General features: G+C 39.8%; 2 long non-coding RNA genes across 2 annotated transcripts; both read right to left on the reverse strand.

Moving 5' to 3' along the window:
• Window positions 1-33,865: 33,865 nt before the first annotated feature.
• Window positions 33,866-36,586, reverse strand: LOC139621265 (uncharacterized). Its single transcript, XR_011690973.1, has 3 exons — window positions 35,817-36,586; window positions 35,316-35,419; window positions 33,866-34,872 (listed from the first exon to the last, which is right to left on the reverse strand). It is a non-coding gene; the product is annotated as an uncharacterized lncRNA (long non-coding RNA).
• A 6,520-nt stretch (window positions 36,587-43,106) lies between these two features.
• LOC139621266 (uncharacterized) lies at window positions 43,107-97,122 on the reverse strand. The gene is made up of 4 exons (XR_011690974.1): window positions 97,053-97,122; window positions 95,438-95,539; window positions 45,845-45,971; window positions 43,107-44,374 (listed from the first exon to the last, which is right to left on the reverse strand). It is a non-coding gene; the product is annotated as an uncharacterized lncRNA (long non-coding RNA).
• Between the last annotated feature and the right edge of the window lie 17,918 nt (window positions 97,123-115,040).

Consider the following 115,040-nt stretch of genomic DNA (forward strand, 5'->3'; position numbering starts at 1 on the left):
CAAATGGAAGAGAAGGCACTTTGACATTTTTGTTGCACTCAAATTAGTCACTTTAATTTCTTCAATTTAAAAATGGAGCTTGAGAACCAAAACTAATTAATGGCAGACTTTAAAGGCCCTGAACATTTATATTCTGACTTAGCTTCTTATCATCAGCAGTCCTACGTCATTATTCACTTTTCTGCCAGTGTTAGTACTTGTGCTTTTTTTTTGTACTAGTTTTAAGTGAGCTGAGCTCTGTTGGATATTGGTGATGTCACAAACCTCCATGCACCAATCAGATTTGAGCAACATTTTCATCAGAGTTGGCGGGTTGTTTGACCACTGTCCATCAAACCTGAGCAAGCCACAACACAGTCATGATGAAGCAGATTAGCTACACTTTGCAGCGTTAAACTCTTCATTAAACTTTCACTTTGATTGTTCAAAATTATAACTTTGCCCATCCATGCTACACATGTAATGCACACATGCACTCACACATCAGTATTTCTATATATTTCTTGCTGTCTTCTTGTCTTGAATGTTGTCTTGCCGTAATTCGCATAGTGAAAAAAAGAAAGAAAATGACGTTCGTCAGCTAAGGCACCCACAATGTACTGTACCACAAAAATACACACAAAAAACACACCGTTTTTTTAATCTGACAAATCCAAACTCTGTCACCGCTCATGAGTTCATTTGTGTGCACATATTTTCTGTTCACTCGAGATGTGTTAACTATGTTTTGGAGTTTAATTAAGGCCAGACATTACTGTACAAGAGCATGATTGAAGAGGATACAATTCCACAAATATTTGTAAAAGAATTTACAGTGATAGATAATTCTATTAACACTGTGTGGAAAATAAAACTGAGGAGTATTAAGTTTTGAGTTTCAGAAGTTTGCTGAAGGACCATAAATGTAGTGTCATTTTCACTGCTGCAATTTTTCTGTTGTTTTTATATTTAGAAATGTTACATGATTATAAAAGGCGAGCCCAGACAACAGTGCAGTGTTATTAAGATGGAGCTAAAATAGATAAAAACATGTCCTAATATTTTGACTTTACTGAATGTTAATATAAATGTAAAAATATATAGTGTGTGATTTATCGGCTATAACTCTTTAAAAGGTATGGTTAATGTTCCTACTCTTAAATGAGGTTCAGACAGCCTCCGTGGGGTTAATGTGTAGCTCAAGCAGCTCATTTAAGTAAATGGGATCTAAAGGTAGCCATGCACCAGGTCTGAAATCCCATATTATCTGGGATCTAAATCTTCTTTAAAAGCACATAGTTGGAGTCCTGACCACAATCTTGCAGTTTTGATCTTTAAAGACAAAGCTCCTATGTTTTCAGTGAGGGATCTGCGGTATCAACACCTCCTTCCTTTCATGTACAATATATTGTGAGTTTGACATTTGAACATGTGTGCTACACAAGGAAAAAAAAGGTCACCAAAAAGCCAGGAAGTGAGAGGATCAAAAAACAGTCTTGTAGCTGCACTGATCATTGCCGAGGATGACCAAAGGGTGAACTAGGGATAGAACAGAGGGCGACAGCAAAGGACCGTGGCTCTGACAGGTTGTGTAATAGCCTGAGTGTTCTCAAACACTGATCACACCTCCATTTCAACATTTTTCTCAATCCACACTCTGTTCTTACCCTGCAGTGCTGCCTGTTACTTCTCTTTCTCGCTCTCTCAGTATTTCTGTTATTTCCAGAATTGTCATCCACTGTCTTCTTTTTTTTCCTCCCTCTAACTCAATATTTCTGCAATCATATCTGACAAACAGATTCACACCCACTGGTCAGCTGCTCCCAGGACCTCATCAGAAACCTATCAATCATAGACAGCATACACAGCTTCTCTTCCTTCCTTCACGCTGCCTATTTTGAACCCAGCTTGACCACTGAACTGCTGTCACACCACAGAATTTAGCCGTGCCCTCCTCTGCTTGTTGGAGGTGGTCATTCAGCTTGACGTCAGGCATGCCTTGCATTGCAGATCAGCTGCAAGATCCAATTTGTTTGTGTTGAGATGAATTCAATTCCTTTGCCACAGAACATTAGGACTGTAAATTAATATCCCTGGGCTCTGCGGCTCACAGGTCTGTTTCCAGACAGGAGACAGGCACACTGGGATAATGGCAGCTGCATGAAGAGAATTCTCTAAGACCTGAGGTACCTTGTTTTTATAAAACCCTTGTTCCTCCATCCCACCTATTCTCTTACTTTTCTCCTCATGGTTTCATCTGTCACCTTTAAAGACCTTCTCTCATAAGAGTTGGAAGATAGAGGGCTCATCATCAGTGTCGTGCTCAGAGTTACAACATCTACAGTCACTCTTTCCTCTCCGCAGACATTCACAAGGAGGAGCAGTAGGGAATACAAATGAGCGACAGTTTGAAAATCAAGTTCTTAGAAGCTGTTATTTCTACACAGCTGAGCCAGGTGACATTTGACAATGATGGTTTCATGGGTTTAATCATCTACTAACATTACTTGTTACTTATTGTGTGTATGTACATACGGTGTGTGTTCATTTTTCTAATTTCTTCATTGTAAACATACAGTTGTGTTGGCACATACCACATAAAGGTTATTAAATCACAGATGTACTATATTTGTCATAATTTTGTTCAGTCAGAAATGTGCTGCTCATATTGTGAGTCCTACCATCTGTTCTTGAACCCAAACACTGATTATGCAGCTTAGGTGCTTGTATTGAATAGAATAACTTGTATTTTAGCATTTTTGAATACTTGCATTTCAGGACATTTAAGGAATAGTTTGATGTTTTGAGAAAAAGGCCTTTTTCTTTCTTGAGAAGCATTAGCACTTTCCCATGTAGCTGGAACCAGCAGTCGGTTAGCTTAGCTTAGCATTAAGACTGGAAACAGGGAAACAGCTGGCCTGGATTTGTCCAAAGGTAACAAAACTCAGCCACAAGCACTTGTAAAGCTCCAGTTCGTAATGTGTTACATGCCATTTGTTTAATCTGTACGAACACTGAAGTGTTAATGTACATTCAGACAGAGAGTGAAGCGAATACAGCATTTGTACAAATGTGACTGTAGTACAGTTTGTGTTTATTTGCCCAGCTGATGTACCAACTGTGCGCTAGCTGTAAGCTAGCTAGCAATAATGGACTGACCGTGTCTGAGGACAGGTGGAAGGTGGCTGTGTTTGTTCTCAACTCAGTGTCTGGCTTAAATAAGAACTCATATCTCCCCAAATTTTGAACTATTCCTTTAACCCATTCAGACCTGAGGCTTCCTCTAAAATATGTTCCAAAACCGAAGGACTGATCGAAAACAAACTCCTAAAACCTGAGAGTTTTCTGAAAAATTTGAATTTCACTAAGACCTTTATTTCTCAGCCTCTGAAGCAGACAGAAACATGAAATAAAAACATTTGAGAGCTGAAGTTAGTATTCAAAAAGTGTTTTCTTGTTAAAAAGGGGGAAATTTTCATCAGAATAAAAACTGTGAGTAACATTTTAAGTACAAATGGCTGAGGTTACCCATACTCTGCCAGAAATCATGTTAAATGATATTCATGACCCTCAGGCTAAAGTGTTGTCTGTTGGTAATGGCTGCAAGGTGAATAGAGTCTAATTTTTGTTTTCTGTGTTTAATGTGGCGATTGCAGCAGAGCTGAAGGTTTGCACACGGCATACCAAACATAACCACCTCAAGGTGAACTCCCTTCCCCTTTAAGTCATCTGCTGAAGGTGAGATCAGTAGGTGAGAACATCAGTCACAAACGCTCATGTGGCATAGAGCCGACACACTTGGTTCTGCAGAAACAGAAATGCTGCCTGCACACTATAAACGCACCACTGTCATCTTTCTGAACTCAGTGGAAAAAGAAAACCAACTTAAGGCATTGAGTATTTTTCAATATATATTTTTTTAAATATTTTGAATGATTTTTTAAAGTTAAAGTTTTAAAGTTATTTATGTCCATTCTGGTCTATCTCAATGGGATTCACCTGAAAGGCAAATGAAATAATTGCTTTTTCATCCTTTGAGGTCAAGTGCATTTGAATGCAAAGCACTTGTTTCAGTAATTTAAATGAAATCCCATTCATTTTTAATGGATACTCTGACTTTGTTTATGCATTAATGGGATTTTAAAGCCAGAATGAGAACAGATCACAGTGTCTTTTCAAACAAAGCTTTCTGTTCTCTCCACCAAACGAAACACAGAGCAAAAATAAAAGGGTATGAGAAGAATCACACCAGAAGTGGACCCATCCTTGGTGCTGAACAAACTTTGAAGATCTTTTATGAATTTTATTTTTGTTTGAATATGAAGAGAGCAGGCATGGCAGATTATTGGAGAAAGCACTGAGGCTGTCAAGACAGACTGTGTCTAGACATATCTCTCCACTCCAGCTATGTCTTTAATGTACATTCATGGCAACAGTTTGATTTTGAGGCGAGTCTTCAATGATGCTTTCTTTCTTACCCACCCCCACTGCCACTGGGAATCTATCAGGCCTTTCATTTTAATAGTTTCTCAGTTCTTGTTGAGATTGACATTTTGCCCACTTACTGCCTTGAAAAAGATGCAGTTATATTTCATTTTCCACCAGAGATCCATTTGTTCTTTGCCTATTACAGTACTAAGAACATCACTGTTCTTCACTTCACTGTTGAGTAACATCACACAATAAATACTTACTTGTGCATTTGAAAGAAATTGTTAATGTAATACCACCATATCACTTCGTTATGTTCAATTCTGAAATCGTCCCAAATGGAGGACACACACAGAATGTATAAGTAAGTTATTCAAATTTTGATGTCTTTTTCAAAACTGTTCAGATTAGTGAATAGTAAAAGTACCAAAAAGAGAAGAGGAAAAAAAGAAAGTAGAGTTAATTCAGGCATATACCTACTCAGACAGACTAATCCTTAACCACAAAGTCACTTGACAGAGCAAGGGGAATGGTCTCGCTCGATTCAACTGTGCATAGTAATTTTTTACTGTCAGTTTCTCTAATGAATACATTTCAAGATAAGAAATCTAAGTAATCACAGACTTGTTCATTCACAAATGGAATAAAGCCTTTCTGTTTGCAGCTTGACGGACAAGTTCATAGTGCTATGACAGATCAGGTTGTTGGCACTGAGGAGATCCCTTTAAAGATAGAAAAGGACAGTGAAAATCGGGCGGGGCTTGCCTGTAAGTGAACCTAAGAAGCTCCCGGCATGGCTCCCAGCTCTCCTTTATGGGATGTGGGTTTGCCCATGTATGTATGTGCATGTGTGTACCTATGTGTTTGCAAATATACACATCCAAGATATATAGTAAATGTGTATGAATGCAAATTCTATTCTATTCTCCTCCTGAGTGTTGACATGACTCGCATGCATTTTATATTAACACTAAGCCATACACCAGCTAGAGTGCAAAACACTATGGCAGTTATTTGGGACTGTATCCAATTGATGTCTGCTTTCAGCTCATCCACCTCTTTGATCAGGACCCTCTCCATCTCTGTTGCATCACTGCCAGCCTTCGGGTGTCCTATTAAGCATCTCTCTCTGGTGTTTTGATTCCACCACCTGCTTGCGCTTGTTGTGCTGTGCCTGGCCATGACTGTTCCAGCCACAAACCAGTCAGCATCTCTGCTTGATATGACCATGGATAACCCCTGGCGACTGCTTTGCAAGCAGACAACTCACCCTCCAGTGAATACTGAACAAGTGAGCCATTGATGTTTGGAAAGGAATCTCACCAGCAAATGCTCTGGTGTGTATTATAATGACTGTGGCAGCAAAGTCTCCTTGGCAATTAATTAAACAGGAAATTTAATTACCCTAATGGAAATATATTGCGGAAACAATTGCACAGCTGGGTAGGATATGCCTCTATTATTGTTATTTTTAAAAGTCTGCCAATTTTTCATTTGGTGCAGTCTCTTTCATCCAGAGGAGATAGCTGATACGTATTAACTTTGAGCTTCTTTTGAGGGAAGGAAAACCTGCTTCTTCAAGGATTAAGAACCAGCATGGAAGCAAAATCAAACTCAAAACCATATGTATTCACATTTTTATCAAAAAAGAAGGATGCCTGTCAGAATTCCAGGCCCAATTTAACTGTACTTAGTGCTCAGCCAAGCCTCCTGCGGATGTCTTTGACTTGTGAAGATCCTGGATACATGATTGCCACCTGTTTAATGAGAGCCTGTGTACCTTTGATTTTTAGACCCTACTAATGAACAGCATGTCAGTTTTTCCTATCAGCAGAGAATACAGTCCCGGCTACCCCGGGTAATCAGTAGCGCAGCGTGTCCAAATGTCAGTCAAAGGGCACAATTGATATTTCATGCAGCTCCCCATGGAAAATTATAATCATCAATTCAAACTTTCAGATATTATTTCTTTGGGGTGAAGTCAACTCCTCTGCGTAAGTGGCTGGAACACATTTTAACACACAGTGTGATAGCAACCACCTTACTGACTTTCTCCTTTCTTTTCTTTTCTTACACACCAATATACTTACAGCAGGTCTGGCATAATTTGTTACATCAGTCCTATACCAGGGGTCATGAAGCACAGTAGTCTGGGCAGGGTGATATCCACGTTGCTGTAGGGAAGATAATCAGGACAGGTGCTGTTATGTAGGCCCGGTAGCAAAGATGATTTGCCAAAGATGAAACATAGATTTTGGAGGTTGATACAGGTGTTACTGTGTTCTTGTCAAAATGTTTCATTGGTGTTCATATGGAGAGCCTAATATCCATACTCCATCCTTTCTGCTAAATGAATGCTGTCCAATATTCTGTCTTAGTTCAAAACACATGAAATTCAGAGAGCTTTCTGGCAAGTAATTAAATCCTCCCTTTTTAATATACCATACCCTCATCCAACTACATTCTGTGTTAAAAACCCTTGAATGTTTAGTGGCTCTTCTAAATTACTTTTTACCTTTTGGACCGTTTCTGTCAGATGAGACTGAAAGCTGACTCTATTGAAACCCTAGTATTTCAAGCAGCCAACGATGTTAATGGTTTTACATAAATAAGTTTAACACTCACATAAATACTTACATTCACAACTTTGGCATACATTTCTGCTTGTATGCAGATGATACTGAGCTCTATGTTGCCATTGTTCTTAATGATTGCTCAGAGATGTGTGACCTTCTGTCTTTCTCCACTCTCTTGCTTGGTTGAACTGGGCAATCATTTATTTAAAGTCACATTTAGAATTTCCTGATTTTAACAAGCGTTGCATTCCAAACACAAAGTAGGTTAACCAGATTACTATTGTTCTTTTAATTTATTTATATATTTAGAAGGAGCCTAGTGCATAATCGCTGACTCATTTGCATTTCACTCCCCATTGTTCTTTCTTTTACTTCATAAGCATTTTTGGACATCAACATCTGATTACTGAAAACTATATTGAAAGTTTCCTCTTGCAGCAGGAAATCAAAATGAGTGCATCTAGAAAGACATGAAATCCAGGTGAAATTTGGTTTACACTAATTAGCTCATATAAAAAAAGTCAAAGTAGTTGGGGAAGGGTATAGACTGAGAACACTTAACAAACAAATCAAGTCTTTATTATATGAAACAAACAAACTCAACTTGACTATTAAGTTTGTATCAGTAACAATGTCAAATTCCAGGGATTTAAAACATATGTCCATATTTCTACCATCCTCAGTAAAAAAAACAAGAGCTCCTGCAATCACAACCTATCTTACTTGAGCAGTAAAGGTGGTTATTGGATTCACCGTCATCATCTCTAGATGAGTCAGAATGCACAATGAGGGACTGCAGGAGGATTATTCACAGCTGAGTGCTAAAGAAGGCAAGGGAGTCTAATCACTAGCCAAGACTGAGGTCTGAAACACACAAAAAGACACACACACCTGGAGGGACCAGAATTACTACAAAACAAGGCATACAATCTGGACCATGCCTCACTGGTCTCTAGCTCAAACAGCTTCTAACTCTGAGCTCATTTTGACATTAACACAAAATTTATGTGAGCTTTACTTGCAGAGAGTTTCCTCTTTGACATTTTCCATATCTAAGCAAAACTTATAATGTAATTCCAAAGGCTGTTTTCCAGTTATTAATTTATGTGACTACTGCTGTGATTATGAGGATGTTGTGCTGACAGAAGTAGGTAAGAACATGTTAAAGTTACAATTTTTCCAATGTTTCCCTTACACACATTATGTAACTTCTGCTGGTAGAGGTCTCTCAATTAAAACAACAACAAAAGATGGCATTTGGTGACATCCTGAAGTAGTGTTTGGATTCCTTCAGTGTCAGGTGTTCAGGAGATTTTATCTGCAGCTGAGTTATTCACAGAGGTGTCCCCCTCTAAATAATGGATGAACCAGATGATTAAAACTGATAAAAACACGTAAAAACATAAAAAATTAGTGATTTACTGAAGCTGTTTGGACATCTTGGAGGGTCGGTAGGTGAGCTGCCTATTATTGCTTGGCTTCTCTCTCTGACAACTTAAGATCCAGACGTTCGATGACTAAAATCCTTCATTCAATCGAAATACATAGTTGAAAACAACTAGGATGTAAAAAGTGTATCTTAAAAATGCTGCTTAGATCTGGATAAAAAGTCAATTTTGAGCCTATGTCAGGCAACCAAATGAAACAGAACTTTATCATGATTAACAGATGATTTCACTAGGTCTGAAAATTGTTGATATGAAACAATGTCAGCACAACAGTTTGTGTACCACAGTACATACAGAAATAAAGTATATATATATAAAAAATAGAACATATATCGTTGAAATCAGATATTATAGCTATCATAACTTGTTATATACCAGAGGGGACTATACCAGTAATTGGATGTTAATTATTCTAGTGAAAACCAATTCAGTTTTTCAACCAATTCAAGTTTTCGTAGTTATCACTCTCGCTGTGATTTTGTGATCCGCAGTGATGCCACAGTTACACTGTGTACTATGTACTCATGACTTTATGAAATTAGTTGAGGTTGATAGCAATGAATAGGTTTGTCGACATATGCTTCATGTCAATGCTCCAATTCAATTAAAGCCTCATTTAGCATGTTTCATCTAGCCTAATCTCTTTGTAAAAGATATGGACAACTAAAGGGGGTTATGTATGGTGGGATAAATTTCCTCTCACTTTGCAGAAAGTGATGACACCCTCCAGCTCCTGAGATTATGACTGAATGACTCAGCCAGAGCTGGGTATGGGAAATAAAACTGAACTTGGAGTTACTATGCCATGCTCAAAGAATCTGGCTGTCAAGGTCTTTTCACTGTAAATTCAATTAAAATGTCAGACTTTGTGTTGGTCCATGCATAACGCCAGGGTGTATTATATATTTTCTGGGACAGAGGAGAAGCGCAAGCGGATGGGAAGACTGGAGAGTCAAGTAGTTGTTCTGTAAGAAAATAAGTTTTCTTATAAAACAGCTCACAATGAGGTTTACTATGGCTGGACCACGACAGCGTGGCCAGCCCTATAAACAAAAATGTTGAGTAGATGTAGATTTGGAATAGAGTTGAGTCATGACGTTACACCACTGATCATTTTCAAAATGAATTGACACAAACAGTTTCTATTTGGGGGGTGTTTAAAGCCTGCAGTGTTGCTAACTTAGCGCATTTGTTGCTAGATTTAGACTTTTTTTTTCTCAAAAAAGCACCTAGCGACAAATCTAGGGACTTCTGGTAAAAACTTTAGCTACTTCACTAAAAGAGTCGCCAGTACTGCCCCTTGAGTGAGAGGCACACGTCTCTGTGTCTGCTCTGTTCAGTAATTGGCAGAGAGGCGGAGCAGGAGTTTGTCACCACAGGCTGTGCGCTGTGTGAGGGACAAAATAAGAAAGATATTCTGTTGCTTCTAATTTTCTGTATTGGGAGTGACAACTGCCTAACATGTAGTTTTAATAGGCTGTTCCTCTTGTTCCATTGTCTGACAACAGAAACAGAAAAACATGTAAATGATAACAGCTTTATTATGAATTCAACTGTATTACAATACTGTATATGAGAGCTCAGAGAGTAGGAGAGAAGCAAACAGATAAAGGGCTGAAAACAGCTGACATGACAATATGACACGATGATGTCAGTTGTTTACAGTAGTTCCGCAGCAGTTTTCAACTACATCCTTAATTTCACACACTGACCATATGCGGTCCAGGCATATACTAGGTTTTGGTACAGTCTTATTTTTGTTCAATTAGAAAGTTTATTCAGAAACACAGCAAGATTTGCACTTCTTTAGATTAAAATATGTATGTACTTGGAGTGCAATGGTTTATTAAAACTTATGATATTTGGAGCTGATCATTGTTGCAGGTTATTGTCAGTTGTAGCCCTGTCCTTCTAGTGTATACTAAGACAAACAGGCAGACAGTCAGACCAACAGACAGATAGTTACTGGCTTACTTAGATTGGTTCTTCTCACAGTGCCTGTTGGTCGGTCAATATGAAATTTAAATAGAAAAGGCATCAAGCTGATTTCGTACATGGTAACTAATCGATAATTAGGAAGTCTGCATGTCATGTACAACACCAAATCAAATGCAATTTTTTACATATCATCTTCGGTTCAGTAGACAGACAGAGACAAAGCACTGCTGAGTGTGAATATTATAAATCTGTCAATTCTTACAGATGAGGATTGATTAATACAGCTGCCAAACCATTAGTGCTGTCATGGGGGAGATTTATTCATCTGTGTTGTTTTTTTCATGTTTAATAACAATCAGACATTATCAGTATTCCAACACCACCCTGCTCCAGGTATGTCGTAGATAATCACTGAAATGATGGTGAGTGCTCCGACATTGTTTCTGACAAGACATACAGGCAGCGACTCACACCCTGGCTAATTTGGCGTATGAGAGAGCAGGATATACATACAAACAAGACTGCAGGTCCAAAGCTCATTGAGGCTCCTTAGGGCTGCAGTGTCCTTTACAAAACTGCTGAACACAAACATTATATATGAGCAAAATTTGCCCTAGAGAATCAAAATTCTTATCATGGATGTGCTAAACACATAAACATGGTGCATTATCAATCGTACAAAGTTTATATTTTGACCTCAGGGTGGCATAAGAGGAAAGCTCATAGCGAATCCAAAATGGAAATGGTATAGCATGAAGCATGAATGTATGCTGTAAATTTCTAACAGACTCTCATATTTTACATGACATCACATATAATTGGCATAGACCTTTGTCCAGTGCTCGACTTACACTAAGTGCGTTTAAAGGTGCTATCTGTAAATTTTGCTATCGCTACATAGACAATGACAATGTTAACTTAGTGTAGTGTGGTTAACTAAACAATTCAGATTCCTCCTTGAGGGACTATTGACACCAAATCCCATGTTAATCTGGCCAGCAGTATTGGAGATATCATCTTGCTATTGACTAAAGAGTTGCACATTAGACAGTCAGTCTGTCGGTTGGTCCTCCTCTTTGGTCAAGATTGAAATATGTCAACAACTATGGGATGGAATTTACTACAGCTATTGATTGTGCCCAGATGATGAGTCCTAATAATTCTGGTGATGTCCTGACTTTTTATCCACTGCCACCATGAGGTTCACATGCGGTGTGGTTTGGATGGATTGCTAACATTTTAAACTTGGTAAACATTATACCATGTTAGCATCAGTATGTTAGCATTCTCATTGTGAGCATGTTAGCATTTTATCATGTTAACATTAGTTATACCACATGCTGCTTCCATTTACAGTGTTGCCTCTGGACACCTTTTTTTTGTCCGGTCACTAAAACTACTCAACTGCCAAAAATGTGAGTCAAACTTTTAATATTGACACAGTTCTGCATTTTGTATGAATCTGTTAGCCAACGCTGTGCAGTGTTTATGCCATATTTGCAAACAACCCTTGGGCTTAATTTATTTATGTGTGTGCATCATATTTTTCAGGGTTAGGGAGTTATACTAAGTATTTTCCCAAATCGGCACAATATTGATATTGAGAAATCCGGCCAAAAATAACATCATATTTGTTTGTTTATGTCAACACCGTCCCACTCTGCTCCTGCCTTCCAAAATCCTCATCCCTGAGCAGGCAGAGGCAATTTTCTCTCCATTATGCTGTGAAAAGCTGAACAGGCTAAATGAACAAGCCCAGAACAAGCCAAGCCATTTATGTGGCTTTACATGTAGGGCTATTTTTAAAACAGCACAACATTGTCAACCAAATTGACTGTTCAAATCAGCTTGTTGTCTTCTCGCATTGTATGTCACCAGTGTTTACATAGGCTGCAAACACACAGAGGTATATAAGCACCACCTCTCAAATGCTGTGTTTTCTCTCCCCCTCTCACCAAAGTAACCACAATAGCCAGTGAAAGGCACATAAATGCTGGCTTTTCCTGGAGACAGATAGAGACTGACAGTGTCTGTTAGAGAAGAGGATGTTTTAAGAGACAGCGTTTTTGGCATCTGGGTTTGATGTGTTTTGTTTTCTTGTCTAGCCACCCTGCCTGGCTCTTTGTGTCTTTGCGGAGCCTGCCTTTTGAGATGCTTTTTCATTACAAACAGACATCTCTCACAGGAACTGCTCCTGATGCAAGTCATTCACCTGACAGCGGTGTCACATGGCTTCTTTGTCTTTGCCTTGTTCCTCACAGTAATCGGCATCGTTCTATTCATCCTCTATACACATTTTTCATGTTGAAAGCCAACTAAAAGAATACTGGAATCAATGACTTTAAATAGTGTTAATTTATTGACACTTTTCACTATTTGTGTTCTTGCACAGCTCAGCATATTACAATACTCATGGTTTATATTAAATATTGAACACTACAGGCTTGTTGGCATGAAACTACTTTTAACAGATAAATGAAAAAATAATCAGGGGGATGTTTCATGAATTATAATTGCAGTAATAAATTAAAAGATACAGTAACTGCAGGATTAAAAATTCGATTTTGCTGTAGATACACTTATCAAAAGACTGAAACTTGATGCTGGGTAAATATAATCTCCCACTTTACAGGAAACACCATTTAACTATAACTTTTACTTTCCTATGATATGAAGCAGATGTTCTGTTTACTTTGACTATGAAGCAGAAAATCAGTCTTCCACAGGAGAGCATTAGAAACTCATGTGCATAAGCCTCATAAAATTACTGGCATATTTTTGCTCTCCAGAGGACAGATTTTCCTGTGTAGCCCAGCTGGACACGAGATAACTGAGAGGGCCCTTAAAGTTTCATTTTAATATTCTCCATCTGACGAGTCTATGATTAAAACAACGGAGGTGTTTCCGCAGTACCTTCGCCATCGCCTGGCATTTCAACTAAATCATAGGGGGCATGTTATAGGAACTGACAGACTTCTGCAGAAATGAATGAACCTCCGGTGTTCTGTGTCTGGAACAAGAGGCGGGAGTCTCTGTGCAGAGAGATAAATTTAGAGAGAAAATGTCAACTTCTGTTGTGTGCTAGATTTGAAATGCACCGGAGATGCGAAGGTGAAGCTGGAGCAATGTCTCTTGGTTAAGCATGCACATACACACCCTGATATGCACACATACGCAGAAAGAAACAAGCTTTGACAAGGTTTTCTGCAGTGTTTGACTCTTCTGGCATTGTTCTGAAGACTTTTTATCCCAAATCTGTTTCATTTTGCAATAATGTTTTAAATGATGTCAATTATTATTTGAAATGTTTCTTGCTAATATTTCCAGTTTTGATGAGATACAGTTAAAGGTATTTAGTAAAAACAATGACTACTAATTTATTTAATTCAATTTAAATGATGGGAAATCCTGATTAGTTTGTCAATCAGTTCGCCAACCAATTTATTCTTATAGCTCGGACAAAGTATCAAATCTGAAAATATCCATACTAGCCACAAATTACTGAAGACAAGGTAGTCACTATGACAACATGTTGTGACAGGGGTTATTTTCATACTATCAGTCTTGCTTGCACATAGTACAGCACACTAATTAATTTAATGGAATATTAGCATAAAGACTGTGGCAATGTCCTTGGATGAAATTACTGGTGTGACACATTGGCAAAATATGTTTTTGTCTACGATTAAACAGTGAGGTCAAACATGACATGACGTGGATGAACATTTTTTTTTTCGCATATAAAAAAAATTGATGAGAGGCTGGGTAAAGGGTCAAGGAACACAACCTTGTGAGATGGCCATCACAGCTCCTGAGAAAGGACATTTTCATACCGCTACATGTAGTCCAGGCTGCTCTCATGGAGTGATTATAGATTGTTGGTGCTTCCCTGTCTATCTGTTTGTCCATCTGTGGATCTATTGGACAGGGAATCCAATATATCACATCTTGCCACTGTGTCTGTATTATACCCAAAGGCATCTCATGTCTGCAGGGGCAGATAGCGAGGAACTCGACTAAGCTTACAAATCATTTTTAATGAATCACTGTGCATCTGGACCCCTCCCTTCTGCCGCTGTCAGTCTTATAATGCTTGTCAGAAATAAATGCAAGAAAGATGAGTTGTCTCAATGCTTCCACTACTCTGCCATCTCTACCACCACCACACCCCCTCCATCAACATCATCTGATATATGAGTGCCAAAGGAGAAGCAAGAAGAGCAAGTCATATTATTTTAATGATTTCAAACAAATTATAAAGGAGGCGCACATTGTGAAAGCTTTTGTGAAAGCCCATTTTTTGATGAGCCATTGGTGGGCGTGTGCGTGCACACACACACACACACTAAGACACACACGCGCGCAAATTGCAAAAAAGTTTATTAAATGCATTGCTTTCATCTGCCTTCAAGGCAGTTAGTATTATCGTTGGCATGATAACATCAAGCCTTTTATGTATTCTCACAAATGTTCATTGCAGTATGTGAAAGGAAAACAAATCAAAGGACAAACTAAACCCAGAGGACGAAAGTGAAAGAGGAGAGCAAGTTAGTGATGGCAGCGGTGATATGTGGAGTATAACAAGTGAATAAAGCACTTTAGACTCATTTAGAAGCCTCTCCTTTAGCATCAAGTCTTTTTTATTTTTATTCTCACTCCAAACTCCTAGAACCAGGAGAGTTGGACAATTCATCATACACAACAAATGCATTGACACCTGCTCGGAGCACTTGCCATGGCCTAGAAACCCACAAACAATAAGAAAAAAAGCACTGAAAGGATACAGAATACACACCATTCAACTCAAGCGTAGAAAGGACATGTTCAACAGTGTTTTCCCAGAGGGAGATGTACTTTTACCTTTACTTTTTCTTCCACAGAATTGTTATCAGAGGGACTATAAATAATAAAAAGAAGAAGATCGACACTTTTGGAGTTGCACTGTTGTGCTGATAGAGCAGGATTAACACTAACACGGTCTGCGTTAGGTTTTGTTATCTTTACTTTTGGCCTGCTTTCACCAGCCATGTGGAGGGAAGCTGCATGCTGCTCTCTGTTCCTAATGAATGTGCGGTCTATTGGATGCTATACCGATACACCATCAAAGAGAATGATCATCAGTGGTGCACACTTCATTTACTCCCTCATTTTTCTTTCTTATATTCTCTTTGCCTTCCTCCCCCTCATTCGCTCACTCACTCTACGTTGCTCTCACCCTCTTATGCCCCCCCCCCCCCCCCCCCCCCCCCATGAGGCGCATACCTTATTGGAGCTGCATTAGGACCACTCTAATCTGTGTGGCAGGGTGAAATGGGATGTTCAATGGCTTTTTCTCGTTTACTGGCTGAGAGGGCCGTGTAACGTGCTAATGGATTCTGCGGCTGCTGCCTGACCCCCCTGGTAGAGCGTGCAGAGTCAGGCCTCACAGCCGCGACTCCCCCCTTGCTACTATCTCAGCCAAACAAGTGTAGCCTCACTGAAATCTTTTAATAGTTGCAGAGAGACTGGCCATCCACTTCTAAGGTCATTAGAGCTTCCCAGGTGAGGGATCTGAACTCTCTTTGCTGCATTTCTGTGTGCTCTACCAGTAATAGGTTTGGATAGACATGCACTCTGACATAAAACTGTTAAGTACCAGTATATTATCAGCAGCCACATGGGTCTATACTATATTTTTGTTCTAGAGTGATGTTTTAGAGAGGGGAAGATATCAGGCTCAGGCTCCTGTAAGTAGGACTGGTTTTTAGATGCAGAGCATTTTATGGATCCAAGGTTTAGTGTGGCTCAGCAGTCATTCATTCATTCACACAGAACTTATTGCCTTCACTAAGACAGGGCAATGACAAGAAAACTGTCACATTCGCTTAGGCTTTGTTCATAACTTTGTGAGCTCTCGTTTTATCACTGATTCATTATTACTTCTTACATATAATGATATATTTATACATAATGTGTTAATTATTTTTCAAAAGAGCAATTTGTTGTGTACTTTGCATTTCTTGGTTCATTGTGTTGTTTCATTGTGTATTTTTCTTATTTTTGTAGATAACCCTCACAACCTTCTGATGCAATGTTTCAAAACAATGTTGTCTTTACAGCTATGACAGAACTGACAGCAGAAAAATATTCAACAGTTAAAAACATTTCTGAGATATAGTAACCTCTGAAACAGTAAAAGCTTCAAGTTTGCATTTGTGATTTTTCATCAGCACCCAACAACCATTAAAGTGGCACACTCAAAGATTTTCACTTAAATAAATGTTAAGTTGCAATCACCCAGGCAACATTGCTGGACAAAATGCAAGCCATACATTTCCTACTGCTGCAGCTTCACATTAAAAGCATTTAAGTAACATTTATCAAAAATGCATCTATAAAAAAAAGACATTTCATCATTTTCTGACTGCAGATCAGTTTGAAATATTGCAGGTGGTAAAGGAACAAAAGGAGCAGCCACAGTGAGCTGTGAGATGAAGAGCTGCGGGCGACAGGCTGCACACCTCCAACTTCTCAGCCAGGTACCCGGCTCCTTTCACTGTGCCCTGCTGTTTGCAGACTCATGCCGTGATCAGCATAACATAAGTGATAAAAAAGGCCAAGTCTTGCATAAGTTTGTTTTGCTGCCCCCAGAATTCTGTGAAATGTAGAACAAAACCACGTTTGCTGTTACCACCAGTAACTACAGGTGTCACCAAATCAACCAGGACTGAAATCTTTGAGATAGCCACTTTAACATAAGGAGTTAGGCTCCTCCAAACCTGGAGCACCAAAACTGGTGCTCTCCAGTTGTTGATGAGGTATCAAGATCTTGTTCTGGAAATACCACCCACCCATCCATTAGCTATACCACTTAGCTAATCCTTTTGAGAGTCACAGGGGGGCTGGAGCCAATGTGAGCAATGGGCAAGAGGCGGGGTACAGCCTGGACTGTGAATCACACTCACATTCACCAATCGCCAATTAACCTAACCTGCTTATCTTTGGAAGGGGAGGCACCGGGATAACATGTCAACTCCACAGAGAAAAGCTCTGGTCAAGTGGAAGGATTCAAACCAAGAAGCTTCTTGCTGTGAGGCAGCAGTACTAACCACTGCACCACAGTGCTGCCTTGTTCTCCTTGAAAAACCACCATTTAAAAATACTTCAGGCTCCTTAATGGGCTCACATGTTACATTATTGCATATTATACTATTGGGTTACTAAAACTGATACAATAGCATGTATTGCATTTTATATATGGTGGGTGTTTTTTTTTTAATCTTCATCTATACTAAGTAGGAACAGCTGTAAAACAACATAGAAGAGTGGAAATATAAAGTAGCCTAAAGTCAAAAATACTCAAGTAAAGTACAAGTAACTCTAAATACATAATAAGTAAATCGAACAATCTACTTTCCACCACTTTTTCTATCCAGATGAGCTGGAAACGGTCTACAGGAATAATGCCTTCATTATGTCTCCATCAGAGCAAGGCTAAGGACAGAAGATGTGAAAATGGGTTCAAATCTGTAAAATGAAAATAAAAGCAGTAATGTTTTAGTCAGACTGAAAAAAAAAGTCTGAATGGCAGTAGCTTGTCCGTGCTGCAGGAGCTAATGTTGTTTATGAAATCACAGATTCTGAGTGAGATCTCAGTAATGAAGCCTGCTGCAATGTTAACACTGCTCTGTTGTTTCTCCACTGAAAAGCGGTTTGGGAGGTTTTGATTTCAGACCACAAGTAATTCTGATCTCAGTGTGAGTTTGGCATCTCACAAAATAGTTTGGCAGGATGCATCAAGTGTGAACTGAATCTGATTTGTGCACGTGTAGCCCTTCCACGAAAAAGTCCCTGGTGTAACATAAGCAAGTTACTAGTTTTAATGTTAGAGACTCAACTGAGCATTTCTTGTCCTTCTCCAATACTGTCACTGCAAACAAACTAGAACAGGTTCACTCCACCTGAACATCATTGTAGGAAATGTAGGAAGTCACTCTCTAGAAGAAACAGGCAAGTTGACAGGGAGTGGGCTCAGCAAAAAAGAGCAATGACAACACGTAACATTTTTTTCTCTTGAGCCAAAGGGAGAGGACACATGTCTGACTTAGTGAGCTGATGGAGCATGCTGCGGGCAGACTTAAAACGCAGCCATTTGTTATAAGATCTTACAATCCTAAGATATCATTGTAAATGTCTTCATCATCAAAGGCCTCCCACATATGCCATTGCAATCTGTTGACTTCAGATGTCCTGCCGAGTAACAAACAAACAGAATTGCAAACATCTTCTCCTTGGTAGCAATAACAAGAGGAAGCGACCAGGACCACTTCTCAGTGTGTGTCTCTCTGTGGTCTTTGCATTCACCAGGAAAAAAACGTATGTCTGTATAGAAAGTAATGATGGATGATCACTGTGACCTGGACTCTGTTAAGGTTTGTTAACAGGATCTTTTACCTTAACATCTCCCTCTAATGTCCACCATCACTTTTAAAGGGCTAGAGGAAACTGTTATCACACGGCAGAGCTGGATTTCTGCCTGACTCTGCGTAACCTTGGAACATCCTGTCAGAGCTTAAAAGCAGCAGCACCAATAGTGATGCATGTGTAACACAATTTTTATAGTTCTTTGACTACTCTGAAAAAGTGTCCACACCGTCTTACTTCATCCCTGAAGCCACTCTGGTGACCACATGCAGTGCCGAGAACAAAATGGGATGCTAGCAGCCAGGGGCACTGTGACATTTCGAATCAAGAAACGCACAGTAACACTCAGCAAATCAGAAGTTTCTCCCTTTTGACTTGGATTTTTTTTTCATCTTCTACAGGCAACGGGAAATTGAGCCAGTGGGGCTCTTTGCTTTTATCTGGCTGACATTGTAAGTGGCATCCAGCTGCAAAATGTTTTTGCTTTTCCGACTTGTTTCATTGACCTTGAGAGATAAACATGAGAGACTTACAAATGTGACAAACTAGTCAACAATTAAAACACCAAATGTAAACTAGTAAGATATTACTTCATGGTGGAAAATGTGGTTTCATGCAATGACAAAACAAACAAACAAAAACAAGGATGAATAAATTGCTGTACTCTGAATACTGTGCAGGAAATAGTCAACTGCTCTCATATGTATGAAATACACTTACACTTAAATTTAAGAAACACCACATAATAACATAATGCCAAGTTTAAAAGGTGTCATGATAAGTTGCCTGTACAAGCAGACATGTATAAAGTCAAAGGTGTGTAAAATAGATTCTATTATAATTCGTTTTATTTCTAGATTAAGTTAAAATAACATTAAATACAAGCCACAATTGAGACAAAAATATGGTAAAATCAAACAAAAAACAAGCCAAAAAAAAAACCAAACAAAAAAACAAGCTAAAATCAAATTAAAAACTAACTAAAAATCAAGCTAGAAACTAAAACTGAGCTGAAACTCATGCTAAAATCCAATCAAAAGGCAAACTAAAATCAGGCTAAAATCTAGCCAAACATACTAAAACCAAGCAATAATGGAACCTAAAATAAGCAAAAATCAACTTCAAATCAAGATGCAATGGGGCCACAAAACAAACAAGAAATTTGCTGACATTTAGGCAAAGAAGCAAACGAATATTGAACAATAAATTACTAAAATCAGGTTACAAGACAAGTTACATCACGCTAAAAGCACAAGCTAAATTCAAGCTAAACATAACACATGGCAATTGAGGAATCAGGAGGTATTGTGGTACGGACATACTTCAAGGTGACTTCCAAATAATCCACAACAACCATGCAGCTTTATACAGACCTGTGACTGTAATATGTCTCAATTAAAGGGATGGCAGTACAATGCAAACTGATGTGGTGGAGCTGACTGCGGTTTGCCCATCCTTTAAAGTCACTTTTCACTCCTTGAAGCCATCATGTAGTCGAGCACCTCTTTAGAGACGCTCCCTGATGCCTGCCTGCCCACAAAATCTCCCGCTGCCATGGGAGAAGAAGTGGAGCCAACACAGAAGAAGAAAGAAAACTGATGTCTTTCTGTTTCTGTCTTCTCTCCTCATTTCATCGCCCACAAACCCTGTCTCATGTTTGTGAGCTAGATGAGCTTTATTGGTGATATTGACTCTGGTTTGTATTTCAAAGCCTCTCTATAGTGTGATGACCAATAGGTGCGTGGAACAACATGCATTCATTTTCTGCTTTTGCTCATAGCCCTCAGCATGTCCCTGCCCTTAGGAATTCAAATGCAAATTCCCAGCATGTGAACTACGTATGAATTTGTGTTCCTCATTTCTAATGTGCTCATTGAGAGATACCAACACAAATGCTTCACTCAAGGTGAAAGGAAATCATTTAGCTCAACATGTTTTGAATAAAGTTGTGATTTTGGATGTGTATTGTGCTGTGTGTCACCTTGAACTTTGAGATTACATTGTATGGTAACAATATAAACACAGTGTAAAGAAATATACAAGAATGAAATACAAATCTTAGTAATAAAATTGTGAGCCAGCTCTTTTATCATCGACTGGTACAACATTCTTCAGGAATCAGCATTTATTAAAAACCATTGTACTCACAGATGGCTCCATCTTTACAAACTCATTTGTGTAGCCAATCATCACTCAGACCAACACATGCACAAAATTATATTCAGGACAAGCAATGTAAAAGCCAAAGAAATATGACATTTCAAGTACATTTTCCCTCAGTGTGCTGTGTGCTGTATTCTTTTAACCCTCTTAATGTGTTAGAAAAGGGTTTACAACTTTGGTGTTTCGGGTCAAATTTGACCCGTGTTTGAATTCATTAACAAGCACTAAAAACAAGCTAATTATCATCCAGTAAAATGTTTTATCTGCTAAGAAATTTATTATTCATCCATAACCATAATATATATAAACCTACTTCGATATTTTATGTTCCTTAGACCTTATTTAAGTGTCTTTGTACCAATAGTTTTTAGTTTAAAACAGGCACAATTGATCTATTTTATTGCTTAAGGTGAAGGGGGAATATGACCACGAGAGGCTAGTGATAAACAAACAAAATAATTTGTTTGTATTGTCTTCTATGTTAAACTGAGCAAGTGTCATTACAGCTGTTATGTTAAGGGTCAAAACTGACCACATGCCTTCCTATGCAAAAAGCATAGCTGTATATAATTGCATATTTCATGCATAGTTGTTCCTTGTATCACCAGCTCCTCAGATTTTGATGCAATATTTTTCAAGCTTAATGAATAACTCTTGAAAATACAAAAGGTTTGAAGGGACATAGATGTACAGAAGTAGCCTGGCCTGTTTCAGCATCCCATATTCTAGAAATGGCCACACTGTCGGACTTCTGTACCCCAGCAAGTATCAACATGTCATGTGTCAGTCACTCTCCAACTATTCCCAACACTGGTCTCACTTCCATGGTGGTCATGTCCATAATGACCTTTGTCTATAGGCTGTGATATGAAAAGGTGAAAGGCACATTATATGTCTGTATGTGAGTGTGTGTTTGTGTGTGTGTGTGTGTGTGTGTGTGTGTGTGTGTGTGTGTGTGTGTGTGTCCAGATGTGATGTGAGATGTGAGAAACAAAAGGTGAGAAAGTCCCAACCTATAGAAAGCTACACTGCTGAGGGAGGTGTGTAAGTGTGAGTGAAAGAGAGAATGGTGGGGTGTTTGTGGTGTCATATTTGCTGTGTGCCACTCTATAAATTAATTCACTCTTGGCATGAAACATAGTTTAAATATTAATACACAATATTATTATACTATTGTTACTGTACAGGATGGTATTACTATTGTGTTTGTTTTGTTGTATTTTTTTGTTATTCATGATGGTTTGGGAACATTTACTTTGGGAACACCGCAGATGTAACTTTTTCTTTGATGGATATCAAAAAAAGGAAATATGATTAAAATGTATCTTTTTGTCTTAAGTAGGTCATTGTTGAGGACGTAATGAAGTCTTATTTTCATCTGAAAAAAATGACCCTAACACAACAGGAGGGTTAAGAGAGAAAAGTTTTGCCCTTAAAAAAGGTCTTCTAACAAAAATCTGGACTATACATAACACAGGTTATATTTTGTTGCTTAGCCCTAAAGAAACAGTGAGTAGTAAGGTATTATATTTTGTTTTATTTGTTCATCTATCCATCTTAATGGTTATGTCACCTTTGAAACCCAGTCTTCCCTCTCAGTTTAGACGAAGCATCATCAGCCCTGTCACTCGTTTCCCCTCTGTCCTCTGTCTCGCTGTGCACATTTAAACTGACGCCTCAGGGAATGGCTGGAGGTGTGAACCAGCCCTTTTAGAGGAGAAAATGGAGTTCACACAAAGCAGATGACATTTAAATTCTCTAAGGATATGAGCAGAGATCATTTAAGAGTAGAACTTGCAACCAGAAGTTTTATTAACAACATTTTTTATCCAACATGGATTCTGGATAGATTTAAAAGCCAGTGACTGACAAATAATAGAGGAGAGGTCAAATGACAGTTGTATTCTCTTCTTGTTCTTTTTATGTTGAATATAGACATCTGTATAGTGTTTTTCATTCTGTATGTATAGCAGATGGTTTGTCTACTACTATTCTTCGTTTACTGTTGTAATTACATTTCTGCAATAAGTGAATATTCTCAAGGACCCAGAGAAATCTTTTTTACTAGTAACTAAGTCTTTATTTTCTACATTAATTTAATATCATTGGAGGTATTATATTATATTATATTATATTATATTATATTATATTATATTATATTATATTATATTATATTATATTATATTATATTATATTCCCACCCCACCTTTTACTCCCTAGCCTGTAAGAGATATATAACAGACAGCCTGGTTATGAAGGGGCATGGAATTAATCAGGTAGATTCTCTCTTCAGGACAATATTGAGTATGATGTAGCATCTAGTGTTACACAGGATGAAAATCAGCCTCAGCATTGACTTCAAAGGAGCTATTTGTAGGTTTTGCTCTTTCTATATCCAATGTTAGCATAACAGCTGTTTATTTACCAGTCTAGACGAAACGTTGTGAGTTCAGCATCCACCTTCATTCTTTTACTTGCCAGTGGTTGAAATATTAACTCTTGTCTTCAGTGTTAACTCTTGTCTCTATCATGTTTCTTCATCCACAGAAGTTAGCACGCTAATGAGCTAGCCCTGCCCCATCTCGTCACATTCGAATACCGTCTAACTGTAGCCTCCAATCTGCCCTGAACATCTGTCCTGGCAAAAAGAAAAATCCATGTTAATGAATTAATAATGTAATTTTCTATGTTTTGGTCTGTTTTTCACATATTCCTCAACTTCATGCAAGTGCAGTAGTAAATTACTGGGACTCTGTTTTGCTGGGGTATCATTACACCTGATTAAGTTTACCTAAAAGATATTGAGACTATAAAATAAATATTACTTTCAATCAATTACATGATGTTATTATAGAATCATATTTGTTTATCAATCCTATGTATCATCAAAACATTGTGGGATAAAAATATTTTAACACCATGCTCTTTAGTTTGGTTTTTTGTTTTTTTGTACCATTTACAGCTCACATATGGAGTGCTCAAGATTCATGAAATAGTACAAAATTATGGCAGATGCTTACTTTGCCAGGCACTAACAATAAAAAGGAAATGTTCCCCATGAATCTGTGCCCTATGAATTCCTCTCAGTTAATTTCGATGCTCTAAAGGGTTCAAGGAGACAGAAAATGAAAAATAAAAATCATTATTACTGTATTTCTGTTTTGTTTGAAGGATGTCTGTCTTGGTTTTATGTTGAGTTAATACTCCTGTTATTCCCATTTTGTGAAATTATATTTGAAATTGAAATACCACCTCTGGAATAGAATTCTTATTTGTACTAACAATTTTCAGTATCAAAACTGCAATGCATTTTACAGGTTTTTTTCATGGAGGCTTTTATTTAACAAATGCTGTCTGGTCTGTCAGTGATAAAGTATGAGTTGAGAAACACCACAGGACCATTGTAGAGGTGGATATGTGGTCCATATCAACAGAAATGTAAAGCATTTCAATGAGCTGCCTCAGACAGCTTAGACCTTTTTGGAACCATGTGAAAAGAAATGTCTGTTGCTTTCAAAGGACTAATCCTGCAACACCACCTCATATAGGTTTTTTTTTTCTATGCTTCAAAATACAAAGCTGATTTCCAGAATTGAATTCAGACAAATGAAAGCCTCTGGGTGAACATTTTGTTCAGCTCTATTGCTGGTTCATTTTGGTGCATTTTGACTTTTTTTATCCATCAGTTTTGACTTAATGATTCTGAGCAGGAATCTCTCTTTTGAAAAGATATGACAAGTGACATATTTTTTTCTTTCTTGCTTTGAAGCTTTTTCACATCCTGCCCACCATCCTGAAAACCTTTTTCCCACATTTTATCTTTGTGACATACCTCATTCCTTTCAACCACCAATTCATTTTGTAATGGCTTACTTTTTAAATGTATTTTCTCCCAACAACCTGTCAATCACTTCCTTTTATCTCATTACCCCCTCACAGTATTTGTCATTCTTTTCTATCCTCTCTATCATCTAGCAGGCTGTATTTTCCTCAAATGCCCTGTGATTTAGTTCTCTTCTGCAGTATATACTCTTAATATATGGTGACAGTGCACTATTTTCAGTATTATTATAGACCAATTTAGAAGGAATTCACTGAAGTACATCAGTCAAACTGCAACTGAAGACCACTACTGACAATTTCACACACAACTCTCTAAAAGCTGTTTTTTCCCCCTAACAGTGTCTTATGTGTGTTTTCTGAATTGTCACTAGAGCTGTCGTTTCACTGTCCACACTTTTTTTTTTTTTTTTTACTTTTCTCTCAGCTGGGAGTAGCTATTTCTGTTGTGCTTTGCATTGTGGGACAACAGTGTCAATCAACGCCACTCAGAAAAAAACTCAGAAAAATGTATGATGCTTGGTGATATTTTAAGTATACTTCATTTTGTCATTTGGGTGACTACATTACATACTGAAAATTGCATTCAACACATTTTAAATGCATGTGTGTGCTTGCATGAGTGTTATACTGTCTTAATTACTGCAGATTTCACAGAGTGACACCTGTAAAATGTCAGGTATGGCTGTGGTTGTGAGTGCTACAGCGTGCGTCGCCCCCCTTTAATTACTGTTGCACTTCTCATTTGTAGCTGGCAACAACTATTTTTAGCAGCTTTTATCAGCCATGGCTAGATAGCTAATTAAGCCAGCATTTAGCACGTCAAAATCTTTGTCTCTAGCCACCTTTTTTTATTTTTATTTTTTTATCTATATTGCACTCAAAGACTGAGGCTAACCTGCATGACCTACATGAAAAAAAAAACCAGCTTCCAACAGCCTGAAATTAAATTCTTGCTAGTTATTCAAGCTAGTTATCCCTACTGTCTTAAGTATGAAAGCATGTGAGGTGAGACCGTTTTATCATTCTAACCAAAACTTGTTTAGCTGCTTAGCGTAGTTACACAAGCAGGGCTAAGGCATGCTACTAGTGTGACGTTAGGTAGCCACAGATTTTCATTTGAAGTCACTGTGGCTGCTGGCTGGATAGTTTACTGTCTATTTCTGACACTCTGGGATGTAAAAGCTCCTGATGTCTCTTTTTTGGTGGCGTGATATCTACAAAGTACGAAATGTGTTGGCATGGACAAAATTAGGTTGTGTGTGCTGCAGTTCAGGCAACAGAGGGAAGGGCGTTATCTGAAATACTACATTTTCACCCATGTTTGAGGTCTGGACTGACACTGATAACTTACCATGTTCAGCAAACGGATCGGCTCTCACCTTTTCCATGTCTGGCAGTAAGTGAAATATTTGTACGTGACATTAGCCTTTAGATAGTCCCTTCCCTTTCAGCCAATCAAATGCTTGCATGCCTAAATTGGTTGTCTTGAACGTAGCCTCTGGGAGGGCAAATTGGCATTATCTAATGGCTTCACTCCAAACATAGTGAATGTGTTCTCTCAAATACTGGTAGGGACATGACCCTACTGTCCATCAGCAATCCTACAGCCACGATCATGAACGGTATCTGTTCAGTATCATACAAAAGTAAAGGGTTTTAGATTGAGGACTGAACAATGTGTATGTTGAACATAACATTATCTTGGATGATGAGTTTGGCTGGAGTTTGTAGAGTGTAAACTTCCCCAAATTCAATACAGAGCTTCTAACTTCAGAGATAGTAGCATATATTTTAGCAAACAGTCAGTTAGAGTCAATCTGCTCAGTCAGGATCCTTTTAAACTTTGATGATGTGCTGGATGTAGCATTGCTTCCACAACACCTGATGCTGTGAGGAGTGACAGTCAAGTTCAGGGAGATTGAGAGAACAATGACAACTTGATCGACTCACAGAGGGACATAAATGAGCCACTGGCGTGCCCAGTGAGTGTAAAGTGGCCGATTCAGCCTCTGCTGTCAGCCCCCTCTCAACCTTCTCCTTTTAATGTGATTAGAGGCTATAATTAACCCCCGAGATGCTTCCTCCCATGACTCACTACCAACAGTCGCACAAGCAACTCAACTGACGAACTTAGTCTTTGTTTTAGCTTCTCTATTGAATGTGTATGAACTCTTTCCATTTACCATCTCTCTGTTTATTTCTCTTGATGCCTTTTTCTTCAGTCATTTTAGCTGTCTCATCTCTCATTCATGAAATCAGATTTTTATCCCTTTGAGTCTGCTCTCTGGCCTGATGTCATTTTATTCTCTGCCAGGGAGTCGTCTCTGCTGTCTGCATGAAAATAATGGGATTTGGTATTTCTTTGTTCCTTCTTTCATCCTATTTGTTGGACTAACTACACTTGGGTTTTTTTAAAGCATCATACAATAAGAAATTAGGATTAATTAGAAATGATAATCAGATCATTAGGAATAGATTGTGTCATCTTTCTCTTAGCCAAAGTCAACAAACAACTAGAATGTATACATGCAAACACTTAGTCCCACATATTTCTATATTTTTAAACTTTCAGTAAGTCAGTATTGACCAGATCAGAACAAAGAGGTGTGCAGGTGTAATTTACATAGCCCTTGGAGAGCAGAGCTCCTTCCTCCTCTAGATTTTAATCTCCTGGAAACTATGATTGATTCCTGTATGCCTTGACTGCTGTAACACCCTGAACACCTGTCTTAGCTGTCACAACATGTCTGCCCACTTGTTAGTCTGTAATGCTGCTAAGCAACAGAAATTTGGCCTCCGTGCAGTGTAGGATTGATTTAAAATATATTTTCATCACTTTCAGTGCTTATTTTGGATAAAAGCTTCATTACAGTATCTTTGTGCTTTTATGCAGAACAAATGCAGCTTCATATTCATGGACAGTGTGGAGCCATGATGCTTTTCACAGGTTGCAGTTTGTGCACAAGCTGCTTTTTGGGAAGGTGTCCTTTTTATGGCATTTCTTACGTGCTCATCCCCTGCCCAGACCCTCACCTCTGTCTCAATATATAAAATACACACTGCTTCCTGCACTGGCATTGAATGTTGGCATTGGACAGAAGTGATGATGTGCAGAATCTTCCAGTATGGATGTAAATTAGGATACCAGTCCAGAAAACCTCATACCTTACCTTGGACTATCAGCTGTGAACAAAGAATAATACCACAAAAAAAGAAAAAAAATTGTTTAGGTATAAAGTGGGAGGTGTGAGTGTGTGAGACTGCATATCTCTGTGTGTGTGTGTGTGTGTGTGTGTCCATATAAGCTGAACATGAAGCCACATATCAGCAATGTGTCAGCAGGCCATTTGTACCTGCTTTATCCCTTCCAACATGGCAGCCTGGAATAAGCGCCATTTGGAAGCAGCAGTGAGCTGGACATGTGGGCTGTCCCATCATGCCCCCATCTAATAAGGAGACAAGTGGGTGTAATGGCTGCCTGCCGTGATTTGCCTAACCTGGCACTCAGACATGCACCTGCAGAGTGCCTCCACGCCCAAAGCTCTCACATCAGTAGTCACCAGATGGACGTTAGGAACAGGAATGAAAATGCATGGATGACCCCGAGCCCCAACCATCCGTGAAGCACTTGAGAGAGAGGTTTTCTTTGGACAAGAGCAGACACAGAGCAGACCCTTGAGATGCCCGCTGGAGCCAAATGTGCAGTATGATTGCACACTTTGCATATCTAATCAGATAAATGTAAAAGGTACAGTAAATCCATTATCCCCAAGCAGCAGTAGGACGTTAGCACATCCCCAGCGGTGATACAGAGGCGCTCTGAAGCTCACAGCTCCAGGCAAGGAGCTGATTGTTCAAGAAATACATGACCCATCATGCAGGATTCCCAGCTCACTGTGATAAGAACCACATATGACTAAGGCCATCTGTTTGTGCACTAAAGTGAGGAGGTAATCTAGTAAACTGGAAGCGCAGCAGGCCATTCATCATTCCGGCTGTGTCTGGACGCTGTCAATCCACGGCAAATTGAATCGTTAAAGGAAGATGATTAACAGAGACAGAGAGACATGCCGCATTCTGACAGATGTGGTGAACCTCATGCTTGACATCGACAAAGCTTCTGAGGAGAAGGAATGCAGCAGGATGAAAGAATGTGCGGCCGGCTTCGAGGCCTTGAAAAATTCACGTGGATTCAAACATGTCTCTGACATTGAGAGGAAAATTCTTACAGAGTCCTCTTTTTGCAGTCTATTGTGCTTTTCTTTCCTCACAATGTGTTTATAATTTTTGTTTAATCTTAAATATTTTTACCTGCATGGAAGACTGCTGCAATAAATTGGCATTAACTGGATGGAGGGCGCTATTGTAAATGAATAGACGTTGTAAACACAGAACACAGTACAAAACATCCAGGGCACTGAAAAGAGGGGAAGCTACATTTTCCTTACACAGATACATTTATATACCCGACAATAGGAATCTTAAACAGGTCTGACTCGATGTATTTGCTGTGGGAAAGTGTGGACCCTGAGTCTTGTTTCAGTTCTTGTTGATGTGGGTGGCAAAAATGCACAATAATGTTAATAGTTGCTAAATAAAGAGACTGCATGTGGTGGAAATATATACAGGGTGCACAGACTATAACATTAAACCAAACATTGACAGAAGAGGGATGAAGTGTGGGCTGACTCGAGCATTCAAATTCAAACTGCCAATGAGTCACACTGAAGCTAAAACATCAATTTGAAAAAATATTGGTGATAATGGGTGATGATATTTTCAAGTTAAGTTAAGTTAGTTAAGTTTTGGTTGCTTTTAATTCGCCTAACTTTGTAGCAATGATGCAGTAAGGAGTGACGCTACCATGACGCACCGCAGTAATCAATTTAATCATTATACAAATAAAATGAAATGTATCCAATTTAGGGGGAAAATAAAACAATGACAATGTTTTCATTTAGCTGGATGTAATCAAATAAACGGGCGTGGCATGCACATAAATTAACATAAACCTTCACTATATACTGAATATGTTGAAATGCTGTGTTGCCATAATGATGTTTCAGTTTCCTAGCAACACTCTTCTTCTGTCGTCTTTCTTAATGGGAGCTGATCACTGCAGGACCAGGCAGCAAACCAGCCTGTGATTAAAATCAGACACTACATGGCACATCAGACAAAGGAAGGAAAACAACATGTGTGTTATGTTTTCCTGACAAAAAAAAAAACTCACTCTCCACCACCACCACTCCCCTGACAACATGTCAGCATGGCTTGCTGCACAAACTGAAGATCAGTATCATAAGTTTGGAAAGAAAACAGCTCTGTGAGTGGAGCTTATGAAGCGCTGCCTGACCTGCTGCTCCCACTGTCCTCCACTGTGGGTTTTGTATTTGCAAGTCCATGTTTTCATTTCCAGGTGAATCAAAGAAGTGTGACAGTTACGGGTTTTTAATGAAGGAACCTGATACCGTTGCTAAGCACGGTGCAGATGTCTAAAATGACTTGTCTTACGACCTTAGTCTTGCTCAATCAAATGCTATGTATGATCAGATATGAGATATTCCAGTTTCATGTCACATTCCAGAAACAGTTAAGCTAAAGGAAAAGTTAAACACTTCGGGTAAGATTCTTATGCGCTTTCTTGCCAGGAGTTAGATGAGAAGAATAACACTGTTCACATGACTGTAGGGTAGATATGTAGCTGGAGCCAGCAGCTGTTTATCTTAGCTTAGCATTATGGCTTAAAATTTATAGTTATCCTCCAGCAATTTTAAAACTCACCAATTCACACATTATATATGGCTGGTTAAACAAACAAACAAAATAACAAATGTAATGAAAAAAGGTGCCATTTTTCAGGGATTAGCGAACTTGATGCCATATACATTTGAGAGAAGTATCGACTTTCTCATCAAACTTTCAGCAGATAAAAAGCAAGTCCCAAAATATAAAACAATTACTTGGGGTGATATCTTGGTAACAACAGGGTAATGTCGTGGTAATTTCTTGGTAATAACAATGAAACAACAATGATTTTGTTTCTTATTTAATTTCTGGAATAGTGTTTCAAATGGAAAAAAACAGGAGGGTAATATTTTAACAGTAATAATGGAGTGATAGCATTAGCAGCATTAGCGTTTTCCAGCCCTGAATTTTCTTGTAAATGTGAGGGTACTATATTCATATTATCCTACAAGTAACCATGACAACATGAAACTAATATTACTTATTATTGTTAGAAAATTGCCATATTATCACTTCTTGATTCTCCTATTTTCAACATACTACCCCACATCGATCAATAGACTGAACACTAATATTATCCTGTTATTACTGTAATATCATAGGCAGAATAGCCTGTTACTCTGCTACAATGTTACTGCCCTTTTATTATCTTATGATATTTTTCAACATTACTGCCCTCTCTTTTTGCCCCATATTACCTTATTACAGAAATTAAACCCCAATATTACCATTTTCACATTCTTTGAATAAGGTATTACAAGGTTATTACCTCTGTAATCATCATTTCCAATATTAACCTCATGTTTCCAAAATATTACTGCCTTATAACTAAGATGAAATGTAGAGTGTTACTGCTACTGCTATTTGCAACGAATTAAAAAAAATCCCACAGCTTCACTTTTCCATCTCAAACCTTTGCAAAAGTACAGAAATATTTACAGATGTGAATGACTTTGTGTTAGTCCACCCAGTGACCACTGTGTCCCCTCAGGGGAAACCAACAAATTGCTCCACTTCCTGATTTCCATGGCAACCTCCATTTCCATCACAGTGTGATTTTGGATAGGAGACTCAGTTTCACCCAGTCTGCCATCTGTCTCTCCAATATGGAGGTTTGTTTTGTTTTGTTTTTTTCCAAAGGAAGAAGAAAAAGACAGCCTTTTAGGTAGAAGTAGAAGAGGAAAGGGGTTGGCAGAGCACCAAACAGATTCCTTCCACTTGTTTATGTAAATTATTCATGCTCTTGATGCATTATGCAGCCAGTATGAGACACATGCAAATCAAGCAGCACTGTTTCATGTTTTGTCTCCATGTAAGCAGGTAGTAATTTGGCATGGCCATAGTCATACTGAGTTCTGTCTAGCACCCATTCACAAGCTATTCTCGGCACTGAGCCCGACTGAGGCTTCATCTGAATGCAGAGATGAGGTTTGTTTTTTGTCTGTATATGGTTTGGCAAAATTATAGACATGTCTCTTATGCAACATTGAAGGTCATTAAAAAACTCCAGCTGCAGTTTGTAGCTGGTATCGTAGCATGAAAACTATTTGTTTGCTTGACTGTTGAATGAATGAAAAGTTGGACCAGATGTTTGAGGTAGAGAGAGGTCAGAAGTTAGAGAAACATAACAACCTCCTGTTTTCCATCTCTGGCAACCATGCACAGAGGAAATATAATGTACATAGAAATGTTCACACATTCACATACATTTCATTTTATTTATTTCCTTTCTGGAGACTACACCTTGACCAGCACACCTTGTCCTTCACACACTCCTTGTCCCTGCTGGAGAGAAATGAAATGGAGAAATGTGGCTGGCAATATAGCAACAGGCGACAATCTGGTTTCTTCTACCATGTGCCTTAAAGCAATAACCTCACACACTTTCATGCATATGTAGCCATCCTATACATTTCAGCAACATGGCAGAGTGAGACTCTGTCAGTCACCCAGTCTCAGTGCCTGCACTCCCTGACTCACAGACGCTGACGCATGTTCCAGATAAAGAAACTGTGCGAGGGCTCAGGGGTGTCCCACTGTGCAAAGTGCAAGAGTGCTGTCTCGAAGACCTTTGGAGCTTTTTGTGTACACTGTAAGTCTGCAGTCCTGCAGACTTTGCTTGAGGAAACAGTTACATTACATTCGGGATGAGCATGGCAGACCAGGCCCGATATCAAAACACATGGAGGTATCTGCCAAGAACAATTAAATGTTTTCAATCGTGTTTTAGTCTCATTTAATGAAGCAGTATGAAAATTGTATTGACTAAAAATCTGTCCAACTGACTGAATGAAATATTAAATAGGAGCCTCACTTGAGTTAGGCTCATTTGAGTACTGTGGTTATTTTAGTCTGGTTTTATTCAGGTCTTTTTCTCATGGATTTTTAGATTCTCATCACTGTTTGTTGTTGTTTTAGATGCAGATGAAGAGTGTCCATTTTATTTTTTTCCTAGCTAAAACTAATAGGTAGCTTATTGGTAAAAACTATGTAAAGCGATATAGAATGCAACATGCTATATACATGGCTGCAGTAAATTAATGTCTGAAGGTAAGATATTTTTAATGTAGGATCTAGTTTTGACAGTTCCTTCAGTTATATAGTTATATATATTTGGGGAAAAAAATACAATAACAATAATAACAATAATAATAATCATTCTTGCAGTCTTTCATTTACAACTTTTTTAAGTGATTGCCTCAATTTCATGATAACAAAATGGAATTTAAATAACTAATTATCACCTCAATTTGACAAATGTACACCAACAAATGGACCCTAATTAGTATTCCAGTCAGTGGTGTGAGGTCTCTCTCTTACTGTTCTAACAGAAGAACCTACAGTTTAAAGACAACACCAAGCCTTCCGGCATGAATTATCACCTCTGTTCAGGAAAAAAGTGAAGACAGCTCCAGGTCCCCAATTCATCACACTGTCTAAATACAATTGCACAGCCGGCCCTAGATCAAGCACACCATTTATTAACTTGAATCTCTTGGTGTCAGGCACAACACCTCATTCATCCAACCACTGAGCTGATCCCATGGGCCTTTTACTCCAAGACAAGTGGATAGATCCTCCTGTTCAGGACCTGTGGGTGTCTGGCACATATAAATTGCAACTGTTTTGGTTTGTTTTTTTTTTTTTTATATATATATATATATCTATGAGACCTCTTACTGCCTTTGCTTCCTCAGGGAGGCAGAGTAATCTTCCCTCTGTCCTTTGCCTTCAGACTGGCTAGGATTATTGAAGGGAGAGGAAGGCAGTAGGCTACAAATGAAAAAACATTTTACACAAGTCATGTTAAAATGAAATTTAATTAAATTTTCCATCTGTGTATGTTTTTTACAGTGCAGAAATGCTGTAGCATTTTATTATTCTTGGCAGGTGATTCCTTTATTCCGTAGTTAAAAACATCTTTTTATTCTTTTTATAAAACATTTAATAAACCCATGCACTTTGATATGCCCTAAGTGCATCATATTACTTTCAAACTACTGGCACACCAATCCCACATTAAAGTCACTACATAGATTTCTCTTCTTCTCCTCCTCCTCCTCTTCCTTCAGTTAATTGTTTCCCCTATACTGATGATTGCTTTTCACCTCAAAGTGTGCAATTACCGCTCCAAATGAAAAGGATTTTACATAAAGTTGGAGAAATCATGCCATTGGAAGTCTCTGGGGGAGCACTTTTATGTAAATAAATAAAAAATAAAAATACTCATTGATGTAACAAACAACAGGAGATGCATTTGTAAACACAGAGCACCTAAAGACATAAACGAACATTATGCAACTCCATTAGCAGCTAAAGCAGTTTTTTCCTTGGCAACTTGTTGGGGCATTTCTGCTTCAGATTGCATTTAATGGATCACTTATCTATCAAGTTCTACGTAAGCTTTGGGTGATGTTTCATAATGGTGGTAATGACAGCATCTTTCATTATATTAATTATTGTGAAGTGCTTTGTCCCAGCTCAATACAATAAGAAGGTGTTCGGCAGCAGTCAGTAAGCATGAAGCATGAAGGCACCGCAACATCAATTCCATATTGAACTCACAAAGTTTAATTTAATTTAAATGCATCTCAGACAACGTCTGATCGTTTCCCTTTAGCTACCGTATGCCCAGATGAGTTTTTTTTTTTTTTCAAATACTATCACCACAAAGACAAAAACATGCATCTTCCATTCCTATTAATTCAATTCCCTAGTCTCACTGGGCCATCCTTCACTGCTGACTCCACTGTGCTCCATCGTATTTCTTTCACCAGTCTGCCTCTCTAGAAGTGGACTCTGAGTCCCCAGCTCACTCCACCAGCAGTCATTTATACCCCAGTCTATTGTTGGAGCACACACACACACACACACACACACACAGACACACACATACACATGCTTACACATTTTGTTTACGGCCATAAACAAGCCTCACAACAAATGTCTCCTCCTTCCTTTCTCTCTCTGTCTCGTTTCTGTTTCCCGGGATCCAAAAGTGACAGATATAAATGGAAATGTCAGCAGTGGAGCAGCTACCGATCCTCAGAGCGGGATAATAGCCGATCTGCTGGGGATTTCCAAAGGGGACCTGTCTCTAACCCCCACATCCTCAATTACCAACCCACCAACAGGCCCCCAAATGGCCTCTGCAGTGCAAGGATGAGCTAAGAAAAAGGGCTCTGCAACTAAATATATAAATATATATTACATTCCATATGCTTCCATATGCAACCATCTATAATACAAAGCTGTAATAAAAAAAATCATGTTATCTTGAACTCACCTTTTCAGATGCAAACAAGCGTACGTGTAGACACCATGGATGCAGTTGGTAGTGGTCCTGGGGGAGCATACTGTAGCTGTACAGGTTTTGTTGGATATCCACTCCTGCACATGTACAGTATGTGTACGTATATGCTCATATACTGTTCTACAAAGCTGGAAGATCATACCAGGCATCCACGGACCAGTAGCGTGGGTGTAATGGTGTGATGCCTTTTCATTGAAGTTAGTGTAGCATTCACATAATGCGGTTTTTGTAAGTTAATGAACTGCTCCTATTTTTCAAAGGCAGTGACTTTCACATGAAGACATTACCAGAAAACACGTATTGTTCTGTGAAATATTGAATATATTAGGAGTGAACTTACTGCAGTATCATACATAAAGGATGCAGGAGACATTTTGGTGGAATTTTAATCTAATGATGCAGAGACCTTATTACACACACACACACACAATATGTTAACATATTTAAACACTAAATGATCCAAATCCCACTCACCTGAATACCTGGATACCAGATTTCTTATTCAAGTGAACGAGAAAGTGCTCTAAGACTTTTGGATCCCACTGTATACTGCACAAGACAAATCCAAGAGACTATGTTTTTGTTCTATAAAGGATCTGTGACTACCACTTATCTTCAGAGAGCAGTGTTTCCTCTGCTGCAGCTTCACAGATGCATCTGCTATGACAGTACGGTTCATTGTCACAGTTGCCAACATGTAACACTGATGAAACATTTTGGAGAATATGCTTCACTGTGATTGGATTAAAGAAGGCGCCTGTCAACATCTATCCCTACAATGAAAGCCTGTAGTCCTCTGTTTTGGAGGGAAGCTGCCAGCAGGTTAGAAGACAGTATTCCAACACTGGAATATCTTGCTCGTTGTTAATGAAGACTGCAGACGGAGAAGAGTGCGTGTGGCTGTGGTGCTCGTTTGTGTATTTTCGGCTCTTGTGTGAACACGGGCACCTTGTGTCACTGTGAATGTTGGAACGGTCTAATGAAGAGGAATTGTTCCTGTCTACTTGCATTAGCCCACACGCTGTAAAATGCGAGCTGTGAAATCCATCATATTGCAGGAGGTAATTATGCATAGATAATTGCATCATGTACAGAGCATTCCTACAAAAGCAAATAAATGCTTTTTTTTTTTTTTTTTTTTGGATATGACAGAAATACCTTGTTCTACAAGCTAGACATAACAGAGTGCAAGGTCCCCAAATCCATGAATTACAACCAGTAATTTTGAGGTTTAATGAGGAAAGAAGCTAACTGCATGCATGAAGTGTCCAGTGCTTTTAATACTGTATGGCATGTTAATTATTACTAGGAAACCACACATACCGTAACATGAAAGCACATAACCTAATTCAAAAGGGCAGCATGTGCAGAGGCTATAATGATTACAATGTTCATTAACTTAATTTGCCGTTAGCATGCTCACATTTGCTAATTGGCACTAAACAGAAAATATAAAGGATCAAAGAAATATTTTTATTTTTGCAGGTATATGGTCATTAAATGACATGATGGCACTAGAAGAAAAGTTAAGAGGCCACCAGTGTTATACAGTGTAGTGCACAGTGCAACAGAAGATATAAGTAAAAGGTTCTATTTGTCTTCGCCCAAAACATCCAATCTTACAGTGCAATATCCACTTGTACTGACTCAGCATCATTAATCCTTTTTACGATTTTTCACTTTTTTCTGTGTTTTAATTGAAGTGTTGATATCCATAAGAAGATATATTTGTGGATGTATTTTTACATCTCCTCTCTCAGACTTCTCTGTGGAGCTCTAGCGCTTCTGATTGGGTGGTTTTCTGAGTGATCGAATAAAAATATTGCAGATTTCAGATGAATGCTCACAGAAACCTAATCCTGCCAGGATGGACAGTGGGTCTGGGTGGGCCGGGCTTAGGGCATGGCTGAGGGTGATGACAGTTTCGTTGTGACATCACAAAGTCACAGATGTCCCGACGGCTCGTTTTAAGGCACAGTTTTTGAATATGGGCTGTGCATTGATACTTTCACAGTGTTAATGTAGCACTTACACCTGCTCTATAATCAAAGAAGACATGGAAATCTCACTTTATAAAATAAGGGACTTTTAACCAAACCACATTCAACCAAAACTGAAACATTTTCCTAACCTTAACCAGCCCAACCTAACAACAGATGGGACTGTGGAAGCAAACTCCAATCACTGGTATAGTTGTATACAGTTGTACACTTTTTTTTGCCAGCCCTCCACCTCAACCACATGCTTCCGTTATTAAATGGAACGCTTCATTAATTCATTCATTCACAAAACAATCAAAAAAAAATCATTGCCTCTGAATATAATTCAGCCAGCAATTAGATGTACTACAAAATGCACTTGCTGTTCCCCTGTAGCTTTATATAAATGTAGTTTCTAGGAGACAGGGTTGGAATGTGTGCACTAAATTTCATGGCAAGCCATCTAATTGTTGCTTAGATATTTGACTCAAAATCACAAATATAAACCTCATTGTGGCATTAATGGAAAGTGAGGGGATCACCAAAGTCACTGGGATGCATCCTCTGATGTCCATCAATACCTGTACAAAATGTCTTGGTCATACATCCAATAGTTATTGAGATATTTCAGCCTGGACCAGTGGTGAATCAAAGAACTGACAGACTGAGATTCCAGAAAGCCATAGCATTAGCAAAGCAAAAATATATTTGAATATGTTCAGAAAACAGTGAAAAAAGGCAGTTGGCTGCAGAAAAGTCAGAAAATGTAATATGCTAAATATGTGCAAAAAATAAAGGCACTTAGTGCCATGAGGAACACAGGATAGGGAAAAGTGCCAAAACTGAAATGTGCTGCAATTCAGAGCAACTGCAAACCCAGGCCTTCCCTGCCTTCTTAATGCATTTGGACAACACTTTTTTTGATGTTTTCTCTGTCTTTTATTGTTGTCTTTTGAACACCAAAGGTTATGAATTTTGTGGGAAGGAGCATGTTTGCTTATCCTTCAAGGCTTTTAACAAGGTTTGTGTTGTTGCTCATGTGAGCAGCCACAGAGGAATAACCACTGTGTGAAAATAAAGAGAAGCTAAACTGATATTAGGTTCAGACATCCAAAATAAGGCTAATTTGACAGACTTAATATTCTGAAAAGGAGATATTTGAAGACACATTATTTGGAGGATCAGACACCTACACTTGACAGCATAGTCTTGATGTAAATGCCATTTCCTCAGGTACTTTATATTCCCCGCACTGGGTTCTGCTGTGTCTTTTCTTTTTTGTTTCTCTGGAGAACAAATGTCCCATTTGTGTTTCTGAGGAGAACATTAAGTCAGATGCATCTTGGGTAATGCCAAGGGCCCTTTAACTTTCCAGGTTTGACATCATGAACAGATATTACAATTATAATGGAATTCTATAGTCTGGCAGACACATTTACCATCCTGACAGCTGAAAGCCCAGCTCAACATTTTGTGCTTCCTCGTAATCGATATTATGCCTCCCTGCTTTGCATAAAGTTAAAGCACAGCCGTTTAACTGGTCTAGTGGACCACTTTAAAATGTGTAAAATATCATCTACTTGTCCTCATTTCCTGCCTTTACATGGGTTAAACCGAACCACACATCATTCATTTCTAAAGACCACAGTTGTGAACATATTAAATAAAAATGACAATATCCCTGCAAGTAACACTTAAATTACTGTTGAGTTTTCCTGCATGATTCATGAGTCTTTGTTTTGTGCATTTTGGTTTTAGGGGAGATAAAGTAATGGCTTAAGCAAACAGTTTTTTACAGTGAATTTTACCCTAAGGATATTGCACTAATTCAGACTAATAAGACTAAAGTGCTTTATTCAGCCTGACATTGTGTTCATGGTAATGGATTTCCTGTAGGGCGAGGTCAGTAGCAGGTCCAGTGATGTTGGAAATATCTTTATTTAAGAATTGTTAGTCTGGTAAATCAACTTGTACAGCTGACCTCATCACTAGGGCTGCAACTAGAGAGGAAACTAATGACTGTTTTCATTATTGATTAATCAATTAATCATTGTGTCTGTGAACCCATATGCAAATGTAATATACGTACATACACTATACGGCCGAAAGTATTCGCTCACCTGCCTTGACTTGCATATGAATTTAAGTGACATCCCATTCTTAATCCATAGGGTTTGATATGTCGGTCCACCCTTTGCAGCTATAACAGCTTCAACTCTTCTGGGAAGGCTGTCCACAAGGTTCAGGAGTGTGTTTATGGGAATTTGTGACCATTCTTCCAGAAGCACATTTGTGAGGTCACACACTGATGTTGGACGAGAAGGCCTGGCTCACAGTCTCCGCTCTAATTCATCCCAAAGGTGTTCTATCGGGTTGAAGTCAGGACTCTGCAGGCCAGTCAAGTTCATTCACACCAAACTCTCTCAACCATGTTTTTATTGACCTTGCTTTGTGCACTGGTGCACAGTCATGTTAGAAGAAGAAGGGGCCAAATTTCCAAATTGTTGGAAAAAGTTGGGAGAATGGAATTGTCCAGAATCTCTTGGTATGCTGAAGAGTTCCTTTCCCTGGAAATAAGGGGCCAAGCCCAGCTCCTGAAAAACAACCCCACACCATAATCCCCCCTCCACCAAACTTTACACTTGGCACAATGCAGTCAGACAAGTACCGTTCCCCTGGCAACCGCCAAACCCAGACTCGCCCATCAGATTGCCAGATGGAGAAGCGCGATTCGTCACTCCAGAGAACGCATCTCCACTGCTCTAGAGTCCAGTGGCGGCGTATTTTACACCACTGCATCCGACGCTTTGCATTGCACTTGGTGATGTATGGCTTGGATGCAGCTGCTCGGCCATGGAAACCCATTCCATGAAGCTCTCAATGCACTGTTCTTGAGCTAATCTGAAGGCCACATGAAGTTTGGAGGTCTGTAGTGATTGACTCTGCAGAAAGTTGGCAACCTCTGCGGACTATGCGCCTCAGCATCCACTGATCCCGCTCCGTCAGTTTACGTGGCCTACCACCTCGTGGCTGAGTTGCTGTCGTTCCCAATCACTTCCACTTTGTTATAATACCACTGACAGTTGACTGTGGAATATTTAGGAGCGAGGACATTTCACGTCTGGACTTGTTGCACAGATGGCATCCTATCACAGTACCACGCTGGAATTCACTGAGCTCCTGAGAGCGACCCATTCTTTCACAAATGTTTGTAGAAACAGTCTGCATGCCATGATTTTATACACTTATATACTTTTGGCAATATAGTGTATGTCAAGCCCATACAAATATATATGTTAATAAGATAAGATAAGATAAGATAAGATAAGATAAGATAAGATAAGATCGCCTTTATTAGTCCCACAGTGGGGAAATTCACAGTGTTACAGCAGCAAAGTGGCAGTGCAGAGAACAGGAAAGCTGCAGAAACTGCAACAACAAATATTTAGAACGATAAATAATAACAATATAATAATGTACTAAATATATAGATACAAAAAATTACATATTTACAACAACAATAGCTAATGCATGAGGTTGTTACGGTGGTGAGTTGTCCGTTTCTGGTGTCTGTTTGTGTGTGTGTGTGTAATATAGGTGTGCTTATATTGGGGACATTATGTTTCATATCCATCCCAAAGCCTGTGAATATATATGGATACTATAAACAGTGGATTCAAAAAGTATGAAACCAATTTACATTACATTTACATTTAGTCATTTAGCAGACGCTTTTTTCCAAAGCGACTTACAGAAAGGGGAACAATCAAGGTTAAGTGCGATAAGAAGTGTTAGCGCAGCAATAAGTGCTAGTGACGATTCTTTAAGTGTGGATTTGCTATGTAGTGCGAGGAGAGAAGGTGCTCCCTGAAGAGCTGGGTCTTCAGGAGTCTTTTAAAGGTAGAGAGGGACGGCCCTGCTCTGGTAGGAAGTGGTAGTGCATTCCACCAACAGGGGACAACGTGAGAGAAGAGTTTGGATTGCCTTGGACGGATGGGTGGCAGAGCCAGGCGTCGTTCGTTAGAGGAGCGCAGCGGTCGCGAGGAAGCATATTCCTGTACCAGGGCGTTCAGGTAGGTAGGTGCAGTACCAGAGACAACTTTGTAGGCAAGCATTAGAGATTTGAACTTAATGCGGGCTGCAACAGGTAGCCAGTGGAGCTCGATGAGCAGCGGGGTGACATGTGACCTTTTGGGTTGGTTGTAGACCAGGCACGCTGCTGTGTTCTGGATCATGCGAAGTGGTTGCACTGAGCGGGCTGGGAGGCCCGTCAGGAGGGCATTACAGTAGTCTAGTTTTGAGATGACCACAGCTTGTGTCAGGAGTTCGGTAGTGTGTTGAGTTAGGTAAGGTCTGATTTTTCTGATGTTCCCAGAATGAGAAGATAGACATGCTTAAAATTAATGAGAAGTTTTTTTTTTAAATATATAAAATAGCCTGGTAGCTTGCTAGCACTGGAAGAAGATGACAACTTCATTCCTCCAACTGATTGAGATACAATCAGTTATAGCTCCAAATCAGACAACATCGAGGAAGGAAGGAGGAAATCTCAGATGTCGGTGTCAGCTCAGAGGTCTGTAACCAGGGAGTGCTGATGAAGCATTACAGTAAACTTCATTTATACTACTATGTTAGGAGGTTGCACCATAAACTGAAGACTTGAGTAGGCTATTCCTTTAAGAACTGAGAGAATAGTCCTTATTCTGATGCTCAGCCATTCAGACCCCACTGGATTTTCAGAAAAATGCATCGTCACAAAACTAAAATGAGAGCTGTTTTTCTGAGCTAATGAAACGCTGATATATTGCAGATGTACGTTTTCCACAGAACATCAGCAATTAGCTGTTTGGCATCAGCTGTTTCAATTATGCTACACAATCACTTGCTTTTTCACCAGCTGCGCAGCTACCAGCTGACTACTCATATCCAATCATACTCAGAAGACTGGAAAACTCCCCTCCCCCTCTCCTCTCACCTCTGCATGTTGCATCTCTATGGAGCTCCACCACAGTCCTTTGCATCCACAGCGGCTGGAAAGTGAAGTTTCAGCTCATCATCGTGGATGACAACCCCATAACCCCAATTTCCTCGTACCTCATGCAACCCCTCACCACTCACCAAGTCCTCATGATGGGTCGCCACATGCCTTTCCTGAGAGAATCCACAGCACTGAGTAATTAAAATCTCCTTGTGGAGTCGGTAGGGAGCAAAGTGAAGAGCAGTTCGAATGAGTCAGCTCTATCTTTTCTAAGCTGAAATACTGAAGAAATGAGGATGGAACTTAAGAGGACACTGAGGTGCAAGCAAAAACTAAAAACAGGAGGAGCACAGTAGATGGGAGCATAGCATCTGCTTCCATTATGACTAAAAGATTATGATTTGAAAAAAAAAACGATTTTACAAATGGGTTATAGCTCATTTGGAAACAGATATAGTAGAAATATGAAATACAAATTATATTGATATTGAGCTTTTTCCTTTGACGACGACAGTAGAATACTAAAAACTTAAATTGGATGGTCACTCTAATCCCCTCAGTGCTGAAACCAGCTCTGGCTCTCCACAGGGCTTTGATTGCCGGTTGTAAAGCATAACAATATCAGGCAGGGGCAAAATGTTCAATGGAGATTAAAGTTGTGTTTGTGTGAGCGTGTGTGTGTGAAGAAACCCAAGTCTCACAATAACAATAAACACCCCAACTCTATCATACCTTCTTTCACTCAGCCCACACACACACACACACACGCAACACACACATCAGCAATTCAATCAAGCACTATTCAGGCAGAAAGCTATTTGGGTTGTCAGATGTAAAAGGTGAAATCCTGATCTGTAGTATTGCTGCTATAAGTGCAATAAAAGTGCAAGTCTGCCAGCTATTGACCTGAGAAGTTTCATCACTTTAATGTGTCTAACTACACAGAACTATAAATCAAATCAACTTTAATAAACCCACAGGTCAAAAAACAACCAACTTTTGAGAGAAATAATGAAAGAAATCATGAAAAATAAAAGAGGCTTACAAAAAGATATCACCCAGATGAAACTTTAATGAGGGAATTGTTTCAGTTTCTGTTGCTACAATATCCCCTTTGTCTTCAATTGTCTTGCATTGACTAAACACAGACATTATGGAGTCTCCTTTGTCTTTTTTCTTCATTACGTTGCTTGGCAGGAAATTGCAGGTCAACACAAAATGAAACAAGAAATGTCAAGCTTTTTGTTTACTGGAACACAACTTTAATATGATTGTGTTAAATTCTCTCTAGATTTTTTTTGTGGACTCTGTGAGCCAAGCTGGACCACTTTTCCAAATTTCATTATCATTTAAATGAGCCTGCTTGATTCAGTGTATTGCACCCATCTTTAACGCCGATAGTTTCTTAAACAGAGCTGTCTCTCTTATTTTTCTGCTTTACTTTGATCATATCTCATCATCTTTGCTGTGTCTCCATCTCTGCACTGTAATTTTTTTTTTTTTTTTTACTCTTTGAAGAAACACATATTCTTTTAATCAGCACAGAGAAGTTGCTATGGCCTTGAGAATTTTTACAGTCGGTCAAAGGACGAATTGAAGACATTTTGAGGATTCAGGTGCTGGAACTTTTTCTGACAAGAAAAGTGTATTTTCTTGGACAAACAAATCTATATTCTCCATCATAGAAGTTCCTCTCCTCAGTCCCGCCCCAGATATCTGCACTCATCTCCCTCAGCACTCTGTCAACACCATAAGTCTATAAGGTCTCGATCACAATCCAGGCCAGAAATACTGCAATTGGGTGAGAGAAAAATAGAAAAGACAAAAGGAGGAGAAATAGACTGTTTGCTCTGAGAACAGCAAACAGAGAAGAGAGGGTTGGAAAGGTAGCAGGTAATGTGCATGCTTCAGTTTCTTTGTGCCTGTATCATTTTCTGGCTGTCTGAGCCTCGTCCCCTTCATAGCATACTGCTGAGAGCATTCAGGTGCCACTGAGCTGTGAAGTGCGCCATAATTCCTTTTCAGAGGTGATTGGAACCTCAATTCCTGAAGAGCCACATCTGCAAGGCTTCTACCTGCAGACACAAAAGTGACAATGGACATTTTCCACTCACTAGCTCGCGAGACAGTCCCACCCCCCCACCCCCACCCCCTTTTTCCTTTCCAAGTGAGTCCCAGGTTTGAGATAAAATGCCTCTGATGTGATGCTTTTTGATGCACTCTTAAATTTTTTCCTCGGGGGGAAACAATAGTCAGGATTTATGCTGTCACATGTTGAATCAACCAGCAAATTGCTTTTAACTTTTCAGCAAATGACAGAAAAAGGATGAAACCCCTTTCCAGCAAAACTTGACAATGTCCCTCAGCAAGTACCGGAAAGTGTGTTAAAACATTTCCTCTCCTGCAGAGGGGCCTTTGAGGAGGAGAAGCTGATCAATTTAGAGACTGTTTCAAACCAGAGGACGAACAAATACCTTGGGTATTACAGTAGAATAGGCCTTTCTTGTGATGTATGCCAACATTATCTTTTGCTGAGTATTGATGGATCCAGCCTTTGTCTATTCAAGTGGCAGGGCTGACACTTCATTTTCAGCTTTACATCCAAGCACCCATTCAAAAGGAGGGTGTTAGACTTTGTCAGAATTCACTCTATGCTTGCATAGGCTTTCTTTCTGATACAAGGAGGAGCCAGGGCCATAAATCGTAATGCAGTAAAGGTACAAGTGCAAGGGGACTGAGAGAGAGAGAAAAAGGGGATGTGAGGAGAACAAAGAGCAAGGGACAGGGAGGGAAAAAAAGAGAAGGAGACAGAAGGAACATTGAATTCTCACTGAAGCATATTATGAGTGAAATGGAGGGGTGGCTGTAAATTACAGGTAATTTGTGTCATGAGTTGGAGGATTTAAATCACTGGAATCAATGTCAAGGAGGAGAGAAACGATATTGCACCTAGTCAACATTACAAAGCAGAGGAGAATAGGGGTGCCGTTAATGGATGGGTGGAGACGCTGAGTTAAAAGAGCGAGATCTTGGGAGGAGGTCAGAAAAAGAGAGGGATGATTTTTCACTCTTCTCTCTCTGTCTGTTGGCAGGTGTATGCACGCATCATTAAAGAGCTGAAAAATGTGTGAGGAGTAGGTTGCAATGACTCACTAACGACCTTGACTGACCAAGAGCAGCGTCAACATGATGAACTGCAAAACTGCCAAGGACATGAGAGAGGAAAGTAGAGAATTATCCAGACTATTAAAGCGCCCTATGTTCATCCATGACCACTTCCTCTCTCTCTCTCTCTCTCTCTCTCTCTCTCTCTCTCTCTCTCTCTTGTCTGCCTGGCACTCCAAAACACAGACACATCCTTTGTTCACTGTGCGATAAAAAAACTTCATTCATTCTCAAGGTTTCTTGTTTCCATTTTTAAATAAATAAAATTTCAAATCAGCAGCCTTCTCCTATTCAGATGGATACTACCCAGAACAGATGGATTGTAAATGTACAAGTTGTCAGAAAATGCTGAGTTCTGAGGGAGAAAAATGGACCTTTACCACAGCTTGCACGGTCATCCATCCAACCTTTCTGCGCTGGCTGCTGCTGTTTGTGCGGCAGATGTCCTGACTTCACCTGTCATTTACAGCTGTTGCAGTGACGTTTCTCACCAGTTCCATGACGTTTCTGTAAGTGGAGATAATGAGATGGCACTCTGCTGGCACAGGACCCACAAGCTTCACCAACAGGCGGCCATACTGAGCCCAATAACTGTGTCCTTGAGTGTGTGTGTGTGTGTGTGTGTGTGTGTGTGTGTGTGGTACTTTCAATAGTGTAATTTTTGCAGAGTGCAAATGTTAGATTATAAACACATCAGATTAGCATGCAAGCATAGATCAGTTAAGATGATAGCCCTGCAGAGGCCCTTTAGAAATTTTAAAATTATCTCCTTCATTTGCATGTTAAATAATTGAATGTGTGTATCAATTTTTAATTATAAAATCAAATTTGGATTTTATCTATAATCCTCATTTCTGTTCCCACTTCGCTTTTCAAGGCATCAGCTGAAGCTTGTTGAATTTACATCATCTATCCTTGTGAAGCTGAGATCGTCAACAGCCACCAGCAAACAACAGGCTCGCACTATTTTATCTATCTCACCTGTCAGAGAGGAAGAATGTGAAGCAAAGAGAAAGAAAATGGAATTAATTACAGAGCAAAATGGAGGGAGTCATCTGTTGCTGATGACAGAACACTGGAGATAAGGAAATCCCATTTGTGGGAAACAGCCACTCAGCACTTTTCAGCATAACCCGTTAACAGAGCAGGTCAGCCTGTGGGTCAGCAGAGAGATAATGCTGCTTTGATGGTGGTGAGCAGAAATATATGTAACTGGATCCTGTCACTATGGGAACATGGTTATCTGTGTAACATAGAAAATGGACCTGGGCTTGTGACTCACTGCCCAATGATAGTGATGTCAAATTTAATGCTGCATTATATGAAGTTACTGCGGCAAAACATAAAGATAACAGAGGATTAAAATACAGTTGTAGAGGATATTTCCTTTTTTTTTTTTTTTTTGCTACATTTGCAACAGTTCACATAACAGTACAGTGTGTGTTCAGTACTTGATGAGCTCAGGCTGCATCAGACCTTGCTGTCCCAGTGGAAAAGTTTAGATGATGGATTATTTCCAGGCTGCAGGCGAGAGAAAGAACATTTTTGATGCTGTTGTTTTGTTGCCCTGTTGACAAGCTTTTGGTCTGGGTGAATGACTTTCTCCAAAATATTTCTCTAAACATTAATATTGAATTATGTGCATACATTTTCATGTTGGAATGCAAATTATTATGGTGTATTCTTAAACAAAACAAAATTAGTGTCTAAGAGCTAAGAGACCTGGAAGTCGTTCCCAAGCCTTTACATCCTTTCACTGGACACTTTGAAGATCACTTTGGCCGTTTAACTCTCAATTAATCTCCCATCTGTCCGTTTCTCTTTTAATTACAGACCCTGCTTTGGTAGGAATCAAACAGAGACAATTAAAAGAAGATTGTTTTCAAACCACTCGATCTGGCTAACGAATAGACTTGGAATACCAACTAGCTAGAAACTTTCTACAACGTCTAAAAAGAAAAATTAATTGGGTTGGATTTAGAGAGATTATATTTCCAAAAGAGGCTGTCGTTGGTAAGGATCCATCTTAGATTGAGGAGGGCTGTTTAAGATAGGGTTATTACTCAATACAACTTGCATATAAGCTGACGTGTGAAGTATTCAAAGCCAAAGGCTGAGACTTTGATGCCGCTTTAATCAGCCTCAGCAGCAACGGGACGGTTTGCCTGCAATCACATGAACTTCATTGAGGGAGACAGATGATGAGTGAAAGCAGGGCTCCTGTCAAAAATGCAGTTTAAATGAGGGTGAAACCCCTGACATCTCAGATGCACGTCAACGCAGAGGAGTCACATGAGGTGGTTTGTTAAAGCTGACATAGTACAAGGAGGTTTTAGCCTGGGAAGCCTGCTCTGACTTTGATAAATTAATAAACCGACCCACAAGCTCCAACTTGGTGGTGGTGGGTGTTGTTCGCAGGTGCACAGCAAATCAATTACATCTGTGCCACAGGCTGTAATCTCAGTTGAGCCCTTTGCAATCAGCGATAAGTCAACTGGACAGAAAGCCTGCAATTATTATCATTTTCAGACTGGTATTGACACCACAAGCTGGAATTGAGGATTAAAGCGTGCAATGCACTAACTAGATGCACTACCTGCCTGTGTGTGGGCTCTCTCTATGTTTTTGTGTGGAAGAGATAATGCCCACTATAGGTTTGTGTGTCACGTGTACCCATGGGACCCACAGGTGCACACAAATTTAAAAGACTGATGAACTCTGAGCCAAATGATTGAGCTTTAGTGCGACTTTAGTGTACCTCATTTATGCTAAATTAAAGCTTCCATAATGTAGGAGACAATGTCTAAATTCGTAAAAATCAAACAAAAACATAAACACGAACACACATGTATAAACTTTATGTACCTCAGTGGTGTTATTTTAGTCTCAGAATGCACATCTGTGATTGATAGGAGGCCTACTCAAGAATTTGGATGAGAAATGTTGTTTTTTGTTTGTTTGTTTTTACCACACTGTACATATCTTCACAGTTTTAGCCATGCTAGCGGCCGAGAAGAACAATCAGGAGGCTTACCGTGCCATTTTGTGCAGAAACTCATGATACCCAGAGGATAAATCCTACTGACTTTGGTGATACCTCTGACTTTCCCTTTAATGCCACAATGAGACTGACATTTTATAAATGTCTCAACAACCCATCAGCAGTAAAATTTCTGATATTCACACCCCTCTTCAGGTTGAATTGTAATAAGTTTAGTCATCACATAGCTTTTTGTCTAGTGCTAGCATCAGGTCGTTTTCATTTGCCCAATACTATATGACTAAATACCTGCAAAAACCAATTAGCTAATGTTATCAAGCTAACATGATAAGCTAAGATAGTGAACATGCTATCACTATAGCTGCTAAATATCAGCACATTTGTGTATGCTGATGTTAGCATTAAGCTCATAGCACTACTGTGCCAAGTACAGCCTCACAGAGTGCATGGCTGAAGATTCTTGTTTAGTAATAACATTTGTACACCAGCAGTGTAATTTTATGAAGGCCACCAGCCTAAAAAATAATAATCTCTGAGAAACAATGAACTTCAGCTCATCAGCTTTCCAACCATGCAAATGCTCATGTTGCAGAGCAGGTCATGATTAGGGATGAAACTCAGACAGTAATGGAAGGAATAAATCTGTCTGCATAGACCTGATGCATAAAAGAACACACATCTTACTGCAGGTACCTCATCACCAGACAGGTAAAAGAAATATCTGCATGCTTTAATCATTCCCAAAAACATAAACTATTCCTTCTATATATGATTCAAAAAAATGTAAGGATTGGAGATGTAGTTTGAGTCACTGGAACGGTATTAGACATTTGGGTACCTTTCAAAATAAAATTCACAGATCAAAACAAAATCGATTAATGTGTTTGCTGAACTCACACCTTCAGAAAGATGCAAATTCCAGCAAACTGAAGGTAGTTGTGTGGGTGTGGGGATCAAGAGCAATAAGCACAGATCTTTTTGATATGCCACATGTATTTGTTTAACAGATGGCACACCAAATGAAGTATCTACTTTTCCTCAAATATCAAAATTATCCGCCAGAATATACGGGTTGAACACATCAGCTAGAGCTAGATAGCATAATATAGGGCTGTGTAATAATGCCAATTTCCCAGATAGGAATGCATATGTGACGTTGCATAGCATCTCTCTCAAAGCCTGCACATTTTGCAAATAACATCATTACACACAAAAGTTGAATGATGCTATACAGCTCTATTTGCCCATCACCATGGTTACACGTGTACATAAAGCAGCATGAATGGTGCTGGCAAGCAGAGATGAACTGAATGAGAGTGAATGGAGGAGTCAGGCAGCCCCGAAAATGGGAATAACAGAGAGTGGTGCTGAATAGGATAGTGTGTTACAAAGAGACCCAACTACAGGCAGGTGTCCGTGGAATGGATGGAATCAGTGTCATGTTGGACACATTCAACACTATATGGGGCTCATGTAAATAGGCACAGCAGTGGGTTTCGGTGAAACAGGAGTCTCCCAGATGAAAAATGTGTTTACCGGTGTCTTTCCAGACATCATAACATTTCACACTGGGAATCAAGATGAAGCCTTTACCTTTACCCTGATCTTTGATTACAATGATATGAAAGAACTGGTTGAAAACAGTGATGAAAATAGGGTGACCCTATTGCCAGAGGAGAGGTTCAATATTGGTTTATTTTTGCAAAACCCTGGATTATATTCAGTGTCAATCATTTGCTGTTCACTGCCAAGCAGTTCTTGTATCTGCACAGCAACACTGCGGTATGTTATAAGGTAAGGTGAGGTAAGGTTATGCTTTATTGTCCTGCAGGGAAAACTTGTCATGGGCTCCTACCTACTGCATCTCATAACACAATACTGTCACAATGTACATGCAACCAAGTACATAAATCATACAGACAAACCTATAAAAAAAACGTGCCGAGGAACACATGTTTAATGTGAGTAAGGGTGATAAAAACAGTGATTACAATAATAAAACCGTGTATAATAGTGATCAATTGTGATAGAAGACAATAGTACCTCTAATAAAACCAGATATGAACATAAGAATAAGGTTTCGATAATAATCTGGCTATATCAGGTATTGTAACCCTACTCGTCATTACTTAATATCTTAATATCTTAATGGAAGGTGGAGTGAATAAGTTCTTGTACCTATCTACAATTTTGGCATCCTGAACCGTCGGCCTCAGGGCAGTATCTCGAATTCTGGGTACAGGATGTGAGCTGGGGCATTCACAAGCTTCTGTGTCTTCCTGAGCTGACATTTCTCATATAAGAACTGATGATAGTGATATTCCTTTTTACCTATGATCTTCATGGCTGTGTGGATGAGTTGTGCTTAGACTTTAACTGTGCTGCCAGGTTACCAGACTTGTGTACCATATGGAATTACACTCTCTAGGATCACTTGATGAAACAAAAACATATGTTTGCTGTTTACTCCATATAGTAATGGCAAACAAGCAGGGTTTGTCAAAGGGATTGGCACCTGGTTCAAGTTAGGGAAAGATTGTGGTTCATAAAAATGGCAAACAATAATTCCAGGTCTGTCAGTCTCTGTCTGATTCTCTACATCTTTACTCTCACCTTGCTGCATAAAAGACACACTGCTTTCTGTGTTAGCACTGAATATTGACTTTGGATGTTCTTTAAATTGTTTCCAATACACACACAGTCTGTAGGAATACTGGGCTGAAATGAGGACACCACCGAGCATCTGAGTTCTCAAGCTGTCTAACTTTTGGAGCTTTTAAAACATATCTTGCAGTTGTTATCCAACTGACTTAATTACACTCTATAGGCAGCACTGGGGGAAGGCTGGTTCCCACTTTAGGTCCCCCCCAAAAATCCTTCATTATTAATTAAATATGACATTGAGAACACAATTTCTGGAAATTCTGCTGCCTAAATTGTGCAATGCACTAACTGTATGTGGGCATGTGTGTCTCTCTCAGTGTGTGTGTGTGTTTGTGCGAAAGAGATAATGCCCACTATAGGTGTGTTTGAGACATTTGTGAGCCACAGCTGCACACAGATTTAAATGGACATATTTAAAAAAGCACATGTAAAAACATGCATAGCACCAACACTTATAGACATCAACATACAGTATGGTATGATGGACAGAGTAGGAGTTCATTCATCAAGTGCAAAAGTGAAATGAGCAGTGCAAATAAGTGATCTCCAGACAACAAGACATTACTATCTGCCATTTCACAACTGAATGGCAGTGGGAACAAAGGAAAATTTACATCTTTTGGTCCTCATAACGGCACCCTAAACTGACAACCTGAGGGTAACAGTTCAAACTCTGTCTGAAGAGGGTGGTCTTTGCCCTCCAGAAGGGAAGTAGCCTTTGGGACCACCTGCCTGTTATAAAGGTCTGTAAGCTGGGCTTGACTCCTCCCTCAAATCTTACCAGCCACTAAATTCAAATATTTGCCCAAGCTTCCACAATGTGGAGGACAGTGTCTGAATTCATAAAAATTTTAGTTTGTATTTTAGTCTTAACTTTTGCAAATGCCTGGATTTTGTTTGGTGCCAATTAGTTCTTTCTTTCCACAAAACCTACACAGGGAAACTACAGTATGTTATAGGTCTGACAAATATGGAGGGTTGAGCAACTAAATCACTTGTTTACAGTTAGGGAAAGACTGTGGTTCGTAAAAATTGCAAATAATAATTCCAGGTCTGTCAGTCTTGCATGACTACCTGATGTGCTCACGGCCCACCACCACCCATAACTTTACTCTCACCTCACTGCATAAAAACTCGTTGCATAAATCTGACTGAATTACAGTCTATAGGTAGCACACAGGGAAGGCTAGTTCCTACCTCAGCACCCCCGAAAAAGTATTTTATTATTTATTAAATAAAACATTAAAAATACAAGTTTTGGCAATTCTGCTGCCTCTCTTATTTTATCCAGTCCAGTAGTTATTTTATAGATCTGCAGTATGTTGCTTCGTAACTATGCTCACGTAAAATGAGCCTAGTGTTGGAAATTTGATTGTATGCTGTGTAATATCCTTGAACCCATGTGCATGTGTGCTGTTTTATGCGATACCACGTCTTGCGTACTGCAGTACCTCGATCACAGTCTGCACCAATGACACCAGTGACACCAGCATAATAGTATCTTCACAGGATGCAGTGTTGATGTTTACTGTCTTCTTTATGTGTTTTTCATTAACAAGCAGCCCTGCCTCCAGTGCAGTACAAGAGATGGGCTCATGTTTGGTAGCTAAGACGACTGTAATCTCTTGCGTCCTGAAGATGGGAATGTCGGTGCTTCTGCTCACAACAAAGCCACGGAGAGAGAGAGAGAGAGTCCTGCTGAAGAAATTTTCATGGAAAATTGACTCTAGCCTCTGTTTCCATATGATGCTGATGTGGGAATTTGGAATTGCAAGAGGTTAAGAAAAGTGTGGGCAGTCCAAAGTCAAGGTCAAGGCAAACTAACTTGCTGAAGAATCACAATCACACTGATGCACACAAACACCCACCATTCAGTTACGGCTTACAAAGCGGGATATGCACAACAAAACATATACAATAATGAAAAACTCCATGCCCATGCAATGAGCCCTCCTGTCTTTTATACACATGCTTTGGTCATGGTTTCCACTAGTTTATGTACATTTCATCCACCTCCCTTAGCGTGCACACCCTCACCCAGCCAGCCATGTAAGAGAGCGAGATGTGACTTCCCTTCAGTCAAAATTATCTCCACTGCAAGCTGTCCTCAGTGGTGGAGGGCTCCGCTCCAGCCTGATCATATTACACACATAAGTACTACAGCTCAGGAGCCTCGGAGGCTTCTGGGGAAGAAGACGGCTTGGGTCCCTATAGCTGGGGATCCAAGCGGAGGTTGAGGATTAGCACGGTGCAGTGTGGCCGGGATGCTGGGGCCATGGGGGAACTATGGGTGGGTGGGAGCACATGAACGCATGCTTATCAGAAAGCAGGGGCTCTGGTGTCAAGGTCCCATCATCACCAGCAGCAGAGCATGAATGAATATGAGGCAACGTTCATGAATATTCTATTGAGTGTTATCTTCCTCTTTCAACTTTTTCACTCTTTTTTTCCCTTTTCCAGCACTCTCAGATTTTCTCTCTGCCACTCTAATCTTCCATTTGCTCTCCCTACTTTTATCTTCCTCTGTCTCTCTCTCTCTCTCTCTTCAGGACATTGCGTCCTTTGCCACAAGGGGTAACAAGCGATCCCAGATCATATTTAAATCTAGCATGTCCCAAAGACTTCTGGAGTCTCACGCAAAGCTTGAGAAAGACAAGGACTTTAGCACAGAGCTCCCACAGAGCAAACGCTAGTTATATCTTTCAGTTCTTGGCTTTTTCTTTCTTTCTGTGCATCCACAATTGCAGAAATGTGGGCTGTCCTCTCACTAAATCTTGGCATCCATCTACATGTGAGATAACCACACGGATGGAAACCAGTTATGCTTTTTTCACAGCAGTCACAGTAATTATGTTTTTTTTTTTTTTTTACACAGTATGATTTTGCTCTTTGTTTTCCACAGCTTGAAGCAATGTCTCTACACCTTTATCTCTCTCCTCTCCTTCTTCTGCCATCTCGGTGAGATAAGCACACAGCCCATGACAAATACTAAAAACAGAAGAAAAAGTTACTTCTATAAAGTGATGTCTGAACAAGCTTAGTTCAGCCAGATTTACACTATTATTCTGAAATGCTTCCTGCTTCCATTCCTGATTAACAATCACGCAGACTGTTGTGTAATCTGGGGGCTCACGCTGGCTCTGCTTTGGTTCCTGGTCAGAAGAGGTAGGGTGTCTGATTCATAGCACTGTGGTGTCCAATTGTAGTTGGCGCAGGAATCTGACCAATGGTGCCATGGTCTGTGGGCCGTAAAATGAGCAGAAGGGCACAGCTTTGAATGTCTCTTCCCCAGGACCCCTGGGAACGGCCACAGCAATCAGTTGCTTCAAATGGAAGTGCAATTGTAGGCGAAAAGGGCAACAGCACTCTGGCAGACACACAGAAGCAGACAGCAGCCCCACCGGACCACTCTTTGCCTGAACGGTTCTGGAGTTGGCCGAGTCCTCACAAAGGTCATTGTTTGGGAAGAAAAGAGGAAGAAAATAGGTTTGTGTGGTTGCCTTTGCTCAGTGTTCTGAAACAGTTCATCTTTTCAAAGAGATCATTCGAATGATTGTGGAAATAAAATAAAAAAAAAAAAAATCACTACAACAAGGTGCAACAGGAGAGGGGGTGGGCGGGTGGGTCTGAAACTCAAATTTCAATTTGGATGAAGATATTGCTTTTCTAAACAAATGAGAACAAAACAGTAAAACTCACCACCACAGTCTCCACACAAAATCTTGCTCTATTAAGCTTCCCATCCCAATATTCCTCACAACACTGCATCACTGCACATAATAAAAGTGACGATAGACCAAGTTTTTTGTGAAGGGCTTGTTACACAAATCCCAATTTTTCGGACTTTCCTAGCATTTCTAAATTGTTAGAAATACAACAAACCTCTCTAACGTCTGGAACCTTTTTCTGGTTCTGGTTCCCCTCTGAAATCTGACATGCTTTAACTGACAGTGAGCTTTCTTTCCCAGTGAACATACATAAATGGACTTTTCATGTCACTCAAAAAATGTCTCGAGACCTTTCACTGTCAGTGATATCTGAAACCCTCTAAAAATCATAGGGTGTGTACACTGTCTGATGCTGCAGAAGGGGCACTGACTAGATGGGGAACAAGTGAGAGGCCGTTGAATGGATGAATGAGTGTTTCACCTCATTCAGAGTCGAGCAGCACAGTGGGATCGTGAACCCTCCTGGCAGCCACAGAAAAGCTAAACACCACACATCCCATCAGGAGGTACTGTCTATAAAATAAATCCCAGCATCTCTACCTCTGCTTCTTTCTTTTTTCTTTACCCTCTCTTCTTGCACACGCATCTCGCAAACAATAATTAACCATACTGCTCTTTTTTTTTATATATTGGCTGCTGAGTACAAGGCAGAGAGCAAACATGCCCTGACCAAACCCAAATCAAAATCTAAGATAGGCATGGGAAAAGGGAGATGAATGTCTGTGTGTTTGGGGCGCGGGGATGTGGGAGGGTTATGAGTGAAAATGTAATCATGAAGCAGCTGGAGGTAGAAATAGGTGATCTACAGTGAAAGATAGGAGCAGACAGGGAATAGTGGTATGAGGAAGAGAGAAAAGCAAACAGTGATGAAAGAGCAAATCTGCAGTAATAGTTTCAGTGGCTGAACTGATTAAAATGGAAAAGTGATTCAGGCTAGTCCTCGCTTTGCAAACAGCCTCTACTGAGTGAACTTTATTACAGACAGTGCCTGAGTGACAGAGAAACAAAGAGAAATAACCTTTTATGTGCTCTATAGAAAAGTAGAAATGTTGAAAGGATACACATGCAGTCAGCAGGTTATTAGGCACACAAAGCTAAAACTTATGTTAAGTCAAATGCTAACAATACCCACAATGAAATGGGGATGCTTAGCAGGTAAAATGTTCACCGTCTTATTTTAGCACGTTAGCATGCTCACATTTGCTAATTAACATTAAACAGCTGAGGACGATGCAAATGTCATAATAAACTTTAACCTGCTGGTGGTGTTAGAGGTCACCAAACTCCGAGGACAAAAAAAATAAAAAAATTCATGCCAATCCAGCCAACAGCTGTTGACATATATATGTCTGGACCAAAGAACACACTGCCATGCCTTTTGGCCATGCTGCTAACATGGCCAAAGACTATAACATATTCAATAAAGGCAAAACATATTTAACTGGACAAAAAGTTGCTAAAGAGATCATCAGCCATAATGTATAACAGTCATCTCATTTCTTACCTTCTAACCTATCAACTCACCCACTTTTTTCTTAATAGAGCAGTTTAACAGCAGTAAACTCTCACACTGCAGAGACAAGAGTCCAACACGAGTGTGAAACACCTTCTCGAAGTGTAAATTGACCAATCCTTGTCTCAGCCTGTCTGGAAGCCCCAGAGAGCCTTTTCTGATGAGCTGATTTTTCTTCCTCGGTAGCCATGCAGAAAAGTTCGATACACTCAGCAGTTTCCAAAATGGTTTGTATCCACCACGGGGCGGACTGAAATTGAAAAGGAGCACACAATGGCCTGAAAGCAGAGGGTCGACTGGGGTGAAACCTCAGCCTCGTGACAGCTGTGACTGCAAGGACACACACGCGGTTACACGTGAACACAGATGGATGGACACAGACTGTGCACATGTGCGTGTGTGTGTAAGCGTATCTCTATTTATGTGTGTGTATAAGGGAGAGAGAAAATGAATCCCCTATCTCGCCCACTAATTCGCTCTATGAAGTTCCATTCAGCAGGGGCCCCAGGGAGCATTTCTTCCATTCTGCTGTAATTAACACTTTACCTGGTGATGAGCTGCTGCTCTAATGGTAATTCTGCTTTAATGTATGCACACACTGATACACTTTATTCTATTATGATCAGAACAGCACGAAAAGGCAATTATGAAGTAATTGATGATTGCGTTTCCAATCAGGAATGATTTGATGCAGCGAGTTGTATTTCTTTCCTTCCCTTCAGTCAGATGCAGATGCAAAACTAGAATCCACTTGGCTATTTTCCTTTCGAACACATACCTTGAATATTTGTCTTTAGAAAATAAACACAAATTTATGGTCAGTAGATGACAAAATGTTTTTATGCAAGTAGCCAAAGATGAAAAGAAAGGTTTAAAACTAATAATATATTTTATCTTGTTTTTCTTTTTCACTAAAGTGGAAGAAATTGAGATTCATTTTCAGTTTTTGTGACTGAAAAAGCAATCTGTTTTATCCTATCAATTTGTTTGGGTTGTATTTTTCCAGTGTGATAAGGTGTAGCAAAGACTTAACCACTTGAATCAGCATCCAATGCCTTTAGAAAAGGTCGTTGCTTGATAAATTGAATGTTTTGTTCTTTCAAATGTGAGCTGAAAATAGTTATAATAACAACTTACCCTGAATTGAACCCTCGCTGTGCAGGTTTATACCCCATCCTTGTAACTCAAGAATACCAATTTTCCATCTTTACAACCGTAACCAAAATCGCATTCTTCTCAAAGTCTTTTCAAGCAACAGAGCAACTATTTTATTCTAAATGGGAGGTCAGCACAATCATCTTCAAAGTTGTGCTTAGTCATAGACAGTAGAGAGAAACCAGAGTTTAAAAGCTTGTATCACTTCATCCCATTGGGTTTTTTCATTCTTTGTTTCTTTCTTTTTGCTTCATGTCCACTCACTCTCCACCCCTCTGCTTCTTTGTCTTTTATCATACATTCATTCTTTAATAGATGTTAATGAAGCTCACAGCCTGTTTCAAACAAAGACAGAACATAATAAGTGTTGTTTACTGTAATACGGTTATGTTTTTTGATGCTGACAGTCTGACTTCCAAACATAAAATAGTGATGATAGCACATGCTGCCCTATGCTGATTACAAAGTAAATAACTTTAACATAGTTACGTGCATATTGAGTCAGTAAGAATCAATACAGAAGAGCTCCACCAGAAGAGCTCCACCAGCTAGATACTAGTTCAGCACCATGGACAGCAACAGCAGAGGATGCCGACATCTGTAAGAAAGAAAACATGAGTTGCTGTTGGTGCCTCACACCAAAAATAAATAAAATTACATAAATGCAGTAGAAAAGTATCTGCACATTGGAATCAGAGCTGCTTTAAACTTTTATTTGTGATGTTTCTATCTCAACTTTTTGTCTGAGAAAGGTCTGTGTTGGGTTGAACATCACCACTAAAAGCTTAAAATAACTCCAGTGTGCCAGTACTGACTAAAAGTCAAAAGACAAACCACTTGCTGGTCTGTAAAATGGTGCTTTCATTCCAGTTTTTTTTTTTTTAATAATACAATCTAATTCATACTCGTGGGACTACATAGAAAACTGAGCTTTTACCAACTGAAGATCCAAAATGGTGTTTGTGGGAATTTGTGGGAAAAACCCACAAATCTCATCCTGGGAAAAAAATGCATTCTTATGTTATAATAATAAATGACTGAAATTAAGAATGCATTTTTAATCCAAAGTACAAGACCATGTCTTTTGCAGGACTAATAATGGCAACCTATCACTCACCTAAAATTTCTTTTAATCTAAAAATTTTACTCATCTGCAGCATTCACAAGCACAAGGTCATAAAGACAGGTTCGTTCATAATGAAACTCAACTGAGAACCACCAAGGTCAAGACCAACACTCCAACCCCGGCCTTTCGTCTCCACAGTCACCAATCAAGGTAAGTAAGGTAAGGCCAACCTTAAGGCGCACAAACAAATACCCACACACACACGATCTTGCACAAACACACTCACATACACATGCATGCAGTCCCCAGATGGTCTTAGCAAGGTTGAGCGATGGAGTGTGTGATAACACTGCTGTCTGCCAAGGTAGGTCAGAGCAGCAGAGCCTGGGTGCATGTTTCATTGGTTCAGTTAATGACCTGCCATTCTATCCTACCTGATGCAGCCTCCCTATATCCCTCTGCACTCTTCAAGGTGTGTGTGTGTGTGTGTGTGTGTGTGTGTGTGTGTGTGTGTGTGGCTTTACAATGAACTACCTCAATATTCGTATGTGTTTGTGTGAGAGAGAGAGTTTGTCTGTGCATCAATCTTTGCGTGACATCGGTGTGAAACCCAGAAACAGTAAAACAGATGTGAGAGTGTACAGATCGCCTCAACACGAGAGCTTTCACCATTAAACAAGCCCTTTCACCTGTAGCTGTAATTTGTGGGAAAAAACAGAGAGAACAGTGAAGAGATGGTGGCTGGAAACTGTTTTTTTTTTTGTTCAGACACGATAGGAAATAGTCATGAAAAGAGACTTTAACAAAAGTGGTGACCACAGGCAAACTGAAGACTACCCCCAAAGTGCTTTGCTTTATTGTTTGAGTTTACAAGGCTGTGTGTATGCATATGGCTGGCATATGTCGCCACATTGAATATGTTGTATTTTATAACCCAGCTCTTTCATCATTGCTCTTTTAAATGCTAACCTTAACACTTTTATTATATCATTTTATTACCTTTTCAGGATGAGTGTGTATCTGTAGCCATATGCTGAATGTGTATGACTATATAGAGGGTGGATGCAACAACTTGAAGACCTGTAAAATAGAATGTAACCTACGGCAATAGCAACGCAATATGAAAGCTTTTCTTTGTGACTGTGCCAGACAGTCTGTGGTGATTCATACTTGTTTTAATGAATTATATATGAACACCTTCTTGACACACATAAAATATTTATTTTAAACTTTTTAAAACAACTAATTGAACAACTAATGTGTGGGTTTTCATTATGTCCAACAGATAATGTGCTCATGATGTTAGTCTTTAAGCACTCAAATGGTCCACGGTCTCTAAATGTCCTGTTTCATTAATATTCATTCATAATTTTCTCTTATGTTTAAGTGCTCAATTCATTGTTTGGCTGGCATTAGTGTTTTAAATCTGTTGTAATGATTTTTATGTATTCATTTGTTTTTGGTAGCACATAATGCTTTAATTACAATATTGTCCTATTATTACATTCTAAAGCTGATATGGCTGACACACACCCATCATTATTAGCATTTACGTGTAAAACATTAGCATAAAACAACATTGGACTTAATCCACTCAGCTAACCATCAAATTTAACCACAATCACTCTTCTTTTAGCCTTATTTTGGTCTCCACCTATTCTTGGTTAAAAAAAAAAATCTGGCTTTTTAGCTGCTACATGCTTTATTGTGTTCACCAACTGGTAGTTTATTAGAGCTATATCAGGGCAAGAGCTGCAGCAGGACACAGGTTTGAATTACACATATAGTCATGTTTTCCTCAGCTTGAAAGTGGATTAGTGAAGCTTTAAGCAAAATAACCTGTTTTGAGCCATTCGTCTAAGTGTACAGATCATGTCTTGTGTGAATATGTCACACAAACAAAAGGTGTTTGCATCGTGTGCAAAGGTAGATGTGCTGATGTGTGAGGATAAAAATCGTAAAGCAAGGATAAAGCCAGTTGGTTAGCACATGTGCAAGCACAAGGAATGGTACTGAAGACAAACAAACAAAACATGCAAACATACAAACTCTGTTGCTGCCTCAGGCACCATCTAACCAGGTCTAATCAGTTGATTAATCATGTAGCAATCATGAAACTACACACAATCAAAACATAATATTAGAGACATCCTAAATAAAAAGAGCTAATCAGACAATCACTTAGAAAAGTATGTCAAACATTAATTGATAAGTATGAAAGTATTCATTAGGTCGTTAATGAATGTCATACTAATGATACAAAGTGGCAACATGAGTGAAACGTGAATCGCGTGAGAATGTACAGGAACAGTTTCCCTCTGTTTAATTATCAAGGCTGCACACACATAAAGTTTAGGCTATATACTGCAGAAGAATATTTCTGTGAATTCTTTGACATTTACAAGTATGAGTCTTTCTTCTGATGAAGGATGCCTTTCCACTGAGTTTCACTATTGACTGTCATGGTCGGTAAGTCAGGTCAGCTCCGTTGGTAACACAGCTCTGTTGGCTGTTTATTCGTTTGAATGGAGTGATATTTATGAGAAGAATGTGAAGTTGCACTTTGAACACTTTAGTCTTAATAGCTTGATTACCTAAGTAGTAAACGATAATCGAATGTCACTGTGGTTGCTAAAAGTTGACCCTCCTCCCTGGTTTAACAGGGAATCCAGATAGCCCTATCTCCCACCTTATAAACATTAGACTGCACTATTAAAGTCCACACAAGTGGGAAATTGCCTGTCCGCCTTTCATCATCAATGCCACTGGTGCTGCAGCACCTCAGGCCTCATTGTGTTTCTCAAAGTTAATTGATTTGGAAATTGTTTCTCAGTCAACACTGAGCAGAGTAAACAAGCGCAGAAAAGGGCAGGGAGGTGGGGGTCTGGTTAGCCGCGATTGGATGTTGTTTTACATAATAGACCAACTTAATTTTAGCCTTTTTCTCTTAATTCTGCCTGTAGCAGACAACAAAGCCTCCGCCTGCAGATCTACAGTTATGAACGATACTAGCCTCTACGGTTGATAGAGATAAACAGCAACTTTCTTTGCAGGGAGAAGACTCCATCAACCTTGTATGGTTTCTCAGTATAGAGTAAGTGTGATTAAATTGCAGCAAAAACAAAACAGATGGTTTATATATGAAGAAACTTTTTTGTGTAAATATTGCCTCTCATAATCTTGAATTGCCGTAGCCTTGAGCTAATTTCATTGAATTAGTTCTCTGTTTTATTACTGTCTATCAGCATCTCATTATACTAAATATTTTCTCTAATGAAATCTCTGCCTGTACTGTTGTATCAAAAACAGAATGCATCTGTTTTGAAGAATAAACTTTTGACTTCCCCTTCTCCTGCCTTTTTAATTTTGAGGTGTTTTGTTCTTTGTGTGGACTAAAAGAAAAACCGTTTTCTCAGCCATTTCTTAAGAGAGAGCGTTAAATGAAATGATCCGTGCATGGAAAGGACATGAAAGCCAAAAGGTAATCCAATTTCCATTAAATGTGATATTCTTAAATTCCCCTGCAGACCCTTTAGGGACAGCCATGATTAGAGACCGTGAACGCATGTCATTTTATTCCAGTATTTCCTGAAATGAGACCTATTAATAAAAATGTGGGTCTTGGAGATTAGCCTTTCCCCCCACTGCTGACTGCCACAGCCTGCAGAGATGGTTGTGGCAGGTATTAATGAAGAATCAGTATTCGGCATTTGACAGCTCCTGCTCAATCATCGTATTCTGATTACATTTGAAAACAAAAAAAGCCAACTAGCAGCCATCTAGACTTCACCATGAAGGATAGGGCACAGATGTTTGTTTACAGCTAAAATCAATTCTACCAACACTATCCCTCTCACTATTGTACAACCTTGGATTTCACATTATATTCACAACACAGAAGCTGTTGCTACTTGAGATGCAGCTCTTTGCTCAAGCAGTGAATGTCACGCCACTTTATCATCATGCTTGTTATCATGTGCATCAAAAGGAGACCTTTTGGGATTATACATCAATTATACTCTTAAGGATACTCTTGACTTTTTTTGAAATAAGGAGCAGGAAAAACAAGGAGCCACTAAAAGCGAGGAATTCCTCAAATAGTCTGGGCATAGATACACATATAGATCATTGCTGAGACACTACAGTGATATCTTTGATTTATATCCTGCACTGAGAATAAAGATTTACAGTAGGTTTAGACTGCTGACAGTGGTGCTGACCTTTCTTCATACACCCAAACCTGACTTTGTTTATAAAATTGTTCACCTAGACTGTGTAGAAAGTTTAGGTATAAAAAAAGAAAGGTTATATAGAAATATAAGAAAGCTATTTATAATGTTCAGTTTTTCAGAGCAGCAAGCCTTATAAAAAGCCTCTGATCAGAATAGAGGGTTTTAAATTGACGCAGCATGGGAGGAGGATGGAAGCCCACACTTCTCAAGCAACAGTAGCTGTGATCACATGCTCTTATCTCTGAACAAAAGGCACGGCCAATTTTTGTACTGTCTTGGACCTGCATTCACAGCTCTAATTCATTTTGGTTGAGCTTGTTGGGTAGGCAACCAGTATCTGCCAAGATAACCACTTCTGGGATTTCTAGCCACACTAGCAGTGTTACTCTAGGGATGGCAACGTTGGTCCGCCCAGTTCAAGACTGAAATATCTCAGTCAGTCAAATATTGGATAGATCGCCATGATATATTGTACAGACATTCAGGGTCCCCAGAGAATGAAGCCAAATGACTGTGGTTATCACCTCACTTTTTACCACTCACAGTTTGAAACATCAGTTTGCCTTCTCCCACCAACCTCAGCTGTACTTTGTGGTTAGAGCAAATGTTAGCATGCTAATGCACTAAATTGGCAACCATGTAAAACAGTCTCAGTACAAGGTGTATTTATTTTTTCTGAGCACTTCATCTTAATCTCTGAAACATAAACAGTAAGCTAAACATTACCCGCATCATTTCATTGTGAATATGTTGAGTATGCATGCTGATTGTTTGCTCAGGCATAGCCACACAGAGCTGGCAGCATGGCTGTGGACCAATGACTGCTCATAAAGATGGACTACACGACAGCTCCCTAAAAGTGAAGCCAAAATATCTACATTGCCCCCACTGGCTAGCTGCAGTATAGGTCACAAATCTCATCTGTCCTTTTTTAATGCTGCGGTCTGCTGGGGCAACAGCATGCCATTCATAGGATTCTATGGTCAATCCATGTCCATGAGCCCCTAAAATGGTTCATGAACATCTAACAGTTTATTCTCAAGTACAGTAAGTAATTATCAGTATATACTTTAGTCCTTGATTAGCAGATAATCTGTAGGTACTTGATAGCAATTCACAAGTATTATCTTTGTTATTATTATTGATACATTGTGCTTCAAAAACTGTTGAAGGCTGTCTATTTTTTCTGTCTGTCAGCAATAGTCAGAGTTTCTTCCACACAGAGGGATAACTTCCTTTTATTCTGCCTGCCATGAGTAGGTGTTAGGTTGATGGCTGCTCTGGGCTCACATGAGTATGATTCATTAACAACCAAACAAACAGCCCCAGAATTCACAGGAGAAAAAAGTGCAGGACAGCATGCTGACTGGAGTAAACTGCATTATCAAACCCCTGGGATATGTGTAAATGCTAAATCTCACTTTGAGTGGCTGGTAAACGTAATTTACATACAGCATTAAGTCAATCTGTTTCAACACATTCTGTACCTTCAATAAACCCAACCTCCCACTTTGAGTCGTAAACCAGCGTTTCCTGGATTCTTGCCATTCCCCTGCCCTCTCACTCAAATACCAAACTATCTGTAGCCTTTGCACCGAGAAAAACAGCTTCTACAAATTACCTGGGAACACTCAACCAGTGATTGCCTGTTTACACCGTGTGTGTCCAAGCTATTGAGGCAGTTGTAATAGATGCATGGTGTGGTGAATCTCAAAGCAATTTGAACAGAGAAAATGTATATTTTTGTGTTGTTCATGAAGAAGTGATATTGCCTTTATTTGTTTTTCAATTATAGATAATGAGCAACAAAAATTGAGTTTGCTTTTTCTCAGGCTGTTATTGAACATACTTTCAAATAAGAATGAGCTGTTAGACTGAAATGTTTGAGTTTGGTCAGTGTGTGTGTGCATGTGCGTCTGGGCTTGTTTTACTATATTCATGGGGTCTCAGGAGCCCACTGTAGTTGTGGGGTCTGATTAGTTTGTGGGGACCAAAATTCTTGACTCCATGAGTTTAAATGGCTTTTTGAGGGACATGGTTTTATGGTTCAAGTTAGAATTAGGTTTTGGTTTGGGTATTTATTTGTGATGGTTAAGGTTAGGGTAAGGAGTTTTTATAACAGGTCCCCACATTTATAGCCAGACAAGTGTGGTGTGTGTGTGTGTGTGTGTGTGTGTGTGTGTGTGTGTGTGTGTGTGTGTGTGTGTGTGTGTGTGTGTATGTGTGTGTGTGAAATAGAGGGAGAGAGACAAGAGTACAATCATCTCAAGACACCTTGGGAAGATTTTTTTTACGCAAAATCCACATACCATGTATTGCCCATTTAAAAGCAATAGAGTACATTAATAATCTATATGACAACAACCACATTCCGTATGTTAAATATTTAATGATTTTGCCTCAAGGCTGCACATTTGAATTACTGCCCTCCATTACCTCAGGTGAACTAGTTCATGCCCCAACACTTGTCATTGACTTTGAAATGTTGCTTGATGAAATCTGTAGGACAATGTTGCAACACTCACTTCCTACATGGAAAGCACACTTACCAGGGTAATATTCTTCCTATCTAGGGGCACATGGCAGCTCTGAGTCACGTCTCCTCCCTCTCACCTTCAGTGGCACCATCATGTCATGTGAATTCTGAATTGCAAGTGTGAAAGTTGCCTTTGAGCGGGGAAGAAGTACAGAGAGTTGCTGTTGTCAAGTCCAGAGAAGATAAAATCATGTTTGACTTTCTCCATGTCACTCAAATATAGGAAAGATTGTATTTTGGAGACAGTTCTAAGATTTTAAGTTTTAAGATTTTAAGAGGTTTAAGTAAAGTATGACTTTGAGGAGAGGGTTTAACACAGGCACATAATGAGCTTATGTCCTGTTTTCATATGGGCTGATAAGCTTTTTTCTTTTGCTGTTGTTGAGTTGCAGTTGACACATTAATTACTGTAATTTCGGTTAAGCTGGAAAGACACACTGCCCCATTTTAGCCCAAAATTTGTCACCTGTGACTTATTTTAGAAACGGGATGAATTTCTGCCAGATTGGGTGTCATTTGATGTGTAGGTTCAGGGGGAGAGTTAGGAAACTAAGGTCATTAGGGAAGATGGGCATGAATACCTGGATGTCGTCTGCATAACAGTGATAAGAAGTTTGGTCAAGTATAACAAGTAATATGAGCAAAGGATGAGGAGCAACCAAGTTCTGTAATAATGTAAAGTACTATTGGACAGACAATATTCAAACTATAGGAAGGCAGAGCCTTAAAAGAGTTTAAATGAGTCACATGGTCTAGTCCATCAAAAGCGACTATGGACTAAAATCAAACAATGCCATGTATCTGCATTTTACAGATAATTAGTCACTTTAACATGTGCTGTCTGTGCATTGTGAATGAGAACCTGATTAGATTTTATTTAAACATTTGTTCATGTAGAAAGCTAAAAATAAAAGTATACATATATTTCAAAATTCATCTTAATATGACAAGGCTTCAAAATACAGCTCTCATTGTATAGAACTGTAGCTTTGCAACAGTCTACAGTGTACCACTGCAGCTTTGCAGAACCAGAAAACATCACTTTGACACAATGACATCTCTGTTATTTGTTAGTGGCTCCTAAGAATAACATTGCTTCCCTGTCCTCTGCCCCTCCACCATAATAGCCCCCAATTACAGCAGCTCATAAAGCTCAATATTTCACCATGGCAACAGTGGATGGATAAACATGCCTATTTGTGATCTGTGTCCCGTGTAGCGGCAAGATCATTGATAATGTAACAGTTATTAAAAGTTTTAAATGTCTTTGGTCACGTGGAGTTGCCGTAATGATTCTGTGACTGTGTGAAGCTTTGGTTGTTTTTCTGCCAGTTTGGGGCAAAGTGTTTTATTCATGATGTCAGGCCATGACCAACAACATCAACTGTGTGTTTGTGAGTGTATTTCTTTGTGTTATCTTAAAAAACAGTCCCGCTTCTGGACTTTCACACAAGTAACAGCTTAGATTTTGGACGTGTTTGTTTGTTATGGGGATTTTCATTTATTTTTCTATCAGATGTTGTTTTATTTTCTTAACACTAATTAATTTTGACCAAAGGAAGCTTATTAATCTCAACTCAGGTGTACTTTACATTTCACATTAAGTATTCCAGTGATGTAGATTAAGCATTTGTGTGGATAAACATTCTCTGCTGTTGAGTTGCACATTAACACGAAGGCACTGGGTGGGTGGCCTCCAGCGTTCATTCTGAATTCATGAATTCAAGGAGACCACACATATACACACACGCACATGCACAGAACCAAACATTAAAAAAAATGTTTGCATTCCACACATACTATATGCACACACAAAAAAGAGCTGGAAAACAAACAAACACTTATGTGCACAAACATCTAATACACACTAACACACTTGACACACATGCAAGCAGAACATTTTTTGAGAACGTAGTGTTTGGACTTCTTCTTCTACACACGCACACATGCAGACTCACACATACAGTCTTCAGAGACCCTGAATGATTGCTTTTTGACATATACAAGAATGTTTTTTTTTACATTGATCAATAGCAGGGGTCATACTGGGCTGTAGCTCTTTCTCCCTCTGTCAGCCTGATCGATATCATGAACGGTCAACATACAGCAAGAACCATAAAAATCAGCATTACAGCTGTGGAGGGAGATATGTGTATGCAGGACACACCTTCACTTCATGGTCATTAAAGACAATAGCAGGACTCAGTGCAACCCAGGGGAGTCATATTGGGTGATATTTTAATCACTATGTAGCCTACACTATGCCTGTCTTCCTCCTCGGTGTCTTCATCTCTCCCCCTCTTGTTCCCACCATGACATGTTTCATAAAGCACTGCTGTGTGTGTATTTCCTTGTATTTTATTTTAGTGTGTTGAATATGTGTCTATTTGATGGCTGGCGCTGCAGCAGGAGCAGCATCCTGTGAGCTGATTGGTTTCCCCGTGCGGACACGATGCACTCTCAGACAGAGCTGTACTACTAGCGAAAAACCAGCAGCATCCACTTTAAGGCTGACCTGTTACTCCTGCATCATCTCAGTGTGTGTGGCAGTGTGTCTGGTAGAAAGAAGCAGAGAGCATGCAGTGCTTTTTAATGAATAGATCAGACCAAAAACATGCCCTGCTGAGTAACTGAAATACAATGAGGTGTCCAACATATTTTTTTTAGTGCAGTGGTAAAATAATAAATATGGCGTCCTGAGATCTGGAAGGACTAGATTAAAGTGACATTTCACTTTGGCAAACCATTTCAAATAACATTATTTGACTGTGGGCAGCAAAGCTTCAAAATGAGCTGAGTGGATGAGTGGCTAAAATAGTTTTATCTTTAAAAAATGCTCCGCTTAGTTCTTGAATTACAATAGTGGAATATATACTGTGACCTATACCTTCCTGTTCTATTCTTGCAAAAAATATTTGCATTGCTGTGAAGTTGAATCCCAGGTTGTGTGTTAGTGGATTGGTTCCTTCCTGCAGAAATAAATTTGACCAATCAAAGACTTTTTTCTGCAAGAAAAATAAACCCATGATATCGGCAGAAATCTGTGCAGATGTTTTCTGGAAGATCTGGTTACAATCTGTACACATTTTCTCCGCATGTGCAACTGTAAAAGATTTTATATGACTGGTGGTATTGTGTTGTGGCGTTTATGTATAGTGTCTATCACGTGTTGAGAAAGACTGAGGACCCAAAAGCACAACTGAGTCAATGATGGCTGGTAAAGAGTCTTTACTGGCATTTTCAAACAAAGGCAAACAAACCAGGCAGGCATCGGTACAAAGAGGTGGCAGGCAGTCAAACAAGCAAGCAAACAGCCAGGAACAAGAACCAAGCAGATAGGCAAACACAGGTCTGGAGAGCTTTGGCAATGAGCACAGAGACAATCTGACAACTGGTGAATGGAAACAGGGAGGTGTATATACAGAGGGGATGATTATGTAAATGTGGACAGATGTGTGCAGAGGCGGAGCAGCCAGCAGGCAGGAAACTCGACAGAGGGGAGTGGCTGGGTCTGAACTGACATGAGAGTTTGACAATGAAAAGGCAGAACTGGCAGAAAAGTAGATTGAATGTGAGAACCATGACATGGTCAAACATACCTGCTTAAACATCAGCATGTTATCATTGCCATTGCAAGAATTCTAGCATACAGATGTTTAGCTCAATTTCATTTAGCTCAAGCTCCACTGAGCCTCAGTGCGGCCTCACAGAGCTGCTACTGTGGCTGTATACTCTTTGGGCCCTACCTGCTTTGTGGTGCAAAGACCAGCGCAAGAAATTTTCCGACCAAATTTTGAACGAGAGAAGGAGAAGGCATATCATAGTAGTTTAGCGCTCCAATTCATACTAAAATACCATTTACTAAAATCCTGTGGTTAATCTGTTAACTTTCACACCACAAACTGCATCTCTTCTCACTAAAGTCCACTTGGACATGGTTTTGTAGCCTGGTCTGCTTTGTTGTTTAGCTCACACAAGAATTTGATTGGCATCAAACTCATTTGAGCCAAACTAAGCAGGTTAGGTGTGAGAGCCCCTGAATCCTCCCAAACTGCTTCATCTACCTTTGTAGCTCTTTTCCTGGGGTCTTTGTGTTGATTTCAAAGCACATTTTTTACATTTGTTTCTTACACTATACTCACCTAAGTCAATATGCCGTTTCCTCATTGGATAAATTTGTATAGAGCAGTGTATTTGTCTGTGTTTCTTCTGTGCAGACTTTGGGGCACTTTGGCTGGTCTTAAGCACCAGGTGTCATATATAGTTTATAGTCAGGTTGAGATTTGTAAGCCCCCAGCTACCTTCAGATGAGCCATCCTGCACTGTGGTCTCTCTGGCTCAGCTGATTGATGTCAATTCAGGCCAACAGCATGGTGACAGAACAATACTTGCAACAACATTTTTTGGTTGTTGTTGATTTGTTTGGGTTTTTTTTTTTTGTTTTGTTTCAGCGTCTAGCTCAAAAACTTTTCTGTACCTATCTGTCTCCAGTTCAAATCTGTAAACAGCTTTCATAGTTACATTTCAGCTGCCCCACGAAACAGCAAAGCACCTTCAGCAGGGATCCTTGAAGGAATGATGGTAGTGACCAAGAGCCTTTGGGCTTGGAACAGTATTACTGTTACACTGCTGCCATGTATTCAATCTGGCTTGTCCCTGAACAGCTACTCTGCTCCTCAGGCCAGTCATTTTCTGAGCTGAGGTTGTGTCGATATTGACCTCCCACAGGTACACAACTCTCCCTTCATCACTCCCTCTTTCTACCCTGCAGGAGTAAAAAACAGGCACACTTCCATCAGTTCCTAGATTCATAACCTCGCTGCTGTCAGTCAGAACTATGGCATGCGTGTTTGTTTGTGAGTATGTATGTGTGTGTTCACTCATGTGACTTTCCCCCTAAGATGTGTGTGTGTGTGAGTGGGAGAGATTACCATAAAAGTAAACTGTAACTTCTTTCAAGGTTGCAAAAGTAAATCATAAAGTTTCAAATATGCTAATGTTTCACACATTTTACATGGTTGTTTGACTTTTAAAGAGTTTCACACGTAGTATAATGTGTAGATTAAGCATAATGCACATCATTTTAACCAGGCCTTTGTGCATCGTAGGCACAATCTGGAAATATGCAGCTCGTTACGGCTCAATGGATGTTTAATTCATAAAGGAGAGGTCTTTGATAAGAAGCTGGTACAAGACTGTCATAAAGACTAATAAACAAGGAAACACAAAATGTCACATGCATGCATTACAGAAAATACAGCATATTCCTGGTTCATGTAAAAGTTGTCGTGAGTCCACAACCTTGTGTTTTAAAAGTCACAAGTGGACACTTTGTCACATGAGGTTATACTTGTCATTTCTCAACAGCAGTTTATATATTTGCCACGTGGCTGTTCCAGCAAAATAGGTAACAGATGAGACATTGCACCAGGTAGCTTTTTATTTATTTGCTCTATGAAGACTTCCCCTTTAAGAAAATCATTTTTCTTTTGTGTGTCTGTTATAACTGGCAAACTCAAACATTATCTATATTGGATACTTGCCATCATAAAAAGCTATTTTTGTAAACTTGTATATTTACCCTCTAAATCTAATAATGTTGGAAGCCAACGTGGCACATTTGCACACTGTGCATATTTTGTACAGAACAATGTAAATGTAAATCTGCAGATCTGATCTGCAAAATGCAAACTGCTGATGCGTGTATTGCTCAGCAGAGATGCTGTGTAGTCACTTCACTTGTTTTATTTTCAGCACAATATGTTCCGTTGTTGTAGTTTGTTGCATTGCTCCCAGTGCTCTCTTGTTGCTCTATTGTAACTGCTGTATATCACCACGTTAATTATTACAGTTTTATGTATGTATGCATGTAATTATCTGTTTTTGGCTGTTCACTACTTCCCTTCCACTTTCATGAATTATAAAATGAAAAAATAACAGACTAACCGTGGTGTAACATCTGTCTCAGTGACTATTAGTACCCATGCTTTTCATATATCATCACTTTCAGACAACTTTATATCTCACTTATGATCCCACAAAGGCTGCTCATGAAAAAAATATATACAAAGATAATTAATGCCCAAATTCTGTGCCCTTGAAATGAGGTTCACGGTATCTTTTTTGATAAGAGTGAGAAAGTCTAGCGTTTCACTGTGGGGAACCATGGCACCAAAAAGATATTTCAGAGGCAATATGGTGTGTAAGGGAAAACTACCAAAGGGAGCAGGGGGAGCTAAAAAGTTCCCAAAAGATATTGAACCTAATTAGGAAGTGCAATTTATGCTTTTGAGTTAGTAAACCAAGATGTTAGATTGTGAGGAAGTTTAATATGCATAAAGGTGACAGAGCATCATTTCACAAAGTCATCTGCAAAGATAAAAGGCTATTTGCATGAAAAAACATACTTCTCCCCTTATTTCTCCCTCACCTTCACACTAACTCTATCAGCTGTTTCTTCTAAATCAGCAACCACTGACACATTAGGCATACAGAGCCATCACATCATCGCAAAAAGTGAAGAAGTAAGATAAAGCAAGTAAACACAATAAGTAAAACAACAAAAATTAGAAAACCACAGTAAAATGACAGCAAAACACAGCAAGAGTCTGAGGTATCACCTTAACTATGGCATAAACAGTCATGTAATGGACATCTGCTCAAATTAAACCCTCTCTGAAAGCTGTTTTAAAAGCGAAAAAAAAATAAAAAAAATAGCTAAATTAGGTAGCGACAGAAAGAAATTTGCAAAAGGACACATGGTGCCATGGTTCATAGATTTAATGGGCCTCCCACTGAGCATTTGATCTTCTTTAATTTCAGAAAACCCATCAAGTTATTTAGTCATAGTTATGCTCTGGGCACTGAAGAGACTAGCATTTGAATAAAATCTTCCTCTGAGCGAGCAGAGGCTTCAGCTTTCCCCCTGTTTTATGGCTGAAAATCCAAGCACAGTTAGTAAGTTTTGTATCTGGCATACTGATTTGCATTAATTATCTTATTTTTCAAGTTAACTTTTCTACCATGAAAACACCTGATCCCAAAATTAATTTCATTGCCTCAGCCATAAATGAACTGCTGCAACACATGTCGACATACACGACCAAGTGTGCTCGCATCCAACACATCCTTAATACTGTTAAATTAAATCTACAGTATAACATAATAATACAGCTATAATAATGTACATGTGCAACAACATTACAATTATTGATTGAGAAAATAGCCGAGTGAATCATCTGTACAAGCTGAAAGTGGAAAACAAGATGAAACTGGGAGCAGGTGGAGGTTTATCAGCTGTGCAGCTCATTCTGGCTGCAGGATGCATCTCAAAGCTTCTTCAGGCCCCTCCATATTCTAAAGCAACCTTTTATCAAACAGTGACAGAAGTGTGGGATTTCAACTGTCCTCCAAGGCTGCCTAAGGGAGGTACGCCTGCCCAGAATTATTGGCCAGATATGGAGAAAAAATGACAGCCAACTCTGATATCAATCCGGGTTGTATTTCCTGGAGAGAGTGCAACTTTCCTTAGATTCAGCCTCTCATATATTATATTTTTTCAAACCAATTCCACCTCTTTGCCTCGGTGTGCACCCACTGACAGTTTCAGCATGGTGTCTGCTCCCATGTGCCACCGTTCCTCTGGTGTGACTCTATTATTACACCACATTTTCCCTCCTTAGTTTTACCGTGTCAGCCCGCTTTCCTGAAGTTTAATCCTACAGCTCTGTTCTTCTTCTTATCCGGCTTCTTCCCTCTGCCTCACTGCTTTCACCTCATCCTTGTGTAACCCCTTTGTACTGCAGATGCTGTCTCACCTCTTCTCAGCACTAAATTAAATGGTGGAAAAAGCAAAAAAAAAAAAAAAATGGGCAAGTCTCTGTAGCCTCTCTCATCCACTTCTTTCTCCCTGTACTCCCCTCAATCCCTCATTTTACTCTTTCACCTCTCGCTCTCAGACTCCCCTAACTTTGACCTCCTTTCTCGCAGAGCAAAGCTCCCGGCGGCTTTCACCTGCTCCGTCCCTCCTCTCTCCACTCTCTCCTTTCGCAGCGCCTCTTTTTATACATCTTCTGAGCTACAGCGTGTTAACGTTGGGAGCTGCTCTGATTCCATCTCCCAAATAAATGACTGTGAGGAGATAAAGAGAAGGGAGAGGCAGAACGATTGTGCGGGTGGAGTGGGGGTTCTCCTTCCTTGGAGATAAGCAAGTACATTGAGTGTGTGTGTGTGTGTGTGTTTGTGAGTATAAGGAAAAGAGGCAGCAAGAGAGGAAGCTCCTGAGGGCACCACAATGTGTCACCTTATCAGCCACCAACATTCAGGCTTCACTGAAGACCACCTCTCGCTGTTTCTACTTGCTCTTCGGTGATAGGCCACTCTCACTTCTGGGCAATCTCTCAAACGGCCAAAGGTAATCAACTGTGGGATCATATCACCATCAACCTGTGAACTCCCTGATATGACACTGACACACATTTCATTCAGGAAGAAAAGTGTTTTGCGGCGCAGAGGTATTCACTCATATGCAGGGTCAGCAGCTTTGTTGAATTTTGGATTAATCTGCGATGAATGAATAATTGCATTTTTCTTCCAGACTTGTTTTCACAAAAGGCACTTAACGTGAATAATGGATCTCTACGCTCCATCTCTCCACTAGATACTCCGTTGTCTCCCGAACACACACACAAAGCCTCTCTCCAGCTCCCCAAAGTTCCTCGCTTGCTTTCCTGTAACAGTTTGGTAATTAGGACCAACAGCTGCGATTTCTGACACAACTAGTCAGCATGCTACAGCCGAACAGATCCCTCACACTCCCTTTCACCCGTTCACTCTACAGTCTGCTGCCAGCACTTACTTTCTTCCTCCGCTCCCACTCTTGCCATGACAAATTGGGACAAATGCTTAATGTTTTGTTTCCCATCCCCACCTATCACGTGCCAGAAGCAGGCCTGCTCTCAGCGCTACAGCAGAGTGAATATTTAGGTTCACACTTGAGGGGATGTGCAATGTGCCGAGGTGAAAACAGGTGAGACAATGGGTTTGTATACAAGACCTCAGAAAATTGGCATGGTTTATTACCTGTTACTTGTGTTTATAATTAGTGAGGAAGAAAGTGACAGAGGGGAAAGGTTTCTAATGCCCTTGTTTATGGAAATCTGTTCAAATTTTCACGCTTCAGCACTGAATAAACATCACACCAGGAAAAATGAGTAAACACTGTAACAGATGTTTCCTGTGGAGATTTGGTACAATTAAACTAGACCAAGGCTGTATCCAAAATCACCCTCTATTTACTATAAAGTACGGTATACTGTCTGTATTTACTGTCCACCATTATAATTGAACAGTGTGTGTGTTATAGTCGCAAAAATTACAGTCGTAGATGAGAACCAGGTTGAAAGTAACACAACGATTTTCCATCTGATATGTCTAACTGCATCAGCACATAGCACACACAGCACTTACCTCAAGTTTTAGCTGAAAAGCTGTTTTCATTCACGGCAAGTAAATTCATTCAAATTGTACATTTTAAGTTGTCTTTATTAGTTCATGTGTTGTAGTCATGATCATTTGACAAATTATTTAGTATTTCTATCACTCACTGGAACTATGTACCAAATATCATGGCAGTCCATTTAATAGCTGTTGAGATATTTCAGTTTGGACCACAGTGTTGGACACTGCCAGATGGAAAATATCTTTCAGTAAATCTTGTATTTCTTCTTTTCATCTTTCCCCCAGTGAAAAAGTATCACTTTCCAATGAGGCATCCACCACCACCAAAGGATAATTTATTTGTGCCAGAATTAGTTTATGCATAATTCTAGCCAAATAATGACCAGACTGTACAAACATGGGGCATTTAAACTACAAACCAGCGTCAGGCGTGAAAATTGCTCATTTTATCCAGTAATTTGTCACAAAAGAGAACATAGATTTAGTGCTGCCAGAGTACACCACAACAATTCATCGCCAGTTTTTACTCCAAGTGAGGAAATAGAATATTGGTAATTTGCATAATGTGATTGAAATTCATATGTATTTTTTTAAGAGCTTGAAGATCTAATCATTACTAAGGCCTATGTCATGCAATAATAAATACAAAAACAAATGGAGTGGTCAGAGTTGTCATATTGGCATTTAAGGTGTATTGATTATTTCACAACATCAACACATGCAGTAAGTAAGATGCAAAAAAATATTCCACCTTAAAAGTTGCCAGTAGCAGCAGGTAGCCTTTGAGCAGCACAGTGAATTAAATTATTTTTCCTACCTAGCTATCATTAACTAATAAAGATGAAAAGGTGGCAAAACATCCTTTCAATTGTCATTCACTCTTCTGTTTCTTTGTTTGTGATGCATTAGCAAAGTACGGTTACAATGCAGGACAGTTAACCTTGGACAGCTTGTGCCGCGTCAACAGTGCTGCTCGAAATGAAAGCTAGTTAGCTACGCTTTCTTAGCCGAGATTTTTTAATGAGTTTGACCTCTGCCTGCAACTTTCCCTCAGAATCGATGGTTCAAATGTGGCTCATTTGCTCAGCGTACAAAAATGATATCATTAAAAATACAAACTAGGGGAGAGCTGGGACAAAACACAGGACGAACAGAACAGAGCGATTTTCTGCGAGCCCATACAGGGTTATGGTAAACGGTGCCAGCATGTACAACAAACACCACTTACCAGTCCTGCGAAATATTGTGTGAACACATCATACTTCTGTGGAGTTTTACCTGACAGGCTGATCATCACTGCCACTAGATGTCGCACTAGACCACCAGCACCTCATGCCAAAACAAATGCACCAAATCATAAGCTATAACTTGTAAATTCATTATAAAGGATTCTTTACTAAAAAGTGGTACTGCAAAGAACGACTCAGGATGAACAGATTTGCTTTTTAACTGTGGAAGATTTTTTCCATAAATTAAATTGTCTGTTCATGCTCTGACAGGTGACCTTTTCAGCTACTTAGTCTCCAACGAGAAAGAAGACAAATTAAGTGATTAACGTTAATGGCGTGTGTGTGGTATAATAGGAGCTTTAAAAGCAAGTAAAAGCAGCACTGTGCAAAGGTTTCTGCCTTACAGAAAAAAACCTGTCCACAGTCCAGTCTGATCTAGTCAAGGTCTTCCCGCGGTTTGTCCTAAGACTGCCTGATATCTCTCTTCAGTTTGTTAGCAACATTTCCTCAGTGTGTCCTCTCCAGCAGGTGCAGTGAAGTGGTGACCTTTACATGGCTTTTGTATCTGCAAACCAACACGCTGTCTGGCCTGTCCCCATGGACAAAGAGGAGCTCTCTACCACAGAATAAAACCTGCCCATTTTATTCTATTTTATCCATTTTCTCAAACACCACAAGTAGAATTTATGTCCTCACAGGTGGTGCAAAATGATGCTAAACTGTGTCGGGGTGGCCATTATTACACAATTCTGTAGCTTCTTTCATCTGCTTTCGAATAGTAATTGCATTAATATATTATTTACTGTTTGTGTTATACAAAAGGCAGCAAACATTTAAAGCCAACTTCACAGCCAAATACAGAAGTATAATGAGAATCATTTGAAATTATGTTTTTACAAGTTAAAATGGTGTTTCTGGTAATGTAGACTAAAAGTTTGCAAAACATTAACCTCATTTTCTTTTTTTAATCTTTGAAAAATGCTACTGGATGAATTATTGTGGGTTTGTTCATTTGTTCAAATACACAGCTCCTCATTCTCCTTTCTGTTTGGTCCATCATTAGACAGGGAAAGGCCAATTATCTCCAACAGCTTTGTTACAGAGTGACCCCAAGAGAGTGAGTGGGGAGTGTTAACAATTATCCAACCTCCAGGATCAGAATTTGTTCCATTTACTCTTACGTATTTGGCAGCCAGCACATCCACTGTGCACTCTGTAACCCCCTAAAGAGAAATTCTTTCTCCTGCTCGTTTTTTGGATGGAAAATCTGTCTTCCTGTTGAGTGTCAGGAGAGAGGGGAGAAAGATGGGCTTTTATAAGCTCAAAGTGTGGGGAAAAGATGCCTAGATGACTTTTTTAACCTTGGGCACATCATTTTCACTCACACTTGTCACTGCTTTAGTGGGTGTGAAGCAGCACACAACTATCCTATCAACAGCAGTTTGAGTGGCATGAAATAGAGCTTAAAAGCAGTGTGAGTCAGCAGGAAGAGATGTATGGCACAAATAAAGTAGACCAAGGACACGGCTGCTCTGCTTTTGTTTTGCAGCACTTAAGTTATTTCATCCAGTAAATATTACAACTGTACATTGAAAAGGCATGTTGTCTGCATTAATGGCCATTTATGTTTACTTCTGGCTACATGTGACAGTCACATAACTAGTCATTAGCAAACTCCAATTACTTAAACTGAGAGCAAATTTAGTGGAAGCTGCAAATAAACCCTGTGCTCTCATTGATTTCAACACAAAAGAAATAATCAGCAGGCCATCAATGCAGGGAACCTTTGGTGTGTGTGTGTGTGTGTGTGTGCATTTAGATTTTCAGCAGGAAGAGCGATGCGATTAATGTATGTAATAATTGGGGTGATAGAAGGTCAGCGCTGGATTCTTAATGAGGCTCTCAGTTCTGGGGACAAGGTGCCCTCTCATGAATGACACACATGATCCAACATGTTTCACCTTCACTATCAAGACGAACAGCATTTAAGGAGTATCTGTAAAAAACAAAACTTAAAAAATAAAAACATCAAGTAAATAAATCCAACCTTAATGGAAAGAGTTTGCTATTCTAGTGGGAGTCATGTGAGTAAGGGGAAAAAATGAAAATACAAAACAAGGACAGATTCTGTTCTATCCTTGAAATGACTGTTTTTAAAGGCAAACTGATATTAAAATAAATTTTAATAGCGAGAGCTAATGCTAGCTTGACTCCAACCTTTCAGTAATGTGGGATAACACTGACTGTGCAGGAGATGTCAAACTCAGTGTTACTTGAAAAGTTGTATCTTCTGGAAATCGGTGCTAAGCATGGTTAAGGCCCTGCTCGCTAACTTCCATTTGCCATGCACAAAGACAAGACAAAACACAAATGTATAAGTATGATGGGTGGCTTTTATTACCGACTCTACCCTTATTTAAAAACCCCTCTAATAACCACTATTTTTGGTGGAAAAAGGGTAAAACCAAACAAACAAAAGAGGGCAGCCTCACTCCCAAGTTATCATGGACATTTGGTCAGGACCCTTGGAATAACTTTTTAATGTACTGGGTACCACTTAGTATCATTTTATACCCACCACTTCCTAGTGACTCCACTGGCATTAATAAATGTAGCACTTCATTAAAAAATGATGCTAAAGGGGCGCCCAGTCCGTTAAAAAGTGATTCAGTGTATTAGGATTCAGAGCAGAGCATGGGGGTTCTTGACCAAGCATCCATATGTGACGAGTTGGGAGTGAGAATGTATTGAACAGATGTTATGTGGGCTTGTTGAAAACGTAAAAAAGGAAAACATCTCGTATCAAGGTATGCAGGCTCCTAGCAATGCCAACTCTCAGTTAGTCAATAGCTGTGATGGGAAATGTCCAAAAATGTCCAAGATGGTTTTACATTATTTTGATTCACATAATAACTACAGTAGCATTGGTAGTTTTTATTTTCTTACACAAAAATGTGTGATTTTAATGATGTTATGTTAAAATTTCCCTTGGACTGTAAAAAAACAGATTATTTTCTCAGATATTGTACATTCACAGCTTCACCTGCAGATTAAAATCAGTTGACATTAAATCAGTGACCTCAGTGACACCTGAGCAGCCATAATGAATGTCCTCTGACATTTTTCTGTTTTGAAATATACAGGGTCATCAAAGGCACCTGAACATATTCTTCCTCTTTCTTTCACGGCCTTTTGGGGTTCATACTGAGGCAGAATATCTGAGGTGTAGCATAAAATATGCAACTATCCACTCCCTATGCTCTTAAGTATTATTCTAGCCTATGCTCGCTTACTCCCTCTCTCTCCCTTCTCTCACACCAACACATATCATTGCCTCTAAATCTCCCCGCTGCCTGCTCTTTCACAGTCTATTCTATCAGCCCCACCTCTCCTGCAATATCAAAATGGAAATGATGGACAGGCAATCTATATGGAAATGGTATACAGGTGTACTAACACACTGTGTTCAGGGAACATGGACATCCCTGGTCTTAATCTGTGGTTCCCCTGCACAACAATATATTCTCTAAGGAAAATGCTGTGCTGTTGTTTGGCTTTGATGCATTCATCAGCTCTAAGGGGTTTTTTTAGACTGACACTTGTGGAAACAACACAACACAGTACATGGCAATTATTGGTGTTGTGGGTTTACACTGGGTGACTCAAACAAAAGTCTATATAAATGGAATCAACTGTACACTGTCTATTCAAGAGCACTGATTGCTGTTATACCTTGCATTGTCCAAGGAGTAACCATAATGAATTTTATCTCAATGCATAAAGTTTAACAAATTAGGAACCTTTTCATGATGAGATGATTATGCAGAAGCAGTGGAATCATGACATGATTTTGTTAAGTATACTGAAATCTTAATTGATAAAATAAGAAGCTGATTAAGTAGATAACAGATAATTAAAATACTAAAGGCTTTTTAATACAACATGTTAAAAGTGTTTATCTGCAACTCTGTTGTAATTATACAGAAGTTGAGTGCAGAGGTTGTGTTGAAATCAGATATGATGTAATGCACTAATGTATATGATGTAATGTTATGTAAATGTAAATTCACCCAGCATTAACTAATATGTAACTGCACATAAATTAGTCCTGACATTGTGGGTTTAGTTTCCCCTTGTTTTTATATAATGCCTAGTAATTCCAAATGCATCTAATAAAGTGGAAAAGACATGAAAATAATGAGACTGAAGTGTTCTAAATATATTCCTCATATTTCTAAGGAAAAAAATAAGCAAAGTGTATACAAGCAGCCAAAACACTAGCTAAATTGAATCCTGAGGGCCCTAAAGCTTTTCTGCAGTGTCACCAGGAAATCAACATGATAAAGAGTTTGTGCTGCTTTCGTAACCCACTCGCTCCCACAGACTTTGTACACAGAGGACTTTATTACATTCACTTCCAAATAAAGCTATGCAATATTGGTTTTGAGAGAAAGAAAATGAAAAATTAGGGGAGACAGAGCGCAAGGAAGAGTCAGAGAGGATTAGACAGTGAGGTAGGTTGTGAAAACAAAGGAAAGAGTGAGAGAGACACGGAGGACTCATTGGAGTCAGCTCATTCTTGACACATTCAATATGCTGCTGTGGCTTCACACTGTTCCATGCCAAGTTGTTGTTTTCTCCTTCGAGACCCACTGTGCTGCCTGCAACCCTGCCTGCCTCCTTAACACACTGGTTTAGAAAGGTCAGAGCAGATTCCGCAGTAAAGCTTCCCACATATGGACCAAGACTGCTGATAAGTATTGAGACATAGCTACAGGTCCCAGTTGAGTTTCTGGCATTATTGAACTGTAAAGCTCAGACGAGCACAGCACAGTGAGATCAAACAGAATTCATGCAACAAAGGCCAAGTGGGGCAGCTGCAACCTCGGACTCAGGGTGAGGCCCGTGACCAAAAAGGTGCCGTCTGAAATCCCCAAACAATAAAGAAGTGACACTGGTGTGTGGAGACTCAGGCTGTTATTGTCAGCCCATCAATTCCTTTTGAGCTATGAACTTAAACTTTAACCCTTAAGCATCAAGTTTTCCTCCGTCTCTCCCCGAGTAATGTTGCTAAAATCATCTAACGCCACACTGTGGTTGTATCAAATCAAGTTTATTCTGTGCAGGCTTGTTCCCAGCTTAGCTCATTGTCTATATCTGCATTTTTATTTTTTCTTTCTGCAATTCAAATGAGTCTCGAGCTCACTGACAGCTGTTTCCCTGGTTGAAAAAACAACCAATCAATCCTTCCATGGCAACAGAAAATAACATGGCCGGTACTGATATGTCACTCAAAACAAACAGAAAGTACTGGCCACACAAGCTGAAGCCAACCTGAACTAACCTGGCTCAAGACCTCAGGAATGCCACCAAGATGTCTGATTTATGAAAATCAAATGGTGTTGTGCCCATTGCAGACTATTTCCCCTTGCCTGGAAACACAGTTGAGCCAAAGGAGTTTTGTGGGCAGGATTAGCTGGGAAACAGTGACAGAAAAATAGCCACAATGTGTGGATGGGATTTACGTGGCTGTACATGTTGTTGAATGTCCACTCACAAAATAAATAAATAAAAACTCCTAAAATGACATTATTTATAAACACAGGGACCTGACGTCCCGGTTTGTCCACAATTGTCCCGGTCCCAACAAATATCTGTAAAACGCTGAAATGTCCCAGTGTTCACACTACCAACTTATCCCAGTTTTCACCACAACCAAATGAATAATTATCATATTACTTGTTTGTTATTACTTACTTGTTTTCAGCGCTTACATAGACATTTAACATATTCTGTGTCACTCATTATTACCTAACTGATATAAAAACATTTAAACAATGCCCCATGCATCTGAAATCAACACTGACTGGTGTGTATGTGTTTCAATCAAACAATGTGATGCTGTCAAGGCAGGTGCTAGTCTGAGAGTCACAGGCAAGTGTTATAGGCAATGACGCTGGGGGCTCTTTGTGACAGAGCCTGTCAGTAACACTTAGCTGTCACGCTGAAGAGACAGTCGGTCTTTGCTACAGAGCTCCAGGAGGCTTTCTTCTTCCTTTGTAAGGTACCTGGCAACAAAAATGCTGCATTCATGGCGTCCATGGTTTTGAAAGGCAGGTTGTTTGGTAGTTGGCTGTTGGTGTGCAAAGCTCTGATAATTGCCCCCCACCTGTCCTGATGAAAACCTATGGTGCATGTACATGAACATGCAGTACACATAATGGTCCTGGTTTGGGGGTTTGAAAATACTGTCATCCTATTTCTATTTGATGCACATTCCATTTTTCAGTCAATGTCAAAACTCCCCCTAACATCCACCACCCTTTTTGCCCAAAAATTAAGTTGGCAGGGTGGATATGTCACTTGCTACTGGTTGGTTAGGGCAAAACAAAATAAAATAACCCACCACCCCACCCCAACAGAAATGAGCAAACACAATGCCAAGCCAAAGAGACAGGCTGTGAGGCTTGAATCAGCTCTTCACTGAAGCAATGTGATGACTACACTTAGTGAAAAAATTGTACTCAATGTTTATACTCTATATGTCTTGTGTCATGCGTTATTTAATTCACAAATTTTCTTCTTTTATATTTTGTATTTTTGGAAACCATTGCATCTCTGATAGAGTCTAAAGTAAAGTTTTGTGGGTGTGAACAATATCTGGCCACACAGAATGGGTTTAATGACTGGCCTTCGACAGCCTCTGCTTGTTATGAGGTTAACTCAGCATGTAGAAAGGCAGGAAAAGACTGTAGATGGCGTCAGTGTGTTGAGTGTGTCCGAGAGTGCAGATGCTCATACAAATTTAAAGAAGTAAAGAGCAAAGATTTGTTGTGTTGCAGGCTTTAAATTAGGCTTCAAATGGGCCTTTGTATGACATGCTCTTGTCTGGAAGGGATATAAAAGAATCGGATGGCAATTTGGAGTTCAACAGTAATCACAGGGTGAAATTTATTTATATTCACACATATCTTCTGTGTGGTTTCCATAGCAACAGGTCATTCTGCCAGAAGAGAGGTGGCATAGAAGTGGTTACACATCTGACCAGCTTCATTTCCTCGTATTTCTCTCTTTTCCTACAGTATGTATCTCAGTCTCCTGTCAACAATACTTCTCTCTTTCTAGCTCAGTCTGTTCTCTCTCCCTCTCTTTATCTTTCTCCTCCTGTGTAAAATAACGCACACATCTACTCTGAGTGTCTTCCTCTTGATCTTATCTCAAACAGCTCATCTTGAGCCTTGTCTGCCTTCAAATCAGATTCCGTTGATTCTTTGTTCTGTTTTTTGCTTCGCTCTCTTCACCACTGACTGGATAATCAAAACTCTCCAGGTCTGTCCTTACTTTAAGGGACAACCATAGAGAGAAAAAGTTGTTTTGTAACAACAGAGTCGGTAATGAGGACCTTGTTTTTGTTCTGACTGCTGCCTCTTCTTCAAAGTAAAACAGTCAAGGGTCATCTCTTTTGACTGTGGAAGTCCTCCTAATGAGCAGAATGGACACCAACCATCCACTGCTGTTTGCTTTTTGGTTCAGCAACCAATTATTTATGTGGCTTGAACCTTTAGTGACCACGGTATGGAGGTTATTACTTCAAGTTGTTCCTTTCTGTGCACTGTCGACATGAAATTATAGATATTGTGTAGATTACTGTACAGGTGTATAGGTTGAGGCAAAATCATTATTACACAAAATAATTATAGATATTAATAAAGATCCATCCTGATCATTATCTGTTATTTAACATTCTCAATTTGTGCATTAAAAACTGTGAAAATGTTGTAAATTCAAAAAAATCTTGGAATACTGAAAAAGTTTTTACGCTTGACTGAAGTGGAAAAGTTGTATCAATGAAAGTGAAATGCAGCAAAGTGGAAGGGAAGCAGACTTAACAAATGAATCATGACGCACATGAAACATGTGACTTAAACATCCACTGCAGACGACAACAGATCTGTAAGAGGGGCCTGATGAGGAGATAACTTTCCTCAAATTAATACAGGAAGCAAACAGAAATGCCACATTTCCATCATGTCTTCTACTTTTTTTTTTTCACCATTTCAGGTGTGATTGGCTCTCTTTGAATTACGTCATCTTGTTGTGCCCTCTTCTTCTGCAATGGTTTAGTGGCACCCAGCTGGAGAATTAGTGGCACCACGTGTTTATCTTGACAAAACAATTCCTAATACTCACATAATGTGAGTGGATGGAAACACTCATTTATTTGCATATTCTTTTGTCTATTTTCTCTAAATTCTTTTAGAATTTATTCTACAATTAGATGGAAACTCGCGTGGTGACATTCCCGATTCAATTCCAGTTGAGAACCTTGCATGCCATCAACCTTTTTCTCTACCTTTGACTCTCTCTGTTGTTTTATCATCTAAAAAGGATAAAATGCCATAAAAGAGACTGTGCCATTGAGAGACTCACTGAAAAAGACTCTGAGTGGGACTCCAACAGCACACTACCTACAGCTAATAGACTCCATGAATTGACTTCAGTGGACACAGCCAGGCCTGCTACCTTTTTGCATGCAGTGTGTCAATAACGTTCTTGTCACTTAGGCAGTCATTGATTATATAAGGGGCAATGACCTGGGTGAAAATCACATGGTGAATGTTTAGACTAAAGATGTCAGATTAATGACCTTTATGATTTTGCTGAATAAAACAATTTCTCCAACCTGAACAAACATACAGGTCATTTTTTTCAAACCTCTGATACAACCTATAGGAGTGTCACCTGAAATAGCATTGCAGACATACCAGACTCATGGTTGTCATGGTCACAATAATAAACATGCCGACTGCATTGACAGTGACGTACCTACCTTCTTCACCATGGTTACTCTGGTCATGGCTTGGTGAGGTTTAGGCAATACAATTACTTGGTTTTGTTTAGTAAAAGATTGTGATTTGGGTTAAAATAAGTACTTCCTCAACATTAGATCTTTGTTGTCATGGTTACAATACTAATGTGGTTAACTTTGTTGAACTACCATGGATAATAGAAACAACATAAACTGTTACTTCCACATGGGAATCGAAGACTGCTCTGCGGTGTGATATTCTGTCCCAACCTCCTCTGCACACAGACTTTGTCAGTCTATATAAAACGTCACCACACTTTTCCCTCTGGTTCTCTGGTATAATTATTCTGGCTGCTAGATTTCACCTAACAACAAAACGTACCTAAGGGTCACAATAACCTGCTGCACAGACAACCTATGGGCTTGTTTTTCAACAGAAGGACAGTCTCCTAACACATATATACTCATGACACTGTCGTAGTGATTTGATGATGGAGCACAGCATTTGTTCAGGCAGAACACTAAGACAACACACAACAACGGACTTTTACATTCATGCTTTACCATCACTGACTCATTCATCAGTTGTTTGAATACCAGCTAACTAGTAATGTCCAATCATATTCATGCAGGTGTACGCTGGAGCCATTTTACCCTGACACGTCTCACTATTGAATCCTTGTTGCTGCTGGATTCTTTGAGAGCTCCTTCAGAGAGCAGAACATTTTCTATCAAGTGTAGCTATTTAACCATTTGCTATAAATGATCATTTCCTTCCTCAACTGATGTTTTCCTTTGTACGTCAGGAGCCTTAAAGTCCTGTCCTTTGTTGAGACAGAAGTGGATTACTGCAAGAAGTCCTGTGTTGTGTGGGACTCAGCTGGGGGGTTGTGACCCTTTTGTGGAGTCAAGTGATTGTGCCACCAGTCAGTCCCATTTATTTATTTTTTTATTTTTTTATTTTTTGTAACAGAAACCAACAAAATCAACTACACCTGCTGTTTTTCAGGTTATATAAACAGTCTACGGGCAAAATCCCAAAGAGGATTTTCATTCAAAAATGCTATACTTATAACACATGCCATTTCACAAAAACACAGCAGTGCAGCTGTGCCAGAAGCAAACTGAATATGTTTACTGTGTTTCTGTACCAGCAAGGAGGGAGATTGTTTTTCTCTTGGCTATCTAAATAGGTTTGTTTATCTGCCTATACAGGTGTACAAGTGCACAGACTTCACTTTTAGGACACAAATGAACCCATACAAATACTTCACAAACAATCTTGATTGTCCATGTAGTCTGGCAAGGCCTAGGGCAATTAATTTTTTGTCTCATCCACTATAAATCAAAATGTGATTGGTTATTTCAGCTGCCACTTTCTAAACAAACACATGCAGCTATGGGGGCTTTAGGCCTTCTGTCCCAGTCATGCAGTCTTAACCCATGAGTGAAACAGCTACCCTTTCATTGCTGAAGCAAACTTGATAGAAAATGAGGCTAAAATCAGAATTACAACAATTATTAAATGAAAGAGATTAAATATAGCATTTCAAAAATTACCAGTGGGGTTCACCACTTTTTTATATATATATTTTGTTTATCTGTGCTATATTTATCTTTGCTACATTTACAATAAAGACAAGTATTTAGTTATAAATGTGAAAATACAATTTGTACATGTATATAAGATAAATAATGTTCTTTTCTTCTGATGTAAACTTTAAACATGGATACAACATCAGGATAATGAGGACACATTTCATAATAATAAAATGTGTTAAACCAAACAAAATACAGTGATTTTTTTCTAAGTTAAAGGAAAAAGCTGCATGATGCTTGCATGCAAGGCTCCTGGCTGTGAATACTGTGAAAATATCAACTCGACAACAAATTGTAGTATTTATGTTGCTGAAATATGATGTTGATTTGTGGTTTGTCTCTGAAAAATGTCCATTACAACAATTCTGAGGCTGAGCCTACAAGTGAGCAGTCAAAAGAAAAATCCTGTTCCAAGAGTTTTTCTTTGCCATACACCAAGGAAGCGCTTGAGGAGAAAATATAATTGTGTGAAGGAGAGCAGAGCATCACCACAAAAAGTGTGAATGTTCTTGTTCTTGACTTTTAATAGCAGTTATATTCTTGCTCTCTACGTAACTTGAGGTTTAATCTAGTTTTAATGAGCTGTGAAACATCTTCAGTGTTTTCAGTAGACGAATACTATTTCTGTTTCCTACGACGTTGTAAAAAGCTGTTGTTTTGTTGTCGCAACAAACATTCTCTAATAATGAGCTGTAATACTTTGTTAACATGTTCTGGGTTTTTTTGTTCATAAACTCAACCATGAGACGGAAAAGATACAGATGTCATAAACCACCTCATAAATAATTTCAGCCAAAAAGTTTACAACTCTAACTCACATCAAAGCTTGTGTTCTAATAAATCCAGTGAACTGTTGACTGTCAAAACAAAAAGGCTAATGAGGCTTGAGAGAGCATAGTTCACTTGGAGATCATCTTTATTTCGTCGTATTTTCAAAATGTGACGTTCGAACGTGTATTGTTGTAAACCCCAGACATAAACAGCCCAGTAGCCTATAGTGTTATGGTATACTGCAGCGCAGGGTACTAATCTGCTGGTATAAAATAGTGGCATGTAGTGTGTGTGTGTGTGTGTGTGTGTGTGTGTGTGTGTGTGTGTGTGTGTAATAAATCACTTATGTTATTAGAAAAAACAGGGAAGTCCAATTGTCTCGAGAAGTCTTCAGGTTTTAAAAGGCCAATACTGCTGTCGGAAATAGAGTGGTACAAGATGGGCAAATGGCTTCAATTCCAACACCGCCCCACTGAAAGGGAAATAACTGTAATTGTAACCATTCATATCCTCCTTGTAAAGCATGGCGTGCTGAAAAATGCTGCCCTATAAGAGCATCAGCCCTTTTATCCGTTGCAGAAGAAAACATCAGAAAAGTGGGCTTTAATCTTTAATACCAACACTTTTGTCAGAACCAAATCTCCGCTGGCAGAAAGACATCTATCAACAGAAAAGTTTGCACCCTCTGTATCTGGTGTAATGAGGCAGCATGAAATCCAGCCTCCACCCTCCATTTTCATTTATTTTGCACTTGAGGATACTGAGCTGCAGGAACACTGTAAAGAAAATCCTTTCAGGAAATGCCTTCATGTGGAGGTACTAGGCTGAAATTAAGGTTTATTTTTTATATGCAGTTCGTGCAGACAATGTATTTGACAATGCTTCTCTCACTTTGCCTCTCAACTAGTCAGTCTTTCTCCTTTCTCTCACCTTTCCCCTCTACCTCAGGCAACACCAATTATGGGAAAAAGAAAGAAGGCCAAGAGAATTGCAGTAACACTGTGGAAATGTGATGTTGTTCTATTGATACTGTAGAAAATACAGTGTGTGCAGCGAGAAAGAACAGACTCTCAAGATATCTATATTGAGAAAAGTGAGTGTGTGCGCTTCTGTATGTGCATTACTGTGTTGCAAACTAATGAGTCCAGATGCAGACTGGTAGACAGACCAGCTGCCAGGAGGGCTAAAGAGTACTTTGATTCTCCTTAATCTGTTGCTTCCTTCGCAGCAAGCTTGGCTAAATTGATTATTAGAAATACTGGAGAACAGCTACATTTCCTCTCTGCAGATATTCCCCCAGTCTCTCAGCTGCTCAGTCCTGCTGGGAGCTTCTCTGACACCTGGCTTCTCCTGACAGATTTGTATTGCTGTGAATTCTAGAGAGTAAACAGTGTGTAATCTATAGACCCTACACCAACTGTGTCCGTTTATAATTGATGTCACTGTGGAGGTAAGAAGCAGTGCTGAGAAGAGCAATTATGTCCTACTGTTGTGTAGCAGGATACACAATATCTATTCCAGTTAACTGACAACTTCACATGAGCTAGTACTGCATTTTGCAACAAGGTGTATCTCATGGTAATATTGCATTTTAATGCCGCCAGATCATTTGTAATGCAGACATAAGGATCAGTTAATGTTATAATACATGAATCGTGTAAACCAGAGGCATCACCCTCAAACAACCTGGAGAGGCTGTACAAGCCTGAGCCCTCTTAACCCGAAAGACGACTCTGCCTTTGCTCAAAGAGGGTCAAAGGTCACAGAGGACAGTAGTGCTGCGAAATTCATCCATGCATCTGAACGTAATACCTGTATGTGGTTCTGGAAGCTTGATAACACAAGGCTACTTGCAGGTAGGGTGACCATTTCCATAACACCAAAAAGGAGGACATTATGCGACATATCAATAAATTACTACGGTGTACATAGGACTCTGGTATACTCTCATTTATAGTACAATTTTGAGTGGTTTAAAGATGATGTTTGTGTAGCTGAATAAGCTACACAAACATACGGCGGCTGGACAGGGCATTGAAAATCCGGACTATCCGGCCTAAAGCCGGACGCCTGGTCACCCTACCTGCAGGTCTTGTTGGTGAACACCTGTAGTTGTCAAGCTAATCCCTAAAATGCTGGCTGGCTGGGAAGATGCTAGTGCTACTCACTCACAGTAGTGCCCCACAGTAGTTTACTCCCTGCTAGCATTTTGTTTTCAGCAATATACAATTTATTCAGCAAAAAGTTGCTGAAGAGGGGAAAGATTATCTGAGCTAACAAGCTTCCTATGTGTAAGTTAACTACTCATAATTGATAGTAAGCTCAATCAAAAGTGACAATAAGTATGCAATTTTAATCAAAACACATATTTGTACCATCAACTTTTTGTCTCATAACTCTCTGCACACCCTTCCTCTTTTGTCTCTTAAATAAAAGGAGATGGTGCAAGCTACAACAGCTTCCGCTGTGTTGGACTCCTTCCGTTCCCTCAAAGGTTAGCATTGTCAGAACAGTTGTTGTGCAGATCTGAGTGACTTGGTCTCAACAACACCTAAATGTCTATTTTATGGTCAGTTTCTGTTCAATTGCTTTCGCTTCATTACGGCTATCTACAGGGATTTAGCCCAGTAGATACTTAGTAGCCAAATGGCTAGTGAGCTGGCTAACATAGCAGAAAGGTCAGGCCGTTGTTGTGGTTTGTGTTGTTTCAAAATTTGCTACATAGTATGTATAGTGTAGACAAGTCAACATGACATGTAATTCTTAAGGTAACATGCTGATATGATCTCACAGGCTAAGGTGAGTATATAATTCTGTACGGTGTGGATTAAACATTAACTGATGTGGTCATGTAATAAAGCTTATGAAGTTGTTTTCACATTTAAACCCCTGCTCATTGTTCTACTTTATTGGTAACTCGACCCATGCCCTCTGTACCCAGCCCTGGAAATCACAAACGTTTGGAGGAGGTATCGACATTGTGTGTGCCCAGCAAACAGAAATCTTTCTGTTGTGCTGCGGGCTGAATGGCTGTATTGGCGTCTCACCTTTGATGATGGCGAGGCACCTTAAGGCAGCTGGAGCCAGCAGAGCCCGAGGTTAAGGCAGGAGAGCTCCTCCACAAAGACCCACATTCCTCAGGGGGCGCCACAAATGTTTGCCAGACAAATTAAGAATTCATTTTAAAATGCTGGTGCAAAAATCTCAGAACAAATTACCATCGCTGTCTGAGATACAGCCTCTTGAGGGTGGTGGGGGAAGAGGAGGCTCTATGATTTTCTATTTTTAGATTCATAAAGTGTCCCCTCAGACAGCTATTTTTGAAGAGCCTTGGGTGGATATAGATAGTTTTTTCTTCTAGCCATTTAAATTTTTTCCTCAGTTTTGTCCTCTCAGTTACTCCCCAGTCACCTCCTCCTTAGCTGTTTTATTGAATAATCATCTCGATTTGAGTATTTCACCTTCCCAGAACATGTATATACATCCCAAGGTGCATTGCATTTATATCACATTTTAAGCATTTGGCCTGTGCTCATGCGCAACTTACACTGAGTGAGCACTATAGCAAGTTCAAACCTCCAACCATCCCTCTGCCTTTTATATGTTAAATTTTCTTTTTTTTTTTCTTTAAAGTTTGTCTCGACTATTTTGAGTTAATAAAATCTACATTTGATATGTTAATCTAAGTTTGATCTTGGGGTTTCATTTACCCAGATCCTGCCCGAATATCAAAACACGACTTCACATCAATTGATATGCAGATATCAGTCAGTTAATTTATGATAATTATTAATAGTCAATATCAAATTATGCTAAATAGTGTTTTTACATTTTAGAATATAAAAAGGGAGCAAAACTTGGTCGGAAAATCCCAAAAGAAACTGAAAGAAAATCCTACTTATTCCTTTCAAGTGTGCTGACAAGGCTCCTGATGCTGCTTTTCATCACATACATTTAATTCAAAGTGAGGTTATGAAATGAAACTGGATTATGTTCCTGCAGACAGAACTACAACACAGAGACAAAAACATGTTGGAGGTAAAGAGGCTTTGTTATCCACCATGCCCTGATCTCTACAATGCATTTAAAGGTCAACATTTTCTGCTGCAAATAGCAGTACATAGTCCCATTAGAGAGTCTCCATCTTTAGATTCAAACTCCCACCTACAGGGTCAGTATCTTCCTCCCCAGTCACGGCACACAATAGTGCACGTTGTAATAAATCCTTCTCCAGTACTGTCTCCGCAGCAGAAAGCCTGCACGGCTAACACCTCCCCACAATGTACCCACAGAGCTGTCAGCAGCAGCCACCGCGTGGGGAATAAAAGATGAAAATGATTCATGTGCTGTTATGTTGTGCTCCTCAGTAAATCAGCCAGAACAAGTAAACAAATTTATGTTTCTTATACAACACAGAATGTGACAAGTGGGGGAAAAATATGAGTGAAAGGTTTTATTCTATCCTCTTTGTCCTTCAGGAGTGTGAAAGGGGCTGATTTATGGGTCTGCTGTTGGTCTCGCTGATGCCGTGTGTGTATGTGTGTGTGTGTGTGTGTGTGTGTGTGTGTGTGTGTGTGTGTGTGTGTGTGTGTGTGTGTGTTGATATACTGTATGTGCAAGTATTTATGTGTGTGTTTTGTCAGCTACTGTACCAGACAGCTGGTCTAGCACCGCTCTGTTCTGGCCATTCAACCCAAACTGGCAGACTCAAAAGTGATTGATGGAGGTCAGAGTTCTGTACAAATCAAAACAGACAGGACAAAACACACATCAACGACACACACACCCTACACACACACACAGACACACACACACTCAAACACCTGGATTATAAAGACTGTGCCTCCTCCACCCAATCACATTATCCAGCACCCCACAATAGCTGCCACACTGTGTCTCCAGACTCACAATTCATTCGTCTGCTATATCATCACACCATTTTTTTTTCCTTTTGTGACGCTGAGGCCCCCAGAGACTGGACTTGTCACGATCAAACTGACCGTCAAATTTAAATCTACTGTAAATGACCTGCCATCACCATTCAAACCCGGAGCTGGAGGAAAGGAAACACCATTCACTCTCATGTTTCCATTTAATGCTCTCACAGTTCCATACTTACAGTAGAGTAATACTGACATACTGATATTCACTGCCCCCCACTGACTCTGCCTAGAACTACATCATACCGAGCTGCCTACTGAAGCAGACAAAAGGTCTGCAACATGATTCATTCGGACAAAGAAAGTGCATGTGTTATAATGTCTGTGGCCCTAAGCAGAATCAGTGCCATCTGCACACACACACACAAACACACACACACACACACACACACACACATCCCTTAAGATTAAAAGAAAGAACTGTAAATTATTGCATTGCAGTGATATGGAAAAATAACATTAGTGCCATCAGGGACATTGATCACTGAAAAGTAACACACCAAGAAAACCAGAGAATTCAAAAATGGTACAGAAAACCTATGATTATTGATAAATAATTCACTCCTTCAGGGGTGCGTCCAGGACCCTAAGCAGCTGCTATGTTTACATATGCTAATGAATTGCTATGTGTAAGACATATGGTGATAAACACACAGAAGTGCTAGGTATACTACCTCAGAATGTTTCTCAAGTGGAACAAAAACATCATTTCATGGTTGAAAAACGGAAATGGACCTGATGAACACAGTCACTCTTAGAGATTCATTTTCTGTTCTGCATTGGCTTTTTTGTGAAGGGATGTTGGTTTGAATCACTCCTGACTTTTTTTTTTTTTTTTGGTACCAGTGGTGATAACGATTTGATAAATGCTATTAAATGTGAGGTTCTTAGTGATATATGACTCCACAGTTGCAACACATGTAGTGTTTTCAAATGTGCAGACCCTCATTAACCGAGGAAGTGAATAAGTCACGCATTACTTTTCACCCTGTGGCAAGGATGTCAAGTGTGTGTCTGTGTGTGTGTGTGTGTGTGTGTGTGTGCGTGTGTATTTGTGTGTCTGTTGGGTGCGGGACAGGGGAGAGGATGGAGGTCCTAATTAGCAATTATAGTAATTAGACTAAAGGTCGATGTTAACAAGACAGAGTATCTAATTTCTCAGTAGATATGAATCAACACACACACACGCCTGTGCGTGCGTACACACACACACACACACACACACACACACACACAGACACGCCATTACTCACATATGCACAAAAAAGTGAGCCGACATTTCCATTCCAGAGGTGAGGTGAACTTGCTCGTGACATTTTGCACCCGCCGCTTAAACCCCCCTCGCCCTCTCTTCAGCCGCTGCATCTCATTAATGCTGATAGCCAATTAACACAAGCAAGAATTACTAACCCTTTCCATTCTTCCTCCATACCACTAATGACCTCGGTGTGCTCTGCTACTTATCTTTATCCGTGCTATCCGTGGACACAAGTGAGTTTGTTTCTACGCCTGGAGCCAGAGCTAATGCGGCAGCACTCATGAGGAGGAAGATGAATATAGTTGAGGTTCTGTTTATTGTCTTAAAGGGCACCGCCACCTACCCGGGGCTTTCATGAAGATTATATCTCGAGGTGAACTACTCACCCATGAGGACTTACTGCCAGACTGTCTGATCATTTTTTATGTCTCTCATTTTTTATGTAGATGGTGTCAACCTCTATGCACTAACCCCTGCATCTTTCAACAGTGCTTCACAATAGGGAAAGCACAGTAGGCTATGCTCTGCACTATGTTTGGAAGGTGCAAATCAGAAAGGAGCTTTAAAAACATCATGAGGGGAGATGGTTTCTGTGGCTGTGTAACAGGGGTTTCTAAACAGGCTTTTGAAACATAAGTTTTCAAGGACTAAGTGCCATGAATGATTAACACTATCTTTGACATAGCTCGGTAGGAAGTGTGTGAGAGTGCTGCAAAAAATATCAAAACTTCAACACAGTCCTTTATATGCTTCTGCACGTTTTTCATTCTCCCACACAAGCACAAAGAAAAGCATGAGAGACACACACAGCCAGGGAAAGGAGGAGGTACAGGGACCGAACCCTGCTTCCTCAATTAACATTTCATTAGGGTAGATGGTGGTCTGTATCGACATTTCATTAATAGCAGAGTCAGTGCATCACCATGTAAGTTATGTTAATGGCTCGGCTGGGCTGGAGCCTTGCAGTCACACACCACAAACTGAAAATCAGAGCTATAGCCATGGACTCTAATGAAGATGTCCACCCCCTCATATTATCATATCATTATCATGCAGAGAGGGATGACACTCAAGTGGATGGCTTTCCTTGTTATATTCCTGCCAGGCATCTTTGTATTTCTTATGAGAGTAAAAATAATCTAAATATGTTGTTTAAACCTACAGTGGCTGATTGTTGGCCACTTGGATGCAGCAGAAAAAAGGCTCTAAACACAACAATAATATAACAAGTATTATTACCTTTTAAGCTGATATAGTGAACTTCACAGCAAAGTGTTGCCTTTTTATACATTAGAGAAGATGTGGAACAACATTAGCATTCATTTAATTTGTGCCCAATTTATTTCCTTTTAGCTCTGGTTTGGGCTCCATCAGTTCCTGAGAGAAGTATCAGGCTCTTTAGCTGCTAAAGGCTACAGTGTACATCAGCTGGTTGATAACATCATATGGTTCCAAGATCATATTTTATTCACTCATTCACTACTCCCAGTGAAATCAGTGAAGAAAGACTCTGGGCACTTTCAAATCATTATTATTTCATGTCATCGCTGCAGATGTCATATCGCACAACTGTTGCTATAAAATGTGTCAAATTGCATTGTGCATTTGTTAGTAAAAAGTGGTGTACATGATATAAATGATACTTTCTTGAGTAGTTGTGGAAATTTTGTGGGGATATACAGTCTAGTGTATATATTTCACACTTATAATTACTCAAATAAAAATGCATAAAACCAAAACAATGAGTTGAAAGACGCTCAAAAAGCTTTGAGGGAAACTGCAGAGTCAGGTGATCTTCATGAGTCTTCTACAAAAATCTCCTGTCACATTAGACAAAGTCATGTGAGCCATTGTTATTATAAAGACATTGATTATGGCAGCTTTAACAGAATAAATGGGATAGATTTAAGAGGTTTGGAGAGAAGTAAAATAAAGAGGTCTGTCAGTGGCTGGATCGTTCATTGCCATCAACTTGCAAACCACTCACCATTTACCACTCAATCTGAAACTTACCGTGTGTGAAAAGACCTGTAATTGCCAAATACGGACAACACTGAAGATTATCTGGCCAGTTCAGTCAATGATAATGGCACTTCCCTGCATCAGGATCTCCCTCTGTGAAGAATAAGAGGTAGTGGTGAATATTAAGATGGAATCTGAGTAAAACCAAATTAAGACATCTGGATTGAGACAGGTGTAGATGGAAAAAAAAATAGATGGATGGGAGGAGGAGAGGTTCAAAAGCTGGAGGGGGTATGACCTTTACTCTCAGCAGCTACAGGGCAGGGATATTACCCGGCAGGCCCCTCATTGAGCTTATCGATCCAGGTGCACAGCTCAGTGGAGATCAATACCAGCCTTAATATAGTCCATACTAAACATTGGCTTTTTAATGAGATACCAGTGACAGTTTTTCACCTCACTCTAGTTAAAGTTCCTATCATGTACCATTTCACTCAAGTTTCAACCTCAGGCAGCGCTGAACCCCTGAGGGCAGCTGCAAATACTGAAGTTAATATTTCACTCCATTTGCTGCAAGAGGGTATGAGATATTGTTGTCTATGGTGTCCAACACCATTATCAATCCTTTATGCAGCAATGCTGAATACCAAACTCCCTCAGGGGCCCTATGGGAATGTGTGTAAGCAATGCTGCGATCTGAGCCGTGTGTGTGTATATATGGGGGATGAACATATTCAAGATAAAATACCAGAGACCTCTTCTATAAGTTGAACTGTTCTTATCTTCTGTCTTTAACAAGTATGATTCATTATGATTATAAAGCCATGCTTGTTATCTAAACATGACTCAAAGTTGTGTGCTCTGGAAGCTGTGCAGAGGGCGTTGTTTGACAGAGTGGCAAACATCTAACAACAGCTCCCTCTTGTGGTGAAAAGCTTCTCCACTCACACTGCTCTGCTATGATCTTCGTGCCTCCTCATTTGTATTCCACAGGACGGAGTTTTACCTTTTTCTTGCATGTTAAAATTTCCACCTGAATCTACAGCAGTACACGAGCGTGGCTCACTGTCAGACTCTGAAGGTGGCTCACTTTCACAAAATGTCAACATTTGTCCAGACCACTGAAGATTATTCAACCCAAAAATGTCACATTTGCATTCTTTTGGAGAGTCAATTCCCCCACAGCTCTCTGCTAAGATATATCCTTTTACCTCCAGGCTAGAGATTTGAAGGGATAAGGCCTCTCGCCACATCAAATCTCAGTCAATAAATCATCAGCAGGCTATGAAGTGACTTCTACAATAATATCATTCAGCATTTACCTTTATCTAAAGTGAAGCAAATCTGATCTGACTACACATAAAGGTGTTCTTCCTTTTATTTCTGTCAGCAGTTCAAAATGGTAGTAGATCCTACTATCCTACATCCATGTATATGAGAGATTCCATCTTCAGTGGTCTGCCAAGCTTTGTCAGCAAAAACACAGACATAATGTATGAGCACATACAATAACGCCAACAACAACAAGCTACAAAACCCTCTCCAACCAGCACTCAGGCTCTCAGGAATCACAGTTCATATTTCTTGAGGCAAGTCTGCTCTTTCAATTCCTGGATAAACCTTGGAAGAAGGAGTCCTTGAGGAGGACGGAGGGTCCAGGACTTACTTCATTCTTCCTGGTACCTCCTGCCCTCCTGGCATGACCTGGATAAGGTCTGATCGCACTGCCCTGCCCTGGGAAAAGGAAAGCCATTAACAGTCCCGTGAGAAGGACACATTCAAATAGGAAACCATACAGAATAAACAAAGTGTGAGCACACCGTCGCGTTCCCATGACCCAAAATGACTGGATGTGTATTAGTGTGTGTGTGTGTGTGTGTGTGGGTGTGTGTTCAGTGTCAGCCAGATAACCAGGAGTGTCGTGTCGTTGACCCAGCCAACTCCCTGCATGAGTTTAGACTACAGCTGGTACCTCCCATAGAAATAAGGAGATTTGGACTTCTGGGATACTAAGTGAAGGAAATCACACCTTCACTACAGCTTGGCTACGATGAAATGTTACCATTTTTTTAAAGTTAACCTTTGACGCTTGTTGGCAGTTTTCGCTCAACTAAATTGCCTTCTGCTGGCTCATAAAAAGACCATGAAATATCAACAAAAACAGAAACTTTTTCAGGAACAAAGGTGGATGTTAAGCTTGATGATTTAGATTAAAAAGCAATTTGCTCCAAGAAACTGTGCGGTCTCTGAAAACCAATGGCTCCATTATGCAGAGACTGAAGAGTACGAATTTGGGTTGCAAATAATGTGGTAACTTTTTTTTTCATTTATTTGATGAATCATTTTTTGTCTGTCTGGCACTCTGAAGCCCAAATATACTCAGCTCACATTCACGATAGAGCAGGAGCAAAACCTGACAATCAAGAAGCTATTTTTCTCATGAAAATTGACTTAAATTGATTATTACAGTAGACTCTCTTTAAGATTAATTGATTAATTAACTAATACAGCAAGAATCATAACTGATGTACTTCATTTTGTTCTTTTTTAAACATTTTTTTAAATTTTATTTTCTCCTAATCCTCAGTTCCAGATGTGCGATCAAAGCAGTCTTGCTCTGAGTCAGCCACTGCCCACTGAGAGGCAGTAGAAGCACACCAGCCATAGAGTCATAAGTGCTGCCTTTTCCTGCAGCCAAGCATATCATTTACACATTCAATATATTTTGATATACTGCAGGCGAAGTCAAATTTAATCAAGCCCCAAATTCACCGAAATAAAACATTTCATTTCAAAGGCTGCAGACCAGTGCTGATATATCACCACAGTACTCCGAGCCTACATTCACAGTACATGAAATGCACATTTCTATCAAAAGAAAAACACACACTTTGTCCAGACCTTACACTTGTGCTTTGATTTACAACCTTGGAACAATAACAAGTTGCTATTCATTATTTCATGGAGATTTACAATGTGAACAGTTTCAGCTTGAGAAGCTCAAGTGCAGTGATTTCGCTTGGTGATGAGCCAGGGCACTTTTACCCCTGTTCCCTCCACTCGTGAATGGGCAATCAGAGTGAGCTCTGCACAGGTCACACCCTCATCTGTGCGATCTGAGTGTTGTATATATTATGTATACATAAGTAAATGTGTGGCCTGACAGAGGTGGTGGTGGTGTTGGGGCGGGGTTACTGAAACCAGAGGGGTTGGGGGTTGTTCAAGCAGGCTTTGATTATACTGTCATGAAGGCTTGAGAGGTTGAGAGCAAGAAAGACAAGGGTGGGTTTGCCTCTCAGGATACAAAGTAACAGAGAGATACAACTAAATAAAGAAAAACGGAATCACATAAATAGACGAGAATAGATTCATATTAAATTCATGTTTTAGAATTAAGAAATTTGCACCTCTGAAGCTGATCCAAGCTCTGACTGATTAATAAAGTATGTAAGATGAACACTCCTTTACAATGGCTTTATTTAATTCCTGCTAGATATCTAAATGGAGAGCAGGCACAGACAGATTGATAGAGGGTTTACAGGCTCAGTGATGGATATAATAGCATGGTTATCCTTGTAGGCCTGATGTCTGATGTTCATGCATGTTTGTATGTGTGTGTGTGTGTGTGTGTGTGTGTGTGTGTATAAACCCATGCCTCTGCCTGCCTACTTGTGTGTCAGAGCTTCTTTATATGTGAGGGTGTCCATGCATGTATTGTGTGTATATATCAAGGGGGATGGGGGTTGTTACTGAAAGCATGGTGCAGATTAAAAAAGGGGGAGTGTGCAAAGGAGTAATGACAAGAAAGAGGCAGCCGAGGGTTCCCAAGGCAACCTGCTGCTCCCTGGCCCTCGCGAGCTGGCGTGGGGGGCCCTGTGTCATCTTGTGTTGTGCCTGAGCACCTGCACAGTGTTTGCACAGGCAACAGTGATTATTTTGATGATCTCCTGGCTTGCTAGAAGCCCACATCGCAGGCCACATCCACCGATCTTACATCTCCCTCTAGATGTCATCCATTTATTCAGCTGGAAATGTGTCGGGGAAGTGCACAGAGACGCAGAGACAAAAAAAAAAAAGATCCAGCCCAGGAGTAAAACAACAATCAGAGCAGACCCTGAATCCACACAGAGACTGTCAGTTGTGACATGCTTGGCGTAGCTTTAAGCGATGGCTCCCCAATGACGTGTTGCAGCCTAATTTCGACACTCTCATCAAAGTAGGGAATCTCAGTGGGAACCTGGCTGGACGGATTTGAGTTGATGAAACGTTAGAGGACACGAAGGCATTGACATTTGCTAAAGGTAGAAAATGGGGGCAGATCAAACTCTTAAACAAGAGGTTCCTGAATCCCTGTGTGTTTCCATGTACCTGTTGGTGTAGAAGGGCAATAATGGCACTCCTTCTCAACAATTTAAAACCTTGAAAAGTCCATAAATAACAATTACACTAGGGTTCAGAGGGGGACAACAGCTGGATTGGGGTTTAAAAGAGGAACAATAGACGAGAGCTCCTTGGATTATTAGCAACAGCTGAGTCGGTCAAAGTATTTCCCACTAATTTTCTGGCCACTTGTGGGAAGCAGAAACAGGTTAAAAACACAAAAATTGATAAATTATCATGTCAAAAGTTATATAACTGGCTTCTTAGCAAACAGCTGCAAAAGTAGCATTCATTTGGAGTTGTGCCGGTGTCCTCCTGATGAATATAAAGAAAAAGGTTTCACCCACTTTTACCTGAGTTGTGCTCTCTCAACTGATAAGAGAAATATCTGTCTCTTTAGTTGCCAAACGCTCCACTATCTATCACCAGCTTGCTGCTGCCTTTCCCGTATGGTGCTGGGCAAGTAGTGTACAGTGGGTTCATCAAACCTTTATTTTCTAATAACACCAACCTGCTGTGAATCTGACACTGATGAGACCGATGAGAGTCAATCAAAACAGTAATGCTGTGGGCAGTGAAAGCAAAACAAAGACCTGACACATTAGCTCCACATAGCTGAGAGAATTAGTGATAATTCTCTACAAATGACCCCTTCAACACACGTGTAGTCATTTAAATAATTGTTTATGTGAAAATAATGCTTATATCTGCTTTAATCCATATTTATAATAAGGCACATTGGCCTGTTTGAAATAATATGACTACTGTGTTTGACAACAACAAGCTACTGTCTACTCAAACACAATCACACACACTTTACCCCCTCCTGAAGACCTCTGCATTTCCTGTTAGTCCAATAATGCAGGAACAAGCAGCTCTACTTCCTGGTTCTCAGGCTGGCGAGGAAGGAACCGCAGTCTGGTCACACGGTGCTCACCGCTTCACCCCTCTCCTCCACCCCACCCGCCCTCTCTCCATTCTTCACACCTCTATCTCTCTTTCAGTCGTTCTCTGTCTCTGTCATTGACTCTTTCCTCACTGCTCTCATCTTTTTACCACCCACACAGGCCCACACAGATTCACACTCTCTACCTTTTGCAGGAGAAGGCGCACACACACAAACAAACATGCTATGTTTTCTCACTGGAGGCAGGATGTTCCCCAGATCGGAGGATATTTTCACATGTCACTGACAGGGTTTGAAGAGTCAAAAACACTGGTTCTATATTTACAAGCTGTGTTTATCTCCTGGTGTGGAAATAGGATGTGGAAGTTGTATTTAAAAAGACAGCGGTAGAGCGCTTGGAATAGGATAGGAGGAGCGCCATCAGTGGAGAGAGAAATAATGAGAGGGAATAGAGATAGAGAGAGAAGAGAGAAAGAAAAGGATCATCAATTTTCAGTGTGCTGTCGTGGTAAAGTGCAGGGAAAGTGATCTACTGTACACTCTCCTCCTAAAAATGGCCACTCAACGCCCCAAAACCTATTTTATAAATCATTCATTCAGGCCTCCAGAGCGCCATATGGGAACTTGCTGATGCACTTCCAGAACAAGTGCCGACAAAGTAGTGCGCTGTGCGGTTATGCGTCCCCATAGACGTGTTATAGCATCATTGTCTGGCTGTGAGCGCCGTGCTCTTTGCTCGTGCTCCCCGTGGCGTGTCCCATTAGTGGTCTCTAGCAGGCCACAACTCCTCATTCCCGGCACGAGCCAAAATACTGCATTATTAACCAGCCTCGCTTGTTTACCCTATGTGATCAACCATCAAAGCAACCAGTATGATACGGCCACACGCGTACACCAGGGCATCCACGCATTCATTCTGCATATGCACACACACACACACACGTTATTTACTCCCCACTATAATACCCCCAGGCCTGAAGCCCTATGGGAAAAAAAATTGGCACTCTGGTTACGGGCAACAATGGTGGCATTTAATATGGGTCATGGTTACTAGGCAACCACAAGCAGAGTGGGCTGGTGTTGGATTACTGATTGTTTCATAATTAATTACGGATTATGAATAATTGATTGAGAAGTGTTGGGTAATTTACAGTCGTGTGTAAATGGGAGCCACTCCACTGCCTTGCCCTCAGAGTGTGTGTGTGTGTGTGTGTGTGCGTGTGTGCATGCAAATTCTAGGCATTCGTGCACATCTATCATCTCTAGTGGTGTGAGCAGTGGATTGTATCTACAAGAAAAAATGCAATTTATATAGGTTTCTAAGTAATCAGTCTAATAATAAGAATATCATCATGCAGAATTTTTTTTTTTCATTTCCTTATTTCTGCTGAGTGAAAATAAAACTACTGAACTGATACTATCATCTGCAGCAGTCTGCATTTTATTTCTGTAACCAAGCCAGATCAATGCAAGCCCATTGACAATGGTCAGAAGGAAAATTCACCCAGTTTCTCTATATTCTTTTTTACATCTTTTTGAGATATGAAGTCATAACAGGACACTTTGGCATGGACGAGTGAATGATTGGCTGTTGAGCTGTGTTTGGAGTAGTGTATATGTGTTAACAGATAAAGAGAGAGAGTTAGGAAGAGAGGCAAAAGAAGAGAGGAGGATGTAGGTGAGAGGTAGATAAGCGGTGCGTAGGAGTTTGAGTGGGCCGAGCAGAGAGCGAGAGAGAGGGAGGGATGGAGCTGAAAGCAGATCTGGACAAAGGACCAGCAAGGAAGAGAAAACTGTCCTTTATTCCTCATTTTTAAGCTGAATCTAAAAACAACACTTGCTTTTAAAAACACTCCCAAATCCATGCGTTTGCACCTGTGGCCAGGGATTGAGACTGTAAGCTTTAACATGTCTTACACTAAAAACACATTTTGCACACATGCATGATTTAAAGCATGACAGTTGTGGTACCTGCTCTCACGGCATTAGTGATTAACCTTTGTGTAAGTTACAGTGAGATGCTGTTCTGGAGGTGACCAGTAGGGGTCAATGACCATCACAAAGTCCATGCCCTGACGACCACTGTGGTTGCACAACTGATAAAGGGTCAAGGATAATGGCCTTCAGATAGATAGATAGATAGATAGATAGATAATGACAGGCAGAAGCACACTGCAGAGAGACACTGAAGAAAACCAGAGGATGCAATAATGTGCTATTGTAAGATTTTTCAAGTTATCTTTCCTCTAGCACCACAATCTGTTACTATGGAAACAATGTCAAAAATATGTTCTGATATCGGCATTATGGGTAAGGAGAATGGCACGAGGCTGACAGAGCTGGAAAGGAAAGATGTGTAAAACTGAAAAAAGAAACAGGTTCCATATCCATGTTTCCATGTGCATGTGTGTCATGCCATTATCTTTTCACCAGTTCTAAAACAGGAAAAAAAAATTTAACAGATTAATATAAATGGGAGAGAGAGGGAAAGACAGACAGACAGAAAGAAGGGGGGGGGGGGTGTGGAAAGAAATGGACACCAGTATGTGTGGTATGAGCGGGAGATGCATAAAAGGAGGGAGGGAAAAAAAGAGCGGCGGCTGTCAATAGAAAATAGAGGAGGGAGGTGAAAGGAGAGGTGGATTACTGCAGTATCGTTTTCCTCCTTCGACCCCCGCCATCACTACTTCAAACCCCCTTTCTCCTCATCTCACACACACACACACACACACACACTAAACAAAATGCTTTCTCTGTGTTATTAGCGCTGGGTGATTGTACACGCCTTTATGATCTATAAGGGGGCGAGGCAGAAGAAAAAGGAGGGCTGTAAGACTCAGACACGCAGGTCCCTATCAAGTTTCATCATTAAGGTCTGTGCAAGTGTGTGTGTGTGTGTAAAGGCAATGGTCCACAGGGAGGAGGAACACAAGGCTGATGAAAACATTCACAACTGACCTTTTCAACGTGCAAATTGTGGCTGATTACAACCAGGAGGGATCTGAAGTTCAAAAATGTACACAGAAGAAGATGTGTAAGACAACAGTATATGTAAACACATTATACCTTGTTCTGATGCACTGCGAGGCCTAGTCGATTTGTATGGGATCAGCTGCTCACTGATATATAATGGAGCCAAGGTGTGGAGTGCCTTTAAAGTAAAGACAAAGGATTTTCAATTTAATCCCAAAGCCAGAGTAGCAAAGCTAGAACTGGGGTTATACAGTATGGAATGCTGTAGATATGTAGTTAGTGCAGCAGAATTTTTAACTATGTCAAGGTGCTGCAGTTTCTTGACCTAAACAAGAATCCAGACTATTATAATAATCAAGATGTGAGGGGACAAAATAATGAATAATTTTCTTCTTCTACAAGACAACTGACAATGTTTCCTAAATGAAAATATCAGGAGTTAATAACGGATTTAAGATGTTTCTCAAAGTTCAGCTGGGGATAAACTAACGAAAGAAAGTTTAAAAGGTCCCAGGGTTTCTGGAAACCAACCTTGAGTTAGAATCCAGAAACTTAATGCTGCTGTAAAATTTAAATGGTTTCATTTGGTGCAAAGACCAGTTTTGTTGTGGTTTACTTGCAGGAATCTCTAAGACAATCCAGGCACTAACTAACAATTATGTAAAACTGCCAGATTTCCAGTTTTCCCAGGAATCACAGCTACTTCAAGCTGGGCATGACTGCATGGCAATAATAACAAACACAGTCTCTAAAGGGAGAATAAAACAGGTCCCAGGATTGACCCATGGGGAACTCCACAGGTCAGACGAGCACAATCAGACACTTTGTCAGCAATGGAAACAAAGATTTGGCAATTTGATACATGTAGGAAGAAATCCACTCTGATGGACAATGAGTTGAAAGATGTCACAGTAGCAGGAAATGAGTACCGCTCTCCTCTGCTGTCACAGTGCTAATGAATAAAATTCTTACTGTAATCCCAAATGACAAAGAGTGGAAGTGCGTGTGACAGTGAAGGAGGATGTTGGAGGAAAACGCAAATAATCATAACTTAAGATTCAGCTTTAGAAAAAAAACAGGAAACATTGATGGGAGAGATTAACTGATCTGGGCCTCAGGGTGCAGTTAAGGGCTTATTTGTGGGGAGAAACAGTGTGGAGGAGTAGAAATATGTTTGTAGTGAGGTGTAGGGAATGTAGCACCTGTGAATATTTGCTGAGCAGTCGTAAATCTACCACGGGTCAAAGTACAGACATAAGACTGTTTGATAGCACTATGGATAAACTGCAGGTCTGCTGTCCTGTCCGCTTGTTGTTGTGTTGTGTGTTTGTTTACCGGCAAGTATTTGAGTATACAGTGTAGACAGCCAGTCCGTCATCATGATTGTTTTTCCCAATGCAAAAGTTAGGTAACATGCCTGTTAGGTAACAATCAGGAACTGACTCAGAGGTGTCAGTAAAGGTGTGAGCTGCACAGATGTTTCATTTATATTCACACTGGCTGCTGCTGTTGAAGCACAGAGAGATGTTATAATTTGTTGTGGGAGCGTCCTGCATAAAATCAGAGGGAAGGATGACTCCGCCTTTACCACAGAGTGGCTGTGTTTATCTCTAATGGGCAGGCTTGCTAATTGTATGTGCGTGTGTGTGTGTGTGTGTACCATGACGCTGACATCCTGCATCCTCCATGCTCATCTGCTTTTACAACCTATTCATTATAGTGCTGCTATCACAGAGCCCGTGGCAATCTCTCTATCTGTGTGTCGCCCACACTCCCAGTCGCCTCAGTCTCCGTTCTACAGCACTGTCTCCTGTTTGGACAAATAATCCCTCTCTTTCGATCTGTCGCACTCTGAATCGATGAAAATCTCTTTCTCTTTCATTTCAGTGACCCGAATCTTTGCAACTTTCATTTTCTCTCTCTCAGACAGTCATAACATTTATCCAAAGAGTCATACAAAACCATAAAGAAAGCTGTTACCCGGTAAGTTTTTTTTCTTCTTTTTCTTTCTTGCTTTTCTCTTTGTCTCTGTCTTTCAAACAAAGGTTGACAGATACTCACATGACTGTTACAGATTTACTGGCAAAGTCAGGGAGGATATACCTGAATAAACATGCACTGTGCGTATATGTGTTTGTGTGTGTGTGTGTGTGTGTGTGTGTGTGTGTGTGTGTGTGTGTGTGTGTGCGCGCGCGCGCACATGCACATGTATAAGCACAAATGCCTTTGCAAAAGATGGTTGTCCTCCTGTCATTTGTGTGTGTGTGCATATCTATACATGCAGTGTGAGGATCTGCTGCTGCTGCCTCCATGTATTCTGTATGCACTACATGATTAGGAGTGTTTGTAAGTGTGTGTTCATGGGTGGATGTGCGAGTGTGCGTGAATGCCCATGAATGCTTGTGTGTGTGGGACAGGTTGTAATTTACAGGGGGAACATGGAGACTCATGAAGGGGCAGGACCCAGGGGAGTCATCAGGCTGAACTCGCTGTTCCCGGGACGTGCCCTGGGAAGAGACCCGATGTCACTCGGATAAAAACAACACACACGCCCTGTCAAACAGCAGGGAGGATGGATGGATGGAGAGAGGACAGGGGAGCGATAAAAAAAAGACGGAAAAGAGAATAATGACTGCCAGAGTTAAATGGACAAAGACGAGACACAAAGAGAAAGATGAATAGATAGAGAAAAAAGGAAACAACACAAAGAGCGATAGGAAGAGATGGAGAAAGACAAATAAAAAGAAAAAAGTGATGAATGTGCAACCTATGCTCCCCTGGAAATAAAACGTCATGACTTGGCAGAGTATGGCAGAGATTCTGATACTGTAATTCTTCATAACAATACCTCACACTTGAACCTTCTGGACCCCCACCCCCACCCCCCTGGACTGCTAATGGCTGACAGATAACAGTTTGATCCAGTGACAGCGGTGTAATTCAGCAGAAATAAAATCAGTGTTACTCTCCAAAGCCATAAACAACTTACAAGTCAGAAGTCGTCTTCTACAAACTGACCACACAAGAAAAAGAAGAAGAAACGTCCCCCAGCACAAAAGCCCCCTCTGTTTCCAAAGACTTGTTCAGGGTGTGAAGTACCAGCAACAGCAGCAGCAGTCCAACAAGTGTAAAAAGCAGACTTTGGTGACAGCTGAGTTGGATAACACGACAGCTTAAGATGAGTCAGTTTACTGCTGTCACTCTCACACATCTCTTTTTTATCACTGATGATCTCCAGTTGTGTGAGGAGGAATATAAAGGCAACATCTGTGGAACATCCACCCCACATGATGGGCTGCAGAGATTTATGAGGGTCATATTGAGAGAGGTATTCAGAAAGATTAATATTATCATTAGAAGCTGGGCCAAGAGGTATTGGATACATTTTCTGTGGCTATCTTAAATATATGGACAGCAGGTCTTAATTTAATTTTTAAAACCTGTGTTTTCTGCACTGCTTCTCTGCATGAGACCCCCCACTGTACCCCAATTACAGACACTTCCTAATGGATATCCTCTTGTCTCTGCTCTCTGATCCTCTACTGCTCCTCTGGGATGAAGCTTTGTTTGTCTGCGTGTGTGTGTGTGTGTGTGTGCGAATGTATGTGGGTGTGTATGAGGCATTACTATACTGCATGTATGCACTGTAATTGGATAAGACTTTTACACAAGCATCCTCGGGGCTGTTCATTACAGGTTGCACTGTATGGCCTGGCGCCCTAGTTGCTCCAGCTGACATTTGACCCTTTGCAGTGGTCTGTCAAGGGAGTCTCCGCATACTGACTGCAGGCCAGCTAAAATATGAACATTAAAGGCAGAAGCAGACGTTTATGATTTAGTGGAAAACATCAAATGACACACACTGTGATCTAATACTTACCTACCTTACTATACTATAACTATATTAAACTATACTATACTACTAAACTATACTTAACTATACCTTAATGTGCTATTTTACTCTGTGCTATACAATACTTTACCTTACTATACTATATTAATCTATACTGTACTATAATATAGCACATAGCACATATATAGCATATATAATGTACTATAGAGACAATACTATACTATATATACTATAACTATAACTATACTTTAATATGCTTCTTTACTCTGTGCTATACTATACTATACTATATTATGCTATGCTATTCTCTGCTAAACCTTATTATACTATACTATACTATACTATACTATACGATATATACTATACTACTATTCAAGTATCTGCAGCTTGCCTTGTGTTTTTTCAGTAGCAGCTTGCCCATCTTCAACCTGTGTCAAATGTTTGAAGTTTCATTTCAGTTTGGCTTTTTAATGACAAATTTACTTTTAAGAGCCATATTTATTCATCATTTATTTATTATTATTTAAAATAATAATTATTTGTTATAAAATATTATTTATTTATAGCCTGGCTAAATTGTGCTTTCTTTTCCAGACAGAGGAATGTGGATGAATTGATTGTACTGGTTTTAGATTAAAGGGACATTATGTATAGACAAAATGTTGCTCTTTTTTCACATTGTCCTCAGATATTTTCTCACAGTGAAAACGTTTGGGATGATTTTTAATTTGGCATCATTCCCTTAATTTATTCTTCCTGATCTGTCAAATATGAGATCTGTTTCTGAGTCGATGCTCATTACCTCTACACCACTAAATCTCCAGCAGCGAGGAAAAAACACCCTGATTATATGGAACTCTGTATGCTGTGACTTCCAGGAAAAGTGATCAAAGCTTCTTCCCTTTCTCAGGGTTCAAACAAGAAAGGGATATTTACTGCTTTGTTTGGTAATGGGGCAGAGGAGTGCATCATTAGATGAACTGGGGGTACCAGGGACACTCTGTCAGTGATAAAAAGAAAGGTGTGTGACAAGAACAACAGCAAATGGCCTCATACAAAGGCTTCAGTTGACTGATACACAATTTAATACAAAAATACTCACACAAACATGTCAAAGATGTACAAACAGGTACCCATTAAATTTTGTACATGTACACAGCTAAAGCAATTGGAAACCAGAGCACACAGACAAACATCAATACTCTTATGGTGCGAAGCAACCATAATAACCGCTGAACCAAATCTACCTAAAATAGTTCAAACAATATGACACTAACAATTTAGGTCTTAGAGCTGTTGATCTCAAACAAACCTTTCCTCCATCACAACCCATTAGTGGAGCAGCTCATCCCACAGATCTACAATAAGTCAATAAACCTATATAAACCTGGAGATTTTAAAGACTTTTACAGATTTTTTTGTACAGTGGCCAACTAAACACTTACTATAAAAACACCATCAAGAAAAGGTACAGTAAAGAGCTTGTTCCGATGTCAAAAGGAGGATTTTGCCAGTAACAGCTTAATGGATGACTATCAGTACAAATCACTGATAAAACATCTAATAAAGTCCATTATGAGAAGCAGAGACCAGCTGAAACAGTTGTTTTATGACCTGAGTGCAGTCAAAGCACACCTGTGCATTTTCCAGGTAGCAATTAAAGTCAGAGTGATCACTGCAGTTGGTTCAGTGCCAGTTCATACCATTATTGTGAGAGATATGACAGGTGTTTCATTATGTCTGCATCACTGCTCATTATTTGACCAAACAAGCGACAGGCGCAAACTATAAATCAATGAAAATGAGAAAGGTTTCTTTAACCATCTGCAAAATTTTGTTCTGTTTCACTTAACATTCAGATATTATGAAACTTCTGTTTTAATCTTAGAAGACAGTATTTTGATAATATAGTTATTCATGGGACTCACAATTTTGAAAAGAATATTAAAGTATATCTAAAGTCAAAAAGGGAAAATATTTCTTATTAATCATATGAAAATTTAGTGTCCAGTTCACAAGCTAATTTAATACATATAATCATTCCAGGTAGGATTTTGCCCATTAATTACATGTGTGTTAAAACTAAACATGAATTCCAAATATCATTCATGGTTTTTAAGATGCCTGTATGTGGGATTTAAATGTGTACCCTGGTAAAACTAGTATTCCTAATTCAGAAGTACATATGTTGCCCAAGGCAATGGAAAAGTCCCTGCTACTATATCTGTTTAAGTGGAACCAAATTTCATAGTCTGAGCTTTTATTTTGTTGACTTGTGTGGGAACATCCCTTCCAGTCCAGCCCTGTCCTGCCAACAGTTGGGGAGCTTGGCTCTATGACCATCTTCTCATACAGATGAATAGCGGCCCTTCCAGTGAGCAGTTGTAGGGTGTCTGGGCCCCAGGCCCCAGGCCCCAGCTGCTATCTCAGCTTCACAGTCAGTCTGTTGAGTGTGAATATTCATTAAGCTGGCCAGATAATCATAGGCTCACCGATGTTTGTGTTGCTGCCTCAGGGTTTTATATGAGGACTGAGGGGCCCATTCAAACACATGGGGTTCATTTTATTGCCAGCAAACAATGTAACATGTTTTCAGGATATGTCTCTTATGAGCACTACATCATTGTGTGATACACATTGTTTCAACAAAATCATTAAATAATAGTACATCATGCCACAGAACATTGGATCATAATAACAGTAAATTTTCTCTGTGCCCCTGGGATGTTGGAAAATAAGGAAGAAAACCATGAATTACCAGGCGTAGCAAACGTTATGAAAACTGTGCAGTAAATGCACAAACTTAGCCTAAATTCTTCTGGAAAGGTTCACCACAGAATTTCATCAAAACCATGGTGGGAGCTGGCTGGCCTGACGGGAACCAGAATAAGTAGCTGTGGGCTTTTTGGCCCTCATGAGGCCTCATGATCCTGCAGGCCGGTATGGCACAGGGATGTAGAACAGCCTCAGCAGCCTGCTCTACTGAACCAAGTAATTCCCTGCCAGTTGGAGGCTTATAGAGCAACTCTGCTCCCTGGGAAGACGCCTTTCACAGCTACAACACTGACAAATCACTATTTTCATGGCTTGACTTCCCCTCCAGAGCCACGGCTCTTGCCCCCATGGTATACTTAGGAAGAGGGTTAATTCCAGAGTGTTTTTTGCCCAATGCTGTTAATAAAATTGGGACCTCTGACTGGGCAGGAAAAGACTCTATTTTTGGGAATAGGCGTAGGACCAGATGGTCAAATGCCCACAATTTGCTTTCCTCTGCAAATTAGATTGGATGAAATCAAGACAGCTGCTGGAGAACTGCGGGGGATTAGGAGGATACTGGAAGTTGACATGTTTTGATTTCAACCATCAGGGACACACCAATTTTTAGAAAATCACTAGAAAAATATAAAGAAAACTAGGAGCCTTCCGGAGCAGACGTTACAGTAGGCCTATGTAATCACCTGGCAATCTCTCAGTCTATCTAATAATTCCTCTACATGGCAGCGACAGCTCTGCAGATTTACAAATGGCTCCTTCGGTATTATACACTATGTTTGGATAATTCATTCTGCCTGTTTAGGTGAACATACCACAGAGAGCATGTGTTGTATCCTCTTTCCTTCCCAGTAGTCTCCTCTTCTGTCCCTCCTCCCCCCTCGCCCAGGGCAGCAGAAAGCGGGGGCGCTTGTGGCGCTAAGAACGGCTCCTCCAGGTGATCGGGTTTTCAGCCAAAGCACCTTGAATAATTAAACACGTGGTGGGCGAGCCTGCTCAGGTTTCACGGTTGATTCAGATTACCATGTGTATACAAACAGATGGACGCGCGTACGTAAGCACACGTAAAGTACACACACACACACACACACACACACACACACACACACACACAAACATGAATACAAACACACTTCTCAGTATAGCCAGGCTCTTGGCTATGCAGCTTTGTGGGAGGCTATCTCACACCATTATCTGGCTGTATGGGCCGGCTCTCTCCCTCTCACTATCTGCTCTACAATCAACTGTGGCTTCAAAACAACTTAATCCCTCTGACTGGCACACGGCGCTGTGTTGTTGCTATGCCGGCTAGATGTCCTGCACCAGGGTACAATTTCACACCATTGTATCCCACTCTGTCCAGTAGTTATGTTTATCCTTAAAGGTATTATGAAAATGCATTTCTCCCTATGAATGAGCAACAGCACTTCACTGATGATTTAAACATACTTCCTTCATGCTCTGGACACTCGAGATTTATGGTGCCAAGCACAGGAACTGGGAGTCTTTTGTTTATCCGTTTGGGTTCATGGCTCCAAAGGCTTAAGCAAAGCCTTTGTACGCCTGCATACCCATTGGCTACGCATGTTTTAAGTAGTGTGAATGCATGGGGAAAATGTGATATCCACTTCTTGCATAGGATATTGTTGGACAGACTGTGAGACGCTCTTTCCTTCTATAATACACCCCCCCTGCAATGACCGGTCTTGACCTTTCATCACAGGTTGCATATTTCTAGAAGCTGTGAGCGGTTTAACTTTTTTTAGAGTCATGAAGAGGTGTAATAAGCATGAGTGTCCAAAAAACACAAGGATTTGTGAGAACTGTGGGAAAATAAATATAATTTTGTGATTAGTCATCTCAAAAACTGCTTCTGTCTCATCAGACTTGGTGGAAGAGGTACTTCTATCCTCAACTTCTACTCAAGCGAAACTAGCAATACCACACAATAACAATGCTCCAGCCCTGCATTCAAAACATAACTCATGTAAAAGTAAAAAAGAAAAAAATTAACTTTAAGTATTAATGGTCCCATAGTATCTAGAAATCTTATGTATTGAATTGTCGGACTGTCATTACTGATACATTAACTTGTTGAAAGCATTTTAATTTTGTATTTAAATCATATTTTACAAGCTGATTATATGTTGTATTGAACAACTACAAAAAAGCAACAGCTATCAACAAGTGTAGAAGAGTAGAAGACAATATTCCCCCCTGAAATATTATAAAATGTAACAGCTAACATGCTCTAAAATATCAAATACTGATGAAAAAATGTCTCACATGGACATTTTAGATCTTTCCCCAGAACAGAAAGAAACCCTCTGATGTCGTCCTTGGCCCTACCCTCATACTTGCACATGGCAGCCCGCCTGGCATCACCCCTCTGCACTGCGATACTGTGACTGTGATGTCACGCACCTGGTCAGCCTCTGCCACCACCGTGACACCCGATCATGTTTGGCATGGCCTTGGCACTGTTCGTGGATGTTGGTACAAGTGTAATGTGACAGCTCGTTCCTTTCACGTGGCATCCGTCTGATGTCGTCTCTACACACTTTGATAGGCTTATGCTACTCAGTTACAGCGCTCGTCACTTGCCAGGACTCAGGAAATGTAGATCCTTTCGGATCACTTCTGTCAAGTGAGGTGGATCAGGTGTGCATTCTGGGAACACCAGTGGTTGCTATGTTTGATGTATAGGAACATACTGTCAGTAGCTTATGATGTCTTTTATCATATTAATTCATACAACAAACTTTATTAAACAAATGACACTCGCAGTCTATTCATTCCTCCTCAGGTCGACAATGTACAAGCACTGTGTTTTCAATTTTCATGCCAACATGGACAAGAATACAAGGTTTCAACATCTACGGTTCCATGAAAACTGAGCAAACTCCATCTGCTGATGAAGACTGTGAGAGACACTCAAAAACTATACAACAAACAAGTAAATGGACCTTGAGCTGAAATTGTTCTGCTTCTGCTGTTGTCAAGGTCAAGAATAAACTGTCAAGGTAAACATTCTTTTGTTGGTTTAGTATGAAAATAACAGAACATCTTAAATTAAAAAAATAACTGAATAACGGATAGAAATGTCTGAGCTTAGGAGGAGAAAATATTTTAACTGAATAAAAACTCTAGGTCTCCATCTCCAACAGAAAGGTTATAGATTTATGGAGTTTCCATTTGGCAGATGCTTTTATCCAAAGCGACTTACAAGTGAGGGACATCACTAAAGCTTCAGTGCAGCAGGAGACCTTGACGTAAGTACTAACTAAATCTATTTAATGAGTTTAATAAGTAAAGGAGTTGGACATTTTAATTAGGTTGTTAATATTTTCAGGCCGCAGTTCAGACAGTCCATGATATTAATTGCATTCACTGTCATTTTAGAGCCTGCAAACACAAATTTGTACTTTTTTTTAAGTCATAGATTCAGTTTTTATTGCAATATGTTAATTTTTTGTATCTCAGTATATTGTTAGATGTCTGTCTAAGAGTATAACTTGAATTAATTCTCCAGACCTGCACACACTCCATGTTGTCGCACAGACAGGATGACAGAGCGGAGTGGTTTACACCTGGTAAGGAAATAACCATTGGCTTGAATGTTGCGATGCGTATGGGAGAGCCTCTGGGCTTCCACCACCTGCTCCCTTTCTCACATTCTGTCACACCTTAGGGGACATAGCTCATCCGGTCCACAACCCAATTACTCCACAACACGTTTAACTGCCATCAAACGTTGCACAGCGGGGGTGCAAAGGAGCCTCACAGAGCCAGGCTGTTGCCATGGCCACTGTCACTCAGCAGATTTCCAAGGATGGAAAGAGATACAGAGAGCTCCCTGATTGGTTGATGCACTATTTTGACCAACAGAGAGAGGGCCAGCACTCACAACAATCACAGACACTGTTGTTATGCAATTGAACAATTAGAATATGCACATTTGTGAATACTGGCTGGTCCTACTTGTTAAATTGGAAACATGTCAGACAAAGTGGTTGGAGGCAAATCGTAGTATCACTCCCTCATTTGCATATCAGATAAACCATGGTATAACACCATGTGCTCCCTCATATGATCTGTGAAAGTATAAGTAAATGCACCAAAAGGGTGAATCTCTATGTTAGATTAGAAAAAATAAATCCACTGAAGTAAATAATTTCATCTGTTACTGAGTGCATTTTGCATATCGATCGATGATATTTCCTCTGAAATGTTTAATGCTAGCACCAGTTCCTGGTGAGAAAAAGGGGAAAAAAAGGTAGAGGCAGGTAGAGACACAGAGGAAACAGAGACATGCAGAGGCAGAGAGGAAGAAAGAATGAAACGTCACCAGCACTTGACCACACACAGTGAGATTTTCCACTTGCCCAACAATCAGACATCTATGCCAGAGGGAGCTGATAAGATACCAACTTGTCTCAGCCAAAGCCTTGTCTTTTCCCTGGAGGATGACCAGAAAAAAAGATTCAAGTATGGCACAGTGCTAAGGTACCAAAAAAAAAAACATATAGAGGACAGAGAGTATATTTGTTTCTTCAATACTATTTACAATCTAGATTTCAAATATCTTGACTGAAATATCTACACTAAAGCGTCCAGAAATAATAAACAGTTCATTGTTGTATTTTTGTATTTTATCACTTATATTCCAGTGAACTGAAATGTTGGTTTTGTTTCTTTCATTTTGTCACTTAATTATTCTTAGATATTGTGTGTTTTGGCACAGTATGTAACAGATAATCTCTGAACTT

This window comes from Trachinotus anak, unplaced genomic scaffold (genome assembly GCF_046630095.1).
Source record: "Trachinotus anak isolate AG129_WGS33_773 ecotype Australia unplaced genomic scaffold, CSIRO_AGI_Tana_v1 ptg000005l, whole genome shotgun sequence".
In the NCBI taxonomy this organism is placed as follows: Eukaryota; Metazoa; Chordata; class Actinopteri; order Carangiformes; family Carangidae; genus Trachinotus; species Trachinotus anak.